The sequence below is a fragment of the Podarcis raffonei genome, chromosome 8, assembly GCF_027172205.1.
Source record: "Podarcis raffonei isolate rPodRaf1 chromosome 8, rPodRaf1.pri, whole genome shotgun sequence".
Taxonomy (NCBI): Eukaryota; Metazoa; Chordata; class Lepidosauria; order Squamata; family Lacertidae; genus Podarcis; species Podarcis raffonei.
The window spans coordinates 29,060,098-29,203,813 of record NC_070609.1 but is presented as its reverse complement, the minus strand read 5'-3'; the positions used below and the strand labels follow the sequence as shown (position 1 = coordinate 29,203,813).

Below are 143,716 nucleotides of genomic sequence, written 5' to 3'. Positions count from 1 at the left end.
CACACAGTAGAAGAACGTGTGCATAAAAATGAAGGTATTAGTGAAAGCTAACACTCAGAAAATGCATTATGTTATGGGGAATTGGTTATAAAAATGTGTTTATTAGGAGAAATTCTCACTAAAATGCTGGCGGATTTTCATGGGGATGTAAAACACTTTCCCCCCCCAAATTGCTGCAGAATGTGGAGAACTGTATTTAGGATTGCAAAAACGAGAAACAGAGAACCAAAACATATCCTTCCATTAGGGTGCAATGCACACACACACTTGGAGGAGTGTGGGGGTGTTGCAGCGTGCTTTGCCCCCAACCTTTGCACTGGACAATTTTTAGGGAGCTCGTTTTTTGACGGCTTAATGGTTTCCCCACAACCATTAACACTCACAGTAACGAACCTGAGAAGGGATTCTGACACTGTAATGAATTTGGCCGAAAGTTGTCACGCAAACACACAAGTTCACTGGAGAAATGAAGACGCACGCAAGAGGCGAGAACCGAACTGTCGGGATTTTTGCCCCTCACAAAGAAAACATGTTCCGCTCCCCCTGAAGCACCGCAACGCCAGAGACCCCATTTTGCCAAACAGATGAGAATCGCCTGCGTTGCACAAAGGAAAGCAAATGAGAGTCTGCGCCCCAACAGCAAAACTGTTTTAAAAAATCTGCTGTACCTGCAGCAAAAAAACCCCCCAGCCACCCAGATTTATTGACACACACACACACACACCTCTAATTAGGCAAGTCGTAACAAAGTATGTGGAACTTTGCGATAACTGGTGCCTTGCAGGCGTGGCGAGGGCAGAGGAAAAGCTCACAGCCTTCCACATGGCCCAGAGTGCTTTATCACACACACACACACACACACACACACACACACACACACACACACACCTTGATTCTACACTCTCCTTAATTAAGCATTATAAATATCATTTTAAAGAAAGGGACTGCTGTTGGGGCTTAGCCCTGGAGCAGTAAACTCTCTTTTAAGTTTTTCCTTTGTTTTGCTGATTAGGTAATTTTATACAGAGTTACTGCAGCAAAATATGCATGAGAGGGAGATGAAGAGAGTTGCATTACATATGGAACAGTGCTCAGTTTTGAATGCAAACAGGACAACTTGCAATTAAGCCCTTTAAGACCCCTCACCCACATCCCTTCAAGTTGTAGGTGGCTAAATCTTGAGACAGAGGCCCCATCTGCACCATGCATTTAAAGCAGTATCATACCACTTTAAAGAGCCATGGCTTCTTCATGAGGACTGTGTTTGTTAAGGGCACAGAGTAGGTAGGAGGCCCCGTTCCTCTCACAGAGCTAAATTATCAGAGTGGTGTAACAATCTTCCCAGGGAACTCTGAGAATTGTAGCTCTGTGGAGGATGAATAATTTGGTGGCAGGTTTGTGTGGTGGTGTGGTGTGGTGTGGTACAGTGGTTTGCACATGGTTTGGGTGAGAAAACATAGCTTCAGTTTTCTATTTGCTGCCTTGATCATTGTTCTTACATTTCAGTCTCCTTAACTGTAAAATGAGGAAAGAATTGTAACAAATTCATTTGTTGTTTTGAATAAGTAGGGTCGCCATATATATCAGAAAATTCAGGTAATGTCGGGGGGGAAGGCTAAATTGGTGTCCGGTGGGAATTTTCAATTTAATAGAAACTGTCCAGGATTTCGTCTGTTCCCCGGCCGAAGTGGAAGCGCTGTACAGTGGTTGCTTCCTTGTTGCATCCGTAAAGTGCAATATGCAAATGTGACACTAGATGACGATGGTGAGCTATGACAAATTCAATCTATTTTTCAAAACTTTTTTTAAAAAGCATTTTCACAGTGTTTTTTTTTATACATGTGTAGATTCCACCTTGGTGTCAGATCCTGCAAAAGACTACAGCTCAAGTACAATAGTTTATTATATTATAACTACAAACATTTTGGATCTCTAAGAAGCCACATTTTCTCATGTTTCAGCAGTAAATAACAACCACTATATTTTGTGGTGCGGGGAATTTTAAAGGAACCCAGTTTAAGCCACAAGATGGTTGTAATCTCCATTCTGTCTTGGGAAACTCTCAGAGAATTGAACAACCCAAGAGTGCAACGTACCCTCCAATACCAAATTTAAAGAAATAGCATTTTCTTTTAGACAAAGGCTGAATTTTAAGCACAGAGAGCAAAGGGTTTCCCATTCTATAGCTTACTTCCTGACAGTCTGATGCTCAAATTCCTTAACTCTGAACCAAGGATGGGTGGATCTGATGATTTTGGTTTCTCAGTTTTCAGTCTTAAATTCAAGGGAAAATACAGATGGCAAGAAGGAAGTTGTGGGGTGTGATAGTTCCAGCCTTGCAATGAGACCCCCACCTTCCCTCCACTACCAAGAAGTCCTTGCTTTACCCACAACTATGCCTTATCTTGTTTGAGCCTGCATGGAATAAATAACTCCCAAGGGGGTAGCAAGCAAGCTGCACATAGGAACCAGCCTTATAGAGAGTCAGAGCATTGATCCATCTACCTTGGTGTTGCTGACTGGCAGCAGCTGTCCGGGGCTTCAGGCCGGCTTCCCTCCCAACCCTCACTGGAGATGCAGGGATTGAACCTGGGATGTTCTGCATGTTAAGCAGATGCTTTGCCACTGAGCTACGCCTCTTCCGCTCTATTGCTTCACCAAACTCCTGCCAAGGGCGTCTTGTTACAAAGCACAGAACCCATGAAAGAAACCTTCAAAAGGCATCATTTCCTTACCTCCCATAAAACTCAGGGTTTTTGGTAGCAAAGATCTGTGAGTTTTTTTTCAAAAGGTGAGGAGTTTTGTCATGGCCACGGGCTAAACGATAAAAGCTAACTGAACAAAAACATGGAAGATTATGAAATCCCATGTCTGAGGTGGGGATGGGACTACAAAATTACAGATTGCTATGAAAATGCATTTCAGTTTGGAAAGTCTAGCAGGGTCCAAGTAGGTATTGCTGTTTATTAGAAGATGCTCCAGTACAGTGGTAACTCTGGTTAAGTACTTAATTCGTTCCGGAGGTCCGTTCTTAACCTGAAACTGTTCTTAACCTGAAGCACAACTTTAGCTAATGGCTAAAGCTGCCGCCACGCCACCAGAACACGATTTCTGTTGTTATCCTGCAGCAAAGTTATTAACCTGAAACACTATTTCTGGGTTAGCGGAGTGTGTAACCTGAAGCGTATTTAACCTGAAGCGTATGTAACCCGAGGTACCACTGTATTAGGCACAAGGTCAAGAATGCTCAGGCCAGCAGCCTGTATGAAGAGCTGAGAGAACAGGCACCATAACTAGGAACTGGGGGAAGTTGTGACAGTGATCTGCAATAGACTCTGTCGGGCTCACTGCAAGGCCTGGAACTGACTTTTCTGTTACAAGGCCTTTAAGCAAGTCGCTGGCAGCTCCACCTCTCCAGCCTTCCACGGCTGCCTCGCAGTTCAATTACTCCATTGCTAAACAGATTGTGTTAAATACTCACTGACTCCGTGTAAGTATCAATTTGTGCAATGGGAATATGGATCCGCTCCAACCAGATCTATAATTACAGCGCTGTACTAAAGAGATGGGGAATAATATACCCCGGGGACTCGCAGCCAGGCAGGTCTTCTTGTTTACAAGCTTGCTCAGAGGTCAGTAATGGAGAGTTCCCATTCTTCCTAGCTTTGGTCTGCTGTTGCTGCAATAAATGCCTCTCTGGCTTGAAAGGCAGCCATCTTTCAGGCACCTCAGTTACTAGGGAGGCGACAGTCGTAACCTTTTCTTTAAAAAAAAAATGCCTCTGGAGTCCAGAATCAGCAATTCCAATTTGCAAGGCTGGCTTTTTAAAAGAGTGCAAGATTGTGACTAAACCGATACAGACCCCCTTCTCCCTTGGTTCCTCTCTCATTTTGGAGACCTGCTCAGAGTGCAGTGCTCTCATGACATCGCCTGCCGCCTCCTGCTTATGCAGAAACAGAATTAATTAATTATACATCATTCATCCCTGGCAGATATTTATCCACCCTTTAAAATAAAAGTCCTCGGCTAGGCTTGCTTGACAAAGGGAGGAACAGGGATGGGCAGGAAGGGAGATTTCAACCATCAGCAATCGGCAACAGAGGAGATGGAGCTGTAGTGAGGGAGGAAAGACGAACACTTTTCAAAAGTGAATCCAACTCGCTTTGTACATTCTCCACATCTGTACTCGGAATGCCGGGGCTATAAATTGGCTGGGACAGCAAGTTTCAAGCCTCTCTCCTTGCGCATGCACACACTGCAACCTCTTCTGCAGTCATTTATGTATTTATTTTATTGAATTTGTATAGTGTTCTTTGTCAAAAGACCACAGGGTATAGAACTTAAATGCCAATACATAACATAATATCTATACAACATAAAAAAGTTATAAAAATGCAGTTGTAATAATTCACCTGCTGAAATGCTCCTGTGTGGGGACTGCAGAACCCTCCTACTTTGCAGACCCTCCAACATTTTATAAAACTAGGAAGAAGATTGCACCATGTCTCAATTCCCATCATTGTCAAGGATCAGCTGCCTGCCCTGATGTGGCTGTTAAAATTGGAGAAGACTAAGGATGAGCAAGGTGGAGAACCTCCAGGTGTCGCTGAACTCCCAATGGTCAAGGAGTAAATCTGCAAACACTTCAGTTTTGCTATCTGGCTTCGAATGTGAGCCAGCCAAGCAGAAAAGTCGGTCCACCATCAAGCTTTTCCTCACCTGCGGACACGATCAGCTGCTCAACCCACCAGCAAAAAGTGGCTGGTTCACTGGAGTCCGACAGGCAGCAGCTCCACTAGGCTGTAGTCATCCTCAGTTAACTTCCCGTGTGCCTGCTTCTGACCCCATTCCCACCCCCAAATCCCTTCAAGAATTGGCTTCCATCTCCTTAGGGAAAGTGTAGCAGCAGCTCTTTTGGACAACGCTTCTAACGTGTAGGTGGAGATGAGCAAGGAAGGGAAGAATGATGCAATCCTACACCAAAATAAACGTGACTGCGAGGGAATTAATTCTGCACACTGCCAATTAAGGCTCCGTCTCTCTGTTCACATTTTCTGGGAGCCTTGGCTGGAAGTACAGCATAAATAGGAATCTCAGCCCTTTTACAGCAGCCTAGGCAAAAGGCATCCCAGATTTGGTCAGAAGTGAGAGCCGTGTTTTCTCTTGATATAAATGCTGTCTAACTCGATTGGGACAGATCTCTTTCTACTGCCATGGAATGTGGGGAGGGGGGAAAGAGACTTGGCAAAAACATAGGAGGATTCCACCGTTTCCATCCACCAAAGCCTCATAGAGGGGTCATGGGAGTGTAATTATATAATACATTTGTTAATCAATACAATATATAAAGCAGTATGTATTATATCAGTATAAATTTAATATCCTCTTTGCAGGTTTTCTTTTTACAACTAAGCAGCATATAAATTCTCTGAAATAAATAAAAGATTTATAAACTGCTTGATCAAAGTGCTCTCTAAACAGCATACAACAGAAAGTGTAGGAAAAACGCAGCTAAAACCCAGTTGGGGAAATTTGTACATAAAACTGTTCATGAAAAGAACATATAAAATACATTATATTCATAAAAATCCCTTGCTGTACTGTGCACTAAAATTAGGACACATTTTCATGAGAATTAAAAGAATAATAATCCCAAAACTGGTGCTGAAAGTTGAAGAACTGAACTTAAGGCTGGAAAAATGAGAAACAAAGAGAAAAAAGAAATTGACAGAATCCCTCCTGTTGAGAACTTACTTAGTCTAAAAATAGCGAATGTTTAAAAACACACAGAAATGGCAGAGAAGCCAAACAGGCACTTATCCTTGTGCTCGCTAAACATACAGTTCTTTAAACAAAGACTGTGCCAAAAAATAAATAAATCCTTGAGACATGTGATAATGGATCATAACCTCATCTGATGGAATAATGGGTGGGTTGATTTTCTACAAAATTGCAAATTTTGACAAGGATTTGAACCAAAAGACAAACCCCAACATTGTGATTACAGCCAAATTTTCCAGCCTTGTAATAAAAAATAAATATATTGCTGGAGCACATTTTCTACATATTATCTCTCTGCTCGCTTGGCACACATGCAGAAACAAGCAAACAGTGGCATGTAATGAATGCACAAAACCCACATTGTGTACCCGGCTGGTAAAGCATTTCTTATTCAGCGGTATTTAATAAAAAGCCTGTTATGTTCTAATTAAAGCAAAAATCATTACGGTTGTTAGCACTCAGCTTGCTTTCCCCCCCTTTCTGGTCTTTTTTTTTTAATGTAACATAATGATTTTTTTCTTAATCTGCAAGAAAAACAATTTCCCTGTGTAACCAGAAAAGGCTGAGCAAAATGACAACAGCAATTTCATCTTATTTCTCTGTGCCTCCAACATCCACTGTGCCGTCATATTTCTACTTCGTTTTATAAGTGTATAGGGATGGGGTTTTCCCTTCCTAGTGTGAAAATGTCTAAGGTTGTGGGGTGAAGGTGCTAGCTTAAGCAAACTAGAGATCACAGAATCATAGCCTTATCCTCCATGAATTTGTCTGACACTCTTTTGAAGCCATCCAGGTTGTTGACTACCACTTTAGAGAGAAGCAGTGTACTAGGGACAAACAAGGAGGACATCATCTTCATGTCTTACTAGTGAGCCTCTGGAAAGTGTTTTCTGGACTAAATGGATTTCAGCCTGATCTTTCACAGCAGTTCTCTGGAGTTATGGAAGGCTTGTCTCACGCTAGTTCCTTATGGAGAAGCAGGGAATACCCACTTTTCCTGCAAACATCTGAAGCTGTACAGGGGCGGATCAAGATCAACTGGATGATCTGCAGCAGAACAACAGTAGTTTCTGACACACACGCAAATACACAGCAGCTAAGACTGCTGAAATGAAGGGTGCTTCCAGATGAGCATTCCTCCTGATGTGTCTGCACAAAAATTGCACTGAGGTTATTACACATTGCTGTTTCTTGAGCATCCATTCTGATTTGTTCATAAGAAGGACATATGATATTGCCATTATCCCACACTTTCCAGGACATTTTCCCATCAATTTTCTTACCACAAAAATGTTGTTTGTTTGTTTGTTTTGGAAGTGGGCTTGTTGTATCAGAACACTAAAATCAACATTAAATTTACTGGCATATGAATTTATCATGCTGTCATACTTGACTGTTGTCAAGTAGTGCCAGTCTTGAAGTGGCGAAATAAAGATGGTCAGGTCAGCTCTGGGACTAGGAATGGGCAGAGGTCAATTTCGATTTTCATTTTTCCAGACTTACTTTCTCTTCCACATTTCCACATCAGTTTGCAAATTTCTTCTAATATTTTTGCAAAGCAATTTCCATCTCGTATGTTATTTTCACCGATACTCAGAGATACCCTATCTCTTAATTCTGAGTTTTCATCGGTTGCCTTTCACTCAAGTCCCTGTCCTTGTTTTCAGATGGGAGTGAATCACATATCAGGCCAATTCAGGTTGCACAAATAAAATGGGGATTTGGCAGTCTTGCGGAACAAACCCACTTCTCTTTCAAAAACTGAAATTTTTGCAATAAGGAAAGTGACAGGAAAATGCACTGGCAAGCTAACACTAGATTGATGCAATGTCATATAACCTCCCTGCAAATAATAAATAGCAGATATCATCTAACTTCTCCAAAAACTTTTTGTGCAAGCAAATCAGGACGATAATGCACAATAAACAGGTCACAGCAACCTCAGTCTTTGGGTAGCTCTACCGGCTAGCTTTAGAGTGTCTCATTTTAATCCCTAACCTCTAGGAACTCACACATAGATGTACGGTATATATGCTGGTCACCCCAAGTGCACATCACTCATGTGGTGCAGTATCTAACTGGCTCTTTCCCATTGAGTCACCATTTTTTTCTCTGCCTCCAGTCAGTGGGTTCTAATAAATACTAATACTAATACTAATCTAATAAATAAGTGGTGAATTAGAACCTGCTAGCTTGAAGCCAGCCAAGTCCTCATCTAAATATCTGAAGGGTTGTTACACAAAAATGATGGCGCAGATTTCTTTTCTGTTGCTCCAGAGGGCAGGAGGACCAGGAAGCAATGGTTCCTATTACAAGGAAGGGGATTTTGACTAAATGTTAGGAGGAAGAACTTCCTGGTAGCATGACATGTTTGAGAGTGGAGCAGGCAGCCAGGGAAGGTGGCGGGCTCTCCTACCTTCCTTGGAGGTTTTTAAGCAGAGGCTGGAAGGCCACCTAGCAGGGATGCAACAGCAGCAAGTTTCCTGCATCATCAGCGGGTGTTGGTCTGGAATGATGTTGACACATGAAAAACGATTATAGCATTAAAGAAACAGAGTGAGAGTATGAATTGGCAAGTCTGTGGCGTTTTTTTTCTTTAATAAGGCCAAAGGGAAAGAGGTTAAGAGTCGCTGCGCTGCCAGTGAAGAAACCAATGACATCACCTAGAATGCAAGGATAATGGACACCGCTGACAAACGGTCCATAGGAGCCAATGGTGACCACAGGGAAACAACTATGTGTTAAGGTGCAGCCATCTGTCTGATAAACCAGCTAGAGAGGGGTTTACTAACTCAGTGGATGGGAAGATATGTCCTAACCCAGAAACCTGACCCACAGAAAATCCCAGAATAAAGATTGCTAAGAACTTTGGGTCTAGAGAACAACATGACCCATTTGAGGCTATGAAGAATATCAAAAGATTTCCACTCATCCCAACCAAAGACTAAGAAGCTACACTTGCGGCTGCTCCCCACCCCCCAAAGAAGCGTGCTTGCGTAAGTATGAATGCACTACAATTAGAAATATGAACAAAATTAGTCCTGTAAATTTGCCATCCTGTTCTCAATAAACTTGGGACTTTCTGGAACACTCCCTTTACTGCAAGGTTCCTCCTCGCAGGCCAATGGATTGATCAGCATTGCTAACAAAGTTTGAGGTGAAGTCCCCAGGTGAGACAGCCCTGCTCCACATAACCCCTAGAGGACTCATGAATTTACTCCAGGTGAGGAACAAGTTTGCACATTGCAGTGCAAACTAGGAAAAAGGAGTTGGCATGAAGCAGGAAGGGCGCCTTCTTGTGCCACAAAACCCAGACATCAAACCCCTGCACTAAAGTCATGTGGTTTCTGCATCAGGAAAGGCTGATGTCTGCATCCTGTCTAAATTATGCAAATTAATCTAATTTGAATGTTGTTATACTCCCTTCCTGAATCAACCAGAACACTGTGATTTTCAAGCTGTGCTCCGTGGAATATGCAGCTCTTTGGAAACTTATATGGGGGTTCCTCAGGGAGGGACGGGACGCGGGTGGTGCTGTGGATTAAACCACAGAGCCTAGGGCTTGCCGATCAGAAGGTCGGCGGTTCGAATCCCCATGACAGGGTGAGCTCCCGTTGCTCAGTCCCTGCTCCTGCCAACCAAGCAGTTCAAAAGCACGTCAAAGTGCAAGTAGATAAATAGGTACCGCTCCGGTGGGAAGGTAAACGGAGTTTCCGTGCGCTGCTCTGGTTCGCCAGAAGCGCCTTAGTCATGCTGGCCACATGACCCAGAAGCTGCTCACCGGCTCCCTCGGCCAATAAAGCAAGATGAGCGCCGCAACCCCAGAGTCGGCCATGACTGGACCTAATGGTCAGGGGTCCCTTTACCTTACAGGGAGGGACATCAGTTATGGTAAGCCAGCCTGCCCAGTATCAGACCAATACTACTTTTTCTTCTCATTCTGAACACTTTTATTTCTACTCTACCTCTACTAGTCACATCAGATTTACAGTAGATTCTAATCCATGTTCAGTCCAGTACTTTGATTACTGTCTTGTATCCAGAGAGGCTTAGTGCCTCCAACAATGAGGTGCAACATGGCCATCCAAGCTAGTAGCCATGGATAGCCTTTTCCTCCATGAAATCCAGTGCATTGCTTGATACTGCACAAACAGGAGGAGTTGTCGACACCCTGCTCCCAAGGGCCTTGTTCTAGCATCCCCCACCACGTTGTTTTGAGGTTGTCCAGAGGGCAACTCCAGGCACTGGTGGAACTGAAAAGGGGTGAGGAGAAGCCCCTCCTCTCCAAGTACCCCTCCCCCCGGCATACAGAGTGCTGCGCTGCTGCCAGTCTCTCCTCAGGTTCCTGAAGAAACCCTCCCAAGTTGTCACTCTTGCATGTGCACTGTGACGTATGGCCCGCTCCAGTTCTATTGCCTGGAGGAACATCCAAAGTATTAAACTCATCTTTCTCTCCCTCCGCAAGGATCACAGAACCTGAGCAGCCTCTGCAATGACTCCCCGTCATTCACCACTCTTAGCTTGAGGTCCTTCTGCTATGAAATTCCCCAACCTTCTCTAGGGCGCCTTCCCCACCGCACCTGCCCTGTGGAGAAGGCTGAAGGCCTGGGACTCTGGAATCTGAATCAGGATGCAGAATATGCTTGGGATATGCAACTGGTATTCCAAAGCATACACACTGCCTCCAACAGTAGCGGTACAACATAGCCACCACGCTTAGTAGTCATCAATAGCCTCCATGATTTTGTCTAATCTCCTTATACAGACATCTATGGTTGAAAGGACAATACTTCTGCTGATAAGCATGAACTTAATCATCATAACCAACCATTGGGCATTTCCATTGTGAGTTGGCAACAAGAGTAACAAAAACAGAAATTCTTCCTAAAAGTATTTCAGACCATAATGTGTTAATAATGGAATTGAAAGGGAAAGAAGAGACTATATTTAGGTGGGGGATGAATGATGGATTACTGGACAATCAACTAATACTGGAAAAGGCACAAAAGACATTGAAGGAGTATTTTGAGCTTAATTTGAATAATGAAATGCTTTGTAATGAGAAAATATGGAACCGATTTACATATAAGGAGGTGATTTTAAAACAACAAGAAGAAGATATAAGGTAAAAAAGTATCTATAGAAATACAAAGAATTTGTTAAAAGATGTTGGGAAGTCAGAAAGAGGGAGGGGGAAAATCGATGCTCTTGTTGGAGCAATGCTTTATGATATAGATCTGTGTAATGAAATGTAATTAAATATGGAAAACTCAATAAAATTTATTATTAAAAGGGGGGGAACCACCTGTTTGATCAGCCTTCCCCTGACCATTAGCGCTAACACAATTGCCCTGTATAGGGCTCCTTTAAGAAGAAGAGTACAGTACAGTATAAGTTTAATAAATGCAATAATGTGAGGGTTCCCCCCCACTTTCCCCCTATGAATCAGTTTTGCCATTTTTAATCTTGTAAACCTCTATGAGATGATTCACTAATGCTAAGCAGTATATGAATATTATTACATGAAAATTTTAAAATAAAGCCAACCTCTGGCTATGATAAACAGCCATTTCACTCAGCTTCGGCAAGACTCCCTATGAGAGATCCTGTGTGTCCACTTTGAGATTGCTAAGTCTTAAGACAAATTGGAAAACGCTCAAAGGAGGATGATTAAAAGGGCTGGAAGATATTGTCCTAGGAGGAAACGTGGAAGAAATCAGTCTGTTCAGCCCGGAGAGAGGGTGGAATTTGGGAAGGGGGCATGTTGATAGCTATGAAATATTTAAAAGAATGTCAGAAAGAAGGAGGAGGGCTATCTTTTACGGTATCCACTGGGGATCGCAGGACACAGAGCCCGGGGTTTAAATGACAAGATGATGTGTTGGGGAGGTTAAGTGTTGGGGAGGTGAAAGATTCCAAGATGCAGAGCAGTTCAAGAATGGAGCTGGTTGTTGTGATAAGTCACAGAATTGCATCTATCATAGACAGGGCCTCGTAGAAGGCCTGTCACTACCTTGCAGGAGGAGGGCGGGAAAAGATGCCCAGGTTTCACCCTTCTGAGAACCTCAGCAATTTTCTTTCTTTCAGAAAGCACAAGTTTCTAGGGTTTAGGGCTGCCAAGGTATGCCTGAAACCTCCAAGGTCAAAGGGGGCATCTGACCATGATATCCAGCAGTCTAAAGAGTGGCCTGCGTAGCTCCTTGCTCACCTGCTCCCACCCTACTAGCCAAACTGAAATAAATTGTTCAAAATATGATAAACTATGCAAATAAAATCAATTTTCAAAATCTGTGCAACTGATGGGATTCAGGATTTCTTGGCATGGCATTGTAATTACGGGGGCGGGCGATTTATGGAGTAGGCAGCACCCTGATAGCAGACATTTACCCAACAAAGCAGACAATCTACAATTTAGGGGGCAAATATTTTTGCTGCATATGCACCAGTGTTTCAACACAATAAACAACAGGGGGGAAAGATGCATATCTGTAACAATACCATGCCAGGCAGCCGTAACTAAGGGTGGCTCCCCTGAGCACACTCTGTACCTGTTCTCTTGAGTTACCACTGCACACACTTCTTCCCTTCACACATTATGGCTTTCACTAGGAGACATGTCACTTACACGCAACAGACACATCTAATGTACAAAGTGTGAACTGGTTAGCCTGTGGGGGCACAAAGTGATCTGCAGGACATTGTTCCCACTTCTGTGATTTATGCCAGCCTGTGGCTACATATATACATTACCCACATGTATTTATTACAGTGACTAACATAAGAGAGATATAGCAAGTAAAGACATAGAGCAAAACATTTTGTTTTGCTTTAAGACTTTAATATTTCTATGTTAGTCATCGGCATAAATATATGGTTATTATGGTGATTAATGGCATCCTTCTGGGATCTAGCACAAACTTGTCTGAAGTGTTGTTTGAAGCTTTAAGAGTCTCGTGTGTGGGTGTGTATCTCACATTTATATCCCAACTTTCCCTCGATGAACTCACAAGTGGCAGACATGGTTCTCCCTCTCTCCATTTCGTCCTCACAGGAACCCTACAAGATTGGGCTAGAAACAGTGACTGGCCCAAGGTCACCCAGGGGGCTTCGTGGTTGAGGGCGGATTTGAACCCTGGTCTCCCAGGCTGTAGCCCAGCCCTCTAACCACTACACCACACTGGCTCCCTGCACATTTTTGTGAATTTGCCATCTTCAAAACCACTGATGGGAAACCCAAGTCAGGGCTCGAATATTTCATGCCTGCTATTCTCCTTGTGCAGCAGCATAAACCAATCCTCCACCTTAACTCCCTCCCCAGGGATGGTTCAATAAAAGTATTTTTTAAGAAATAGGGTAAATATTTTACAGAGAGGTGAGCCACGCCAATGAGGGGGCTTGGCACCGCTTTAAGCAGATTGCTGCAAAACAAGCAGCCGCAGAGAGTAGAGGGTAAATATGAGCATGCAGCCATGCCCCAGATGTTCATCCTGCTTGCTCTGCCTATATAACCTGTCATCCCTCAGATTTCTTGCACAGCAGCAAATATTTATAACCTGCCCTTAACTGGAAAACGGAGATCGCTGTCAGTTTTCCTAAGCTTCTCAGAAAGCAAAATGAGAGAAGCAATGCATGCTGGGTGTACTTGAGATTGTACAGCTACATGTTCATCATTCGCAGTTTTCATTTTTGGGAGATGAAACTAGCAGTTCTTGTGGACAGAGTATTTTCTGAGATGGTGTGAAATACCCAACTTTTCTCCCACTCCACTTTGGTCCTGGGCAGCTGTTGTGGCGCCGGTGTCATTTAATCCCAGGTGCTGCTCGTTTTTGTCACATCCTGGCTGATCCCACCCCAACAGGGACCATGTAGTGAACAGGATGACACCACAGTGCTAAGTAGCCAATCTGAATGAGGATATCATTGAGGGCAAGTGAGGGCGATGTGAATGAATAAGAGAACAGAGGAACATAGAAACTTGCCTCATACAGAGTCAAAGCATCTTGTTCACCTAGGGAGGGACCCATGAAGGAACTCTCCCCACAGATTTCAGTACTCTGAGAGCACCTCTCCCTACAACATCCAAACCTTTGGATGGCGGGAAAGTGTTTCTGCCATCTGTGTTGGCAGTGAGAGGCATGGCTGTGGCGCCCATCCAGGGTGGGGTGTGTGCTTAGCCCATGTGCTTTCCCACCCCCTTCACCTGGTCTTTGCTCATCAGGGGACATATCAAGTGTAACTCCTTAAAGGCACTACTGGTGCTCCCCAAATATTTGGGGTTACAGTTCCTGTTGGGCCCTGGCAGCCTGGCCAATGTCTGGAGGCTGATAAGTGTTGCAGCACAAAATATCTGGAGGGCACCAGGTTGGGGAAGGTTGTACCAGAAAAGCAAGGTAAGACATGGGAAAATACAAGAGACAGGTTCCAAAATCCATAAAATCATAGCTAAATTTATGCAACTAAAGTGACACCACTAACAGGGGGCAGCTCCCTTGGTCTTCCCCAGCCCTCCTTGGAGATGCTGGCAGGGACCGTCTGCATGTGGAGGAGGTGAGATATACACCTGACCTTTCAAAAAAAACCACCAAAACCCCTTTTCTCAAGCGAAGGACGAATAAGCTGGATGCCCCCCCCCCAAGTGATCAGGCTCTGTGCTTTCATCTCCTTGCTCTGTTTCAATTACTGGGCTTTATTTTTGTGGACTTTATTGATGCCTATTTTTTGTCTGTTGCATTTCTTGTGTTTTCATTGCAATGTGCTGGGCTGCATCTAAATAACAAAACACACTATCTTTCCATTTCATTTAAGTGAACATTAAGCAGCACTTTTTACACTCTTAAAGGTAAAGGTAAAGGTACCCCTGCCCGTACGGGCCAGTCTTGACAGACTCTGGGGTTGTGCGCCCATCTCACTTAAGAGGCCAGGGGCCAGCGCTGTCCGGAGACACTTCCGGGTCACGTGGCCAGCGTGACAAAGCTGCATCTGGCGAGCCAGCGCAGCACACGGAAACGCCGTTTACCTTCCTGCCAGTAAGCGGTCCCTATTTATCTACTTGCACCTGGGGGTGCTTTCGAACTGCTAGGTTGGCAGGCGCTGGGACCGAGCAACGGGAGCGCACCCCGCCGCGGGGATTTGAACCGCCGACCTTTCGATCGGCAAGCCCTAGGCGCTGAGGCTTTTACCCACAGCGCCACCCGCGTCCCTTTTACACTCTTAGATACACTCTATTTTAATGTTGCTTGGTCCGCGTACACACCATACATTTAAAGCACCCACCCACCCAAAATCCTGGTTTACTCCTCATAGAGCTTTAATTCCCAGCACCCTTAACTAACTACAATTTCCACAATTTGGCAGAGGGGTGGTTTGTGTTTTAAAATGTCTGGTGTGCATGCAGCCTTGGAAATCCACCTCAGTTAGATGCTCAAGCATGACTTCTCTCTCCCCCCACCCCCAGTTTCCTAATGCTGGTCCAAATGGCCAGAAATACAGTGGGCAGAATCCAATCATGCATGAGCAGAACTTCCAGTCGTGCAACTCAACTGTAGCTTCCTCTCCTCTTGGCGCAGTTTGCGTGCACCCCCAAAATATGCTCTGGAGGGTTCCCCAGCCTCCTAGAGCAGAGTTTGAGGGTGTGCAGGTGACTGGAGGGGGCAAGAAAGGCAGGCAAATTCTCATTGCATGAGTGGAAATCTCTTCTGCTCGTGCAAGAGACACCATGGGATGCATGCAACCCTGTATATGTGATGGATTATGTGCCTGTGCGTTCTGTCTTCTGATACACACATTTGATGTGCACACCTGTATGAGAGGGATGCTTTATTCTTATGGTCCTCCCACACTTTTGGTGGGCGGGGGGAGGGAGCTGGGATGACTGTGGGAATCTGGCATGCACAGGTACGGATATTGCACATACACCCAACATGTCAGTTTCATTGTTCTATACAATGGGAGATGTTTCACTAGCAGCCTTTGTACATCTTCCAATTGTGTGATGTGAAGCAGCTGTTGTTTAATCTGCCTGAAGTAACACTAGTAAAAAGGATTGTGCAAGCGATTGCAGCCAGGGAGGAGGTGGCCCTGCATAATCAAATGCTATCAACTGCAAATGCGCCTGGATTCTCTAGTCTGGAGCACTGGCTACCCTGACCGATTACCTTAACTAGGAGAGAAGAGGAGTGCTACCCAACTGCCGTATTTTTTGTTCTATAAGACTCACTTTTTCCCTCCTAAAAAGTAAGGGGAAATGTGTGTGTGCCTTATGGAGCGAATGCAGGCTGTGCAGCTATCCCAGAAGCCAGAACAGTAAGAGGGATTGCTGCTTTCACTGCACAGCGATCCCTCTTGCTGTTCTGGCTTCTGAGATTCAGAATATTTTTTTTCTTGTTTTCCTCCTCCAAAAACTAGGTGCGTCTTGTGATCTGGTGTGTCTTATAGAGCGAAAAATACGGTAATTCTGCTCAACTTCTCAGTAGTGCTCAGTGCTGCCACCACTGCCCCAGCGTCACTCTCTGTGGGTTTGAAGGTGCAAGCACTGTGCCCTTTGCATTTGGAGCATGGAGTCTTCAATTTATGCAGGTGGCTCCCACCTCACTTGCTCTCCACTCCACCTGAATCAGGAGAGGATATGTGTATGTGGACCAGTGCCTAGAAGCAGGAATTGTCCAGATGAGAACCCACATACTGATAACATGAAGGTGCTGTCTAGAGGCAGTTCCCAGGTCTGGGATTTGGGAAGACAAGATAAAGGCTTACAAGTTCAAAGGTGCAGTTGAGATAGTGAAGTCACACATTGCCTCTTTTTAATGTGCAGCTGAAATGGACAGGTAGCAGGTTTAACTTCAATACAGACAGAAGGCATAGATTAACGAGCTGTGCAATTAAGTCTCTGGAACTTCCTGCCACAAGGCATTGGGATGGCTGCTAGGATAAAGTGCTCTTTTGAAAGGATTAGGGGACTAATAGAGTAGACTGGCATTTTGTTCACAGTTTACCATCTACGTCCCCACACATAAATGTTTCCATATAAAGAATACTGATGTTTTACCTGTCAATAACTCTGTTTTAAAGGCCCAGTTAATGCTGAGTTTTGCTTGTGATGTTTGTGCTTCTGTAGTTAAATCCACTAATATTATGTCCTTATTAGTTCTCCACCTATTTCAATATTCTGTGTTTGAGCACCTCCACCCAGCCAATATTAATAATTCTGAACATTTGTGCTCTTTCAAGTGTTCAAAGCATGACACATTTTGTCCTGTTTCTCCTGTCATCTTTTAAGACAAGAAAGGTTTAAAGACTTTCTTCATCATGAAGATTATTTCATGCACACAGACACTGCAACACCTATTTTCATTGACCTATTCTGCCCCCTTTCTTTTGCTACAATTTCTAGTTTCATTTATCCAGTGGCTAAGATCTGGTGCCTATTACATGCACAAGTGCTGTATAGCATGCCTAGGGCTGGATGCCTGACCTGTACACACTTACCTGAGAGTAAGTCTTGTTGAAATCAGGCTATTTACCTCTGGGTAGACATGTATTGCCCAGGGTTCTGGGGCTACATATACACAATACATTTAAAGCACCTGGCTTCCCCCCAAAGAATCCTGGAAACTGTAGTTTACCCCTCACTGATCTAAATTCCCAGCACCCTAAGCAAATTGCAGTTCCCAGGATTCTGTGTGAGAAGACATGCAAAGCCTCAATCTGCTAAATTATGCCCCTTAGGCGGGCCTCACCCAGACTAGATTTTTGAAAGGGATATCTGCTAATGAACTGCCGGTGAATGGGGGTATATAAATACTTTTAATGAATAAAAAAAACAGTCATTTTCACGTGTCCCACTTGTGCATATTAATGTGGTTAAGGTGGGACTGAAAGTTCATGTTTTTACAGAAATTACTACGCAATGATTCTTGACAACCCAAATTGCAATTCACTTTGCAAACAGCAGAAAACCAAATTCTTCCTGTGTTGCAGGATGCAGGACCCAAACCAATGGATTCAAATTACAAGAAAGGAGATTATTCCCACTAAACACAGGGGAGAACTGTCAGATGGTAAGAGCTGTTCAACATGGAACAGACGTGGTGGACACTCCTTCACTGGAGGGTTTTAAACGAAGGTTGGATGGTCATCTGTCAGGGATTTGTTAGCTGTGATTCCTGGTTTGAGAGGGGTTGGGCTAGTTGACCCTTGGGAAGCCTTCCCATCCTACAATTCTGATTCTGCTTAGTGCCCCCAGTATACAAGGCGCTTTGCAGAATCTCATGAGCAAGAAGAGGGAGCAGCCCAGACTCTGATGTGCAACAGATGAAATAGCATGAACTTTCTCTCTCTCCCCTCCCCCTGCTTTTTGCAAGTTTTATAATCTGGCCGTCCTACAGCATGACTAATTTTTACTGCCCACGTGCAAGTTATTTTTAAAACATAGCACAAATAGACAAATATTGCTTGTGTCCATTTTTTTAAAAAATAAAATAGTACCACTTAGGCCTGTCGTATGGCAAATGTAGGCACCCTCCACCTTGGAGATACACCCCTGAGTTGCTTCTTTCCAAGAGTCAAGCAACCAGCTGCTTGGAAAAAGCTATTAAACATGAACCTCTTGTGGTTAACCACTGGAGGGTTGCATCCCTTTTAGTCGTCCAGGCCATTTTCAATTAATATTTCCCAAGATGGGTTTCTTGGTTATATTGATGCAGGAAGACAGCATCAAACAAGTTAAGACGACAAACTTTCTCTCTCTCTTTCTCACACACACCTAAATATATATATTTTTAAAATATATTTATGTTACATCGCTCAGCCAAAATTTTGGAGGCGAACTTACACGACATAAATTTAAAACAATATTAACAATCGTAAACTTTTCTGGAAGCTTTTCATCTTCCCACGCATTCCGTCCCATCTCACCCAGTTTATTCACTACCATTTACGGGGGGGGGGGGGGAGACAGATATTTTATGCCGCACCCAGTCTGGGTAGGGCTGCTTTAGGGTGTTTGGTATCTTTTTCTCTCTTTTTTTGAAAAAGCAAGGATATCGATCCGTATATGATTTGAGACTACTTTCAAACACCCTGTAGATGAGAGGCCAGGTTAAGAAATGATGAAAGGAAGATTGCAACACAGTTGTCTCTCAGTACATCCAGGGATTACGTCTGCAAAATAATGCTTATTCAAGAAGGGAGGTGGGGCTTGGCTTTGACTGGAGGGTTAGGAAACTAAAGCACAGCTCCCAATCCACGAACAGTTACCTGAGCTATATTCAAAGCATGTTTACTCACAAGCAAGCCTCATTTTCTTCAGTCGAGTTTACCCCCAAACTAATGCAAACTAAGTACTGGAGTCTGAGCTTAACCACATTTACAATAAAATCCTATCCACAGATGAGGGCTAGTTGAAGACTCAGATATATGTGTGTATAGAACTGTAAACTTGCTTGGTTTCACTGGGACTTAAATTCCAAGTTAATGTGTCTAGACTTGTAGGCTGTGCAATCATAAAATGGGAATGATCCCTCACTTAAGTCAATGGGACAACTTGCTTTAGAGTAGAGCTGCAGAGAATCAGGATCCATATCAATGGGATTGGTTCCAAGGAGAGTTAATCCTGAGTTTCCCCCCCACCCTAAATCGGGTATGCAGATTGGAAAAGTGAGAGACCTTGAAAGTATTTGATGCAAAGAAAGAAATACTTCTAAGGCTGGGGTTCTGTATCCAATGAAAAACTTAATGAGGCTTACTCCTGAGTACACATGTATAGGGGTTACACACTGTACGGGTTGCAGCCAATGCAAGACCTACTCAGAGTAGATCCATTGCAATTAACAGACACGTTTGACTTTGTTCCATTAATTTCGGTGGGCTTACTCTGAGTAAAACTTAGATACAACCCATTGAAATGAATGGACCTAAGATATCCATTTATTTCAGTGGGGCTACTCCGAGTATGACGGTGCTGGAAACAACCCCTCGAGGCACGCTTAGAGCCCAATCCTCCTAGTCACGGCTATGAAAAAGCCCCACTGCATTCCATGGGGCTTAATCCCAGATAAACGGGGCTAAAATCGCAAACTTCCTTGGGAGTAAACTATGTGGAACTTCGCTCTGGCTGAGTAAAAGTGGCTGTTGAGGTGGGGAAATGGCCCTGATCCGACAGAGGAACGGTCTCCCTCGAAAGGTCGGGGACTCTCCTTCCTTGGAGGTTTTTAAAAAGAAGTTGGGTGGCCATCTGCCAGGGATTCTTCGGCTGTGATACCTGCATTGTAAGGGGTTGCAATAGATGACCTTTGGAGGTACCTTCATGGGCGTAGCTAGGATTTATTACAGCGGGGCAGGCTTTATGTTTGGGGGGAGACAGAACCGAGTTATCTGTGATGCAGTTGGTCAGCTAGTTAAGTATTTGTATTTATTCACTTGATTTAGGGGGGCAGTTGCTGCCACCGCACCCCGCTGGCTACGCACATGAATCCCTTCCAGCTCTGCAGTTCTGCGATTCTATTATATCTCCGATCGGGCTTCTCCTGGCAGAGAAGAGGCGGAAAAGAGACTCAGCAGCCGCCGCCGCGCGCTCAAAGACGCAGAGCAGCTTCGCTCCGGATGCAAGGAGAAGAAACCCGAGGTCGCCCGCTCTACGCCTCTCGCCGCTACGATTATGAACACTGCTGGTAAATTTCACCCTGTGTTTAAATCCGTTCCACTTCTACCATTTTCTCTGGTTTGTTTGATTCACTTCTAACAGATCCAACAACCCACAGCAGAGAGAGAGACAGGGAGATTCAGAGGCTGCCTGACACCCCCTCGACATTCCCCATGGCGAATTCTCCACTGAAATCACTTGCAAGTCGCTGGGCAAGTTGCCCTAGGCGAGATAAAGCGGCTGACAAATTTAATAAAGAAACCAAACCTTCAAGACCAAATGGGCGCAGCATCGGGCTGTCAGTCTAGGGGGAAACCGAAAGGCTCAGTTTCTCTATGGAAATATATATGTGCGTTTTCTCCTTTTTCTTTCGAGATAATTTAATAGTTACCTCGGAACTTTTTATGAATTTTCTATTTTGGTGATCGCATTTCTCAATTTCTGCCTTTCCTTCCTTGTCTTAAGGGTGTCAGCCACCATTAAAGCCCTACTCCGAGTAGACTAGTTGAGATGAGTAAACTAAAAGACACTCATTTGATTGCAGGGTGACTCTTCACTAAGTTTTCTACCGGGGACTGAGAATACTTCTCTAAAGATGTAAATGGTCTATGACACTTTTAACTGTCATCTTTTCAACCATCCTGTGTAAAAAGAAACGAAGAGAAAACACCCGCTCCAACTATTTCCCTCAGCAAAAAAAGAAAGAAAGAAAGAAAGAAAGAAAGAAAGAAAGAAAGAAAGAAAGAAAGAAAGAAAGAAAGAACAACACAACCCCAAACGCGGTGCGAGTTTTCAGCTTAATTCCGTAACATTTTCGAAAGTCGAATCGTTTCGGACTTCCTGAAAATGCAAGCAAACCGATACAATATAGTATCGAGCTTTTCACTTCGGACTCTGGCGACTCACACGTGTCAAATTCAATAGAATCTCAGCCTCACCGCGCAATTCCTACGCATATCTGAGTCCTGACAAGTGCAACAGGTCTTACTCTCAGGTAAGCGTGCCCACGGTTGAAACTTTAAAATTCTCATCCATTAAAATATTTTAATACAAACATTTTTAAAAAACAAAAACAAAACCTCACCCATTCAAAACGAATGGCTACGATCCTGGGCACATTTACTCGTGAGTAAGCTTGGGCAGAAGGGGAGGAAAAGAGACCGTTTTGGAGTGTACCCTAACTTTTATTTATAGAAGCGAGGGGATCTCCCCCCGCCTTTCCCGGCGCGGTGAAGACGTTTAAAAGGCATTGCCTGTCATCTTTGATTATTATTTTTGAAACCCATCTCCCCTTCGGCTATAAATGCTTGGCGAACACCTGGACGTGCCAAGGAAATTGCTCCACAGATTTTGGGGAGGGGGGAGATGCATTTTTTTCTGGGGCATTTTAGGACTTTGAAAAGCGTGGGGGAGGAGAGCCATAGCAAAAATCTGGGCGGGGGAGGGAGTCCCACGAGTCGATCCCAACCAAGGAGGCCCTCGCCTGCGATCGAGCAGTTTGCCTGCCTGCCTGCCTAGCACAACGAAATGTGAAAAGATGTCCTAGGAGGACAAAGTCTCCTCGTTCCTCTTCTCCCTCGCTGACTGTTGCACAAGATGCAGCGCGATCCAGCTAAACGGAGGCAGCAGCATTTGAACCCCACGCTCTGTTTTAGCCTGTCAAATCTTTGGGAATAGGGACCTGAGGCAGGTTTGTGCTAGAAAGCGCGGCGCTGTAAGGCACCGTGTTCCAGAGATGGTAATCAATATATCTCAGCTTGATCAGTTCCATCACTCGTCGTACCCATTTTACAGAAAGGGAGCTGAACCAAGGCCTACCAGGGAAAGCCAGGGCAGAGCAAGAAACCTGAAGGCAAATGTCCCAACTCCAAGCTGGGTTTCCTGCTGGAGCCAAGTCACTTCAGGAACCTTTCAGTATGCGGGTTATCTCCCGCTTGGACTACTGCAATGCACTCTACGTGGGGCTACCTTTGAAGGTGACTCGGAAACTACAACTAATCCAGAATGCGGCAGCTAGACTGGTGACTGGGGGCGGCCGCCGAGACCATATAACACCGGTCTTGAAAGACCTACATTGGCTCCCAGTACGTTTCCGAGAACAATTCAAAGTGTTGGTGCTGACCTTTAAAGCCCTAAATGGCCTTGGTCCAGTATACCTGAAGGAGCGTCTCCACCCTCATCATTCTGCCCGGACGCTGAGGTCCAGCGCCGAGAGCCTTCTGGCGGTTCCCTCATTGTGAGAAGCAAAGCTACAGGGAACCAGGCAGAGGGCCTTCTCGGTAGTGGCGCCCGCCCTGTGGAACGCCCTTCCAGCAGATGTCAAAGCGATAAACAACTACCTGACATTCAGAAGACATCTTAAGGCAGCCCTGTTCAGGGAAGTTTTTAACGTGTGATATTTTACTGTATTTTTGGTTTTTATGGAAGCTGCCCAGAGTGGCTGGGGAGGCCCAGCCAGATGGGCGGGGTATAAATAATAAATTATTATTATTATTATTATTATTATTATTATTATTATTATTATTATATATGAGGATTCTGCCTGAAGTAATGTCATGATGAGAAGGTGCTTAGCATGTCCCAACTAAATATTCAGCTGTGCTGGCTGGGACTGATGGGAGTTGTAGTGGAAGCCATCTCAAGGGCGCCAGGTTGGAGGAGGCTGGCACAGGCAAAGAGCGCATTTGTCTCTCACTAGCACAACCAATTGGCAGAAGGCAAGGGAGGGGAAGAGCTTCTAGCTCCACCTCAGAGACACGGGTTTGAATCCCCACTCAGAGAGGAAAGTCACCGGGCAGCCTGGGTCTCAGCCTAGCCAGGGTTACTGTGAGGATGGGGAGGGAGAGAGCCATGTACGCCACCTTGAAGTCATGAAAGAAAGGTGGGTTATGAATGTGATGGATAAATACTATAGGATTTGGGTGGGCTGCACCACTCGGTGCACCCAGGTTGTATTTGAATTAAGTGGCAAAAACACAGTTTAGGCCAAGGTTTTTTTATCAGTGACAAATTTCTTTGCCTTGGCTTGCTCCAGATCCTCTCCCTCAAGAACCTGCCTGGCTTATGATGGCCCACAGACCCAGACGAGAAAATTTGTTTCATCCCAAGGGCCACACTCCTTTCTGGATAACCTTTTGAGGGCCATGTGTTGGTGATGGGAGGGGCCAGAGGCAGGAGCGGACAGCAGGGAATGCCCATTTTAACCTTTCTACAAGAGGCTAGTAGTATCTACACACACACACAGGCCTCACCTACCCATGCTTCAACCAGGCAAGCAAGCAGCATTATTGGAGTGCAAGGACACCCTCCACTAGATCAAAACACCCCAGGGGGTTGCAAAGCAGGGCTGGTCAGGGGTGTGGCTCATCTGTGTAGTGTCCTGAGGGCCAGAGAAGTCTGCATTTGGCCCCCAAACCTGAGATTCCCCCTTCTCTGCCACAGGTTCTCCTTATTCAGGCCTGAAACATATTTTCTCTCCAAAGGGGCGGGGAAACAGTTTCTCCCATGGTTGGAAAAAGGGCGTTGGTTTAGAGCCTGCCTGCCAAAAGCCAAGCTAACTGGAGTTTTCCCAAAGAACCGTTTTAAAGCCAAAATCATTCCATTTCTTGGACTTCAGATCTCTGGTGGGCAATATTCTTCTGAGAACACTTCGTCTGCCTCCCCCTCCCCAAAATATAATTTGCTTCTTGACAACGGATTGCATTTCTCCTTCATTCGGACTGGACTGCGTGTCATTCTTTTGGGAGATGCCTGGCCTCTACTCTTGAATAGCAGAATCGGATTGGGCAGGAAATGGGTTTAATTAGGGCTGCAGCATTGAATCAATTAGATGAACCGATGCAGGGGAAACACTTTCAACCCACTAAAAAAGTACCCTGATTAATTGAGCTGCAGTTTAATTGTTATTTTAAAATACAACTGCTTCTAAAAGCTGTACATGGCCATCGCAGCCTTCACCTTCCCCCGAGAGGAAATACCTTGTGCATTATCCAAAACAGAAGTAGTATGATTTTATTCTCCAGTCTTATTGTATTGACTAGTGTGCAACTTTAGCAAATTGATTAATCAATCAGCAAATATTGGCTTATTTGGGAAACAGACCTAGTTCCAGTTCCCTGCTATTGAATTGGGGGTAGCAGGATGAATGTCTGTGTTTTGCCATCATTCTGGCTTAGGCTGAAAGTTCAGTTTAGGAGTTTAGAAACTAGGTACATTTGGGAGAAAGACATTGGACTGAAGTACTTGTACATTCTCATGTATAGGACTAATTTTCTGCATGGCTTGTATACATTTATCTCGTATCTCAAGATCTGTTAGATCAGCCTAGGGCCTTTTGGGGGGCAGTGGGGAACATTTCACCACTTACAACATTTTTAGTTGCTTGGTCATCTACCTTTAAACCCATTGATTAAATGTAAACGAATTTCCCTATCACTAAATACTAAATGTGTGAGAAAGTTAACATAAACCGCTAGACATTGTTGGACAGAAAGTCCATTTCTTTTCTTCCCCTCACCCCCATTTCCTTGTACTATGCTACAGTAACGCAAAAAGAAATATCTTCAAAGGATGCCTCTCAGCCCCACTTATTCAAATAGGTTCTGACCAATCAATCAACTAACTTTACCAGTTGATTAAAGCCCTGACTTAAATTGTTAAATCTTGCACCATTACTAAAAGTCATGGGTTGCTGAAATTCACATGAAATCGCAACGATAGCTGGACTGGGGAATTCAGCTTTTAAAATGTCTCCCTTCTGCTATCTACACATGTACACACAAGAGACTTGTGCTATTTTGTACTTGAACACAGATAATAATACATCTATGTAGCATAAACCACATTATGAAGGTCGTACCTTTCCGCTTTGAAATACACAGACCTGATTCACAGAGAAAGCTATTAAACTATGGTTTACATTATGTACGAATCCAGCACCCTTCCTTAACCATGGTTTGCCTGACCACTCCACCTGACATACTCACAATACCACAAAGGCACAAAGCTAGAGGAACTGGAAAATGAACAGTCCATGGTTTCTTTAATTGTCTGTGGGACAACTCGTGGTTTGTTCAACAAACCATGGTTTAGCCTTAAACAAACCACTGTTTAGTGTTACGTGTGAACCAAACCCTATACAGAATAGGAAATGTATAAGTCCACTTCTTCCATGTATTTTAAAAGGGAAAGCCGGTCTGTAAACACCTCTGCCCTTCATAATTTATGTCAAATGCAGGAATTTTATACTAGAGTCTTCCTATCAAAATGTGATAATAATTTTAAATAATTATAGAGTGTTCTCTCCCCCCCCCAATCTCCATGTACATTGAACAAACTGTCTCATCTTTTCCCTGTCCTTCTGCCAATGTATTCAGTGCATCATATGTTGACTTATCCTCATGTTGTCCTCACAACAACCCTATGAGGTAGGTTAGTATGGACGAATGCGTATGCTGAGAATTTCACAGGTGAGTGGGGATTTGTATCCAAATGCAGTCCTCTGTACGCCACACCACACTGGTGTCTGGTATTATTATTCCAATATTCCCAAAGGACAGTTGCCTGTGATTTGTGGCAGACATACAGTATGAACAAGGGATTTCCAGTTAGCTCTCTTAGCCATGGTACTGCACCATCAACTGTGCCATCATTTAGATTCTAGAACATTTCCCCCAACCTGGTATTTCCAAATGTTTTCGACTACAGCTCCCAGCTGCCTGGGGCTGATGAGAGTTACAGTCCAACACATCTGGAAAGCACCAACCTAGCAAACCCTGACCCAGGAAGTTTAGAGTGACACCTGCCAAAAGCAAGACTTTTTTGGGGGGTTGACTCCTTGACTGTTTGGATCCTTTCAGAGCGTTCAGAAGATGGCAATGGCTTTCTCCCTCTGGCTGTAAAGTCAGCTTTAACACCATGTCTCCTTTTGTGATTTGCAACACCACTGTAGTTTGCCGGTTTAATCTTATGCTATTTGTTTTACTGCAAAGCTGTGCATTGCTGGCCTTCTTAGCAGCTTGAATTCATAGGATCATAGAGTTGTGGGGTCAAATGATAAATAAAAAAGCAAGCCAAGGATCAGTGTGATTAAAAGAAGTAATACACAAAAACACACACACTGTTCGGGAGAAGTTTGCAAAATAACATTACAACTGTTCACTAATAAAGAGAAATAGCTGGGTGAGTATGGACCCAGATTCTACCTCCTGAAGGCTCTATTCTGATCTTACAGGTGTTCTTTCTCACACCCACTCACTTTTTCTTAAGAGTTGGGCAGAGTTTTTATCGATTCTAGGTCTGCTTTGATGAGATTTCAATCGGAGAATTAACTGATCACTCTACTGTTGCTCCCACCACCCCACTCAAACCACCCCATTCCAGGAGGTTGAGCACCTTAAGAAACAGCATAGATCACTATGCTTACTAATCATGCTTTCCTAGAACATAAAACGTTCCAGCCTATATAACACACAATGCCATGTTCTGCCCCTGCCATGTGCTAGGAGTTTATAGGTAGGGAACAGCAGATCCTTATCTCAGGCCTTCAGAGAAGCACCAGAGGACATTAAACAATGGCTTGATTTAATAATGAGCTTTCTAGTCAAGAGAAGGAAGCATTCAAATTCCCCTCACCACCCCAGGGAAAAAACAAACAAACAACATTCAAATTTACTGATGAAAACGTTGAGCCTATCACTCTCTTTCCTCTTTCGTTTTGTTGTTTGTGCAGCCTGACTTCAGGCATGTTTACTCAAAAGGTCCCACTATTGTCCAGTGGGCTTCATCCCAAGGCCGGTGTCACCATGACTGAAATAAATACAAAAGGTTCCATCCTGGGCTCTGTGCACACCATAAATTTAAAACACATCCCACACTCCTGGAAACTGTAGTTTGTTAAGGGTAGACTATAATTCCCAGAATTCTGGAGGTAGATGTATGCTTTTAATGTGATTTAAACACATGGTGTGGACTTAGCCCTGTCTCATTAAGTCACCAAATTTTATCCTCTTAATATTTGGTTTTCACTAGTGCATTACTGAATCTAAGGTGGGTTGCGACAGCAGCATTAACACCATACAAATGTGTGGTAGGATAAATAAAAATAAATAAATTTAGGAAGTGGGTCTCCAAACGCATGTTTGGGCTAATGGGGGTCCCACGGTCTGAAAAACATTGAAAACTATTGCATGAGATATTAAGTGGCATCTGTTCTGATGATCATTTTGACAGTGTACAGGGTGTGCTGTACAAAATGCACTACTTTACTTACTTACTTATACACACACACACACACACACACACACACACACACACTACTTCCCACTGGCCTTACAAGTCCTTTCCTCACTTCTCCAAAACCATTTCAGGTCTACAGCTTTTTCTACAATTTGGAGATGAGCAAGCCTTTGCATAAACAAACAAAATCAACAATTTGCTCAGGGAATAATATATTTAATATATCTGAGAGGAGCATTCAGGAAGAGCCAAGGAAACAATCACAGACTAGACTGGAAAGCTCTGCCTCCTCGCTTGCCTTCTACTTCAAAATCCAAATGTCTTTGCCTCAGTAACTGTGGCGCATTTAGCTCTGGTGGTGGTGGGTACACTCAGACAGAGGCCAGCCAAAAATGCCTTGAGGGGGGTAAAGAAACAGAGAGACCCAAGCCTTAAAAGCCACCACCATCACCACAAAGCCCTTATCTCCCACACAGCAGCAGAGATAAGGGTAAATCAATAGCTCTCAGGGTCTGTTCTCTTCTGGAGTGCCCCCAAATCTGAAAACTGGCATTCCCATTAGGAGTGCCTAAACTGGCATTGATATGGCACAGTTGGAAACCTGGGCAGCGGGAAGAGAAAGGGGGGAGATTTTATGCACTCTCTCTCACACCCCTATTCTCTCCCCCACTACAAGTCCACACGTTAGTGTTATTTTATATACATCTAGCAGCATTGGAGAATGTATTGGGCCACAGGTCAAGGCTCCCTGAACTAATTACTTATGTTCAGGGGTGGGGAAGTTGAGGTCCCCCAGGGCCAGGCTGCCCATGAGGCAAGGTGAGGCAACTGCTTCAGGTGACAGAGTCCACCAGGGCAGCAGATCCCAATGTCAATCTTTCTTTCTCCCCCACCCACAACCTTTGCTCCTGATGTCGATCTTCCTTGACCCTTTTCTTCCTTGGGCACCATTGTGAAGTTTGCCTCAGGTGCCAAAAAGTATTGAGCTGTCCTAGGTTCCCCCTGTATCCCTCAACAAAAGCAGAACTTCAGTCAAAGCCCAGATCTGAAAAACGGCGGTAAGCCGATGGGCTTACGTCTAAGAGCAAAGATGGGGAATGTGAAGAGAAGCCAAAGTCTTAGGGATGGTCTCAGTAGCCTGGATTCTACTACATCCAAACACAAACAAACACAAATTGGCTATGCCAAAGCACCCCGTCCTGTTCTGAATGTCAATTCCCATTTTCAAGCTTTCCATGCCCACCCCCTTCAAAAATTAAAAACAACAAAACTATGAAACCATCCCTGAATGAGACAAGTTTCCTTACCTTTCTTGATCACAGACTGGTCCAAGAGATTCATGCCAGTTTCATCCACAGCCTGAAAGAAGAACGGGCAAAGATTATTTACGTGGCCTTAGCATGCAGAGTTGTTGTGCAAGGATTACTGCAAGTATCCACATGAAGCGTTTTTAACATACGAGACACTAGATGGGAATATAAAGTTTAAGCTGTGTGGGGCTTGGTGGGTGGGATAGGGGGAGATTAAGAAGCCAACCCACATCTCCATCAAATATAGGGGTTTCCTAGAGAAATTAAACGTGGTTTTTTTTAAAAAATCTGTAAGAGGAAACGAAACTATCTCCTTACAACATCTCTCTCAAACAGGAGTTTTAAAGAGGCGTTGGAATCGTTAAAGAACTTTTTCATATTTTGAGAAACTTTATTTCATAATTCAGAGGGAGAGAGAAGGAAAGAAAAAAACACTGGCAGGCCCTTCCCCTTTTATTACTCAAAAGCAAGCAAAACAAACAAACACACACCAAGAAGGCCATGTTTCTAGAGGGAAATAAACCTCAAGAGAATCCAGGACTGCTCTTTCAAGATACATGGCATAATTCGGCTAAAGGCAAACACTTCTAAACCCCATTGAGCCCCCATTAAGCCCCTATTGGGAGAGATTTATGCAACTGTTTAGCTCCCGTGGAAACATCTGGGACCCTAGCCTGCGATTCAAGCTTTGGAGCAAGCCCTTATTTGAATAAACTTGAATTCAGGAGTAACTATGAGCATTTGAATTGTATTTGCTTATTTATTTTTTTGCTGGAACCAGGAGCCAAATTATTGCTGTGTTCAGGAGGAAAACAAAAGCCCAAGTAGGAGCTCCCTCCCCGCATCTTACTTCTAGTTAACTATTACTGGGAGTTCCCTTCCTTGCACTTTCTGAGTACCGGTATGTTTCAAAACTCAGAAAGTGATTGCTTCGAGACATCAGTACGGCAATTATGGCTTTTGTTTGTTTGGTTTTTAAACCTAAAAGGATTTTTGTTTGGGTTTACTATGAAGCCACTCCACAGTGTCATTTTCCTATTTTTGGTTCTGGACAAGTTGTTCAAACTGGTTCCTAGCAGAGAAAGTCCTCGACTAAGCCAGCAACTCCACCCCCGCCTGTAGATATGTACCCAAAATGGCCCGGGTCCTTGACTGTCATCTCTCCTTGCAAATAGTTTTGAGAGACTCAGTCGGTAGCCAACAAAAAGATGGCAAAATGCCCCGGGGAGGAAAGATTGTTGAAAATAAGAATGACAAAAACGACCAAATGATTGGGGGAAGTCCATCATTATTTTTAAGCGTTTCACTTATTTTAAAAAAATATAAATAAATCAGGGAGCTACGGGTTGTGTACCGCTTTAGAGCCATTGAAATGAATGGGCATGACTAACTTTGCTCCATTGATTTAAATGCGTCTACTCTAGGTATAAGTTAGTCGGAGACAACCAAATTTACCGGCAGCAGCAGCAAAAGACTTCAAGTCCACACACACGAATACGCAGGAATAGCGCGATCCTGCACAGGATTACTCAGAAGTAGGTGCCACCGAGTTCAATGAGATTCCTTCCTTAGTAACTTCTCAGCCTTAAACGCATTTTTAAAATGCAGGGGGCAGATTCTTATTGTTGGGGGTGAGCCACTCGGAATTAAGCCTTTTAAAATCCAGTTGAATTCAACGGGAGAGAGTGAAAAACAAAAGCCAGTTTTTACTTAAACCTCCTATGGAAATCCACGGGATGCAAAACAACTCCGGCTAGAGATCGAGCCCTTTGTTAGGTCTGAAGGAGCAGCAATGCAATGTAAGGAAAAACCCTGAGCCTGCAATCCTAACCCCATTTACCTACGAGTAAACCCCACTGAATTCAGCATGACTTACTTCTGAGCAGAAATGGTTAGGATCGCAGCCAAAGTCCCTTACTTGGGAGCAAACATGGCCAGGTTGCTTGGGGATGGGCAAATATGGGTGGAAAAGATTAAAATAATTCAAGGCACTTCTTGAAGCAGGGATCGTGCGTGATCCAAAACGCGATTCCCCTTTTCTACGCTTCCCTCAGTCTAATGTGTCCCGTCCAGCCTAATCCGAAACGTGTTCTGCTTGAAACCGGATCAAGACCTTTTGTTTGTTTGTTTGCCGTTTCAACGATTCTTGGCCATTTTAGATCCGAGGGTGGGACAGGCGGAAAGAAAGAAAGAATCAGATAAGGCGAGCGGAGGATTCGCGATGGCCAACAAGAGACTTCTGGGTTTGACTCTAGAAGAGCGAAACCATTTTTTCCAGGGAAGAAGGAGAGTCGAATATTCTGAAAAACTGCCCAGTCGCGCAAAGCTAACAAATCCTGACCATTATCTCATTGGAAGCAAGTCCCACCGATTTCAATAGAACTTACTCTCCGGTAGGACTTCAGCATTGGGGAGGCATTTTTCCCCTCAGTGTCCCCCGCCCCGGTGTTTAGTTTTCATCTTTGTCAACTACAGTTATTAGCGCCGTTTTCTTACTGGAAAGTGTTGAAAATATACGTCCCATCACTTCATTTTAAAATAAATAAAACGCATCTGATCAGGTTTTGGGTAAAGACAGGAGTGAAGCGTGCGTCTTTTAAAAACAATAACGATTTGGGGTATTTAGTAAAATGGCTTTCAAAGAAAGGAACTGTGAAAGACGCGCAGCCTCTCTTGAAGCAGGCAGTGATTTGGGGAGGAAGAAATGGGCAATGTATTACGATTCTTATTATTTTTAGAGGGGGTGGAGAGAAGAGGGGGATCACCTAGGAGACATTTAAAGTTTAAAGCTGACATCAAACCCTCGTTTGATATATTCGCCACCGTTTTACAATTCCCGGCGGTTGGAGAGGGTCGTCTCGGGAAAGTCTCAGCAGAGGAGAGGAGAGGCGTTTGTTTCTTTTCACTCGAAATAGGTTTCATCGAAATTCGACGTCGATAGGCGCCGGGACGGGACGGCGGGCCTGAACTGTACGACGAGGAGTGGGAGGCTCCACTGCTTGTACCCCATCTCTTTCTCCTGCCTTTATTTTTCCCAGGGGGCTTCCCAAGTCAGTGACAAGCCAACCACCGACGTAAGCAGACACACACGCTAGATTCCCATGGGGCGGATGGAGAGCATTGAACTCGGTGGGACTTCTTTCTGCGTCAACCTACAGGCTCCGAGCAGCCCGCAATATTTGCTGGAGAAGGGGCTTGAAAGCCCCCCCCCCGTGGTTGCCACTTTCCCTTTTACTACGCGCCCCTCGACTAGAGCGCCCGCCACCAAGACCCGAATTTTCCTTCCCTTCCCGGATATTCCCCCTTTGAGGAGCCGCCCGAGCCAACCGCGTGCCTACCTGGATGTCCTCGATGCTGTGGTGGCCCAGGGCGTGCAGTCCCAGCGGCCCGTCGCTCAGGGCGTGCGCCCCGTCGGCCAGGCCGTGGAGCAAGCGCGGCACGCCGGGGTAGTCCCTGCGCGGGTCCAGGCCGAGCGCGCGGTGCGTCTGCGAGAGGAGGCCGGCGGCCGCTTCCTCTTGGCGCGCCCGCTGGGAGTGCCAGCTGCTCTGCTGGTGCTGGTGGATGGGGTTGATGGCGGTGTAGGGGTCGCCCAGGTGCGGGTAGCCGGTCTCCTGGCTCTGTGAGTAGGGCAGCGGCGGCTGCGGGTAAGGCGGCGGGAAGTAAGGCGGCTGGAAGTCCGAGGCCGGCGTGTGGCACAGAGGGGGAGCCGACGAGTACGCCGCCGCCTGGTTGAGCGACGACAGCTGGGAGAGGCGGCCTCCGGTGGAGCTCCCGTTCAGCCCATCGGAGCGGTCCTAGAGACGCGAGCAGAGGAAGGAAGAAGGGAAGAAAGAAAGAAAAAATGGTCACTGGAGAGAGCCACGCTGCCGGGGACTCTGTTCCTCCTGCCCTCCCTCTTTGCCGGGAGCGCACGGCTCCTCCGGGGACGCAGCGTCGCCAGGGAAGGACGCGTTACCGGGCCTAAGATCGCAGTTCCCCGAGGGCCCCCTGCCTCAGAAACACCTGAGCCGCAGGCAAGGCGCATCTCCGGCCAGCCGAGCCCTCCTCCTCGCCTTCTCCCCCCACCCCAGGGCAAGCCGAGCAGCCTCTGCGCCAAAACGCAGCTCCTGCCTTCGACAAAAAGCGCACCACTTTGGGCATTCGACGGCGAGGGGGGGAAAAAACCACCATTTAACAATCTCCTCTTTGCAGCTGATCTGACTTTTCCGCTTAGAAACAAACTTAACTTTTTAAACTGTGAGGGGGAAAGCACCCAAGATACAACAAAAGCACGAGAGTTTGTTGAGGGTGCCCGGCAAAGGCACCCCCGGCCCTTTTCGCTCCCGATTGGGGAGATCGTCCTTGCTTTGTTTACTGTAATCTCCCCCCCCCAAAAACAGCAACTGAACCCCTTCCCTCCCGCATCTCGTTTTGCTTTCAGCAAGGAGAAAAATAGTGAAATCCGAACGGGGAGGGGGAAGAGAACCAACAATGCGCAGCCGTTGCATAAACAATACTAATTTTTAAAAAGCCTTCTCTCTATAGACAGCGGGTCTTTTATTTGCTAGTTGCAAACTAGCAGAAGCAGCACGTCGGAAAGGTCTCCTTGGGTTCTCCTCCTCTCTCCCTCTGCTTTTGTAATCGACTCCGCCGCCTCGGTGTGTCCCCCTCCTCCCAATCCTCCAAAGGAAAGAATTAAACCATCAACTGGGGACGCTGCGGAGCCCTGACATCTGGCCAACATTAAAGGGTGAAATCTCTCTTAATTTGAAGGTATAGGGTTCCTTCAATTAACTTTCTCTTCGAATGAGCTTGATAGAGAAAGCGGAAAGCGTATTTTCTTCTCTTTTTCCTCCTTCCCACCGTCCCCCGTCCGGCTCCCCCCCCCCCCCGCAAATGCGCGCACGCACACAAACTCCAACTCACCATGGCGGAATATGTGTGAACCAACATCTGGACAGCAGCCAAAAAAGCAACAACGAAAATCGTCTAGGAAAATGCCCCCCAACGGGGGGGGGGGAAATGTTTGTTGTTGGAGGTGGATGAGAATAACAACGATGAAAGCAGCCCCCAACCCTGGCGAAAGAATCCGTCAAAATCTGGTGGTGATCTGCGCTGCCATGGATGGCCTTCCCCGCCGGTAGCCCAGCGAGCGGCGCGGTGGGATGGTGGCTGCTTCTTTCCCCGCGAGCCTTTCCCTTTAACAGCCTATGCTCCCGAGTTCTTGCTCCCTCTGAGCCCAATGCAACTCCATGGACTCCAGTTATAGAGGCGGGAGCGCGCCCAGAGCGCCGGGAGCGCGCGTTAAAGAGACAGAGCGCACGACCGTCGCCTTGGGTGTTTGGAGGATAGATTCGGCTTCCGCAGCAACTTCAAAACGGCGTCTGAACGCGCGGGGTCGGGGAGGAAGAGAGACCCAGCGCATGGCAGCCCAAATGTGGCGACTAGGAAATAAGTAGCAGGGAGCTTGCGGAGGAATAAGCCCCTCTGAACAGAGTGTAGATTTATCTCCGAGGAATCATTTCAGGATCGGGCTGCGATCCTACCCGCACATAGATCCATACTGAATATAGTGGGATTTAATTCAGAGTGTAACAGACATAGGATCGAGGGGCAGGGCTGTAGTCCTAGGCATAATTACTTAAAAGTAAGTCTCACTAAACAGACTTTGATTCGGGACGCATTTTCCGGGCGAGCAGCTTTAGAGTTGCAGCGTATCCCTTAGCAGTAAAGCTAAGTTAATTATCACTTAAGGCTGCAATCCTATGCACAATCTTCCTTGAGAGCATGTCCCATGGAGCTCAGTGGGGCTTGCTTCCGAGTAGACTTGCATAGGCTTGCCCTGCTAGTAGATATGCCTATCTCTGTGGCACAACTGTTTGCCAGAAATTCAAACTCTGCTTTGATTGTTGTTCTTAGCTTTTATTCCCACCTCCATGGGGGGAAAAGATTTATATTTAATAAAACGTAAAACTTCAGTACCGGTCTGTTCTCGCTACACATCCCTTCCAATCCCACTTCATGCAACCTAAAACATCTGGATGTGTAGAAGTGCCGCTTTCACAAATGGCCAATGTTTCATCCTCGAAGAGAAGGGGTATTTTATATTATTATTGACTTTTTTATGACAACACTGCGGGTTGTATCCTACCCAGAGTGGTCCCATTGAAGTCAATGAGCATCACTAAGTTAGGTCCATTAATTTCGGTGGCTGTCCCCTGAGTATATTTGGTTGGCTACAACTTCAAATCCGCTTCTGCGTTTGTAAGGGGGGTAGCTTTGGTTTTGGCGATTTCTCCTTAAACTTCAAAAGAACGACTTAAATTTGTGAAAGAGCAGGGTTGATGGGAGAGAAGGACCCGAGCCCCACTAGTGCCTGCTGTGAGCCGCCGGGAACGCGCAGGACAGAAGAGCGGCGTCCCCAAGACTCTCTTTCCTGGCTGTTGGTGGACGGGTGGGGAGAGCGGCGGCTTTCTCCGTGCCGCTCTTAGCTTTAATTTTATTAGGCCCAACAAGGTGATAATTCTGCCCCCACCTCCCCGCTCCCTTCCTGCTGCTTCTTCCGTATCAAAGACAGCAAGGAAAGCGAAGGCCCCGCAGCGATGGAAAAACATCGATCCGCCCAGCTAGCTCGCAGAAACTCTCAAGCGAAGCGCGACTTCCGCGGCTGCTGAAATGGACAAGGGCTTTGCTGCGCTTGAAAAAGCGCTACAGTTTAGGACGCGTAGTAGGTGGGGGGGGTTGGAGTTTTTTTTTATTTGTTTAAGGAAGGTTGGCTCCCTCTTCAAAAACGAAGGGCGATGGATAAACGGCCTCCCGAGGAGAGAGAATGGAGCTAGCCTCCACCTTTGATTCATCCTGAAGTTGCTGCTGTTGGGTGGGTGGGTGTGTTTTAATCAGGCCATATTCCCTTTCACAGTCGTCCCCCCCGCAGTCAAAAGTTTGAAAAATTAACTCTCGTCGCCGTTTTAATCGCATTGCACGTGGGAGCCAAGGCCACTGTTTTTCACGTGGCGCGTTTTCAGTCACGCAGACTCAAGCGCGCTATCCGCTGAATTCAGTGTGAATATTAAGCAAAGGCTGGAGCTGCTGGGGGTATTTAGCATCGGAGCCTTGCAGCAAGTTTACTCGGAAGTAAATCCCACGGGGTCAGCCCCCGGGGAAACGACCCATACACACGCAACTCAAGTCCCCAATTTGGATATTGAGACGCGCCTGCTATAGGATTGTGATGGGTTTAATCCTAGCGGCGCGCCTCGTCCCCCCGGTCCTCTCACTTTCGGAAATGAATTTTGACATCGTTTTTTATTCAGGTGGGTGCGAAGTAAAGGGGTGAGGGGGAGGATTGGGGTGGGTGGTGGTGGTTGTGGTTTGAAGTGCAGCAGTTCGCCCAAAGGCAGACCAGTTATCTAGGTCCTAGCAAGGGCTGAGTTAAGGGAACATCTTAGGGCTCAGGTCAAATGTGTGCAGGCCTTGTAGTCTCATCGACTTCCAGGGGGCAGTTAAGGGGGGTGTTGGGGGACTGGAGTCTTTGCACATTAATGCAAAAAGCGACTGTGACACTTTAAGCGCTGTAGGGTTTGCCTCTGGAATCTGTGCCCGCAGGATGGCACCCTTACAGTGCAACGTCTTCACTCAGAAGGAAGTCTCATTGAATTCAGTGGCACTTGCTCCCCGGTGAGTGTGCGCTGGATTGCAGCCTTAAAAATTCTCTTCATTGAGTCCGGATCTTGTCCCTGTGTTTGCCATATATACAAAGGCAGGTTGTTTTGAAAAGCTGCGCATCCAGAGAGTTCCGAAACGGTGCTTACATTTCTGACCGCAAGAACAAAATCGATGCTAGAATAACATTGGAAGCCCAGTTCCCTGGACGACCTTCGCCAGCTGTGCGCCCTCCAGATGTTGGCTGGGGCTGGTGGGCATGGGCGTAGCCAAGGGGGGAAAGAGGGGCAGCTACCCCCTCCCCAAATCAAGTAAATCAATAAAAAATACTTAACTAACTGAGGTTCTGCTCCCCTTAATATGAAGCCTGCCCTACCACACATAAACCCTGGCTACGCCCCTGCTGGTGTGAATTGTAGTCCAAAATACCTGGAGGCCGCCACGCTGGCGAAGGTCGTCCTTAGTTCCCGAGGCCAAATCTGGGGGAAGGCCCACGATTATTATTTCTTAAGGACCAAAAGAAAACAGGAGGGAGTCCCAGTAGATCCCCGCCTTCTGTTGCAGGTGGCATGATTGGCCAGCTCATTTTTCAATCTTGCAAATACCTGGGAAAGCCCAACTAGCAAACAGAGCATTTCCCCGCGCGCTGGTTAAGAGTGTCTGCCTGAAATATCACTAGTACCAAAGACGTATCTCAGCATGCAGAAATTATCTCCGCACAAAGCAGCTGGGGCCCGAATCCCAGAACCCTTGGAGACATCCCACCCGCTGTAGAATCTATGACGCTTCAGCTAGATACAAACGTGTTTTTGCACACACACACCCGCACGAGGGACGCTAGCGATTAACGTTTTAGGACTGCGCAGTCTGTGTACCTGTGCGTTCAAGAAGTGTCATGAACAGTCTGTGTGCCTTATAACTAAGTGTGCAAATGTACAATTTCACACAAGCGCCTGCACACGGGTAGAGACAGCTTGTACCTGTGTTCGGTGAATGGGATCCCGCTTCACATGTACTTCAAAGAGACACAAACGTGTCTCCTCTGTCCAGAAAAACTATGTATGTCTATGTAGTAATGAGAGTGTTAACCAGGCATTATAGAGGGGCGCGAGGGGGAGAGAGCCAACATTAAGCTATATTCAGAAGGAAACTGAAATATACGAGCAAATACCCAACCCGGCGACCTGGCCCTTCAAAGGTCCCCCTCGCTACGATCTGTCTCCTTTTCCGTGCAACATGACCCGTTCTGATGTGCGCACAATTTGTTTACCTACCCATCTATAAGCTGAGTGATGTGTCATTTCACTGGAGTACTGCCGAGCGCTTTCTTCAAGCCCATCCACCTCTCTCTCCGTTTAGTCTCCCCATCAACGCACGCCCTGCTGCCTATCCGCCTAGGCACCCATAGGTGCCTCCAGGAGGCGCAGAAAGTTAGTCTCCTTCAGTACCAAGTCTTTACATACCTCAACACACGCATTGAAAAGTACCAGCACCCGTGAAAGGCGAACGAGCCTCTCTCCACAAGAGCCACCTTCGCAGGATGAGACCAAAGACCCATTGAGTGGAAAAGCAAGGACGTTACAAGAGCGGCCCATTCCTGGCACACGCGCACCATACATGTGAAGCACCTCCCTGTCCCCTCACAAAGAATCATGGGAATTATAGTTTCTTCCCCACAGAGCACCCTTAAACTACATTTCCCAGGATAATTTTGAGATGTATGCTTTTAATGTGCGATATGGTGAGTGCACAAAGGAGGTGATGGGAAGTCGTGGCCTTCCTTGTCGTTTTGCCCCAGCAGCCTCCGACATTCAGAGGTATACTGGTCCTGTACATGCAGGTTCCATTGAGCTATCATAGCTGAACAGTCCTTGGAAGAGTTCTGTATAAGTCAGGGCTTCTCAGGTTAAGTATCTGCAGGCTACCCTGGGACTAAGCCTCGTTGAACCTAGCAGGACTTGCTTCTTGGTAAGCACGCTGAAGAGTTGGCGCTGTTGACTCGCCCGTTTCTTTCCACTAAACGAAAAAGCTGCAAACGTGACGGTCTGAAACGCAAGTCTTTCCTCGGTGTTCCAGCCCTTTGAACGTTTCTTCCCCACCCCTTTTCTGAACTTTCCCTCAAGATCTACAATATCCTCTCTGTCTCTATTTTTTTTTTGCTTTCTTTCAAAAACGAAGTGAAGAGAACCCCGGGATTTGTGGACAGTTGGAAGCAATCCGAAAAGACCTGGAGTCGACTCCACCCGCCTCCCTTTCAGCTGGAACAGAGAAAGAAGAACCGGGGCGTCTAGGAATGGATTTGCCAAAAACTCTAAAAAGTCATAATGGACACAATACCTGAAGGCAAGGACTGCCACCGTTTATTTGAAATTTCAAAGAGGAGAGCATAACCAGGCCGTGTGTCGCCCGTTTGGAGTAGGAAGACTGGACAGATATTCGCTTTTTATTTCAGGTCTGCGAAGACAAGCTGGGTTGGAAGGATAGCATTTTAGGATCAGCTTATATTTGCGGATTTGTTTTCCGCCACCAGCGTGGACAGAGCAATGACTGGCTCGTCCTAAAGCCGGACAGGGAAAAGGAACTTTTCAAAAGGGAAAAGGGAAGTGGGGCGCGCAGTTCTCTTCATGTCCCTGCGAAGACTTGCTCACTCCAAAACTTCTCTGGACACGATTCATCCCAAGGCGACCGCTTTGAAATATCAACCATTTCATGGTGGGAGAAGCGTTGGCTGGCGATAGAGGTTTCCTTGGGAGTAAGCCTCCGGTTGAACCCATGCTAAGATTTGCTTCTGACTAGGGAGGGAGAGCCCTGGCCCTGCTCAGGACAGCGCGGGGAAGATTCTGCTGTCTAGGCGAGCGAGTCTTTGCGCGTCGAAGGAACTGCAGCAGAGCGAAAGGGGGTCGCCTTGCAGCGCCTGCGCGCTTTCTTGGAAGTAAGTCCTGTGCAAAGGGAAGGAAACTTCCTCCTTGGTTGCTGTTATTTATTCATTTGCAAAGGTGCTTAATATATTTATTTGATAAGATTTATATACCGCTTATGGGGGGGCAAGCGGTTTGCAAAAAAGCATCTCTGTGTGTGTGAGAGGGGAGGGGAGAGAAGGGAGAGGGAGAATGAATGAATATCCCTGGGGCCGCAGGCGCATAATCTAATATCGACTTCCTGGCAATCATGTACAGGATCGGGCTGAACCCGTGCTTCACTATGGATTGAATTGCGCCCACGCATACCCAATGGAGATACCTATTTGTATCTTTAAAGGGGGGGAGGCGGGGAAAAGAAACAGAAAAACAGAGCAAGCGGCTCCCGCAGCAGGAACACAACGCACACCCTCCGCGCTTCTTCCTCTGCCAGTGCCACTCCCGCCACTTAAAGTGGGCTTCATTCATTTGATGTGGCTTCTGAATCTCTTAGAGACCGTTTCAATAAATCACTGCGAAGCCTTAGGACATGGTCGCGTGGCATTTCTTACAGCTGGTTCCTTTTATTTGGGCGAGGGGGGGTGGGGGAGAGAAAGGGGCAGGTGCAGGGGAAGGGAGGGGGAGACAGGGGGAGAGCCTTCAAGGGGGGAGGGGAGAAGAAATAACCACCACCACCACCACAGGCTCCAGACAAATTTAGAAACACTCCTAGCTAAGGTGCAATGCTCAGCAAACTTGCTTAGAAAAGGTGGAAGCCCCGGGGATTTTCGCTTTCGTGCACGAGGCTAGGTTCAGGCACCAGGTCCCATGAATTTCGCCCGGAGAATTTTAAGCACGTGCCTGCAAACCAACGGGGTTCAAAAGCTGCAATTTGAGGCATACTTACCTGGGACTAGGACGCACTCAGCACAGGAGGGAATTACTTCCAAGTAAGCAAAGATAGGCTCAGGATGGGGGAAAGGAAGCCGGACTTTGGCTGGATCGTGGCCAATAATGATAAGAAACGGCAATAAACAAACAAAACCATATTTGTTCCAGGAGCCGGTGCTGCCTTCGGAGCCTTAAGGAAGCTAAATGGAGAGGTACAACTTTAAAGAAACACTAAACTAAAAATAATAAATAAAAATACAATGCATTCTTTCAGCATTTCGATCAGGGTTTTTCAGTATGGGGAATATTTTTCGATTTTTTATTTTTATTTTATGTGCCGTTTGGCTATTGCTTTAAAGGTGATGACTGCCACGACAGAGAATCTATAGTCTTTTTATTATTATTAATGGTTCGCTCTGCGGGCAAATCAGCGTCACGAGGCCACTAATATCGACAAGAACAACGACACCCCTCAACCAGCGGGGGGAACGTTTTTTGCATAGGAACTCATAATTCGGATTACCAGGGCGTGCGGTGGGCGGGTGGGAAACCGATCCGGAAGGTTGTTGGCCGTCAGGAGGAAACGGATCCTGCCCTGATTGAAGTCGGTTGCTTTTAGGTGAAATATCGAAAAGGAAGAGGCTTAAGAGGTCTTAAAAGGACCGCCAGAGGCAAAGTAAAGTTCAGGGGTCCTCATCCGGTTCACTTTCAGCATCCCTGAGCTTGCTCCTAGTTGACGTGCAAGGGATTCCTCTAGAGTAAAAGGCACGATCCAGACAAGGCACTGGACTTCTGAGGGAGCTCCACTGATCTCACTGGGAGACGTGGGCTCTTCCCTAGATGCCTTCCATTGAGTTCCCTCCGTGGAGCTGGTGCCTAACTTGTGCTGGATCGAGGCCTTTAAAGGGACGCCGTTTTGCGTCTGATAGCTGCAGCATTTCCATAGTTCAGCTCCAGCGTCCCACATACTTCCCGCGCACCATCTCACGATCTTAGCCCTGCAAATATTATGATGTCCATGTTACAGATGCGGGGCTGAAGCGGAGAGAGTTTGGCCCGGCGCTCCTGGGCAACTTACAGCGCCACGCACACCAGCTGTCTTATTAGTTGAATGGAAATACTTTAATTAGGCAAATAAAAATAAAACACTGTTTTAGCAACTTACATTAATTGCGAATAAATACAATAAAATACATATTTTTTGTGTGTAACTCTATTCAATATCTCCCTCGATGCTTTGGGCTCACTTAAATTTAAGCGCCAGTGACTCTGGAGTAAGTCCATGGCATGTTGCCGGGCCTCCATCCTTCATCTTATGCCCACTTGCTTGTGAGAAAGTTCCCTTGAGCTCAGTGGACTTACTTCCGAGGAATCGTGTACAGGATCTGGAGCAGCAACCCGAGCCTGTGCATGTTTCCTCGGAAGTAAGTCCGTCTGACCTCAAGGGAATTTACTCCCGAGGGATCGTGCCTACGCGCTGGCACCCTTACGTGGAAATAACCCCCGCGAACATACGTGGAGCTGACTCCTAAGCAAAAACCCAGGGAGGACAACGAGCGTTAAATGAGAGTTCCGCTGCAAATAGAACGAAAACGGCCAGCCTTAACAGCCCAGATCTTCTGCTGCAGGTTTGCACGGATACAAAGCCGACTTGCGTGCAGCGGCGCTTTACTTCCGAGGAAGCACGCGCACCGGAGGCTTTGCGCCCCTTATTTTCGAGGAAGCCGCTCACCTCTCGCACCGGCCGCAGGCGCGCTTGCCTGGCGCGTCCAGCCAGCGTGGCTGCTGAGCTAGGCAGAGGGGGGCTTTGCACCCAGCCAGGATGCGTCCTGCTTGCTTACCTGCAGGTAGTAGCGCTCCTCTTTGATGTTGCCCGACTTCCAATGCATCCCTGCGGTGCAAAGGTGCGAAGCGCAAAGCGGTGGAGACAGGACACCCCCAAGCCCAGCTCTCCTCTGCCTCCTTCCTTCCGTCTTGCCACTCCTGTGAGATTCAGGCGAGCCTCTCTCTCTCTCTCTCTCTCTCTCTCTCTCTCTCTCTCTCTCTCTCTCTCTCGCGTGTGTGTGTGTGTGTCTGAGTGGGCAGGAAAGTTGCACCTGGGAGGCGATTCGGAGCAGCCCCCCACGAAAGACGCTGAGAGTCCAAGAGGCTGCGCGGAACCCCGAGGGGGCGGCAGCTGCTCTGGCACCTCGGATGCCTCTTCTTCTTAAGCCCTTCTTCCTGGGTGCTGCGGGGGGATATTGGCTCTTCCAGCCCTGCCAGCCGCCCCCCTCCCCAAATTCGGAGCAACACTTGCGAGAGAGATTTCTGGCTGCAAGGAGCAGAGAGACGGGTCGGCCTTCCTGGCGATCGTGCAATCCAGACTTCTCGCTCTCCTTACACTACCCTTTCTCTTGGGCTGCTGCTGCTGCTGTGGAAGTTGAAAACAAACCCTAACAAAGCCAAGAGGAAGCCAAGAGGCCAGGAGTAGATGTCTGGGGGGTGGGGGTGGGCTTGGGTGGGTTTAGGTGCCTTCCAGGGGCCTTGTGCAAAAACGAGCAGAGCAAGACGTGAGTTCCCTAAGAGCATAAGAAGAGCTGCTGGATCAAGCCAATGGCCCATCCAATCCAGCGTCCTTTTCTCACAGTGGCCTGTGGGAAACAGGCAAGCAGGATTCGAACACAAGAGCCTCTCTCCCCTTCTGTGGTTTCCAGCAACTGGTATTCAGACCCATTGCTGTGGAGGTAGAGCAGAGTCACTATGCATGGCTGGTAGCCATTGAAAGCCTCATGGGCGTAGCCAAGGGGAGCAGCTGCCCTTCCTAAATGAAGTAAATAAATAAAAATAACTAGCTGAGGTTCTGTTCCTCCCCACCCACCGAACATAAAGCCTCCCCCTCTCCTCCTTTCATGTTTGTATAGTAGGCTGGTTATGTTCACACTCCAGGGGTAATTGCGCAAGGAGTATCACAGGCTCCAAGGACACATTGCAGCAAGGAATCAAGGCTCAAGGAGGGTGCAAGGCAGGACTGGGGAGGGATGTAGTTCTGTAGCTGGAGTGGCCTCGGCAGAGTCCTGAGGGCTAGATGGAGAGGCTTGGCTCTCCGCTCCCTGCCTGTGGCTTCCCCATCTCTGCTATAGTCGTGGCTTGAGAACAGCCCTCACTAGGGAAGCAGAGTTGACTCAGAATGGTCCGGAAGACACACCCACTAACTTCTTAGCCCCGCCTACACATTCCAGACACAGAATCATAAACGGTAGAGTTGGAAGGGACCACGCGAGGATTATCTAGTCCAACCCCCTGCAATGTAAGGAATCTTTTGCCCAGTGTTGCATCCCTAAAAATGTTGGGCTCAAACCCACGACCCTGTGATTAAGAGTCCCACGTTCTCAGGCTATGTGCATGCCAGCAGCAGTTCAACTTGTATTTTCAATTGACTGTAAACACCAGAGAGGGAGCAGAGACTGTCTTCATCTGATGCACACCACCAGGGCTGCCCCCCTCAAGTATTTTATGGTGGGGGGGCTGAAGTGACCTCAGACCCTAGGAGTTGGCTCCTATACACACTACAGTGGTATCTTGGGTTACAGATGCTTCAGGTTACAGACTCTGCTAACCCAGAAATAGTACCTCAGGTTAAGAACTTTGCTTCAGGATGAGAACAGAAATCGCGTGGCAGTGGGAGGCCCCATTAGCTAAAGTGGTACCTCAGGTTAAGAACAGTTTCAGGTTAAGAACGGACCTCTGGAATGAATTAAGTTCTTAACCAGAGGTACCACTGTACTGTATTTGCTTTGTTTTCCTGCACCAAACTTCTGTTCAATGAAACTGTTATCTGCATATGTGCAACAGCTGCCAGAAATGTACACACCTCATCTTAACTGTGCCAGAAGCTGGTCTGAGGGGCGGTATATGATCCATCAGTAGCAATCGTCAAGAAACTACAGGAATACTTAGGGATGGTAACTAGCAATCAATCAAAGAGAGCACTGACAGTGGAATAAATGGTAAATGTGTGCAAGGCCTCAGTGGCAGGTACGTTGAGTATGCGCAGAAGCACTCTTGTCTCTTTCAGAGATGTAGGCAATGCTAGTCTGTTGCAGCACTGTTCTGACACTCTAATAACTGCGCTACACCGTTTTTCTCTCTCTATGACCTAAATTAGATAAGGTGGATTGCTAAACTTCAATATCATTGATTGGAAGAAGCTGGGAGTGGGGCTAGATCAAGCATTTGCTCCCCCTTATGACCACCTAAATGCTGGTTGTTACAGTGCACAGGCAGCTCAATGGACCAGACTAGGAATAGCAAATGCAGGCAGCTACTAGGATTGTAGCGTCTCCAACCCCATCGTTCTTCCCGGACACTGAGGTCCAGCGCCGAGGGCCTTCTGGCAGTTCCCTCACTGTGAGAAACAAAGCTACAGGGAACCAGGCAGAGGGACTTCTCAGTAGTGGCACCCGCCCTGTGGAAAGCCCTCCCATCATATGTCAAAGAGATAAACAACTACCTGACATTTAGAAGACATCTGAAGGCAGCCCTGTTTAGGGAAGCTTTTAATGTGTGACATTTTACTGTATTTTTAATCTTTGTTGGAAGCCGTCCAGAGTGGCTGGGGAAACTCAGCCAGATGGGTGGGGTACAAATAAATTATTATTATTATTATTATTATTATTATTATTATTATTATTATTATTATTATTATTATTTGCTGCCCACCCCCAAGCTATATTGGCACAATAATATAAATGTAATACTAGTAATAATAAGTATTTGTTAGATTCCCAGCTCCACCACAATGTTTGCATGCCATCTTTACCAGCTGTTTCCCATTGGTCATCATTATCGCCAGTTCCCTTTCGTCCCACCTTTTCATCTTGCGTTTGTGTTTCTGTGGTAGTGGTACAATGTTTGGTGGTACAGTAAGGGCTCCGTGGGATACAGACTCCAATGGAAGTGGCAAAATTCCCTGCACTTGTGGATGAAAACTGTGTTATTGGAGGAGATTAAGCAAACCACAAACCACTCCCCATCCTAATATTCAGACCAAAAGGCTCTGGCGTGCCAAAGTGTTTGGGGAGCAACTGGAAGATGATGGAAGCCTATTAAGGAAAGTATCACCAAGAGGATTTTCAAGAGGAGTCCACTTTCGGATTTGCATGGCTGTTATAATATTACCTCTACAAGTCTACATGTACTCTGACTGGGATTTAAATAATCTGCAGCAATGAAAACTGAATTCTGCAACCTTATGCAAATTAGATAAATCTGTATAACCATAGTTCACATTATTTATTCTGTTTCTGCTCATTACAGGAAGGGCGAAGGAACTATGCAGGCCACTTGTTGACCACCGGAAAATTAATCAACTCTGTGGTTTTTGAGATTTAGCCAAGCATTGTCCATATACTCTCATGCATATTATTGCAACCATGAGAGCTAGATGGTTTTAAAAAGAAAAGAAAAAAAGCAGAGATTCTCAGGAATTTCATACTGAATATGGAACCTGGTTGTTTCTGTGCTTGTGTGGAATGGGAACATACACACAGCCTAGCCAAAAGCATCCTTCCGCTGAAATTCTGATAAGTGCAGCTTTCAATAGATGGCTATGTTTTGTTCTTCATATTGTTTTGGACAGTGCAGATTTGATACATTCCACTTAAAATGTGAATATAATTTTTCCACCATCCCTAATGGCAGGAGTTGGAGTCCAGCAGCACCAGAACCCACCACGTTTTGTGGACTTCTCTTTTCACTACAGCATATGTGGGGGGATCTTTGGCCCTCCAGTTGTTGCTGGACTCCAACTCCCATCAGCCAGCGCAGGCGGTGGCCAAGGATGATGGGAGTTGTAGTCTAAGTCTAATATTATCTGGAGGACCAAAGGTTCTCCAGCTCTGGTTTGTAACAACAGTATGTCAAACTAAAGAGCTGATCAGAAATACTGATGCTTCTGAGGAATAATTGCAAATGGTCTGAAACACCAGGAGTTGGGAGCCTTCCTGAAACAGTGCCTCTTGCTACACAACCAAGGTCCATTAATAATTACTCAGGTGTGGTCAAGAGATCAGCCCTCTCTTTCTGGGCCTCTCTGGCTTCTGTTTTTGGGCAGGAGCTGCTGTTATACTAGCCTGTCCACTTCATTCCAGAAATCTGCCTGCTTGAAAAATGGGAGGGGGGGTCATTTGCGTGTGAAGAGGGTTGGGAGCGGGGAAACACTTTAGCTTAAACTGTAATACACTATGATGTGTGATAGACATTAACAAACAGAATCCCACATTAAATTTAATTTCATTCCACTCTTCCTGCCCGGAGCGATTGTTCCCTTCATTTTCATTTTTCCTCTGAATTCCCACAACTCAGGCCTCTTTGAATTCCAGGTTTAATTAACAATGCTCATTAAATGAATTTTTATTCCTTTCTTTTAATATTACTCTGCCACCTGTCTTTAGACATTGAGGGCTGACTGTTTATTCTAATTTATTTCTATTAAATATGGCATTAAAAGGAGCAATGAAAGCAGGGCCGGGGAGAGAGGCAGGGGAGGGGGGGAGGTAGAAGTGAAACCAGAGGAGCTATTCCTCCCTCCCTCCCCGGTTCCTGCTCTGTCTCTAACAAAGACAACCCAAAATGAATTTCAAGGACACAGTGCCTGAAAGTTCTGTGGGATTGCATTTGTTTTCCACCAGATCTGTTTCATTTGCTAAAATTGGATCAGGCATGCTATATTTTGTAGGGATTTTCCACCTAATTCTTAAAGCCCATTGCTCATCTAGTAGTCTGTGTATAATTCCAATTCTCTTTTTACAGGGAAAGAGTCAGAACAATGCAGTGTGGGGGGGGCAACTCTGTGGGGAAAGAAAGGCTGCGGAGATGTAGAGATGTGGTTTGTTTTGTTTCAAAAGGCAGAGGTGGACCATGAGAAGGAACAAAAGCTAATACTGTTCTCTGCTCATCCTGATTTGTCACAACTGCTCCCACTTGCAATGGATCTTCCATATACAGGGGGAGGATATCGCTGAACTGGGATGAACAACAGGAGGAAGTCGTTGTCGTCGTCATCATCATCATCATCATCATCATTTATTATTTATGCCCCACCCATCTGGCTGGGTTTCCTCAGCCACTCTGGGTGGCTTCCAATAAAATATAAAAAATACCAAAAAAAAATCAAACATTAAAAACTTCCCTAAACAGGGCTGCCTTCGGATGTCTTCTAAAAGTCAGATAGTTGTTTATTTCCTTGACATCTGGTGGGAGGGCGTTCCACAGGATGGGTGCCACTACTGAGAAGGCTCTCTGCCTGGTTCCCTGTAGCTTTGCTTCTCGCAGTGAGGGAACCGCCAGAAGGCCCTCGGTGCTGGACCTCAGTGTCCGGGCAGAACGATGGGGTGGAGATGCTCAACTTCATGTCCTACTTGTAAGTTGACAGAGACTGCTTGCTGACAGAAACTCAGTATTGGACTAGAAGGATCTTTGGTCTGCACCAGTAAAACAATTGTTGTGTTTCATCTGAATGCAGTATTACAAAACATACTAGCAGGTTAGCAAGTTGCAGCAGTGGAAAAGATGAGAAGCAGGATGATTCCATTAGTTCAACTAGTAGACTAGCTCCTCCTCTCCCAAAGCCATTTCTATTTCAGTTGTTCATTTATACATACATAGAGTAACTCTCATGTAATTTAAAGGATTGGTGCCTGAGTTTGCCCCCCCCCTTCCTTCTCCACCTCCTTTCGTGTCATTTCCTTCAGGCTGTAAGCCTGCAGACAGGAAACTGTCTTGTTTGAATTACAGTGGTACCTTGGGTTAAGTACTTAATTCGTTCTGGAGGTCCGTTCTTAACCTGAAACTGTTCTTAACCTGAAGCACCACTTTAGCTAATGGGGCCTCCCACTGCTGCCGCGCCGCCAGAGCACGATTTCTGTTCACATCCTGAAGCAAAGTTCTTAACCCGAGGTAATATTTCTGGGTTAGCAGAGTCTGTAACCTGAAGCGTATGTAACCCAAGGTACCACTGTATGCTCTTAACAAACATTCTTGGGGATGGCCCAGTCCCATATTTCTAATAGGAGACAGGATTGGGTATTTGTTGTGTATGCTTATATAGCACATCTTCCAAAGGCCCAACACTGAGCAAATCCTTCCCATGTAGTCTGTGCAGAGGCGGAGCTAGCTGCTCCGGCACCTGGAGCAGCACACATGCTGTGCACCCAGGGGCGGGGCTAGCATCCCAGGGGTGTGGGGGGCCAATGTCAACCCCCCCAGATGACACCTGGGGCAGACCGCATTCACTGCACCCCCTTCCTCTGCCAGTGAGTTTGTGACAACCCCCAATGCACCTGCCATAGCAACTGTGTCCATGCCAGTCTTGTGTTAACAGGGGCTAATGCTTTGCCACCTCAGCCATGATGTCCCCCCGCACCTTCCTGGCTGTGTTCATAAACCCAGCTGGGTGGCTGGGAAGGCTTGTGCAGTTTCCCATGTGAAAACCATACCAATTTTATTATGGCATGTGTCCATGTAAATATGTAAGCTGCTTTACAGAGAATCAGACAACTGCCTCAGGTGGGCCATTGCTTTGAATCATTGAGTTGGAAAGGAGGAGCCTGAGTCCAACTGCCTGCAGTGCAGGAATCTTTCACCCAACGTGGGGCTCGAACCCACAACCCCGAGATTAAGAGCATCAGGCTCCACCAGCTGAGCTATAAGAAGCTTCAGGCAGAAGCTCTCCACAGCCTGTCCGGAATGGAATTGGAGGTACTGATTCTGGTGAAACATGTGAGCTTTCTATAACATCACCACCACCACCACCACCACCACCATCATTATTATTATTATTATTATTATTATTATTATTATTCAGCTCTCTATATTGGACAAACAGGCCAAACCCTATGCCGAAGGATAAATGGACATAAATCTGACATCAGGAATCACCAGACAGAGAAGCCAGTAGGAGAACACGTCAATCTCCCAGGACATTCAAATACAGGATCTCAAAGCGGCTGTCTTATTGCAAAAAAATTTCAGAAATAGACTTGAAAGAGAAGTTGATGAATTACAACTTATTACTAAACTGAAAACTATGGAGAGACTTGGTCTGAATAGAGATATTGGATTCTTGTCTCATTACACATGCTAAAGCTATTTTTGGTCATCTGCATACTATCCCTTGCTTTTTCCTGTAGGACTAATTGCAGTCGTTAACAGTCGTCTACAGGTTTACCATACCCATTGAGTCAATCACCCATCTCCTTCTGGGGAGAAAACCCACCCCACCCTCCCACTATATATAAGGGTCTAGTGACTTCTGTTTCGGTGTATCTGAAGAAGCTAAGGTGCTACTGGACAATTTTTTTATGTAATTCAATTTATTATTAGTAGTTGTATCTACTTTATCCATAGATCCCGGCGTGTATATATGAGCAGTCAGGTTGCCCATCTACATCATGTACAGGTGGGTAAGAAAAATCTCAGGAGTGACTCTAGGGACTCAAGGAGAACTTGAGAGGAAAAATTCCTGTTTCCTCGGGGAGGGCAAGCCCTTTTTTAACATAAGAGTGACCCCTAGTGGTTCACCCTAAGAAGTACCCTGTGTTTTCTTTCTCTATTTACTGCCCATCAGCACAATGCATCAACTATTCAGAGTAAAGCTTTCCCCCCTCTCTCCCCCACCCTTACCTGGGACTAAGCACCACAGAATTCAACAAGACTTACTTCCAAGTAGGGGATATGGGGGAAATTCGATTCAGTTCACAGTTAAAGGCAAACTTATCAAATTTGCACTTTCCAAAATTTCCATCGAAATTGGCACTTTGCTTGAGTGGAGAGCTGTGTTTCCAAATTTTGCAATGTGTGCAAAAATGCATACATTGGGGTAATAAATGCATTATATTAGCAGGCATGGCTTGCAAAAATGTGTGCATTTGTCAAAATACAAAAATGTGCTTATTAGGAGAAATGCACACAAATTGTAAAAAATGTTTTTTCCTTCTTAATGCAGATTACTGCAGAAATGTGGAAAAATGAATTTAAGACTGGAGAAATGAGAGAACCACAGACTGACAGATTCATCTATCCCTCTTTCTGAGCAGACCTGGTTCGGATCTGTTAAGTTTCCTTAACCTACTTGCTCTCTGCTCTTCCCATTCCTCCTCATTATTGAAGTACTGTCTTACTCATGTGAAAATTAAAAAAAAATTTCCTTCCAGTAGCACCTTAAAGACCAACTAAGTTAGTTCTTGGTATGAGCTTTCGCGTGCATGCACACTTCTTCAGATACACTGAAACAGAAGTTGCCAGATCCTTCTATATAGTGAGAAGGTGGGGAGGGGTATTACTCAGAAGGGTGGTGGGAATGGGTGATTGGCAGATAGCTGTGATGAGCCTGTTGATGACTCTTAACGACTGCAATAGGTCTTACAGGAAAAAGCAAGGGGTGAGAAGGTGAAAAATGGCTTTGTCATGTATAATGAGATAAGAATCCAATGTCTTTGTTCAGACCAGGTCTCTCCATGGTTTTAAGTTTGGTAATGAGTTGCAATTCAGCAGCTTCTCTTTCCAGTCTATTTCTGAAATTCCTTTGTAGTAAAACAGCTACTTTGAGATCTTGTATAGAATGTCCTGGGAGATTGAAGTGTTCTCCTACTGGTTTCTCTGTCTTGTGATTCTTGATGTCCGATTTATGTCCGTTTATTCTTTGGCGTAAGGTTTGGCCTGTTTGTCCAATATAGAGAGCTGAAGGACACTGTTGGCATTTGATGGCATATACAATGTTAGACGATGAGCAATTAAATAGTCCCGAGATGGTATGTGTGATGTTGTTGGGGCCAGTAATGGTGTTGTCCGGGTGTATGTGGCAGCAAAGTTGGCATCTGGGTTTATTGCAGGCTCTGGTGCCAGTGTCCGTGTTACGTCTGGTTGTAGTATTATTGTGGGTTAGGAGTTGTTTAAGATTGGGTGGCTGTCTGTAGGCAATGAAAGGTCTTCCTCCCAGAGCTTGAGAAAGAGAACTATCATTGTCCAGGAGAGGTTGTAGATCTCTGATGATGCATCATGTGAAAATTGTTGTTGTTGTTTAGTCGTGTCCGACTCTTCGTGACCCCATGGACCAGAGCACACCAGGCACTCCTGTCTTCCACTGCCTCCCGCAGCTTGGTCAAACTCATGTTGGTAGCTTCAAGAACACTGTCCAACCATCTCGTCCTCTGTCGTCCCCTTCTCCTTGTGCCCTCAGTCTTTCCCAACATCAGGGTCTTTTCCAGGGAGTCTTCTCTTCTCATGAGGTGGCCAAAGTATTGGAGCCTCAGCTTCACGATCTGTCCTTCCAGTGAGCACTCAGGGCTGATACTTCATGTGAAATACTCATCTCTGATAACAGCACTAGGGTGACTTGCCCAAGAGAACAAGAAAATAAGATGCGGAGGAATTATACTGTCAATGAGAAATGCCTTTAGTCCCAGAAATGTCTATAGCCACAAAGTTGACTGACATTGTGGCGGTGAGATGTCCTATGGACACATAAAGATAAAGGGACCCCTGACCATTTGGTCCAGTCATGACCAACTCTGGGGTTGCGGCGCTCATCTCGCTTTATTGGCCGAGGGAGCCGGCGTACAGCTTCCGGGTCATGTGGCCAGCATGACTAAGCCGCTTCTGGCGAACCAGAGCAGCGCACAGAAATGCTGTTTACCTTCCTCTATAGACACATAGTGGGGGGCAACAGAAGACAGTCTGAGACAGCAAAAATGTAAAGCAGGGATGGGGAACTTGTGCGCCCAGTGGACTTCCCCAGGCTTCCCACCCCTGTTATGGACGGTAAAGGGTTACCAAGTAGTGGAATGACTCCATCACCCAAGCTTGCCATAGTTGTCCTTTAAAGGATGGCCAAGGCTTCCTGTAGGGCTGGGAATTTGCCTGGGCAATAGCAGCCTTTGTCGCTTCTTGAATGGTTTTCCAGTTTTGCCCCCAGGGCGATACACCGCCTTACACATTACACTGATTCAGAGGTTGTTCCTTCCCATAAATGAAATTACACTGCATGCCTAGAAAATAAGGCAGCCTAAAACGGTTATTATAGGCATGACTGTGTGCAGCACTGTTCTCATGAGCAGGAAGTGATATGAGAACAGGTATGTAGTAAAGATACACTTTGAGCTGCTTATTCATGTAGAATCTTCCTTACAAACAAAATAAAAGCTGCTTTATAAAGGCATTCCGCCGGTCCGCCCAGCTGCATTGTCTATTCTGAGAGGCAGAAGCTCTCCTAGATCTCAGGCGAAGGTGATCCCATCCTTTAAAGCCGGATCTCAAACCTGGGATGCTCCGAATTCAAAGCAGGTGCTTAATCCCTGAGCTATGGCCCTTCTCCAGGCAAAGATAATGGAACAAGGATGCTCTTTGCCAGGTTGTACCAGTGCAGCACCTGGCACTGTGATGCTGCATCCACCAGCTTGAGGAAGAGCTTAAAGGCAGAGAAGTCAGCTGAACCATTTGTTGGAATCCATCTGTCTCAAGAGACAATAGAGTGCGCTTCCAGGGGTAGTCAAACCGCTGTCCTAGCAGCACTGAAGTGACCAAGCCTGGGAAGTGTGTATGGAGGTCCTGGGCTGCCCAGATAACAAGGCCACCACCCCTCAGCCTCACTGATGTGGTCTAAAGCAGCCTTTCTCAACCTGTGGGTCCCCAGATGTTGTTAGACTACAACTCCCATCACCCCTAAAAAAACCAGAGCTCAGGGATGATGAGAGTTGTAGTCCAACATCTGGGGACCCACAATTTGAGAACCACAGGAACGAAAGCAGAGCAATACACTTGGCACCAGCTTGGCTGAAGCAACTGCTGGGAGGTGGCGAACAAGGTGCCACCCAACCATCTTAGGGAACCGACTCTGGATTTGTGTAGGGTTTACTCCTTAGCCTTTTCTTCTCCTGGAGATCTCCCACAAGGCAGCAGAGGTTTAGGAACTATCTTCCCAGGCTGAGTCTAATCTGCCCCTTAGTTCCCTCTACAGCACATGAAGAAACCGCCTGCTTGACCGTTGACTCACTTGACTCACTATTGGTCTTGTCCACTCTATCTGCTGGTGTCTGTCTTTGTTTGCAGGGGAAGTCCCTAACTCACTATGGGTTTGAGACCCATTGGCTACCCTTACCTGCTTTAGCCGACCAGTCAAATGCGTTCCCAGGCTGTGGATGCTGTCACATTCGACACCTGTTAGGAGCCACAGGTGAGAGCCGAGAGCACGGTGAGGACCAAAGGTGGCCAAACTACCCCTGGAGCATGACGTGTCTCCCACCAGAGGTACTACCCCTCCCCTAACATCCCATGAACCCGTCAGCTGAACCACAACTCCCACATCACAATGCCTACTCAGGGCTCTGAACACACTGCATCCCCATAGGTGCTTCCTGGTACTGAGACGGAATATATTAACTGAGAAATAAAGGACCTTGCTTGCACTTCCCTCAATCGGGGGGCGGGGGGCAGAAAAGAGGCAGCACGGTGCTTCCTGCACTCACAAGTACACACAGGTCTGTGATTAGGAGCAAGAGCAGTGCTATTTAAAAGGTTTTATAGGCTTGGATGGGAAATGGCTGCCTTCATCTGCCACTGAGAACCTGGACGTCATCTCGGTGAGCCCAAGAGTGTCAATGGCCCTTTTGTCCCACTTCATACCACCAGAGCATAAACGAGAAAGAAATAGTCTGTGACCAGAACACTGAGAAGACTGTACCTGCTTTTTAAAAGGACTTTTCTTCCCATAAAGTTGAATTTTGCTTGAAGAACCAACCGGCACCGGCCTCATAAAGCTGCCCAACTGGCATGAAGACAATGGTCAGATAGCCATACTTTACTCCATCAAGTGCTGAGTGAGTTCCAACCACTCTGCCCTCACTTTGTAGGTTCGAAGTAGGGAGCTGCTACCCGACAGATCAGATGGATCTGGATCAGGGCATGTGGCCATTCATGGACTGGCTGGACTTTAACTCCCATCAGCAAGCATGGCCAAGGGGTTAGGGATGATGGGAGTTGTAGTCCAAGCCCACGCTGGGGGCTCTCCAGCCACCCAACCCAGAGACACACCACAGAAAATTCCTTATCAAAGCAAATTTCAAGGCGGACTAAAGATCAGTAGCTAATATGTATTGCTTTGGGAGAGGCCCATCAACGGCTACTAGCCATGTCCAGAATCACTGGGACTTGGAATATTTGCTGCTATGGATGAACTGCAAAGGGTTGAGACCTCCATGCCCTGCTTGTGAACTCTTCATAGGACATCTCGTTGGCCACTACTGGAGACTGAACTAGAGGAACCTTTGATATGACACAGTAGGGCTCTCCGTCCCTCTCCCTTCTGCTTCACAGGGATTACAGGAGGGAATGAGAGGAAAGGCGATGCTTGCTTCCAGCAGACATCCATTTGGTGAACAAGACCCACACCAGGCATTTATTACAAGACAAAGCACTTTTATTTACTGAACTGTAAACACCAAGATATTAAGCCAAGGCCACAGCTTCAGGGGCTAATCCAGCCTCCAACTCATGAACATAATATTTACTGGCTGCATGCAAGAGCCTACATGCGGAGTAATACAGAGAAGCGAAAAACAAGCAAACATTTAACACTCCGGAGAGTACAGATCCCAATACTATATATTTGGCCCCGGAAATCCCTCTTCCTTGAAATGCAGTTGATTCAAAAGGGAGTCAATTCTTTTTAACAGCAAAATAGCTTGCACCCTCCCCCTCATTGCCTGCCCCATCTCCCCCCACAGGGCCATCTAATGCCAGCAGCCATGTGGGAGCAGGCAGGCAAGCAAAGGAGACCTTGGTCCTGCTCCAACTGGGGGTGTCATCACTCCAGTCCACAGAGTGAACTTCCTCCCTCCCCAATTGTTTTAATCACATTTAAACTGTCCCTGCTTTTTTAAAAAAATTGTAAGCCACCTTGGTGTTTTGTTTTGTTTTGTCCAGAAAGGCAGGTACAAATTTATTAAATAAAGACATCAGCTACCATGTGGGAAGGATCCCAATGGCTTGTATGTTATTCAATACTGTTTCACTGTGATTTTATCAATATACTTCAATGTTACATGTAAGCTGCCTAGGAAGAATTTGTATCCTTAAAAATTGAATATTCAAATAAATAAATAAATAGGTAAATAAATAGTATCCTCAAGAAAAGAGCTCCAACAATGGCACAGTCCTGAGGTAATCAATAATTAGATGGCCAGAAGTCTATCCAGTATGCCCTTCATAAGTGCATTACTTAAGTCTACCCTGAAGCCTGATTAAGGTAGCAAAAGGACACCTTGGAAACAATCATTATACATAGTTAAAAACATTCCTTCCCTTCCACGCTAGAATGCCACCAAAGTTCCTTTAGCATTTGTTTACTCTCCCCTCTAGAGGAAAACTAGCTTTTTCCACAGTGCATTAGAGTCAACTGAACAGCACTAACGTGCACTGGCATACATTTGTGCAATTGTTTCATGTTACTCTACGATATCACAGAGAGCTAGGACACATGCTTTATGAGACATCATATTTTGTTTTAAAACTTTGTGCAGCCATCTGGGAAGAGGTGCCCGACACATCCCATGCCCTACTGATTAAGAAGATCATCCATCTGCATGAAACAGGATGATAAAAAACTGCTTCAGGGAAAACAGTTCCCCCCACCCGAGCACAACGTGTTCTGAGCACTGCTCACTGCTCAGAGAGACATTGTTCCAAGGCAGCCATGCCATACAGGCTGGCCATTTCCAAACCCCGGTGCTGTTGGATCATCTCCAAACACGGCTGGCTAGCTCGGGCCAGCTCCACCAGGATGCCTTGGAAAGCACGGACAACTTCCAGGTCTACGGATGATGGCGCCACGCGGCCCAGCAAGGCCAGCAGCTCCTGAAGCCAGCCGGAGCGCAGGACATCCTGCGGCAGCCACAGGAAGAGGGGCACGCAGCTAGCGAAAGCCTGCATGCCCAGAAACCACAACTCACGGATGGCTGGCCAGGCCGCCTTATAGGTTGGAGAGACGCTCATGGTCACCTTCTCCCCATCGAGATCAGTCTGGGCCACGTGGGCTTCTGCCAGGAAGCGGATGGCAGCATCAAAGAAGCCCTCAGATTCTGGAGTCCCCTGCAGACCTGAGTGAAAAAGAGAGGAAGAGAAAGGGAGAAAAAAGAGAGAGAGAGAGAGGTGATGTGGGCATTCACCAACAACATGTGCTTCCTTCCAAGGTCTGGGAAGGTACAGGAAGCAGTGATGGTCATAGACTTGCATGGCTTCAAAAGAGGATTAGGCAAATTCATGGAGGAGAGTGCTATCAATGGATATCAGCCAGGATGGCTATACTCTGCCTTCACAGCTGGAGGCAGAAATGCTTCTGAATACCAGCTGATGGAAGCCGCAGGAAGGGAGAGGGATCTTGTGCTCAAATTCTGCTTGCTGGCTTCCCACAGGTGCCTGATCGGCCTATGTGTGGCTTGGATGCTGGACTTCTGGCCTGATCCATCAGTCTCTTCTTTGGTTCTTATGACATTGCCTTCCTACTACTTCCTCAGGCTGAAACCCCTCTAGGAATATTTTAACTTGAGCCAAGCCAGTACAAAGAAGAGACCTGAGCCCCCCCCCATGACCCCTTCCTTGGTCAGTTTTCAAAACTGTTTCCTGAATAGGCCAAGAAGTGGTACGCCACCCCCTCCATTTTCAGGTGACACTAATCAGAACTGATCGCAGGAGTACATTCAGTGTCATAAAAGGGTTCACCATTGTAAGATGCAGTCCCAGTCTTTTGCCTGGGAGGCCTGGGGCCAGACTCAGTCATGACTCTCACTGGCTGACCTCAGGACTAGCCAGTGGCGCCGGGTATAGGAGGAGGGGGCTTCAGCTCCCCCAATATTGAGGGGGCCATCACCCCCTGACACTGCTGCGCACCCTCTGCACACCTCAGCCTCTGCCCAGCAGTCAGGCCGGGGGTGGAATGAGCAAGCGCAGAGATAGCCCTCCGCACATCCCGCCCCCACCCAGTACCCGCCGGGCGGCATCGCCCCTGGGACAAGCTGCTCTTTCCCAGCTTAATTTACCTCACAGTGCTGCTGCAAGGACAGAATGGGCTAGCACCTCCATGTGCATTACGCCTTGTTTTTCGGAGGAGGGAAAGACACAAGCTTAATACTTAAAATAAGTACATTTTAATTAGCCCAACTGGGACGGCTGTGTGGGCTCTGGGCCACTTGCTGTGCTGAGTGATCAGCAGCTTATTCTGAGGGAACTGCCTCTGTGAGGCTTCTCTTGCTTGCACCCTCTCATCCCAGCTCTTTTCCTTCTCATTTGACTCCCCATATAATTAGAGCGCACTGTTTGTCAATTCCCAACTCGGGAGGGTAGTGGAGGAGGAAAGAGAGAGTCTCATGTTGGGCAACTCAAGAAAGAAAACGATACTATACGGAGTTGCCATGGAGATGGATGGTAATGAACCACTTGTCTGCCCACACAGGCCTAGCGTTCACTGAGCTAATAAACCTGTGCCTGGGCTGTACCACTTCAGGCTACTGCGGGGGTGCTCACATGCTGTTCTATGCAAAAACAAAAAACCCAAAATAATCCCCACACAGTGAAAAACTAGTGCATCAGGGAGGAGGTTTGGCTAGAACCCTTCTCTTATGATGTGCTGGTTTCCTACATGAAAGGGTTTTGGCCTTTTGTTTTGTAAGGACAGCATTCAGGTCATGTGGGCACACACCTGCACTCTGAAGAGGTACAACCTAGCAACAGATTTGCTGCTGAAGAAAAACTAGGGCATGGTTACATTTTGTTGACTTCCTACTCAGTTTTGGCAGTGGAAGCTGACAGCGCTATTTCTTGCCTGGGTAAGCAAACAGCCTCTTGGACATCATGAGTCCCAGTGTTGCCACATTGGCTGTCAGGCCGAGATGTTCTCTCTGTGGCAGCAGAGAAGGAAGGGACTTCAGCAATGTGTCCATCAAGGTTGCAAAGCAATCTTCTCGGCTGCAGATGAGAGAGAGAGAGAGAGAGAGAGAAAGCAAAACACGAGATGCTTTCTGAGTTAATCATACCTGCAGTCCACCCTTCACCCACAGTACTCAAGGTTATGTGCATAAACTTCTCTATTTTTGTTCCCACATCAGCTTGAGGGGTTGGCGAGGACCCTTTGAGCTTCATAACTTGAGTGGGGATTTAAACCCTGGGTGAAGAATTAAACCATGATTTCTTCAGTCACGTGTGAATTCATTTGTTACATTTTTAGGTGTACATCTCTTACTAAAGAAATTCATTGAGCAAGAATTTGATGAATATTTAAAGTATTATATTTCATGCTCTTCATTTTGTATTGTATTACAAAAAAAATTATACATATTAAAATAATATCTTTTAAAAAAAATATGTGAATATTTGCATTTGGAAACAGAGGTTTGCCTCTGTAACATGTTAAGGTGTTGCTAACTCACTTGCATTCCTCCTCTACCCATTACCATTACCTGATTAAATCTGGAGCAGTCACAACCAAATTAAGGAAAATTTCACAACACGTCTGAAGGCTGGTTTCCACAGTAGTTGATGTAGTCAGGGTATCTGTATTTGAAACAAATATCTCCCACCGGTACAAGAAATATTGGCACAGGAGTACTGGCGCCCCCTCTGAAATGAGGATTCCACGGGGTCGATCCTCTGCAGTCAAGTGGCTTAAGCCAGGTAAGAGGAATCTGAAAGGGGACATGGAAGTGTTGGAACTAAGTTAAAGGCAGAGGGTTTTTCCCCCACTTATTTAAAGCATTTATATACCCAAGCTCTTAAGACAAAAAAGTCCCTCGAGCAGCTTACAAAAACCACTAACTAGATAGTCCAGGGCCTCAAGCTTCTGACAGTAAAGCTTAACAAGGAAGTTGTTACGACCATGGTGAAATTAAAATGCATTTCAACCTGGAATATGGATTTTCTATAGTAAAAAACCCAAGCCAGTTACAAAACATTTGCTACTGAAGAGCTGCCACCCTAGGTCAGCTCAACAGCCAGCCCAACACCATATCCTAGCACTGGCTACTGCTGGAAATATTCAAAAAAAGGCCCAACAATTTTTGCACAAAGTAATGAGACCCTGCTGCACCTTCTGCCAATCTGACCAATAACGGGGCCTCTCCCATTATATTTGCAAAACATGACTAGGGGTGGGAAATTAAATATCAAAGTAAGATCTGAAATGTTCAGACCACTTATTATAATGGGGTCTGGGCATTTTGTCTTGTTTATCCCATAAAGTTTATTTTTTGAAAGCATTTGTACCCAATCTTTCCTAAGTCTTTCTTTTCTTTTCCGGGCAGCCCACAATGATTAACACATAGTAACAGACAGCAGGAGGACAGGTTTATAAAGTTAGCCTTAGATACCCCTGGCTCTTTTCTTACACTAGTCAAAGTCCTGAACATTCTTTTTTTTTTTAAAGGAGGAAATTATGTAAGTTCTAACAGAATGAAGGGAGAGGTAGTTGCATAGAACTGGGACAACTACCAGAGGCACCGCTCCATACCCCTGCCTCGCCACCTAAGCAGATGGCAGGTAGGTGTACTGTAGCTCGTGACACTGCAGCAGCTAGGCAGTATTACACTACACATTATAGCCTTATTGTAAAATGCAGGAGAGCGGACCAGCTCCAAACAATTCAAACATTCTTAGAAGAGTACAGCCATACAAGGGAGCTCAGGAACCTGGTTAAAGGTTGTAGGTCACCAAGGATGGAAGCCAATTTTGGAGGAGGGGACTGGGTATGCAGTGACTGTTGGGAATCACACATACTCCAGCAAGACCTGTTTTAACTGTCTGGGAACATGACAAGGCTGCACATGGTTGGGTCTTCTCTCCCCTCCTTTGATGCTAATTGGTAGGGACTCCGTGCCCAATCCTTAACAGAGCCAGGACAACATCCTACCTTTGGTTCTCAAGTGACACAGCTGACCGCAGCTGAAGGGCTGGTTTCAACTCAAGAAGCTTATTGGTGGTCTGGCCTTCCCACAGCTTTTATTACTGGTCCCACTAGAGTGAAGTTGGTGATCATTGGGACTGACAGGATAGAAGGGAGGATAATCAACAGCAAGCGAGGCCAGAGCCAACTAATTCCAGGTTTGCCCCCTGCTGAAGTATATATGGTGTGACAGCACTGAGGCTAAGAAGGAGGAAGCCAACAACCAGTGCTGTTAATTAAGAAGGCAGGCAGGCAGGGCTGGCTATGGGGCAGGCTGAAGTTGGTGGGGCAGTGCCCCATTTGCCCTAATGAACCAGCCTTTGTTGCTTAAAAGATGGGAGCAAAGGAACTTGATGGAACTTTGCATATCTAAAATCAAGGTGGATTTGCATTCTGGAAGCTGTTCCTACATGGCTCCTGATCCTACATATCCAACAAAACCAACCTCAGAGCTGAGAGACTGGTGAAAAGAGGAAGAAAAAAAAGAAAAGCAAGCAAGCAAGCAAGCAAGCAAGCAAGCAAGCAAGCAGAGAGAGTGAACTCAAAGGAAACTGAATCACAGGAGTCAATATTGATGGGTTGATTTTTCCAGACCCAAGCTTGTAATGCCATTCCACATCAGGAAGGTTGCAAAGAGTTCTCCAGGGAACACAGATGACTCACTTGGGAACCTTTGTGCTATACTCAGGCGCCCACGAACAAATGCTGCTCCCACATGGTCTCGGGATTAGAAACCATCAGTAAGAGCTGTTGCATAAGCCTTTCTAGTGTTCATCATGCCATTGCTGATGGGTGGCCAGAAGCTGCCTTAGATAGACAAGAAGGCTTGGCAAGTAAGCAGCTTACCCTCAACAGCATCCTGGTCCAGGGTAGAGGGGAAGGGGGCAGCACTACTGAAGGAATCCTGTTAACTGCTAGGTTTTATACACGCTAACTGCAACAACAATAAATCTACTGCTATCAAATACTTGGGCTTCCAATCAGCGTAACTTCTGTCTTGCCTGGAATTCAGCCTCAGTTTGCCCGTCTGTATCCAACTGATCACAGCCACTGCTGTTGCTCTTGGTTGCCTAGCTAAAATAGGTGGCAATGGGAGTCATCAGCACTCTCCCCAGAGTTTCATGTAAAAAAGAGCCCTGGTGGCAATATAAGACCCCTGTAAAAACTCTACACTTCTTATCTCCGGAGGAGAGTAAGCTGCCACCCCAAGATGGAATCTAGTCCAAGTCATTTCCACACTGATAACTAAGATGACAAAAGAAAAGCTTCATATTATGCTTTAGTTGAGATTCTTGCATTGCAGACGGTTGGACCAGATGACTCTTAGGGTCCCTTCCAAGTCTACAATTCTATTCTGTGAAGAACGTTTCCAAAAATGCAGTAGCACAGAATTTTATCAGTGTATCAGTGGTTCCGATTCCCAAACTGGAATCTAGAAGGCATAAAGCAGCAAAACATGATATTTCAACACCCAACGCTGTAATTTACCTTATAGCATCTCCTTGCCAAACAGGAGGCTGGATGCTGCTTTGCCCAGCCTGCTCTGCCTCCTGCTGCAAACTACTTCTGACTCTCTTCTCCTCCTCAAACCGCATCTTGGCATAGTAGATGAGGAAAGGCAGAAGGTCACAGATCTCTTGCTTGAGGGAAGATGTCTCTTCGGCCAGCCAGGCCCCAAGGATTCGAACAGAGGCAAAGATGAAAGGGTCGTCCAGCTTCTTTCGCCCTACCTGTGGGACAGAGAAAGCAGTCACAAACATGTTGTAAATCAGTGAGGCTGGGATGAGTGACATTGTGAGCCAGACAAAGGAAAGTGAGCATGTACCATCTGTTAAATCCAAGCTGATAAGCCGCAGAGCCTGCAGGACCACAAGCACTTCAGCTACTTGGCCAAAACAGCAATCTGGGGAAGCAGTAGATTCTTTCCGCCTTTTCCACCATCCTTGATGGATTTCAAAGGCTTTGATTGGTTCCCAGTTATGCCTTCCCCACATAAACAAAAGTTTAGGCAGCCCTTGTTTCAGAGCTCTTTGCCCTGTTGTGTTATTCAGAACTTCCACATTTTCATTTAGTCCAGGGACGCCATTTCTATCTCCCCCTTTCCTCCTCCTCTGCTCCTTGTCCTGTACTATGGTTCATTTCCCTCAATACTAGTTTGGGCTTTCTACCCACAAGAATTGCCTCACTTGGACACCAGATGACTCCTACCAACCTGGCACAGTTGACAGCCTCGGACCCTCATAAAGGTAAGACTATTAACTGCTTCCTGAACTCGAGGGAGGCAGCCTTATAAGTGGAAGATTTTGGGAGTCTTACTATACCTGTCTCAAGTAGTGTATGACAGCCCCGAAGGCTTCCTCCAGGATCCCCACCAGCTGCACTTTCTGCGTCTCCAGCAGCAAAGAACCTTTCTCTTTTGTGCACTCCACAATTGCAGTCTCCATCAGAACGTAGCAAGCAGCCATCAGCTCCTGCTTCTTGTCCACCTCTGCCAGATCCAGCTCCTCCAGAGTCAGGCGGACTTCGACACATGCCAGGTTGGACAGCAGGGCAAAGAACTTGCTGCCAGCACCCCCTCCTTGGATCCACTCTGAGCCACAGGCTTGTGACAGGCAGGCTGCCAGCTTCAAGGCAGGGTCCCGCTGGGAAGTGCTCAGCTTGCTGGTCAGGATGCTAGCCAGGCCTCGGTAGAGGGGCAGGAGGCATTCGGCGTTGGGCGAGAGAAGGGGAGGGATGAAGCGGGGCAGCACTTCACACAGCTGGAATTTGGTCATGTCTTCAGCCTTCTGGAATTCTAGACTAAGTACGTTCAGCACCCCCATGAGGTCAACAGTGGCTCTCTGCCAGCACTTTGATTCGGCTGCGATCAGAAGCCCCACAAGCAGCTTAAAGGCCTGATCAAAGCCATAGCCATGCTTCACATAAGCCCTGCACAGTGCTGGGACAGTGCCCCTGTTCACCAACTCTCTGGGACCCTTTGGAGTGGCCATGATAGCCCTGAGGCACTGATAAGCATCATCAATCATGGCATTGCAAGAAGCATCTCCTGGCTTGCAAGTTGAAATCACATCATTGAAAACCGGGATTTTGTTAAGGACCTGGGGATGCCGAGCTAAATCTGGATCGGTGCAGAAGCAGGCCAACAGGGTGAGGCCCAGGGCTTGGAATGTGTGCTGTGTACAGCCCTCAGGGGCATCCTTAGACGTCAGAAGCCTGTTTGGGAATGTGAAACCAACCGCGTCAAAGATCCTCCGGCGGGTTTTGGAATTGATTTCTCCAGCTTTTGCTGCTTTGGTCACCTGAAGGATAAAATCAGGAGGCATCAGAAGCATGCAGTTTTGTGACATGGCTTGACTGAGCTAGCCATTTCCCTTCCTCAGCTATAATTGCTTACTAGGCCTCTCCCTCCCTAAGTTCCTCTTGCGTGCCACAGACATGGAAGGCTTTGCTCTTTCCTTGTTACAAGGATCTGTTTCCATCTTTAGTCAGGACAAGAGTGGATGCTATTATCTAACCCAAGTCCTTATCTTAAGCAATTATTAGTAATTATGACTCCCATTTTACAGGTAGAAAACTACTGATCACCCACCCAGTCAGCCAGCTACCATGAATAGCTGGATTCAAAAAGCTTATCTTCATTCCCAAATTTGCTTCCAAAGCAGTCTATTCCTGCCAGTGCAAGGCCATATTCTTACCAGAAGCAGAGCAGCAAACTGTTCGCTATCGTTGCTTGCATCTCTAAGCACATTGAGGCATCTCTCCAGTGTAGGATTCTTGCTGCTCTCACCATCATCAGGGACAATTCCAGAATTTGAAGCCATGATGTCAGCTCTGTACGTAAAGACCACCATTGTTTTCATACAACAGGATAGACAAAAGATCACCTATTACAGTGACACTGGATAGACCAAGTTCCCCTACAGCAGTGGCTGCTGTTACTGGCAAAGACACAATGCTCATGCCTAGAATTAATTGGCTAACAACAGGGAAGAACCCAAAACTTACTGAGCTTTCAGGATTCCCAAGTTTTAAGGCAGCTAACGGTAGCACAATGTAGTAGTTAAGAAAGACTGAGCTATGAAGCTTGATGCTTACTGGGATACCGCAGTAAGATCAGTAAAAGTGACGGGCAAGCTTCCTGAAAAAGCATCCTGCCTTGATGCTTTTGCAGAAATAGGCAGCTGTGGTACCGTGCACATTCTTAGCAGGCAATGATAACTAATAGGCCTATTTAGCACTCCAAATGAAGTCACTTTAGATCTGAGGTTGCCAGCATGACAGTGGTGTGTGCAATGGAACCCTTGAGGCCATCGCTTTCACAAAAAATCCAAGACCCCACCCTCTCGCACTGCAACCTTTGTCCCGAGAGAGAGTATGGGCAATTACCTTCTTTTCCTCTTAGAAAGGTAGAGTTGAATGAAGAATCGAGACAAAGTGATGCTCTTTCACCTCTATATGATTCTTAAGGTTCAGAACAGCACCTGGGCAGGTGAACAGAAAGCAGAGTGATGAAAATGGGGGGGGGGGCAGAGTCAAGGGAAGAAGGAGGAGTGCTGCAGGAGTCAGGTGGGGTGGGGATATAGAGCAGGCACCTGTTTTGTGGTGCTTGCAAGCACCAAATCTGTGGTTTCTACTGTGCCAATGCAAACTTTAACTTGATGGTGGTTGGGGGGGACTCTGAGCAAAGCAATGCAAATTCAAGATACGTTGCAGTTTTGCTTGATTTGACTTTACCCACACCCTATGTAAAAACAAATAACCTGTGTGCACACTCTCTTTTATGTAGGGACCTCCAGGAGAGGGGAGAAAGAATGCAACTGGAAGAGGTGGTATCCATTCAAAATTGCAAACGTGTCGGTGGGCTCAAAAAGGTAGGCAATGTCAGTTTTAGACCATGCCCAAAATAGCGATGAGGAACCTATGGTCTGCCACATGTTGCTGGGACTCCAACGCTCACCATCTTCAAGTGCCAGTAAAGGCAAACAGGGAGGACATCCATCTTTGGGTTTGGACAGTCAGCTTTCCATAGTTATCTACTCTTGCCAAGTGCCAGGGTAGATTCTCTCAGAGATTTTTTTAAATGGCAATTGCTCTGAAATATTCATCCTCTCTCTCATGCGCGTGTAGGTTTAAGAAGGCAGTTTAAAAACCCTAAAGTACTCAAAAAGCAAGGCTGTGGTATTTGGAAAGAGACACCAGAAACTTTAACTGTAAACAGATGAGTAACTGATTGACCTAAGAGGTGAATTTAAATGCCTAGAAATTCAGAATTCAGTTTAATGATACATTTTCTTGGGAAATTTGTAGAGAGATGCTTCAGCTTCTACAACTTTGGACACCATATTAAACTGTTGTTGTATAGAAAGGGGTGTTCTAATAGACCCTGCTTTAAAGTGGTTTCAAAACAAGGTAATGACTCAGATTTTTTTATAGGGCTGATTTTGTATAGGGCTGAAGTATCTATTGTCGACTGAAGAGTGGCTCCCTGCAAGGATTAATGAGAGGCAATTTCTGTGTTGCTAGGAAATGTGTGCACTTTAATTTTTAACCTTTATAAAAAAATGTTATGCTCTTTATTTGTTAGTACTGCCATGGAAGGGGTGCTGGTTGTATCATTGCTAATAACTGATTGCATTGGAAATGTTTATCCAAGCTGATTCTGGTTGACATAGTTCAGCTCACTGATGTTAACTGATACATGTGTTTGATCATTTATTTCATAATTAGTTTAGAATGTTAGAATATCCATATCATCAAAAGTGATCTATTTATTCGGATTGGCATATTCTCTTTTGAAATGAGTTAGCATTTAGACTGTTATAGTAATGATGCATTGTTCTGTGTTTTTTGCTGTCACATTGGGAGCTGCTTTGGGCAAATGTGTGCAGAAGCAGCATACACAATGGAATAATAAATAAAGTACGGGGCTGGGATGTTTCCCAAATGTTGAAGCTGGAATCTTTACAGAACAGTTTCTTGGAAGAAATTGTTGGCTCTGCCCTACTACTCCTAATTCATTCAGAAATACAACTTTCTTCAATCTCATCCAGTAACCATAATGCTATAATTTATTGTTCTAATTATAGACAATTCTTCAGATAGATTTAACAGGCTTTTAGTGTCGGCAGCTTCAGCTTTCTGGAACCGATGACCAGCTGAAATCACACAGATGAAGTCTTACAGATGCCTAGCATGGGGCTGTGTAGGTGCCTTCTGAAGACATTTTTGTTTAGGAAGGCTTTCCCCAAGGTGGAACCCAGTCATTTATGAAAGATAAATTTTATACCTGGTAAAAGGTTTCTGTTGTTTTTAAGTTTATGCTTCTGTGTTTTGTTCTGTTTTTACGCTTTATGTCACAGTCTATAAATTTGTTTACTAAAAATAAAATCTGTCTAAATTGATACTGAATTGCAAGGACTGGATTTCCAGATATCAGAAGATACTCAGATCTTAATATGTTTCTACATACACTTTGGTCACCTCAACAGAGATGTCAATCTCATCTGATAAAATTAATGCTCTAAGGTAAAGAATTACCATGGTAGAGTAAAAAAATGACCATGGTAGAGTTGCCAGTTTGGTTAAGTCTTACATCTGCTAAACTCAGGCAAATCTTTTCTGGCTCAATGTTGATACTTTCATGCAATCACTACTTTTAATTCTGTTCTTTATGCCTGGAATCCTGTTTTAAGGATTCTAGATACTATTTTATTGGGATTACACACAAACAAAACCATCCTAGAAAACATACTTTGTTTATTGCCAGATATTATCATCATTAATTACTTGCTTTTCACTAGAAAGTCCAAGGCAGGGTTCCACTAATGTAAAGTGCAACATTAAAAGAGTTTAGAACAATTTACTATCATAACCAGAGCAGGCCCTAGAAATATAGGGATGTGGTCAACTAAGTCCTGCTCAAAGTAGATCCAGTGAAATTAATTAACTTAAATTAGCCATTTCTATTAACTTCAATAGGTCTGTTCTGAGTAGTAAAAGACTGAATACGACACATTTTGTTATTGTAGTTTTTGGACAATAATAATAATAATAATTTATTCTAGAGAATAATCTTTTGGAGAATATTCTCAAGAATATTCTCAATTAATGAGGTATGCACATTTAAAGCAGCTGTGTAGACGACACAGAATTTACAGCTTTTGGAGAATATTCTCATCTCACATCACTATGGACAAGGATAACTTACATTCGTTAATTTCAATGGGTCTACTCTGAGTAGGACTCTGCCAACTAGAATGTCAAAGGCCAGGGGTAAAGAGCTATATCGTCAGCATTCAAAGATTTATATTGTGTCTTTTTTATGTTTGGATCTTTGCAGCAGTGAGTGCAAATAGTGCTTTCAGAGATAGCTATAAATTGTCATGGTAATGCCATAATTTGATGATAATTTTATTATTTTACTGCATTTTCATCCCTTGTTTTTACTGTTTGTTTTGCTTGCTTTTTAAATAATTGATTCTGGCTCTCATTAAATATTTTTAGTACCTGCATTGGCAAACATGATTTACTGTACACTCTTCAGCCTGTCTGCATTTCTGCAAAGGCCTTTGGTGATAAGCAATAAAAGTTTAATTTGGCCGACTCTCATCAGCCCTGGTCAGTCATAAAGAATGATGGAAATTTTACTCCAGCAACATCTGCAGGGCCAAAGGCACCACATCTCTACCCTGACACACACAAACACACACACACACACACAGAGAGAGAGAGAGAGAGAGAGACACACAAAGATTCTGCAGTAGATTATATGGCAAACAAGTCAATTTTTGTAAACTCCTTTGAGTTTACTTGATTCGTTCCCCCCATCAAGTGGTTTATTTATTTTTGTTTAATAAAACTCATATATGTGGCAATAAGGCACTATATAAACCACAAAGTTACATAAAATAGACAAAGATTAGGTATTTAGACCACAAATGTTTCAAAACTACACACCACCAAAACCCCACCCAAATTTAAAACAAATTTCACGTGGGGGCAGTTTTTTGCTTGCAATCCAGATTTCCTGGTTATTTTTGAAGACTTGGCTGTACCTCAGTGGAGAAAAGAGAACAAAAAGTCTTGTGACACTTTAACAAACCAGCAGATTGTTTAAGTGGTAATAGTGACATCTGCTCATCAGTAACAATGTAGCACAAGACTTGGCGATCACATTATGTCTGCCCCCAGTCCTGCTCCCTAAAAGACAGAAATGCATGCATGCGTCTTCTTGTGTGAAAAATAAATGAATTTTTCATTAGCTGCCCTGCAGACATTAACTGCAGTGGGCTAGGAATGATAAAATTTCCAATATTATTTTTCCCATCTCACAGATGGGGTGTGTATACATATCCTGTAAGCCAAAAGACTCATTCAGGGCTGGAAGTGGGGGGTGGAAGAAGGAAAACCAATGACAAATCTGTAACATTGTCCACTGTTATTATACTCAAATTGCAGACTGGGATGGGTGGGGAGGCAGGAAAATGGCCTACAACGATCCATTACTGTGATCTATGATTAGACCAATATAGCAAGGATTCTGAGGCAGGGACCCCTGTCCTAATAACACTGCACTCCTACTATTCTAACATCTGTGGAGATTCATTACATTTATATCCCTTCTTCTCTCCAGGGTGACATGGTTTTTCCCACCCTCCCATTTCATCCTCACAACAATCTCAATTAACATATTTCTATTCGCTCTTGCAGAACAAGCCCTCAGAAAGCCTAAAAATAAAAAATGTTAAACAAAAACAACTTGTCAAACACAGGCAGCAATAAGATCTATAAAAACCTTGGAAAAATAAGGGGACTACTTAAAAGCCACAATAGATGGGGGGGGAGAGGCAAATTCAAAAATACGGTGCCACCACTGAAAAGGCATTCTCCCTGATACAGACATCAGGCTACTGGCCTGTCTGACCATAGTGGTGGACCAGAATGCAGGACTGCTCTTAGCACCTGAGCAGGTTCATATGGGAGTATGTGGTCTGTCAAATGCAATCCTTATCTGGATTTATGCCCCGGAGAAATCAACAGGGCATACTTCTAGGAAGGTGTACATACATACAACTATCTGCAAGTTGAAGCTTGAACCGTATAAGTAACCATCTGTCTGCATTATCTGCAATTGTTTTGTGAATTACCATTGCCAATTATGTAATTATCAGCATATCTGTACTTTCTGCATTTCATTTCTCTCTGATCACACTGTGCACAATTCTTTCCTTAAACCATGTGGATATATACCTGAATTTCAGATATGCATCTAATAAAGTAGTCTTGCATCTAATAAAGTAGACTGCAGTCCACAAACACTTACGCCATAAGTGTTAGTCTTTGCCACAAGGTGTCACAAGACTCTGCTATTTTTACTGCAACAGACTAACATGGCTAACCGTCTGGAAACGGGTAACCAACGCAACCGGTGAAAAATCGGCGAGATAAGATAGCCCCTACAAGCATTCCGCTTCAGCTGAACTTTCTGGACAAAAAGCCCTCAGGAATTAACATGAAATAGCCTAGTCTCAGAGGAGATGGCTAAAAAGCTTTCATTACGCCAATCGCTGAGTGGGGATTTGCACCTGGGTCTACCCAGTGCAGGTCCAAAAATATTTCACCGCTTACCCTTCCAAGGTTGCTCACAACATATTAAAACAAAAAAATGTTTGCAAGCATAAAACATTTTCTGCAAACGCATCTAAAAAAATACTGAGAGCAGCCGCCGCAGAAGCAGCACCAGCAGCATAAAACAGATCGATGCTGCATTAGTAACCCCGCTTACCTTAGCGACAGCCTCATAGAATTCAGTGGGACTTACCGCCAAGCAAATCCTGCTAGGATCGCAGCTCTACCTGACCGGAAGTCTTCTCCAGGACACCAAACGGGAGATGCGAAATGCCACTAAACTAGGAAGACCCTGCGCGCGTGGCGCATGCTAGAACGCGCAGGCTCTGCCAGAGGTGCATTTGCGCCCTCCTTAATAGCGCACCCACAGACACCCACCCAAACCCTCAGCCCCCGCATACGTGACGCACTTCGTTTTTGCTCTCGTTGGAGACCACCCCCCTCATCTCCGCAAACACCGACACTCACCCTTTCCCTCCAAGCGGGATCCGTCACTGGCGCAAGAAAAACACTATATTACATCCCCTTCCCTTCTTACCTCTGTCTCACCTCCTCTCAGCCCCCGCACTTACTAGCCTCACCAGCCCACGCACGCGCTCCTTAACCAATCAACCTCCCCCTTACTACCCCTTTCGCCAATAGCGCTTCGAGTTCATAAGACGTGCCCTAAGAAGCCACCGCCTCCATGTCAGATATGGGCATTTCCCACCTCCTCCACAAACCCCCTCTCTTAAAAAAAAACAAACCGTGCTGGTTGGGGGGGTGAAACACATTGTCCCTCGCGAAAACCTCGCAATCGTAGCAACGGCGCGCGGTCTTTTCCGTTTCCGGCTAACCCAGTCCTGATTGGCTGGCCGGCCTGGCCTGCAAGGCGTACCTTTTTGTATTTCCGGATGAGAGAGAGAGAGAGAGAGAGAGAGAGAGAGAGATGGGGGCGGGGCTAAGCAGAGTCGAGTGAAGTGCCGCCGCCGCTGCTGCTGCTCTAGGAATGTCGCGCTGACGTGTAAGCGTCTGTAGGCGCGTGCTGACTAGCCTCCGACACTGAGGTGTGTTGTGTGTTTTTTTTTTTGACGGGGGGCGGCTGCTGGTGAGGGAGCCTGAGGCCTACGTGGTTACCATGGTGAACGCGAGGCCTGCCGCCCAGACCTCCACCCTGAGGGGGGATGCTGACAGGGTGACGCCCCCTCCCCTTACCTGAGCCTGTCAAGCCTACGACGACCTCCTCCGCTGCCCCCCTCCACCTCCCCTCCATTCCCAGTCGCGGGGCCTGCGGACCCTTCGCCACCCTCAGTGGGAAACTGAAGAGGACTCTCTCTCCGCGTCCGCCATGCACCCAGTCTGGTAAGTGCCGCTCTTACTGCGCGGGTGGAGAACGGCGGAGACCGAGCTGGGGCCTCCCGTCTTGTCCGTCCTTTCCTGTGACAGGCATGGTCAGCGCGGAGGGAAGGGGTCCTGGCTGCCTGGACGGCGCCGAGTGCGCTGCAGGGGGGGGGGGAGAGCGACGCGAGGGAGATCCTGTAACTAGATGACGCTGGAGGCTTCTGAAGCGCTTGGAGCAGCTGGGCTCCACTCAAGAGTGGCGGTTTCCGTCCTGAACAGAGAAATCAAACTTTTGTTGGGGCTGTAGGAAGTGCAGCTTCGGTTTAAATCCTTTAAGCAGAGAGAGAGAGAGAGGACCTGCAACCTTACCTATGCAAAGCAGGTACTCTTATCTTCCTGCAAATAGAGATAAAAGTGGCACGGGGAGGGATTTGTGGCCTGAAGCTGGACAAAATAGCACCAATAAGTGGACGAAACAATGCTCAGATGTTGGGAAATCATAGCTTATTTTTGTAGTAAGCCTTTGTAGGTGTGTCAGGGAGTGTGGCAACCTAGTTTTAAGGACCCTCTCCTAGCCCAAAGCCTCAGTTAACCCCAGGATGAGCAGCTTGAAGTGGAAAGGACTTGATTCTAGGCCCTCCTGCAAGTTGTTTGCATTAGGTATTATCTACCTGCTGAGTTCTCTGGCAGGGTGTGTTTTAAATTCTGTAATCTTTTGTTCTTGTATTTTAAAAACTTCCATGATTCTCCAGAGGAGGAGGAAATCAACCTGATTTATTATTATTTGTGAGCCTGCTCATGTCCCATAAAATTTTGGGGGGTAGAGATTAGTAACCCTATGGGTATCAGTGGGATGCATTTTATTTATGTATGTCTTGAGGATGCACGCTCTTCATGCTAGTTTGGAAGCTTTAGTGTATATAAATGCTAAGGAATCTTTCAGTACTAATTTTGTACTAGTTAATTCTACTTTGAATCTCTTTTCTCTTAGCCCAGTAGTTCCTATATTGTTTACTGGGATTGGTGTGAACCCAAAGTAGCCACCCAGAAAGGAGATTGTCCATTACCGGTATATCTCTGCATTTTACTGGTGCTTTGATTTTGCCTCCTTCCAATCAGCTTCAGTTGGAGACAGGTATTTCTTCATGTTGAGAAAGGATGGGATCATTTCTCATGTAAACACATATCAAAATTACCCACCAAAGCTGTCTGTTGTGTGACTATATGGGTTATTACTCTGGTCTTGCCATTTTCCCATCTGGAGGTTCATGCAGAACTGTGACTTGCACAGACACATAGGAGATGGACATCTAAAGGATGGTAATTTTCATTCTAACTGTGAAAGTAAAAATTTTGAGATAAAAATGTGGCTCCAGTTTTAATTCTGAGAAAAAGTCAACCTCAGGTAGCAAAAATTTGGAAAATACTGTCTTAGCCTTTAAATAAATAAATAAATAAAGTTAGGAAGAATTGAGGAACCTGGTTAGCCACAGAAATTTTGTTTTTGTTTTGAAAACACCTCTTGAATTCAAATGTTTCTTCTAATGCTGTTAAGTACTGTATCTTATCTTTTGCAGCTCTAGTTAATCTGCTTGATCAAGAGCATTGTTGCAAAATAGAATATTTAACTATACAAAGTAGCAAATATATCCAGATTGAGTCAAGTGATCTACAGTGTGTCTAGTAGACTTTTAGACATTGAGTGAAAGTTTTAAAAGCATGCATATAGTGGGAAGAACAGCTTTTAATACATGCACTTAAGTTGAATGGTTGGAATCTTATTTGTGTTGGAGAATGGAGAATGAAAGTACCTTAAAAAGTATAAATAATTATATTCTACTGAATATGAGTAAGTTGTAAATTCTGTGGAATGCATTAGATTTTGAAAGCTCACTGAGAAGAAATACCTTGTTAATAATCTGTTTGAAATGCCATTCAGTAAGTGCATTTAATAGCCTCTTTGATTTAGCACTGAGTACAGTGGTTTGTGTCAAGGAACCCTTGGGGAGCACATAGCGATATAGAAGGCTGTGCTTAATTTGCACTTTTTAGGGGCAGCTAATTAATGTGTGTGTCATTTGTAAATCAGATGGAGGCAAAGCTTCAGCTACTTGGATCCTCGTGTAATCTTGGAGCCAAACTATACAATGTGTTAAATGTGTGAAAGCATTTAATGTACTTGTTTCTTTCCCCCTTTTTTATACATTGCTGTTAGGGCTTACATGACAAGCTACAACTGTCAAAATTCTCACTTCTACACAACTATTAAAGTTGGAGGATCCCTGTCCACTTTTTTATCTTGCCACTCCAGTCATGGTCCCACTGAACTTAAGCTGCTATTTGCTCCAGAAGTGAAGCTGTCAATGTCAGCTTTTCTTTGGGGGCAACTTTAATTGAGAAAACAGTGCAGAGTGAAAGGGCTAAATTCATGAAGGCATTTAACATACAGTATTGTCTAGTTTGGCACTTTGAAGTGCCAACAGGAAAATGTTTCTTTGGGTTCTTTTTGCAGTTTTATTCCTCTTTGGCACATTTTTTACCATCACATTATACCCTTTTCTCCATCGTATTGAGAACCAGACATTGAAATACAATAAACATAGCTGGATGACTTATTTAGTCATAGCACAAGCTGGTGTTTAAACTTTCATTCAATGCTCAGAGTTCCCTGGACATTTGTTCACAGTTCATAATTGCTATTGGCTACTTCATCCAATTTTTTTTTGTAAGAACTCCTTATTATAGCAGTTGAATAACCTGCTTCACAGCTTCTTGATCAGAAAGCTATTCATTGTTATGTGGAAACGGACTTTCAGGCCTGTAGCTGACAGAATTGAACTTTGAGCTGTTCCTGACTCCTCAGATGGTGTTGTTAAAGACTTGCACAACAGCAGGAATTTAATTTAATTTGTCATCCTGCATAGGTGTTCAGAACAAAACATGAGATTAGATGCTACTCATAGCCTGATCTCAGCATCAGCCCACTGGTAAAGAGTGACTGGGCAGGTGGCTGACACAGTTTAATTGGTCCTGCCCACCTAACAGTTCGATAGCACACAGTGCAAGTAGATAAACAGGTACCGCTCCGGCGGGAAGGTAAACGGTATTTCCGTGCGCTGCTCTGGTTCACCAGAAGCGGCTTAGTCAGGTTGGCCACATGACCCGGAAGCTGTCTGCAGACAAATGCCGGCTCCCTTGACCTATAGAGCGAGATGAGTGCACAACCCCAGAGTTGTCCACGACTGGACCTAATGCTCAGGAGTACCTTTACCTTAGCCATACTGGAGGTAGTGTAAGTCAGGCTGTCATGCTTCTTCCAGAGTTGCTGGCCCCCAATATAACCTGGAAATATGCCCTTAGAATCCTCTGCAGCATTATGAAGGGGTTTTTAAGTGTATCTTCTGTTTTTATACAGCATTGCAGAAGGTTGGGCTTTTGCATTGCTTCCTGCATGGCCAATTCCTTCCTTGTGCAATCTGAGGATATCCCTAAGATCCTCTTTGATGGAGTTATGTAACATATTTTAGGTCATATGGGAACACCTTTATCTCTCCCTTCCTAGGATGCTGCATGGTACTGAGGGAGTCCTGACCCCAGCAGTCACTTGAATCTGTTGCTCTGTTGAGTCTTCAGGGCCCACTAGGAGCACAGGAAATGTATAGCTTGATATCTGCTGCGCTATTAGTATTGGTACTGGTGGGATGGTCCAAATGATGAAGTGTCTTGGGATTGTAATTGCTCCTCCAGGTAATTTGCACAGCTTTTGTTCACATACTGGCTCCCTTGCTTCCCTTTTAGTTCCAGTTCTTGGATGCATCCTGGAGTGGTCTGTGCTAATTAGATTATAGATAAGTAGACGTTGCTATGAGGAATGGACATTGCTTTGGGGAATGGATAGATTCAGGTTACATGAAGAGGTTCTAGTTCCACTGCAGTTCAATTGACAATTGAACAGTTATCAAATTGAATGCTCCTGTCTGCGTGGTGGCAATTGCCAGGCAAATAGGCTTGCACCATAGAGGAGAGTATGTGCATGTCTGGGGGGTAGAACAACTCTCTCTTTGTCATGGTCTGTCTACTTTCAGTTTGTTACCTGAAATTCAGAGCTCTGGCCTTTTCTTCACTAGGGGTTATGCAAACTCTCTAGAGACATGAAAAACATAGCCACTTGAGACTTTTATGGGCTTTGTTCTGTTCATGTGTCTCATAACCCTTGAGAATACACAATAAGGAAGGCAAAAAAACCTAACGTATTTGTTGGAGATGATTTTTACACTACACAGAGAATCAGTTCTATTAAAATTAAGTAAACCAGTCTAAAGTCACTGGGACTTAAAAGGCTGTGATCCTGTCCTCACTTATTTGGAAATAAATCCTGTTGAATTTTTGAGTAAAGAAGTATAGACCTATGCTGTTAGTTACCTGGTCCTGTACACATTTACTTGGAATTAAATGTCAGTGTGCTCAGTTGGACTTACTCCAAGGTAAGTCCCCATAGGATTGCAGCTTTAAATTTATTCTCTATCTGAACATTTGTTTTCTTTCTCTTGGCAGAGCAAAACAGCTCAACAGCTTGTTACACCAATAACACTGGGCTATGTGTCTATCAGAGCAAAGCATGAGAAGCTTCTCATTGGCTGTTTGTGTGGGCTGTGCAGCTCCTGTTCCCCTTTTGTTTTCTTACTGGTGCCAGGCAGTGCAAATAAGCAATTGCTGATATTAGGTCCACCTGCTCAGCAGCTGGGCTGTATTTATTGGTATTTAACACACCCTAGGTAGAAGTGACTGCCACCTCTGCACTGGAGACTTTCAAACAGAGTGTCCAAAAGAGCCACCTGTTTAAAATTCATCAGCTCAGCACTGTTTGCTTGGAGTTTGGTTCATTTTGAATTGCATCCTGGAAGCTGCTACAAATGTGAGCTTGCTTCTGAGCTGTCTGTTCTAATGTGTGAAAGCAGCTGGCCAACAGTAGACAAGTGCCAAGAAGGCAGCTTTTTAGGTTTGTGTGGGCAACTGCTGTGGATAAATGAGGTTTGCTCTCATCTCATTGTGTTCAAAGGCTAACTGACTTTATAACTCACAAAATTTCTCCAGAAAATGGGCATATACTAAAAGTTGTGTCCTAAAGTACAGTTGGGAGAATTTTGTGATAATTCAGTAACAAACTTTGAGGCTTAATGGTAAACTGTGGCAACCATTTGCTTCTGCTCTGTGTGCTTTATTTTACGTACCCACATGAGAGATGTAATTGCTTTGCATAAAGTGGTCTCAATTCATCTTTCCTGAAGGTGAACTGTGTCTCTTGTGTATTTTCTATTTAGAGAGTTCTGGGTCTTCCCACAAAGGCCATGGAGAAAAGGTTGGAAGACAATTTCAGCACCAGCTCTCTGAACATATTGGGATACTTATTTAGAAAAGCTGCCAAGTGCCTGGGCCATCTCCATCTTCTCTACATGTGTGCCTGCCTCAATGCCGCCTGTTCATATGCAGGTAATAGTTCACAATTCTCTTTCTGATAATTTTTTTAAGATTGTGATGGTTGGGGTTACCATCAGAGAAGCTGTAGCAGCAAGATTCTTGTACTGAGCAGGGACTAGACTAGAACATGGTGCTTGCGCGGTGTTGCTCAGTCCTATGGAGTCTCTAATGTGGGGTTCATGGGTTCAGTATTATCCCACATGCTTTTAAACATCAGCATTATTATTTCTTTATGAATTGCTTCCTACGAAGCATCTCAAGGCAATTTCACAATAAAATAAAGATATGTAAAACAATTTTACAAATAAAATACTTATAAGAATTATATTTAAAAACCCAGTTTCTAATACAGCCTGGCATACACCAACCAATGACTGGCGCCATCCAGAGTTTTGATGTGTGTTGTCATCAGTATGCTGATGTCACACAATGTTTATATCTCAAGTGGGTGTGGTGGTGCATATGCTGGATCAGTGCCTAGTCTTTGTAATGGACTGGATGAGAACCAACAAACTGAAGCTTAATCCAGATAAAACACAGGCACTATTGGTACTATTATTTGGACAGATGGAATGCATCCTGTTCTAGATGGAGTCACACTTCCCTTGAGGAGCTGGTTCACAGTCTGAGGTACTCTTGGATCCAACATTGTTACTGTTGTCACAACTAGCAAGTGCTGATTTTATCTTGCACTGCTCGAGACCTCTATACTTAAAGGACCATCTCTCCCCATATGAGCCCTGAGATGAAGTCCTTCTTTGTGTGCTTTCCTCCAAGGGAGGTCCAGGGTGTGGTGATGAGAGAATGGGCCTGTTCTGTAATAGTTTCCCACTTATGGAATTCTCCTACCAGGGAGGCAACCTGGTACCAAATTTGTCTAATTTCAGTGGCAATCAAATCTATTTTCATTTTCCTGTGCATTTGGACAACAGCAACAATTGGATGTGTTGTTTTTTACTCTGGCTACACTTTTAATTATGTTTATTACTACATTTTGTATTTTGCTCTAAATTACGTTGGGACTTTTATTTGTGAGAAGCAATTCATAGATGTAATAAACTAAACTAAAATGACTAAGAACATTTGAAACAGATGAAAGCAGGAAAGTGTAGTGGAGTGGTTTGTTAAGGCCTCTCAAAGAGTAACTTATTTCACAGATTTCTTCTATCTTAATTCCCCACTGCCCCCTGCCGCTTGAAAAGTTCTTAAAAATAAGCCTTCCAGCTGGCAAACTTGTAACATTTACTCTTTTTTCAGAGAATAGAGGGATCACTTATACTGACTCAGTTGCATTTGATCTCAGTGGGTTAGTACTATAGTTAGCAAAATCTCTGCCTTCTGGACAGGGCTGCTGCTGTAATCTCCATAATTATCCTATGCTTTCTCTGACATTTGGCAATTGGGAAATTTGATTAAGCTGATGTGCAGTAAGTGAACCATTAATCTCCAGCTTGTCACACAAAGTTGATTTAAAATTCATGGTTTATTATCTTTTTAGTTGTAGAGAGTAAGTAGTAATCATTACATGTTTTAAGTTAGAATGGATCTGCTTCTTTTTTCTTTTTTCTTCTTTTGAGATTAGTTTCCTGTTTCCTGAGCCTACTGGAGTCGTGTTTCAAAAACCACTGGCTTTTTTTGTCTTTTTAACCATAGCTATGATAATTTGTGTGGGTGCGTGGGTGGGGGCACTTTGAGGCTTCTATGGTGGAAGGTATTGTGGCCTTGTTTGAATATAATTCTTTACAAACCTACATTTTGCCATTGAAATGCCTACTTCAGTGCATTCTGTTCCCACTTTTATACACACAACAAAATGAGTCCAAAAGGTTTAGTAGTAGGATGATTTTGGACATTTTAAAAATAACTTACGGAATTGCTTTATTGGAATTTAGAATTATTGTTCCAGCATACTAAACTGTCACAGTCTGTCTCTTCTTAACTCCCACCTTCATAATGAATATTCACATACTGAAGAATGAAATTCTTCTTTGTTCCATACAGCTTTCTATTCAGTAGAAAGTGGATATTGTCTAGCTGTTACAATGCTATTTTTAAAAAGCCACCATTGTTTTCAAACAACAATGTAATTACAAATTGTTGCAGTGAAATTCTTTCTTTCTTTCTTTCTTTCTTTCTTTCTTTCTTTCTTTCTTTCTTTCTTTCTGTTACCCTGTCAGAGTTACCGTATTTTTTGCTCTATAAGACTCACTTTTTCCCTCCTAAAAAGTAAGGGGAAATGTGTGTGCACCTTATGGAGCGAATGCAGGCTGCGTAGCTATCCCATAAGCCAGAACAGCAAGAGGGATTGCTGCTTTCACTGCGCAGAGATCCCTCTTGCTGTTCTGGCTTCTGAGATTCAGAATATTTTTTTTCTTGTTTTCCTACTCCAAAAACTAGGTGCGTCTTGTGGTCCGGTACGTCTTATAGAGCGAAAAATACGGTAGTTACAATCCCTTGAGAGAGAAAGATTAATGAATGTGGCAAAACTGCATTTTCTAAATTGATTGATTTTATTCTAAACTGGAGGCAACATAAGGCTAATATAACATGCTGTGGTAAATCTGAAGTCAGCAACTGGTTCACTTCTGAGAGCTACATTGGAACATCAAAGATCTGTAACTGGCTTCATTATTTTAAGCCTGTAATAAACAAGGTCAATAGTGTAGGCTACAATCTGTGTTATTGTTGTTGTTGTTTAGTCATGTCCGACTCTTCGTGATCCCATGGACCAGAGCACACCAGGCACTCCTGTCTTCCGCTGCCTCCCACAGTTTGGTCAGACTCATGTTGGTAGTTTCAAGAACACTGCCCAACCATCTCATCCTCTGTCGTCCCCTTCTCCTTGTGCCATCCATCTTTCCCAACATCAGGGTCTTTTCCAGGGAGTCTTCTCATGAGGTGGCCAAAGTATTGGAGCCTCAGATTCAGGATCTGTCCTTCCAGTGAGCACTCAGGGCTAATTTCCTTAAGAAGGATAGGTTTGATCTTCTTGCAGTCTGTGTTATTAAATGTAATAAAAATAATGCTTAAACAGCATTTTTATGTGCTCAAAGTACTGCTTATGGTCATATTTACAACAACCTGATAAGGTTAGCCTAGTATTGTATTACTCTAATACAATAGGTTTCCTCAACTCGGCCCTCCAAATGTTTTTGGCCTACAACTCCCATGATCCCTAGCTAGCAGGACCAGTGGTCAGGGATGATGGGGATTGTAGTCTCAAAACATCTGGAGGGCCGAGTTTGAGGAAGCCTGCTCTAATCTTACTAATGAGAGGACAAACAGAGAGTTTAAAATGAAGACATCTCAGCCCATGTTCTTAGCTATTATGCTGATAAAAACCTATGGTCAATTCACAATATCTTGGAATTGCTTTCATTGTATGCTGACATTATTTTAGAAATTTCAGAAACCACCTGGGGCATTTTTTGGCTGGGAGAAGCTCCCATTATCCTCGGTGGTATGTTGTCTTCCTGTTCTGAATTGGGACAGCAGTAGGGGGCAAAGAGTTAAAGCCTTACACCAGAGCCTCAATCTGGATCCCCACTCCACAACTGCTGTTTGTGAAAGTAAAAATCTTGCATTAGTGCTGCTCCATCATAAGCATCCAAGCAACTTTGACTTTTCTTTGTGTAGAGAAGGCCTGTTTGATGACACTGATATGGGTCCTTAGCAGAGCACGCTTTCCCCCTATGCAGTTGCTATTTAAGCAGTTCAGCTGGCTGTCATGCGGTCACAGTGCTTGTGCAAGAAAACTGCCTGAGCCACTTGTAAGGGTTACGAAACCTTTAATGAGTGTGTGTATTTGGATAAGAAAATAAATACTTTGCAGTTCTTGAGCTGGTGAATTGTTTGCTCTGCTGTTTTAATAGCAGTCATCAGGTTTCTCTGGAAGGACCCACCCTGCAAACTTTTGAGGAAGTAACTGAGGCACAACTGGGGCATGTCATGTAATTGGTTGATTCTACAGTATTTGTGTTCTACCTTTTTCAAAGCAGTGGTTGTTTCTCTCACAGTCTAGCAGATCCTCTCCATGTTAAAGAAAATTCTTCCTGTTGACTCAACAGTGTTGAGAATTCTCAAGGCTTTCCACAAAAAGGCAGGAAAAGTTAGATAGAAAATTCCCACTACCCCTCCCCTGAGAAATACAAAAACACCTTCCTCTTGTGGTGTAGCGAGTCCTGGCTGCCTTTCCCCATCTTTTGTTTATCTCCCTTCCTCCCTTTGTGCTTATTTTCCTTGGGGATTGAGAGAGGAAGAAGCTGGGTAAATTAGCTATTAAGACAAGTGTCCACATGTTAAGCATTCCCAGTTCAAGCTCCAGAGTTCCTTACACTTTGGATGCTATCTTTGTTTTAAAAATTTAAATGGCAACCTCAAGGGGTAGAAAGGGAACCAGATTAGGATCAGAAGCATGATATGTGGTGACAGCAGCTAATCCTTCATTCCTCCTTCACTACAGTAGCAGTGACATCTCCCTCAAACCTTCAGTTCATGTCAGGAGGGATACTTCTGTTAGCCCCAATGGAGACCTCTTCCAGGGACGTTAGTAGCTTCAGGGAAGCAATTTCCATTAGGGACCATGGTATAGGACAGAAGGTTTCACAACCCACCCACCTCTTGGTAGCATGGATATGGATATTGGAAAATTGCAGTGGAAGTGAAAATAATGAATGTTTGTTAATTTGTCTCATGTTCAGAATAGAAATGAGTTTGGCAAATATTATCAGTATTCACTGTTGTTTCCAGTCCGCAAACAATACATGATTGGTGACATTTTGCCCCCTCTCATTTGCATTGTGTTTCCTTTGCACTGAACTAATTGGCCTTTGCATTGAATTGAATTGTGTGGAAAAGCATAATAACGTAATTTCGTAAAATTCAGTCACATCAGTCAGCGAGACGAATAACGTTTTTGTCGGAAGCTGAACTGCAGCAGAACAGAAATAGTGCAGCATGCAGAAAACATAGGTTAGAATAGAAATCAGTGCCTCACCCCTAGGCATGGCATCAATCTCTCACCCCCAACATGGTTTCTATTTGATATGTAAATACCAGATACATGAAAGGCATTACATATCTTGTGTATGACCTAACTTGGCCCCTTGTTCTCTCTGAGACGGCTTCTTCCCCAGTGTCCCTTAAATCCTTCAACTCTATAAAAAGCTTAATGATGCTACCCTTGCTGCAAGCATGTGCAAGGCAATTTCTGCTCCTTAATTATGTGGTTTCTTTCCCTTATATGTTTGCCAAAGCTTGGGCATTCTTAAGAAGCACAATGAGATGTCTGCTTTGGCTGACATTTGGTGACTAGGCAAAGCATTTAGAGGATTTATTTAATATATATGATAAGGAGGGAGACAAATGCAAATAAACAAAATGTAAGTACAGCTTGAATGTTTAATGGAAGGCAGCTGGCAAGAAAACATAATTAGGAATATTCAGCTTTGCCCATCTGTTTTCAGGATTCAAAGACTCTTCCCACCATTTCCTCCCTCCCATTCCATCTCAAAGCTGGCAGGAATACTGTGTCACCTATTTTAAATATGCTGCAGTGAATTTTTATGGTGCTTGACAGATTAATCAGCACACCAGACCAATACCAAACTCAGTAAGAATCTAAACTGTGCTTTACTTCAAATTAAAATTTAAAAAAACACACACATGCCTGAGAACCTGTCTAAGAGATCTCCAGGGATCTGTTGAAATAAACCCAATAAAGTTGGCCGCCAGCCCCCTTGATCCTGTTTATTTTTTTTGTCTTTTAGGTGAACTTTGAGGAAAGCCTCAGTTGTTAAATCCACATTTTGTAAGACCAATCCAAACATAATTTTAATTTTTCTTTAAGGCTGCCAGTACTTCCAATTTGCTATGGAAAATGTATCACAGAAACGTTTGCTTTATGGACCTCATGCCCTTGTTATTATGACACCTGTCCTTTCTCAGTCAGTGGTATTGGGTGCTCAGCCCCTTTGTTCCAAAATGAGGTCCAGCTGTGTGCTAAACACAGAATGAATTTTGGAACACAAGACTTTGCAATGCAGGATGTAATGAGGAACAAAATATTTAAAACACCCATGCTTTTCACCCCAAACCTCATACTATTCTGGTTCAGCGACCAGTTGTGGTGTTAGTAGCAAGCATCTTAATTGCTGAGAACTCTTCTGATGGCAGATTTTCTTCTAGGTTCAGTAATAATAATGTGTAATATTTTTGGAGCATATTAGTATATTCAGAATGCTTTACATGCAGTGGCCCATTTCACATGTAATGATAAGCCATGTTTTAGTGCTACATGGGTGACCATTAGAACAACAACTGAAAAAAGGCAGAACATGCAGAAAACGCTTGAATCACCATCTGATTTTCCTGATGTGAGCAAAGAAAGGATAGCAATTTTTAGTTTGGAAGCATTCAATATTTTAAATAGGATGAAAGGCTGACCATTGAGACCATTACTGGGCAAGAAACCAGGTAGGAGATTGGAATGTCAGATAAAGGCTGCACAGTATTTGTAACTAACTTGAACAGATGTGAAATTTACAAAGTACCCACTGAAGAACCACAAACATGACATCCAACTGGCTAGTAGATTTTTCCTGTTTTGCATCTGAGTACAGACACTGTGGCTGTGCTATAGAAAGAAGAAATGAAATCCAGAGTTGATACACAGATATTGTAAATCTGCCATACAGTTTGATGAAGAATATTAGGGTAGGAAAGAGCTACATCAGGAACATGCAAGGAAAAAAGAAAGAGGTAAAATGAGGGTCAAAACATTTTTAAATAAGAGGAAGTGTATATGAAAGCCTAACCCAATTCTGTGGCCATTGAACTCCTAGGGAAATATAAAACCATTAGGCTTTCAAACAAAAGCACAATAAGCACATCTCAGATTTAGAGGGAATTATCAGTGTTTATTTAGAAAGAAAAAAATATAACATGAAAAGATCATGGGAGAAAAATAGTCGTCTTTGATGTGCAATAATTAATTCCTTAACTGATGTGATAGCTTTATTGTGCTCTTTACCTTCTCCCTGTTGTTGAGTTTAAACTTAATTCACTTAAGTGAATTGGTAACCTTTCGTTTAATGGCACAGTAGCAGCTAAGAACATAGCATGTGAATCAAGGAGTTGCTTTAAGGGTCAGGGCAATATGACCTGGTTATAAATTAATCTTGCAGAGGCCTATTTTCCCAGTCTAGTCATCTCACAGAGGCTAGCTGTCTATTTTAAAGTGTCCTTAATCCCTGGAACTTTATATATAAGGCTTTGATCAATGGAGTGAAAACAGGTGACAATTGTATTAAAATGAAATCCATTAACATGGTACAGTGGTACCTCTGGTTACGTACTTAATTTGTTCCGGAGGTCCGTTCTTAACCTGAAACTGTTCTTAACCTGAAACACCACTTTAGCTAATGGGGCCTCCCACTGCTGCCGTGCCGCTGTCACACGATTTCTGTTCTCATCCTGAAGCAAAGTTCTTAACCCGAGGTACTATTTCTGGGTTAGCGGAGTCTGTAACCTGAAGTATATGTAACCCAAGATACCACTGTAATAATAAGAAGCATTTCCGGACTACTTTTTTTTAATGAGATTGCACTAAACACAAGAAATGTTTGGTACACCAGTTACAGAATTAATAAGATCAATCAACTTCAGGGCTGGGATACCATCCACATTTTTATCCTATTGCAATGTAAATTATCCCTTTTCCTTCTCCACCTAAATTTATGTCTGCCTTAAACATTGTGACAAGAGCTGCCCAAAGTGGTTACAAAAAAACCTCAGCAGTTAGAAAATCTTGAAATCAGATTTTCTATTGCCTGGTATCCAAAAAACTCACCTATCAAACAGTGTCAAGTAGGAGCAGCCAGGCTGGTTCATTTTGCAGAAGAGTACCTCCACATTTTGCTTCAGAACTTCCTTTCTAGGAGGGCTAGACAGTTGAGTTTTTAAAAAAGTCAGTCTGGGGCTCTTGCCCAGGCCTTGGAGGTTGCCTCGGTATGTGTATCCACTTAAAAGTACCTGTAAAACACTTATATGTAGAAGCTTTACATTTTCCATTTTTCAGCAGTATCCTGCCCCCATTCTCCCTCTGAAAACTGCCTTCAAAGGTTGAGCTACAAAGTGATACTTCATGAGACATTCACAGTTGCCACTGCAAAAGGAAACTGCAGACATACTCTTGTAGAAATATTTTTTTCCACACACACATGCATGTACAGTGGTACCTTGGGTTACAGACACTTCAGGTTACAGATGCTTCAGGTTACAGACTCCGCTAACCCAGAAATAGTACCCCGGGTTAAGCACTTTGCTTCAGGATGAGAACAGAAATTGTGCTGTGGCAGCGGGAGGCCCCATTAGCTAAAGTGGTGTCTCAGATTAAGAACAGTTTCAGGTTAAGAACGGACCTCCAGAAGGAATTAAGTTCTTAACCCAAGGTACCACTGTACTGGCCTCCAGATATTATGCTTTGAGTTAGGATAGCTCAAATCTTCAAGAATACTTTGAAAAGGGCTTTGGCACTTTAAAAATTATTATACCCCCCCCCCCAAAAAAAACCCTGTTGCAACATCTTGAAAATGAGAGTGGGTATGGCTATTTAAAAGTTAGGATAGAATCTCAACCAATAATCTACTCCAGTGCCATGGGAGTAAAGCACACCTTATGTAGTTTCATAACTGCCCTTGGGTGGTGCTGTGCAGTTTTGGGCTCTTCAGGCCTGAACAGATGGTAGTGCTATGAGCACATCATTACCAGTGGTGTTAGATGTTTGCTCTGTTGTGTTTCCATTCAAAAACTCCTCTGTAAAAGTCAGTCATTAAAAAGCACTTTAGGCTAAAATTTGATAGGCAGGCACCTTGTGGTATTAGCCATTTTTTCCACCAATTGGGGAAATCTTGTAATCGTTTGAGCAGACTTTACTGTGGATGGTATTTGTATTGGAAATAGTCCTTTTCTGCTATATGTTCTTGCAGGAGATCTTTGACCTTGGAGCTGTTAATACACAGGCACAGACTACAGGCCCCCAGCCATAGTCATTTGGTTTTCAAGGTAGCTGTGTTTCTTTGCCAGACTCTGCACCTACCAAGGGAAGGGGGTAAGGTCCTGGAATCCAGGCAAGGCTGGGTGCAGTGAGGCAGAGGCAAAGAAGAAGCAAGACAGATCTGTGGCAAGGAGCAGCAGAAGAGCTCTTTCATTGTCTGGAGCACAGGTGGGAACCTTACTCAGCCCAAGGACTTCATTCCCTCATGGGCAACCTTCCAAAGGAGGCCACATGCCTGTATTGGCCGGGGCAAAAGTGGGCAGAGCAATGGATGTGACTCTTTCCTTTGTACAGTAGGCTACATTCTAGCCATGCAAAAGCCAGGGGTTTATATGCATGCACATAAACACTTCTCCATTAAGGCAGGCAGGAGATGTTTCATTCAGGCAAAAGCACTCAAGGAGGGCATGGAGCAGGACCAGTAAAGCGTGGGACATAGCCAGGGGAAAGTCACAAGGGCCACATTGACCCCTGGGCCCAACCTTCCTCATCCCTGGTCTGACCTGGACGAGGTAGGCATAGCAGATCTGTTCTCCTGATAACAGATTTCTTTGAGTGAAATTATTACTTTAACCAACATCCATTAGGGAAGTTGCAACAAACAACTTGTTTCCTAAGTTTCTTGTAACTTCTCATTGTTCTGCACTTCATAGTTATACAAGGCAACTCTGGTTCAGAACTGTGTGCACTGATGACTGCATGCTGCTGTTTTATAGGGCAAGGGAGCCTTGCCAGATTATAACAATGTAGAAAGAGAGAATCTTACAAACAATTGTGTGTGAATGAGTTTGCCAGTACTCCTTTGCTTGTACTTCTGACCTAGCCAAGATGATCTTCTAGTATTTGGCAACAAATGGTAATCGTTTGAAGATAAGACACTTCTCATTAAACAGATTAGTATTTAAGGCAGCTATTTAAAGCAGCCATTAGTATTTAAAGCAGTATTTAAAGTAGTTCCCATGATTCCTGTTTGTAGGGTGTTTAGTCTTCTATTCTTAGATCATAATCATCTAACAATTTAATTTTGGGTGGGTGGGCAACTTCATGGTTGAAGGAAACAGATTTCTGTACCCATTTCATTCCAGCTTCAGGCCTGGATATTGGGATGGAAACTCCATTGATCACCCTGAGCAGTGACCTGTTTGGGGAGAAGGACAGGAGGAGTGTGACTTTGTTAATTCTCCTTGACTGCACCACAGCTTTTGATACCATTGACCATGGTATCCTTGTGGACTATCACATGATTTTGGGAGTTAGAGACAGCACATTGCTATGGTTCTTCTTTATTGAGGTCTGGCTCCAGAGACTATAATTGGGTTGCTACTGCTTAGCCCCATAGGAATTATTTTGTGGTATTCTGCAGGCTCCAGTCTTGTAACCCATTTTGTTTAATACCTTTTGAAGTTATTGTGAACTGTCATTGGGGGATTTGGAGTGAAGCGCCATCAATATGCTGATGACACCCACCCCTGATAAGTTATGTTTATTACTAGAGAGTAGAAATGAAGTAGGGTTTTTTTAAAAAAAAAACCAACAACAACAACCCAGATATAATTATTTCCTGGATTACATCTATGCTGTTGGATTCTTATTTAAAATTATCATTTTATTTCTCTTTGCTCAGATGCAAGCTGGACTAGAGGCACTTGCCAGCCAGGGAAGGCTCTTCAGGGAGGCCATTTGAGGTCACTGGATGGTGTTCACTTCCAGCTGTTGGAAGGATTTCACTCTGTCCAATCTTGTCAAGCTACTTGCTGTCAGAGCCCTACCTGTGATGCCTTTTGGCTCAAGGGAAAGATGTGCATCCAGGTGAACTGTATCAAGCCTCACTGGTGTCAGGCAATCTGGACCAACACCACTGACTCGATCTTGGTGTTTGTAAAGAGATCTGAGCATACGATAAATGCCCAACCTGCAGCAGAGAGGAGAGGTTATCTTCCTAAGTGGCTGGACTGGAGGGAAGGACATCAAAGTAAAACAAGGATGAGAAGGTCCTTCAAAGAGTTGCTGGCTTACAGAGCACACTTGGCAGACACCAGGGGAAGCTCTCTTAAGAGGGACACAGGCTCCAGCAGCGGAGGTCCTGTAGCCCATCCTGCTCCATCTCAGCCCTTGGATAATAAATCCACCCATAATGATCTGACGGAAGCTCCTTCTTCACATCAAGAAACAAACCTTCACAGAAACCACATTGATCCAGAAAAAAACCTGCTGCCAAACAGTGAAGACTTGAGAACAACCAAATTCAAAAGCTCATCTCCCCCCAGCAGCAATAATGTGAACAGACCAAGTGACCTTGCTGGGAGTGGCCTCATGAGGGTAAGTGCAAGATAATATTGTTAATGTCAACACTAATCCAAATTCTGTTGTATAAATGCTTTATAATCCTTTTTTATTGCACAATAGCAGCAACATACTTGACATTGTTTGGAAATTCTAAGAAATAAAAAAAATCAAAACAATTTTGAAAACGGTGGTTAGAATCAGTGCAGTTTTAAAATGTTCAGTCCACTGCCTTGATGAGAAATGATACTCAAAGGTTCACTCTTGCATTTGTGGATTAATGAACTGGATAGGTCTGACTTGCTTGAAAGCCCACTACTGATGAGGAACCTCAAGCCCAGAGACTGAATGCAGCCTTCCAGGCCTCTCTATACAGCCCTTGGGACACTCCTCAAGTCACACTCCTCACTGGCTTTGCTCCATGCTCTTCTCAGACAATTTTGTCTGGCTGAAATATGTCCATGAATTGTGATGATGGAGAGATATGTCTGTCAAGTAAAAAGATGAAGTTGGAAGACGCCCCCCCCCCAGCTTTTTCCTTAAGAAAGGCTGGAAGGGAAGGGAACTTGTCAGCTGGGATGCCTCTGCTTGAAGGTACGTCAGACAGAGGGAAGGTCTGGCAGAGAAGGGCATACACTGCCTTGGACACTCCTGATTGAAGGTAACTCACGTGCCTTTTCTAAGAGGAGTGCTGGTGGGGGGGGGGAGGACCATTACAGTTTAGACACAACTGCTGAAAGTCTAACCTCCCACACACTGGATTTTCTGGTGGAGAGCATTCCAGCTTGGGCACCATTAGGTAAAGCTGCTTGGATCACTTTTTCCTAGAGATCACCCCTCTGCCTGCACTGACCTTTCCTGTTCTGGAGCACAAAAGGCTACAAGTGCTGATTTAGCCTTGCATAGCCCAGGCTTTCCAGGCACCTTGGCCACAGACCTGCCAAACATCTCCCAGTCTTCCCCCTTCGTAGTTAGAAATAAAACTGGTTGCTTATAACTTCATTGCCAGTGCAACAAACAGAATGGTTGAACTCAGCATATGTGTGGGGTGTGTACCAAGTGTACTTTTTTACTCGCATCCAGGTAAGGGTGCAACAGAGAGTCTACCACAGCAGACAACTCAGTGACATAACTCTTTATCAGTGGGGTCTATCTCATTTTTAGAAATCCCTTGCTCAACTTAGTATGTTTTCAGTAGATTGTGGTTCTTAAAAGCTGTTATTCTCATGTACCTGGTTGCAGATTTTGCAGTCCCAGGTTACATTGCAGCTGTGATATGAGAACTGCCAACCTTGTGGAACAGGATGTGGCTCAGAGCCAAAGGACACGACTAGGAAACCTGGAGCTATCCTAGTTAGCATGCAAAACAACCGCATGGTTTAACTTTGCCTTGCTGACTCAGCTGTCCCTCAGCCCTTGACTTCTTAACAGTCACTTAGGAACTGCTGTTTGGCTCCTCTGTTTCAGCAATACATCAATAATGATGCTTCCCTAAAACCGTAACCATCTGGCCTCTCACAAGAGACTGTCACTCAGGAAGTGATCCAGTGTGGTAGAGACTGCACTGCAATCCCTCTGCTAAGATTGATTCTTGCTTGCCCTAAGTGATAAATAGTAATGTGTCCCTAATTTCCCTGCTGATTTCAACAACAGGGTGTTGAGTTCTGAGCTATCAGATTCTCTTCTAATGCTCCAGCTGAGCAGAGAATGTAAAATTAAGGCTGTAAAAATAAATTCTCTGAAATCTGATGTTTTGCTGCAATTCCAGGCCACTTCCCTAGGGTTACCACTAAAGACCCATTTGTGATTTCTCTCATGGTGAACTTACATTTTTTGATTTCCAAGTTATGGAAAGCAGGTTTTGCGATAACTGAAGTTCCCCACAGGACAAAAATCTTCATAAGAAAAAGAGAATATAATTTGCACAAAAGCCATCTTAAAATCACAGCCACGAGTAGTCCTATAACCCACGTCCTCCTACAAGATCTAAGTGTAGTTATGTACATTTAAAGATTGATGCACACTGTCTATTTTGCTTCTTATAGTAATTTAAAAGGACTTGCCAGGCAGTGTTGCTGTGTATCTCCACCCTCTCAGGCATACTCCTGTTCAGGGCTCCAGTCAACCAGAAGCAGGAGCCTTGCAGTGCTTTTCAGGGTTGCGGGGAGATATTCAGGAGTGGGAAAGGGATAGGATACACACACTGCTGCCCAGCAACCTCCTGCATTGCTATAGAGCTCCCAGTCCCAACCTGGCATTCTCCCTTGGAAGTGGCATTTTTAAAGAATATTTTGCTTCTTAAAGCAGTATTGTAGCTTGATTGATAAATAGTGGATTTAAGACATATTCTCATAGGATCAAATAATGTTCTGAGGGAAATGAAGTGAGAAAATGTTAACAAGAATTTGGCGTACCCTGGCTGTTGTCTAAGGCAAGCAAGGGGAAAATACCACATCTTATTCTTAGCACTACATTGCATTAAACATAAACTGTATCAGTGTACCTCCACATAATGAGACTGGGGCTGTGGAATAAAGGGAAGTCATGCTGTGTATGAGATGCAATAATGATAGGGCAGGAATTATTAATTACTGGGGATGTCTAACGATGTCAGAGAATTCCAAAGAAAGCAGAAAAAGGAGCAGGAATTATCAGCATTCACTTTTTTGCCCCGTGTCTGGAACCGAAATCAATCTAGTGAATATAATTGGTATTCACTGTTGTTTTCAGTCGGCAACGGATACATAACTGATTATGCTTCTGCCACCCATTTTGCATTGTGTTCCCTTTGCATTTAAATGAATGGGACGGAATGGAATAATATAATGGCAACCTAAATTATGTAATTATTTAAATACTTTACATAAGTTATGTCATTTCACTTCAGTGAAAGACAAATAATGAAATTTTTGGCGGAAGACAAACTGCAGCAGAATAAAAACAGTACTGTATGCAACAAATACAGGGCAGAACAGAAACTCATAATGATGTTGCACGCACTTGTCTGTGGACCTGCCTGTGACATTCATGTATCTATTATCCAAACTGTTGTAACAAACACACTTGGTGAGAGAGAAGGTATTTCATTTTGCCAATACCAACACACTGCATTTTCCCTACAACAGAAGCATTATGTTGGGGGAAGATAGTCTCACATTTACTGCTCATATTAAAAATGTTTGAAAACCCCTCAGGAAGACAAATTGGCATATGCTCATGAGAGTGAGTGAGAGTCTGTCACGTGCCAAGTTGCAGCCTGGCTCCATTGCCAAATTAGCGCCTTTGTCTTCAAGCGCAATGCTGTGCATTTGAGTCAGACAACAGTGATTGACTAGTCAAGAGAAGTATTCAAGTACAGCACTGTTGATTAAGGGGTCTGCTGCTGCATCACTGTGGTATGCTTGCAGAAGCAACCCCTATAAATAATGCACTTTTTTCAAATGAAACTCTTACAAGGTTAGTGTTTCTTGCCTTCCACTTTGACTGTGGTGTAGCTGAAGTGTCTTTATCCTTGGCCAGTGTTTGCTTGCCTTGGTTACTGATCATATTTGCTGCATTTGCAAATTTAGGTCCTGTGACTTCTGCAGAGTGATCAGAGTTCAACATTGTTCTAGATATATTAGAACGTGACCCCCTGCCCCTAAAAACATAGGGATTGACACAGAAGGCTGTTCATCAGCATAATATGTGGAGGAACCAAGAGGGAAGAAACCAGATTTTGCCAGTAACAAACCTTTGAATTTTGAGAACTGTTTCATAACAGTTTCTTATGAAAAGGTTGCACATATTAAAAATGTATGTGCCTGTGTCTATTTCTAGACTATTGATGGGCAAACTGCACTCCCTGTCTTGAATTGGCTCAGTGCAAGCTTTCTTGGTGATTGTCCTGAAACAGATGTCTGTTTTAAGAGAGTTCCAGATAGTTAGCACATGTGCAGTGATGGTGCTGTGCAATGTGCACACAGTTGTATATTACATCCTGAGAAATGTAGTTTGATCTCTCTTGCTGTGCACCCCAGCCCATTGAACATCAGCTATTGTGGAAAGGCTTCTCAATCTCCCACTAAAAAAACACAAAAACCATGCAAGAGAAGAGAGGGTCTGAATGAGGAGGCAACCACCACATAAAATCTGTGCAAGAAATAATTGAGATAATTGATTTACACAATTGGAGAAGTTGCTTGCCAACATGAGCCTGCTTGTTGATTTGATGATTTCATCACATAGTTCACAATAGCAAATGAGAGTTCATTGCATATGAGGCTGCAATGTTGAAAGAACTTCTTTTCATATGCCTTCAAAGCAACTGGCTTTGTAGTTTTGCAACAATCAACAAGAGTTTCATTGAGAGCCATGGGTTAACATTAAATAAAGTTAGTGTACATTGTGATTTGGGGCACTTGGTCTCCGGGCTGTACACCTTCAGAATCTCATTTAACATTCCATACCAGAGAATAGCTTCTTGAGGAAACAAGGCTTGATCCAAAATGATATGAACATTATCAGCCTATCAAATTCATATACTAAACCAGATAACTAGTTCTGTCACCAACATTTCATAATCCAGATTGACTCAGTCCAATAGTCTCCAGTGGTCTCTCTCTCCATCTATGAATTGAATGTGTGTTTTGATCATCCCTTTAAATTCAGCTGGTACCACATCTTGAACAGAACATCACCGCAACCCAAAATTATTTCATAACTGGGGCCCTGAGCCCAGAGTTCAAATCCAGAGCTTTATGTGCTGGTACTCTCCTTCCCAAATTACATAACGTATATGATAACAGAAGTAATGGATTTCTCGCCCTTAGCTTGACCTTTTAAGTATTGCCATTTGACTTTGTCACAAGAAAGTGTGCTGTGATTTTTTTGTTTGTTATGAAAATCAAGTCCAGGTTGTTGATATTTCTGTGTGCTGTGATTTAAATGTTCATCTTATGCTATACAAAGATCAACTGAAGAAAATATGTAGCATATACAGATAAGCCCAGTTAAAGCTGAAATGTCTGGTTCTGGCTGCCTCAGGCTACCCACCGGAATGAGGAGGGCCTGGGGAAGGAATTTTCTTTTGAAAGAAAGGAAATTGTTTTCGTCTGTCCCCTTGTCTTGTTTACACTGGTCTGATTAGTCTCTCACGGCACTCAAAAGTGGGAGTATTTTATAAGTGAGCAAAATGGGCTTGTCACCCAAGTTCTTGACCATAAAGCCAGAAATTCTGTTTGCACAATGTGCTCCTTTTGAACATCCAGTTCTCTCATGTGGCAGAGACTGTTTGTTAATTTACTTCTGCATAATCCCATCATTTTTTTGCCATTCAGGCCTATTATTATTATTTGCACCCTTCACCAACAGGTTCCAAGGCAGGTTACAACAATTTAAAGCATACCTCTCAGGCATGCAAAGGCCAGGATAAAGTGTTAGCTGAAATCTGTATAGTGAAGGTGTGACATGCACCTCTGTAGGGAAGGAATTTTACAATTTAGAGCAGGGGTCAGCAACCGTTTTCAGCCATGGGCTGGTCCACAGTCCCTCAGACCATGTGGTGGGCTGGACTATATTTTTTGGGGGGAAATGAACGAGTTCCTATGCCCCACAAATAACACAGAGATGCATTTTAAATAAAAGGACACTTTCTACTCATGTAAAAACATGCTGATTCCCACGGGCCTTGGGTTGCCTACCCCTGATTTAAAGGAATGTAAACTGAGTGGTTAATGTGCATAACGAGCCACTGTGCATATTCAAGTGTATATAATCATTCCATGAAGAAGGAATTGTGCACATGTCCCAGTCGAGATACATAATCTGCAATAGGCCTTGGGAAATGTGCATATATTGACAGAATTTTATCCGTTCTCTAGTCAGGATACCTAACCTTCAACAGGCCCCTGGGAGTGTGCATATCTCAATTGCATTTTGCACATTTTCCAGGCAGTATGCACTTTCTCCAGTCAGCATTCGGTCTCCAGAAACTTGATTTCCCCCCTCTCTTTCTTGTCCAGAAATGTGCAATTTGTGCACGTGTGCGCACCACCAGCTGTTTCTAGCCAAACATGTTTTTCTCAAGTGATATGACACATACATTAATAATGACTATTACTACTACAACTACTACTACATCTTCCCTACTCTTCCTCTGAATGGGGTGAAATTTCTGACACAGTTGGGGAAATTTTCATGACTAGTGATGATAAGAGTTAAGTTGTAAATGCCATTTTGGATGTTGTTGTCAGTAAATGCTTTCTCACGTTCCTTTCTTGCTTTCACTAGGCCCCTGCTGGAGCCTCTACTTCAGAACCCTCTCTGGCAGCTACATTCCCCAGTCCTGTTGCAAACGCTGAGAAAGTCGAGCCATCCAACAACACTTCTACCCAGCCTTTGTCGTTGGAGGATGCCATTCCAACTTCTGGCAGTCTTCATGGGAAGGGTATGGGGGAAACGCAGCTGGTTACTTCTGTTCCAACTGGCGCCCCCACCAATGATAGTAATCCTGTAGTTCCAACAAACCCTGCTGTGCAACCCAGCACTGCTGCCCCAACGCCAGGTAAGAGCAACTGTCGGCTGAGGAGATGTTGTAAGCCTGCTTTTAAATGCTACTGGCATAGTTCCACAATCTCAGCTCTTAATCTGACTGTTCATTTGCCAAATGTTTTGACAGAAGTTTTCTTCTAGTGCTTGTTTAAAACATCACATCTTGCTATCTTAGTTCGGAAGAGGAAAAAAAACCTTTTGGGGATATTGTACAAGATCTAGGAACGTATCATTCTGGTTTTGCACTTTTCCACAGCTACTCTTTTGTGTTGTGCATCGCTTGATTAAGTGAAATAAACGTTTTACAGTGTTTGGCCTCAAATGATAAATAGCGTATTTTTCGTCCCATAGGACGCTCCGCCCCATAGGACGCACCTAGTTTTTTGCGGGGGAAATAAAGGAAAAAAATTTTCCCTTTATTTCCCCCCCAAAAGCAGGTCAGGGAAACCGAACCAGGTCGAGGAACAGCGGGATGGCGGCGCTGCGCCTCCCTGCTGTCCCCTGAGCTTGTGGGGCTGGCCAATGTCTGCCCGGCGCGAGGGGCGCTCTGCTTCAGGGTGTCCTGCCCGCCGGGCGGCAGGCTGCTATCCGCAGCATGGGGAGCCCTGCGGGGAACTCCTGCAGGGCTCCCCACGCTGCGGATGTCTGTCCAGAGCGCGGGGCGCTCTGCTTCAGGGCGCCCCGCCCGCCGGGCGGCAGGCTGCTATCCGCAGCGTGGGGAGCCCTGTGGGGAACTCCCACAGGGCTCCCCACGCTGCGGATGTGTTCCCGAAGCGCCGGGCGCCCTGAAAGCAGAGCGCCCGACGCTCCAGGAAGCAGGCTGCTATCCGCAGCCTAGACATCCCTGCGGGACCTCCCGCAGGGCTGCCTAGGCTGCGGATGTCTTCCTGAAGCCTGGAGAGCGAGAGGGGTTGGTGCGCACCGACCCCTCTCGCTCTCCAAGCTTCAGCGGAAGCCCCCATTCGCCCCATAGGACGCACCCAGATTTCCCCTTCATTTTTGGAGGGGAAAAAGTGCGTCCTATAGGGCGAAAAATACAGTAATTACAAAAACCTATATACAGCTGCCTTTCCTGGGACCCACCTCTAACTTCTACCTTCAGTTTGAGATCTTTTAATTTTTACATTTTACATCTCTGTTTTCTACATTCCCATTTCGATTTTGTCATTCTCCTTCTCTGGCAGCCTGGCTGGGACTTTCATACCAACAGCTGATGACTAAGCCCCCAGAAGTATCAATTTCAGATTTTTCCCTTCTGCACACCTGTGCTGTGCCTGGTTCCCTTTTGCACCCAGTTTCTGTCAATCAGCAGCAAACAAAACAAAACTCATTTTTTTAAGAAAAGAAAAGAAAATGGTGGCTGCTGGTACCACTCAACTGTGCTCATCATTATAATAATTAGCGTTTATATAACACATTTCAAGTATTCAAAGAACTTCACACTCATTTATCTCATGAACCTTTGTAACAGTCCTGTAAAGGAGGCCAGTCCTCTTCTCCTCAGGTGGAGTGTGTGTGACTGTGTGGCTTGCTTAAAGTCACCTAGTGGGTTTGTGGTTGAGGTAAGGTTATTTTGCAACTCTCAGTCTTGGCCCCAACGCTATACCTCTTCTCCAAGTATATTTTGAGGGAAGGGCTCATGCTTTGTATACAGAAGGCTCCAGGTTCCATCCCTTGTATCTCCAGGTAGGACTGGGGAAAAGCTCTTGTCTAAACGCTAGAGAGCCACTGTCATGCAGTGTAGACCAGTGGTGGGGAACTGGTGGCCCTCCAGATGTTGTTGCACACCTGTTATTGGTCATGCTGGCAGGACTGATGGGAGCTGCAGTCCAATGTCTGAAGGGCCACAGAATCCCTAGCACTAGTTTGGGCAATACTGAGTTTGAGGGACTAGTGTTCTAACTCTATATATGGTCTATGGTCATATATGTTTTACTTCCCTCTCTGTTGTTTAAATACAGTGGTACCTCAGGTTACATACACTTCAGGTTACAGACTACACTAACCCAGAAATAGTACCTCGGGTAAAGAACTTTGCTTCAGGACGAGAACAGAAATTGTGCTCCGGCGGCACGGCACAATTTCTGTGCTAAAGTGGTGCTTCAGGTTAAGAACAGTTTCAGGTTAAGAACTGATCTCCGGAATGAATTAAGTACTTAACCCAAGGTACCACTGTAGATAATTCTGAAGGTGTTCTACTGTTCCATATCCCCCCCTCTTATTCTGAAGCTAAAGTGCCATTTCATTTTTGTTGTATGTTTATTGCAAGGGGGCAATGAAGGGCTGATCTGTTTGAGAAGAACTGGAGTGCTTTTAAAATTGAAACAAAGCATAAAGATCAATTTCAGTGATACCACCCCGTATGCAAAGGTACAACAAGTACCAGAGAGTTAAATTTTATGGGAACTGCATACTTACTTGGACCTTAAAATGCTTCTCAGTTTCCAGCTCAGAATAGTGCAAATTCTTAGCAAAAGGCTAAGCTTACAGTTGAATAAATAGAGGCTCTTGTCCCTCTCAGTTTGAGAAAGAGCAGCTAGATTGTCTCCTGAAACATATCTGATTCAGCTCTTCTCATCTCTACTGCACCTGGCTGACATCTCCCTTCAGTACAGAGCACAAAGTGCATGTTGAATTTTCCAGAAAGATAGCAAAGAGTTTAATTTCTGTATGATTCTGTTGGTTTGTATTCACTTTCAGTTTAAAATCTCAAATGGCATCTAAGTTTAAAGGATGGGATGTTATAGTTTAATAATTTGTAGCTTGTTATTTCTAAAGCTTTTTCAACTAAGGGCTTGTGGTGCACTTTAATTTTGAGACGTGGGATGATTTCTGCAAGCAATTTCTGTGCCCGGGGTTATTACGCACAGCTTGCTTCTCATCAAAAACATGCATTTCCGTATTCCAGGCTCCAGAATATTGGAAACTGCTGTAGTTAATTGAGAAGCATATGACTCATTCACACAATGGCCCCTTTTGGATGTAACAGGTTTAAAAGTGTTGGTTAGCATGGCATGCACAACAAGCAGCAGCAGCAACCCTTAAACTTAGTGTGGGTGAGGGAAGATTGGAAGCTTTTGCTTCTGGTTTAAAACAAACCAGAGTTTCTCATTGTATCCAAATGGGTTGGGGTGGAGGACTCTAGTTTGTTCAGACATGTCAGGATCAAGCCATACTTTAAACAAACCAGTTTAGACATAATCAGTGCTTTTTTTCTGGGTGGACGCAGGGGGATGCATACCCCTAAACATTTTGTGAATCTAAGTTTGGCTTCATTGAGGGGCAGTATTTCAATATGAGTAGGAAAATGAGAGTACCCCTAACCTTTTTTTTTTAAGAAAAAAGCACTGGACATAATGAGAATCTCTGGTTAGTTCAGAATGGAAGGTGGATGCTTTTGATCTCCTTACAGTCGTGCCTTGCTGCATCTTTTTAAAATGAATACATACTTTTCAACGTGTTCTACTCTCTCATGCTTTCCCCTTCTTTTTGAAGTGACAATGTCATATCCTTTTTGTATAACAAAATGGCTGTTGCAAGGAGGAAATGAAGGGCTGGCCTACATGCAAAGTTCAACCATGAGTTACCATCACATCCAAACTGAGCCAATACTTCTTCCATAAGCATCTGGGTATATGAATGGAAAATGTAACATGTGAAATGGCCTTGTCTTTTAATTTTTAATTCTCTCTCTCTTACAGTTATTAAGAAACTGGCAGTTTCTGCTGGAGACAGTGTTGAAGTGACACTGCCAAAGAATGAAGTGGAGCTGAACGCATACGTCTTGCCTCCACCACCTAAAGGTAGATCCCAGGGGGCTATGGCACATAGTACATGGTAGCAAACCTGAGTTTGCCACCTTGTTAGTTTTGCTGGAAGAGATGCGTGCTCCTTTAATGACAGCTCAATATAGGCGATGAAGCTGGAAACGCTCAGTCAAACCTGCTTGGTAATCAACAGGTAAAGCCTGTCCACATGAGCATGGCAGGAAGAACTTCATCTGGGCTAACTCCAAGATACACTGGCCAGTTCTGAGCCAGTTGTGTGTACACAGCCTCCACACACTGAATTCCACTTTGAACAGCTTTTGATATACCCTGAGAGTGCAAATATTTGCAAGAGTTCAGGGGAGGCTCTTTCCTGAGCAGAGATGGTTGCTTAGATAGGCATAGAACTGACTCAACTGTATATATTTTGGGTGCCAACTGCTACCATTTTGTGAGAGGGATTAAAGCACATGCCAAATTAAGTTTTCACAATTAAGCTGGAATAAGTGCTCTGTTGCCCTAGAATAACAAATCCACTTTTTAAAAAAGTTTTGCAGTTAAGTAAGTGCAAAATACACTGAAAAGTGTGGGATGAATGAATTATTAATGGGAAGATGTGTAAACTCCCCAAAAGCAAATCAAAATGAATACAGGATGAATGGTCATTTTCATATAACTATCCTGTAAACAAATCAGAGTACATGCTCAACAGTCATAGTCTAACTACCATGTTATCTTTGTAGAAGTAAATCAGGAGTAATGCTACATAAACAGGTCATCTGGAAGGGCTCTATAAATACTGTTATATATATTTGGTGTTAATTTCATTTTATTTATAAATAAATTTCCTTGCCAATAGAAATATAGATGGTCAGTTGGAATAAGCAACAATTTCCAGCCCGCTAAAGAAGCATGTTATGTTGGTGGAAGTGTGCAGTGGTGAAGCTGCACGCTCCGCTACCGGGGGTGGAGAGCAGTCGGGGGCGTGGTGCGCATCCTGGGGGCGTGGCACACATTCTGGGGGCGTGGCACGCTGCCTGCAGGGGCATGGCGCTCGACATGCGCAGGGGGTGCAGCGCGTGTCCGGGGGGGGGGTGCCGCAATGGCACCCTACCAGAACAGTGGTGCCGGGGGCGGTCCGCACCCCCGTTCCTCTGCCAGTGGAAGTGTGCGTTTTATTTTGCAGTATTCGATACATGTCTTACACTGCAAGGTTTTTTTGGATGGGATGTTTTAAGTGTATAGTCTCCCTCCTTTAATTCTGGTGCAGTTAATTAGATTTCATATAGCAAGATATTCTTATATTTTACTTTCCCACTCTGCAGTGATGGGAATGGACATTCTTTCCCAAGATTTAGTATGACATATTCTGGCCATAATCAGTATGAAAAGATTTCATTTTTTGTTTTTCAAATCTCAGCTTATATGAGTATTCCTTTCTATTGCATCAGTTTCACTCCCAATATGTGCTGGACCACCACATGTGGATATAACACAATTTAGTGTTTTGAAGTGACATTAGTTTTAATCTTCAATATAAGGCTTAAGCTTCTGAGCTGCTTTGATCTTCTCATTCAGTTTCTTTTGATAGTGGGCTCTTCTAACCTCTGGTTTGTTTGATTGTTTGTTTGTTTGTTTGTTTGTTTGTTTGTTTAGGGACTAGCTACTCCTATGACTGGAGGCTGATCACACACCCCACTGACTATAGTGGAGAGATGGAAGGACAGCACTCACAGATTCTCAAGTTATCCAAGGTGAATCTCTTGCTTTTTGGCAACTCTTAAATCTAAAATTTCAGTTGTAGGCTTTTGCACTGTCGTGCTGCAAGGTTAGGGGAAGCAAATGTTAAAGTGTGTAACATATATATGTACTGAAGCTGCTTTATGCTGTCAGACCATTGGCCCATCTAACTACATATTGTCTGACTCTGAGTGGTTCTCTGGGGTGTCAGGTACAATGAAACTGTTAGAGGCTTTGAGTTCACATCCTCTCCTTGCTTTTGTTGCGTTGCTGAGTCCACAGTAGACAAAAAAAATAAAATACCGTATTTTTTGCACCATAACACTCACTTTTTTCCTCCTAAAAAGTAAGGGGAAATGTCTGTGCGTGTTATGGAGGGAATGCCTACGGGTGGCATGCCTACGGATTTTCCTCCTCTAAAAACTACGTGCGTGTTATGGTCAGGTGCGTGTTATAGAGCGAAAAATACGGTATCCCCACTTCCACCTGAGCACAAGGCCCAGGTAATGCAGGATGTTAGGGTCCAAATAGAGAAGGGATTTATTCTCTTCTGAGCAGATGGCATCAATGACTCATGTCTCTCATAATTCAGTATATGTCAGTTGCTTGCTGTGAGGTACTAAGATCATTGTGGTGGTCTAATTTAGGGGTGGGAACAGGTAGACACAGCCTTGCCCATGTCTAATATGCCCTGTTCATTTTCTTTGCTAGCTCACAGTTGGCCTGTACGAATTCAATGTGATAGTAGATGGTGATAATGCTCATGGAGAAGGAATGGTGAATGTGACAGTTAAACCAGGTATGCTTAGCAGATACATTTACAGCTTGTAGGTTATATATTTCCTTTTTTTAAAAGCAATTTCCACAAAAGCTTGAGGTGGTAGACAGCTGGGGGGGGGGTGTTAATGAAAATGACTGCAAGTTCTCCAGGGAGAAATTTTGGCTAAATTTGCAGTGGGAGGGAGGTGTTGGGTGAAACAGAATGTGAAAAACCATTCACTAACTTTTGCCTTGTTTTATGGTGGGTACCAGCATCAGGAGTGCTCTTCTTAGTGGCTGTCATTTTCTTTCCTGCTTGTCATAGCTTTGTGATTAGGCACACCTAACTAATTCACACTTCCCAAAACAAATTGTGATCCAAAATGGGGCCAAATTGTGAGCCAGAATTTGCTCCAGATTTGGTTGCTACTACCAAGGCTGGTCATAGCTAATATTTTTTGGAAGGTCATAGGATAGAAGCATTGTTCATTTGCCCTTATGTACCCATTTGGTCCTGTCCCCTCCACCCACAGTACTGTTATCTCTGGCTATACAAGTTTTTCTTCTATTTCAGTGCACTTAAGACTGCAAAACCAGGGAACTGAGAAAGCAGGATATTTGTGCACAGGAGTCCACAAATGTTTGACTCAGTGGAGGCTAGTCCATTAGGGCAAGTGTGGCACTGTCCCACCAACCTCTGCCTGGTTCAGTCCGGGGCCACCATGTCTGCTTCTTATTTACAACCAGTCCTAGTGGCAGCAGTGGCAGTCAGCTTCCTTCTCCTTAGTCTCAATGTTTATTTTCATTTTATTTACTTATTGTGTTTATTTGTTTCTTTTTCAAAAAATGAAACAAAGCACTCAGAGCGATGCAAAAGGGTAAAGCAGCCTAAAATACACAAGTATCTCTCTCTCTTTCTCTCTCTCTCTCTCTCTCACACACACACAAATCCAACTTCACCCCACTAAGATATAAGCAGAAAGTTAATATCTAAGGGCCAGGGTGAATAAAAATGCTTTCGCCTGGTTCCTAAAATAGCTAGAGGTGGTGCCAGGAGTGGGTGGTTGTTCCTACCCATTAAAGGATGTTGAATGGCTTATAGTCCAAATTCACATCTTCCTATCCTTCACCTAGGAAATGTTGGGTACAACAGGTGTGTGGGTGTGTATTGTCAGCAAATCTAGAAACTTGGTGTTCGTCACTTGGCCATTTCCCCATTAATGCCAGGGTTGCCTCTCTGCCTGCCAGTTTGCAATTTCCACCAGACAATGAAGTCGCTGCTCACCAGTGCCTCTGCTATCAGTGCTGACCTGATATGACCGAATTCAGTCTGGGTGCTTTCCCCTCCCAACAGATGAACAGTGCCATGATAGCATAGCCCAAGCCAGATGCTGCAAACATAGCAGGAGGCCTTGATCGTTAAGAACCATTGATCTAGCACACTTGATCTAGCACACTAGAGAGACAGTGTGGTGTAGTGGTTAAGAGTGGTAGTCTCCTAATCTGGGGAACCGGGTTCGCGTCTCCGCTCCTCCACCTGCAGCTGCTGGGTGACCTTGGGCCAGTCACACTTCTTTGAAGTCTCTCAGCCCCACTCACCTCACAGAGTGTTTGTTGTGGGGGAGGAAGGGAAAGGAGAATGTTAGCCGCTTTGAGACTCCTTAAAGGGAGTGAAAGGCGGGATATCAAATCCAAACTCTTCTTCTTCTTCTTCTAGTCTTCAATTGGTGGGTCGGGACCCATTAGTGGGTTGTGGCCTGATCCAAGGTGGGTCACAACAGGAGCACTACCACCATACAAATGAAAGATTAAAAAATGGGTCTCCCAATGCATGTTTGAGTTAAAAGCAGGTCCTGTGTCTGAAATGGTTTGAGATATTTGATCTAGTAGAATAGCAGATGATCCTTGGAAGGATTAGCAGCCAGGTGCTGCTGCTCCCCTCCCCTCCCAGGGAGTGGTAGGAATACCTTTACCAACACTGTTTCCTTCAGAATGTCACAATGGCATATAAACAAAGATGAGAATGGCCATCCAAGTAAAAGAGCCTGTATTTCACCAGCCATAGATCTCCTCTTGGATCCTCTTTGTCCATGAAAAGGGAGGAAGTAGGCCTAATGGCTTCTAATAGCCAGTGATTGACTTCTAGAATGGAAAGTACCAAGATTCAGGTCTCTGCTGACTAAGATACCCCTTTTCTCCCTCATTCCTGTTGTGTGAGAGCTGGTTTTGATTCCTCAGTGGCAAGAAAGGCAAACTATGTACAGTGGTACCTCTGGATGCGAACGGGATCCGTTCCAGAGCCCTGTTCGCATCCTAAAGCGAACGCAACCCGCATTTGCGGGTCGCGATTTGCTGCTTCTGCGCATGCGCGTGACGTCATTTTGAGCGGCGAAACCCGGAAGTAACACGTTTTGTTACTTCTGGGTTGCTGCGGAGCGCAACCTGAAAACGCTTAACCTGAAGCAACTTTAACCTGAGGTATGACTGTATTACTATTCTTGGCATAGTTATTCCTCCAAATACCACTAGGTGCTGCTAGCAGGGCTTAATATGTTCCAAGGTTCCTCAGAGCTCTGTACTGTAGCAATAGAAGGAAGGTAGTGACTTCTATTGATCGTGTGGAAAGTGCCACTTCCTGTAAGCACTCAAAGCGCTTCACCGGCTATATATCTGTGATCCTTACAATAATCCTGTAAAATAAGTTAGTGGTATTATTTCCATATTGGAAACAGGAAGGTTGAGGCTCAGTGAGCTCGCTTGCCTAAAGTCACCTTTAGTCTTAACCGTTTTAACCACAAGTTCAATAATATATTAATATGTACAATTTAATATGTACAATTTATGTAGTTCTTTGCGAGTGTTCAAAGTGCTTCTTGTTTATTGTTTTATAATCCTTATCCCATGTTGCAAATTGAAAAGACGTGGAGTAGTTGCTGAGGTTGGGAGAGACCATCTTTCCTTAAGGCCATTTAGTGAGTTCATGGCAGAGGTGAGGTTTGAGCCCTGGACTTCCTGATTCACAGCTCCATCTCTTAGCTACAATGCTGCAGTTGACTAGGATGGGAACTTTCTATGGTGGCTGTAATAGTTCTGTTTTTCATTGCAGAGCCTCGAGTGAATCAGCCCCCTGTGGCCATTGTGTTACCCCAGTTCCTGGAGATCTCACTACCAACTACCTCAACAGTCATTGATGGCAGCCGTAAGTACCTACTAAAACTAGTGCAATCTATTCCTGCAAGCCTCAGATAAAAGTCATGGAGGAGACCGAGTGAGACTGTCTATTAAGGAACGGGATTCTAGCGGAATGTGGCTGATGTATCATTAGGATCAGTTCAAATCATGCACTGACTGTTGATCAATTTGTGGGCACATGTAGATTTGTAGTTACTGGTCTTCACTGACAAATGCATTAGTTAAACTAGGGCAGCCCCAACTCAGTACAAGGAAAACACCTGCTCACTGGACTTGTTTAAACATATAAAGCTGCTCCACACAGAATCAGCCTTCTGGTCCCTTTAGCTCAGGGCTGGGGTATGTTTTTCAGCTCAAGATCTGCATTCCCTTCTGATAACCTTCTGGGGGGGCCACATGCCAGGGTGGGCAGCGCTAGAGGCAAAAATAAGCAGAGCAATAGATGTGTGTTTTTCCTTTGTACAGTTGGCTAGCCCCCGCCTCCAGGCCAGCAAGAAGCAGTTTTAGAGTTCAGTGACACATTCTAGCAGAGCAAACTCAAGGAGAGTGCAAAGCCGCTCTAGTGAGGGGGTGGCAGAGGAGGGGGCCAGTTAGAGAGGCTTGGAAGGCCACGTTTGGCCCCCCCAGTGTGAGGTTTCCCATCCCTACTTTGGCTTATTATTGTATTACTGATAGTGGCTCCCCAGAATTTCAGCCCTTCTACCTGAGACGTTTTTTGTTGAAGTGATGTGGGATAGACTCTGGGACCTTTACATTAATGGTGAATGGATTCTACCAGTGTGTTCATTCCTAGTTTCATTCAGCAATCCCATTTCTGGGGACTATCATTCATATTTTAAATACTCTTTCTTTTATCACATGGCACATTAAGCATAGCTTGACAGTTTAAAAATAAAATTAACTCTTGTCCCTTGTGAAAGTTGCTATACTGGTAGTATGGCCTTAAGCTACTTTGTAAATAGATTTTAATTCCTCCTGAACTTACTGGGAATGTGGCTTTATCTGTCTTCATTGAATCAGACAGTACTGATGATGACAAAATAGTCAGTTACCACTGGGAAGAACTGAAGGGGCCTCTACGGGAGGAGAAGGTATCGGCAGACACTGCGATTCTGAAACTGACCAATCTGGTGCCAGGAAATTACACGTTCAGGTAAGACAAAGAACCTGGGGTCATACCTTTGGTTTGGATTTTCTAGATCTAAAGCATAAGATAGATGACACAAACCAATTAATGAAATCATCCCTTGGTATGTTAAACAGCTAGATAATCCTTTGTTCACGTGAGCCAAGGAAAACAGTGTATCAGCTAACAATTTACAAAACAAACCAGCAACAACTTTTTGCTACCTAGTCACATTTTATAGTTTCCCTGACCGTGGAGGTTGAGGTTATTGCTATATTCATAAAATTGTAATCTCCCAATTTAAACTGTTATGTGTGACTAGATAGCTAATGTGAAGGGGGGGGGAGAGAATAGTGGAAGGAATGCATGTGCCATAGAGCAGAGCTTATTTTGCCCCCCAGCTCTAAACCATTTTTTTCACCCTCATTATAAAAATAGGATTTGGCATATAACTATTGAATATGTCACTGTGATTTTTAGTCGGGGATAAAAGGTTCAGGAATAAATTGATTATTCTAAGGCCCATCTGAAAATGAATATATTGGGTAAGGATATCTTTAGATGAGTTTCCTTTATAAAAGGTTCAAGGTAGCTCAAGAAGAGTTCTCCTGTAATAATTCAATTTTCTTTTGGTTTAGTGTAGCCGACCTCAGCTTTATAGTTATGGAATGAGGGTGATTCTGTGTGTGTCTGCCATTTGCTTCATAGTTGAAATATTCAGTAGGTTGAAAAATGAAATTGTATTTGCTAAGCCTAGCAAAAAAAAATTTTTTTAGTATCCTCCATGGTTAAACTGTGTGTCTCAGCTTTGTGTTCTCTCCCTGGGAATTGGGGATCCAGTAAAGTGCTTCATCCTCATTCACACAAGTTCTTTGGGTACCCAGAGAGTAAATTGTGGTTGAGTTGGTCCTCCCCAATCCCCCTGCTGCCACACTGGCCAGAACTAAGCTGTGGTTTGGCTTAGTGTTATGTGTGAATCTGAGCTTGCGTTTTGCCTTCTCTAAACAAATCACAAGTGGTCAGCCTTGGTTACTGCTTGTGTTTTGGTTGGGAGCAAGACAAAGCAAGAGCTCAGGTGTGCATGTAATGCTCATCCAAACCATGGCTTAGCCCTGGGTTGAGCAGCAGCAGGAAGACCTGGAGAAGGGAAAAGCAGCTGCGAGTTTCCTTCTGGGTATCCACACACCTGCTTGTTCTTGCTAAGCCAGTGTGGCTTAGCATTATGTGTGAACTGGGTGCTTTCCTCCTCTAAAGGTCTGTTTCCTCGGTTTCTTTACCAATGATTTTAAATAATTAATGACTTGCACAGCCCCTATTACAAGCCTGTTTTTAGAAGGGGAAGAAGTTGGGAGTGTGCTGTGCAGCAAATGATCCAAATTCTGGTTGTAAAGATTTTTGTGCTTTTACTTGTGAAGTCTGCACATGCATTTGATTATCTCAGTTGCTAAGCTCTCTCTCTCTCTCTCTCTCTCTCTCTCTCTCTCTCTCTCTTAATCCTGAGGAAGAGAGTTTTGTTAATGCATTTAGAGAGTCTTCTAAACAGATATTTTGGCTTCAACAGTGAATACCAGCTTTTAAATTGTTTTAATTGCAAGCAGGACTGTGGGTAGCCTCATTCTATTATTTTTTATGTTTTTTCAGCTTACAGATCTTGTATGGGTGACATTTGATGAGAGCAATTACAGAACCCACTAGCATATAATTGTCTGAACTGTAAATTATGTGTTTCCCTCCTGTCCACACCCCCCCAGCAAATTACCGTATTTTTTGCACGATTGGACGCACCGGACCATAGGGCGCACCTAGTTTTTTTGGGGGGAAATAAAGGAAAAATTTTTCCCCTTTATTTCCCCCCCAAAAGCAGGTCAGGGAAACCAAACCAGGTCGAGGAACAGCGGGATAGTGGCGCTGCGCCTCCCTGCTGTCCCCCGAGCTTGTGGGGCTGGCTGATGTCTGCCTGGCGCGTGGGGCGCTCTGATTCAGGGCGCCCCGCCCGCCGGGCGGCAGGCTGCTATCCGCAGCTTGGGGAGCCTTGCGGGGAACTCCTGCAGGGCTCCCCACCCTGCGGATGTCTGCCCGGCGCGAGGGGCGCTCTGATTCAGGGCGCCCCGCCCGCCGGGCAGCAGGCTGCTATCCGCAGCTTAGGGAGCCTTGCGGGGAACTCCTGCAGGGCTCCCCACCCTGCGGATGTGTTCCCGAAGCGCCGGGCGCTCTGCTTTCAGGGCGCCCGACGCTCCGGGAAGCAGGCTGCTATCCGCAGCCTAGACATCCCTGCGGGACCTCCCGCAGGGTTGCCTAGGTTGCGGATGTGTTCCCGAAGCGCCGGGCGCTCTGCTTTCAGGGCGCCCGACGCTCCGGGAAGCAGGCTGCTATCCGCAGCCTAGACATCCCTGCGGGACCTCCCGCAGGGTTGCCTAGGCTGCGGATGTGTTCCCGAAGCACCGGGCGCTCTGCTTTCAGGGCGCCCGACGCTCCGGGAAGCAGGCTGCTATCCGCAGCCTAGACACGGCTAGCGGAGCGCTAATCCCGAAGCTTGGGGCTGCGGAGCTCAGCGCGCCCCAAGCTTCTGGGTGCCGGCAAGGTCTAGACGGCTAGCGGAGACCTTGCCGGCACCCAGAAGCTTGGGGCGCGCTGAGCTCCGCACGCCCCAAGCTTCGGGATTAATGCAGCGCTCCACTAGCCGTGGGAGAGCTGGGTCTCCCACGGCTAGCGGATAGCTTCCTGAAGCCTGGAGAGCTAGAGGGGTCGGTGCGCACCGACCCCTCTCACTTTCCAGGCTTCAGCGAAAGCCTGCATTCGCCCCATAGGACGCACACACATTTTCCCTTGCTTTTTAGGAGGGAAAAAGTGCGTCCTATGGTGCGAAAAATACGGTATGACAGGCTATTTATGCATATTGACCTTATCAGCAGTAATGAGGCCAGGAGAGATACACATATGAAGTTGTCAGACTGTTGGTCCATCTAGCGCTGCGCTGCATACTTTGACCTGAGATCCTTTTAACTGCAGAGCTTGATGCTCATCCTGATTGGGACCCACTAGACACAAAGCATGGGCTCTGCTACTAACCTATGGCCCTTATAAAGAGAGCTTCTGGATGAGGGTCTTTAGTGTTACCATTGCTGCTTCAGTTCCAAGCCTTTTCCTTGCCATGTGGCTCCAGCCTCCTCTTTCCCCCATCTGTAAATGGAAATAAATGACAGAGGGACTCTGTGGAAATGTTCGTCACACAGTTGGCTAATTAACAATGCTTTCCCAAGGAGCACTTAATACTTTACTGTAAGGCCACTTCTGATACAGTATGGTAGAGGTAAACAAAAGGAAGTACAGAGAAAACAACTTGGCCTGTGTAACTCATTGCCACAAGATGTTGTGATGATATCCATTAGCATACATGGTTTTTTAAAAAAGGATTCAGTTGATTCATTAAATAGGAGCTACTAAATGTGAATGGCAGAAGACTGACATGACTTTTCAGAGGCAGAATACTTCCCACAGTCAGACTTCAGCAATAATGGGATAGATACAGCCATTCTTTGTTTTTGTGAACTTGCCTAAAGCACACTAGGCAGACAAAATGCAGTTTATTGATCTTAGCCATTGCCTAAGAGAGAGCTGGTTACACTCATCACTTGATCCCTGGCACATGTGAATGGGTTGCCTCAGATATAAATCACACATATAACTTTCAGTTCACCGGTTTTTTTCAGTGTAATGAATTCATAATTTCAGCCACTAGTTATCCTGTGTAGAGAAATTTTATTATGTCATGTGTGTTTTTGCCTGAATAACTTCTCCACGTGAAAACAGGCTCTTCAGAAAAGCAAAAAAATGATATGTCTAATCATTTTTTTAAGAAACACAGTATTTGAAAAAAAAGTACATTATTCTTACATGTGTAAAACCAGTGCTCTGTCAAAAATAGGTTACTATTGGTGAATTAATTCTCAACTCAGCAAGAGTGAGAGAACAAGATTTTTAAAAATAGACTTTTTGGGTCTGTTTGACACAGCTTTGAGTTTATTTATTAAAGGTGATTTCTATACCACTTTATAAAATAATATTTTAAGGTATATGGCAAAATAAAATACACAAACATTACAAAAATCTACAATAAAACCATTATTATTTGTGAATAGACTTTGAATCTGTAAATGTGTATCTGGCATTTTGATTTCTTTATTTTCTTGTTATAAATACAGATGTGTTTGAATATAGCTTTAGTTGCATGTTGTACATTTGTTTAAAATAGCATCACATTTTCATATTTGCATGTTTCCCTCCTAGTTGTTCCAGGCATCCGTCTCCCCCCCCCCAACTTTATACATATTCAGCTTAAACCATTACTTTTCCTTCCCTTTCATTTCGGGCCGTTGGCTCCCTTTGAGTTTTTCCCTTTCTGTCCTGATCTTTGAATTCTCTTCCTTCCTTCCTCTTCAGCCTCACTGTGGTGGACTCGGATGGTGCCAGCAACTCCACCACTGCCAGCCTGACTGTGAACAAAGCAGTGGATTACCCACCCGTAGCGAATGCAGGCCCTAACCAAGTTATCACGCTGCCGCAAAACTCCATCACCCTCTATGGGAACCAGAGCACAGATGACCACGGCATTGTCAGCTATGAATGGTCCCTCAGCCCCAGCAGCAAAGGGAAAGTGGTAGAGATGCAGGTAAGATCTCGGGGCTCTGTCTTAAGTTCATGTAAATCAATTTGTTCATTCACTGTAAACACCTCTGACCCAACAATTACTTATCTAATCAACATTTAAAAAATACAACGTGTGTGTTCAAATATTGCACACCTAGTAATTTTGTGATGGCATGTCCCTTCTGTCATGTCTGGCAGCTAATTTTGTTGCTGAGCTTAATTTACTGTATGCGCTTTGGGTACATGCTCTTTCTATGTGTCATTTATTAAGTTCTGTTGGATTTCTAGTATTATCCTTCTAGCCCACAGCAGTCATCAAAAAGCCCACGCACAGGACATGAGGGCAGGAGCACTCTCCCACCTGTGCCCCCCAGTATCTGATATTCAGGAGCATGCTGCCTTTGATCCTGGAGGTGTTATGTAGACATTATGACTAGTAGTTCTTAGCATTCTTCTCGGTCAGTTTGTCTAATCCCCCTTTTCCAACCTGGCAGCCACAACTTGTGGCAGCGATTTCCCTATCTGCTGTGTAGAAATAAATAAATGCATTTGTATAATTTACTTATCTCACACTCTTCAAAGTCACTTACAGTAAAACAATATTCCTGATTCCTGCATTGCAGGGGGTTTGACTAGTTGTCCCTCGGGGTCCCTTCCAACTCTACAATTCTATAAAGAGTCAGTTTGGTGTAGTGGTTTGCATGTTGGACTAAGACCTGGGAGACTAGGGTTCAAATCCCCATTTGTCCAGCGTCACCTTGGGCCCCTTCACTGCCTCTCAGCCTAACCTACCTCACAGGGTTGTTGTGGGGATTAAACGGGGGGGGGGGGAGGAACCACATACACCACCTGCAGCTCCCTGGAGAAGAAGGTAGAGGAGAATTGCAATCAATAAATAAACAAAGTGGGCACAAAAGTGTGATTAAAAGTTGTAACTGCTTTTCTAAACCCAAGCAGTGAAGAAGCAATGCCAGTGTCCTGGCCTGGAGTTCCAGAGGCAAGAGGCTGCCACAGAAAATGCTGTTTTGCATATTGGCACCTTAATAGCTGAGGGGGCAGTGAAGAGCTCAATTCTTAGACAGGATTGTATGGTGGATTGTAGTCCTTCATTAGATGATCCAGGGCTCCAGTATTACAAAAAAGGGAGGGAAAACTCCCTTAGCCAGCATGGTGCCTTCCAGATGTTGGTGGGCTACAACTCTCACTGGCCATGCTGACTAGGACTCATGGGAGTTGTAGTTCAGCATCATGGGGGGGCATGTTGGCTATCTGTGCCCCATACAGTCATACCTCGGGTTAAAGTTGCTTCAGGTTGAGAGTTTTTGGGTTGCACTCCGCTGTGACCCGGAAGTAACGTAACGTAGCACGTTACTTCTGGGTTTCGCCGCTCGCGCATGCACAGACACTCAAAATGACGTTGCGTGCATGTGCAGAAGCGGCGAATCGCGGCATGCGCAGATGCGGGTTTTGTTTGCTTCAGCATGCGAACGGGGCTCTGGAAAAGATCCCGTTTGCATCCAGAGGTACCACTGTATTGACTTTCCCCTGGTTCTGCATGACCTACACATCTCTCTCTTGTCCCATCTTTTGTTTTTTCAAAACCAAAAAAACCCCAAGCATCTCAAGGTGGATAAATTACTGGATGGTTCCAAGGCATGATTGGAGGGCACATAATACAGCAACTTTGTGGAAATCAACCACATCTGGGGCCTGTCAGTAGCTAGATAGAAGACCACAAGCACATGCCTCATGTATCCTCTTAGTAATTTTATTTATTTCACAAAATGTATAAACCACTTGAATGTTTAAAAAACTCCACCTGAAACTGGTTTATATAACTTTGCAATGAGTGGTGCATTTCTTAAGCCTCCTTTTATTTTCTTTCTTTGTGAATGGGGACTTAAATTCTTGGTATTTGTTGTTTCCAAGGGAGTGAGGACTTCAACTCTGCAGCTCTCTGCAATGCGTGAAGGTGACTACACCTACCTGCTGACGGTGACGGATTCTGCTGGCCACCAGTCCACTGCTGAGGTCACAGTGATTGTGCAACCCGGTACGCTTAATAAGGGTTTTTGTGTGTACAACTCCCCCCATTAAATATGAGAAGCCCATATTTGGCATTAATATATATGGGACCAGGGTTAAGGGGGGTGAAGAGATAGTAGCTGCATACACAAACATTTAAAGCACATGACTCCCCCCCAAAATAATAATCCTGAGAACTGTAGTTTACACATCAAAGAGATATAGTTTCCAGACCCCTTAACAAGCCCTTAACAAAGTTCCCAGGATTATTTGGGAGAAGTCATGTGTTTTAAATATATGGTTTATGTGCAGCCAGTGTGTGGGGCTGGTGGAGAGCAGCTGGTTTTCTCTTGAACCTAGATAAATGTCTGGTAGCTAATCATGTCCAACACTGGGAGAATCTGAAAATAAGCCAGCTGCTCTTCTAGACAGGCCATGTTCCAGACAAAGGAACATATTTATAGGTACCATTGGTTTCAACCATTGAGACCAATGGGTACTCCAAAGCATGTAACTTTGGATCATTCCCTTTTTTTTTTTTTTGTAAAGCCTATTTTCCCCAAATAGCAGTGCCACCCACTCCCTTCAATTTCAAACACAGCTTGCTGTACAGCACAGATAATTGCTATTCAGGAAAAAGCAAAAAGTCAAAGGCTCTGCTGGACCAAGCAGAAAGCTAGTCTTGCAGTTTTCTGGATTGTATGCCCTTTGATTTGTGTGGTGCTATGAAAATGTCAGCCTGATTTCTGAGTCCTGTGAGCTCACATTTTGTGAAGAGACACAAACCTATTGTCAAACTAATCCAGAATGGAAGACACTGCAATTTTTAAGCTGGGGGGAATCTCTTGTGGTTAAGATCTCCACCGCCCCATGTTTTAACTAGATTTCCTGCTTAATCTGATTCCTTAAACACTGTTTGAATCTGGCAGACAGCATATAATTCTGTGGCCCACTCACATTCTTTTAATCATTGACTATGCTGTTGCATATGCATTGGCCCTTAGTGTGTGAAGAGTGTTAGGATGCTCCCAAGCAAGTGGTTGCTAGTACTACCTAATCCAGGTATGGGGAACCCCTGACCTTCCAGCTGCTCCTCAGCTGCAACTCCCATCAGCCCCAGCAAGCATGCCCAGTGGCTAGGGTTGACAGGAGTTGTAATTCACTAACACCTGGAGATTCCCCATGCCTGGCCTAATAATTGCTCTTCTGTTGTAAGCTTTCTGTTTGACTTCCTTTAGTAATGTTTTATTTTTAAATCTTTAAGATAATGTTTTATCTTAAACAGCTTTGATATTTTTTTTCTTAAAAATATAAAGCGGTCTAGAAAGGAAATGAGGAAATAAATAAATAAGCTACAAACACAATTGTAATTGGATCCCTATAGTTTGTGAGCTGTGCATCTCCCTATGTTCCATCCACACTACTTGGTGTGATGAAGCCATGTAGATGGACAAAGGACTGTTTAGTTGAGCATGCAGGGTTGTTATGTTTTTCATTTTTCTGCTAAGCCTTTCTTATTTAGGCTCTACTGTGTCAGTACTTTAATGTGCCAGTACTTTTAAGGCTAAAAATTATCTTAATGCTAATTAAATGTGTTGGAGCAGGGACACTGCTAAAACAATGTTGATCACAATATTTTGAAGTTAATCTTGTACCAAAATTCTTTTTCATTAATGTGGATGGATAGATTGTTTTAGTGCAGCTTAAAAAATAAACATGCTGCTAAAATGACACTGACTGAAAAGCTAATAGTGAAGATTTAACAAAGTATGAACGCATGGCAGTAGGTTTTCCAGCCTGATATGTTATTGCCAAAGTCAAAACTACACCCCTTAAAAAAAACAACCCTGAAGGATTTCACTGAGGCAGTCTATGCCTGTAGAGATTTTGGTGCTCTTGTAATCTTGGTACACACACTGATTAGATTTCCTGAAGTCTGAAAAAAAGATAGTAAAAGTACGGGAGAAACACAGGACAATAACAATATAATGACTATATCTCATATATGCCTCATAGAAAATGAGTGAACAAAGCATGGCATTTCCAGGGTACCCTTCTAGTGTGGGAACGTCCTTGGTTTTGTTTTACTGAGGGTTTATGAGGGGTTTGTAGCTCAGAGGTTAACACAGGTCCCAGATTTAGTTCCCAATCTCTGTGATTAAAGGCTCTCAGGTAGAAGCTGGAGAATGCCCCTGCCTGACATCCTGCAGAGCTGTTTCCAGTCAGCGGAGGTAACACTGGGCTAGATGGACTTGCTTCAAGGCTGCTTTGTATATTCATGTGAACTATGCTTGTCTATCACCTTCCACATAAGCATCCAGTTCATTTCAAGAGTGCCTTCATATCTCTCTCATTTTGTGATCTTTTGCTCAGAAAACAATAAGCCTCCCAAGGCAGATGCTGGTCCAGACAAAGAACTAACTCTTCCTGTGGACAGCACCACTCTGGATGGCAGCAAGAGCTCAGATGATCAGAAGATTGCATCCTTCCTTTGGGAAAAAACACGGTACATTTCTCTGTCTCCCTCTTGCATACACATGACCTTGCACATGATAATGCAGAACTATGCTGTATCATACCCTAACATGCATAGTGCATGTAGAATCTTAAAAAACAAAACAAAACCACTATTATCCAGGCCAGCCTAACCCAGCAGGCAGTAGCTGTGCCTCCTTAGGATGGGAGAATTCAAGGGCTCCCAACTAATCAAATTGGGGCGGGGGGGGAGGAATTTTGCCCCCGCCTAGTTTTCCTATTTACACCTCATTTCCCCTGTATTCCATACAAGTGAATAGGGGGAAAGCTTTTTCATTCCATTCACTTGTATGGAATAGAGAAGAGGGGCTGTAATCAGGAACAGGAATGGAATAATCTCTCAATTTCAGTTTGCTCGTTTTCCCACGTTTCTTCAGCAAGTTGTGAAATTTTGTTTAAAAAAAATATCCTCATGAAACTAAAGCTAAATCCTCAGTATTTTAGCATGAATTTCCCCCTTAAAAACCACATTTTTGCATACAGTTTTGCATTTTTGTATGTTACTTTCACTAATATATTGATTTTTATGCATACTGTCCTCTAATATTTGCATTTTTGTGAACATTCTTTGGTTTGAGAACTAGGTTGCAAAATTTGAATGTCTGCGGATTTTGATGGATGTCTGTGTTTCAGTTCTCATATTGTTTTGGAAAGTGTGAATTGGACAGATTTGGCATTACATGAGAACTGAATCAAATTTCTCCTCCAAACCTAGTCAGGAAAACCCCTGAAGAGAAAGCAGTACCCTATCCCTGTAATATACAACAAGATACAGGGAAGAATAAAAAAATTCTTTGCCTACAGCACAAATTATCTTGGCCTAGCCCAGTGCACCTGGGAGCCTAGCATCTTGGCAGAGTGTTCAGAGAATATTCCTCTTCTTTTCTGTGCAAAAGTTTGACATCTGCATGCTGATTCTTTTGGGGCTTTTTGCCAGGGGCCCAGATGGTGTAAAACTGGAAAATGCCAACAGCAGCATCGCCACAGTCACTGGGCTTGAGGTCGGGACGTACGAATTCACGCTGACTGTCAAAGATGAGCGGAACTTGCAGAGCCAGAGCTCCGTTAACGTCATTGTCAAGGAAGGTGGGTAGCTGGAGGGAACACAGCCTTTGGCTAAGAAGGCTCCATGTAAGGAAGCTTTTCTATTCATTGCAATCCCTTGGTGATGAAACAGAAGGTAATATGGTCTGGGGTGATAAGCAGTGGTGGAGTAGGACGAGGGAGACATGGGCTGAAATTCCTTCTTGCGCCAGAAAGCTTACAGGGTGGTGATGGGTCAGTAACCATATCTCAGCCTTCCCCAACCTGTTACAACTCCCATCAGCCCCAAACAGCATGGCTCTGCTGGCTGGAGTGATGGGTTGCAGTCCAAAACATCTTGAGAGCAACATGTTGGCCAAGGCAGGGCTAGCTTAACCTCACTGGATTGTTGTGAGGTTGTTGTGTGATAGCCCTTGTTTAGCCCCCTGAGCAACTTGACAAACATGCAGGAGAACATTATTCTTGTTTTCCCTCTTCAGTCAGTCTTGGATTCCATCACTGCCCAACCCATGTGTCTCTGTCTCTCCAAACGGCCAGATGATCCCATTTTTTTCCTGGGGCTTTTTGTGAGAAAATGAAATCCAAGCACTAATGCCTGTTAAAATGCTTCTACTGTTCACTTGCAAAATCAAGCTTTTGAAAAGAGGCTCTACAGAAATAAAAGAGCTCTACCTGAAGGCTTCAGGAAGTTGATCATAATTGCCCGTCATTATTACTCATTGCTCCTTCACTACATTTCAGTGTATTAAAATCTGGTTTTTATCTTGGTTATTCCCATGACAACCCTGTGAGGTATGGTACAAATCTCCAGCCTGAAGCACACTTGGTTCTGTCATGCCTACATCCACTTCTCCCAGCACTTAAGCGGCAGGAAGCCTGAATCATTGAGCCATGTGATGCATTTGAACTTCCCTGCTATGCAGGTGAAGGTGGGCAGTCAGATGAATGTAAGAAGAATCCTGCTGGATCAGACGGAAGGCCCACCTAGTCCTGCTCTCTTGTCACACAGTGGCCAGTTTGATGCCTGTGGGAAGCCCACAAGCAGTACATGAGCATCATAGCACTTTCCCATTCATGTTCACCAGCAAATGGTATCCAGAGGCATGCTGCCTCTAATCCTACAGGTACCATATAGTAATAATGAGTGGTAGCCATTGAATCATAGAATCATAGAGTTGGAAGAGACCACAAGGGCCATCGAGTCCAATCCAACCCCCTGCCAAGCAGGAAACACCATCAGAGCACTCCTGACATATGGTTGTCAAGCCTCTGCTTAAAGACCTCCAAAGAAGGAGACTCCACCACACTCCTTGGCAGCAAATTCCACTGTCGAACAGCTCTTACTGTCAGGAAGTTCTTCCTAATGTTTAGGTGGAATCTTCTTTCTTGTAGTTTGGAACCATTGCTCCGTGTCCGTTTCTCTGGAGCAGCAAAAAACAACCTTTCTCCCTCCTCTATGTGACATCCTTTTATATATTTGAACATGGCTATCATATCACACCTTAGCCTCCTCTTCTCCAGGCTAAACATGCCCAGCTCCCTTAGCCGTTCCTCATAAGGCATCGTTTCCAGGCCTTTGACCATTTTGGTTGCCCTCCTCTGGACACGTTCCAGTTTGTCAGTGTCCTTCTTGAACTGTGGTGCCCAGAACTGGACACAGTACTCCAGGTGAGATCTGACCAGAGCAGAATACAGTGGCACTATTACTTCCCTTGATCTAGATGCTATACTCCTATTGATGCAGCCCAGAATTGCATTGGCTTTTTTAGCTGCCGCGTCACACTGTTGGCTCATGTCAAGTTTGTGGTCAACCAAGACTCTTAGATCCTTTTCACATGTACTGCTCTCAAGCCAGGTGTCACCCATCTTGTATTTGTGCCTCTCATTTTTTTTGCCCAAGTGCAATACTTTACATTTCTCCCTGTTAAAATTCATCTTGTTTGTTTTGGCCCAGTTCTCTAATCTGTCAAGGTCATTTTGAAGTGTGATCCTGTCCTCTGGGGTGTTAGCCACCCCTCCCAGTTTGGTGTCATCTGCAAATTTGATCAGGATGCCCTTGAGTCCATCATCCAAGTCGTTGATAAAGATGTTGAATAAGACCGGGACCAAGACAGAACCCTGTGGCACCCCACTAGTCACTCTTCTCCAGGATGAAGAGAAACCATTGATGAGCAGCCTTTGGGTTCGGTCAGTCAGCCAGTTACAAATCCACTGAGTGGTAGCAAAGTCAAGACCGCATTTTACCAGCTTCTTTACAAGAATATCATGGGGCACCTTGTCAAATGCCTTGCTGAAATCAAGGTAGGCTACATCCACTGCGTTCCCTTCATCTACCAGGCTTGTAATTCTGTCAAAAAACGAGATCAGGTTAGTCTGACATGACTTATTTTTCAGAAATCCATGCAGAAATCCATGTTGATTATCCTCCAGGAATTTGTCTGATCCCCTTTTGAAGTCACCCAAGCTAGTAGCTGTCACTCAGTCTTGTAACAAGTTGTGTCTTTTAACCATACATTGTGCAAAGTTCTTCCTTTTGTCTGTCCTGATCTTGCAGCTTCCTTGGATGTGTGTGGGGTGTGTGGGGTGATATAAGTATCTTCATTTCAAGGTTCAGGGTATCCTGAGGAAGGCCTCAGATGTGGGACAGGGGCCTGTAGTGTGAGTGGAGCTCTGGAGAAAATAGACAGAGGTGGCTTGCATAAGCAGAACTGAACTCATATGCAAGCTGTTGTTGTTTAGTCGTTTAGTCGTGTCCGACTCTTTGTGACCCCATGGACCAGAGCACGCCAGGCCCTCCTGTCTTCCACTGCCTCCCGCAGTTTGGCCAAACTCATGCGCATATGCAAGCTACCTCCACCTAATTTCAGCCAATTTACCACTCTCAGCATAGATCCCTACCTTGCATGCTGAGCCTTTCAGAGGGCATTGCCATCCCTCAGCAGAGGGCAGGAAAGGGAGGAGAGCAGGAGGGGGGTGGAGAATTGCCCCTATGCAATAAACACATACAGTCCATTGCACTTTGCCAAAGACAACCCAGTGGGCTACACAGCAGGACTTCTGACCTGGATTTCCCAACCAGGTCACCTGGTATTATTATATTCTTCATCAAACATAACTAAGTGATTAGAATTGCTAAAGAAGAATTAGTCAACTTTTCCTTAGTTATGGATAGGTTACAGTTTGCTGAAGCTCCTTTGTATTCTGATCCTTTGTCCTCATTTCATACTCAGAGATCAATAAGCCACCCACAGCAAAGATAGCTGGGAACGTTGTCATCACCCTTCCTACCAACACAGCAGAGCTTGATGGCTCCAGATCCACAGATGACAAAGGAATTGTCGCCTTCCTTTGGACTCGGGATGACGTCAGCCCTGCGGCTGGGGTGAGTAATGCTGCTATCTATTCTGCAGTGTTTACTTGTGTGCAAGTGACTCATCGAATTTTAGTGAAGCTTGGAAAGTGCTACATGAGTTACTGCACTCAGCCAAGAAGAGAGAGACCGTCCAATGTACTGAATTTTCTTTTTCTTCAGGGCCTGCTTAAATCTTTCTAAGACCAGTTACAGAGGTGCTTTTTGGAGCAAAATGCCACAGGGGAAAGCATGTTAGTTTATTATAGCAAATGCAAAGAAAGTGTTGGTATAATGGGAGCTATGCCTCTGAAGTGCACTCAGTTTTGACTTAATTTTTAAAACTCTTCTTCTGACTCATGAACCTTTGAAATGTCCCTGATTTTTTCACTATACCAACAAGTGTGTCTTGTGACTAGGACTGCGTGCACTTACTTTTTCTTCTTCAAAATTCTGAATTTTGCTGCATGTTCTTAGAGTTCAGATATTGAAAGTCAAGATAGTCTCAGTGCTCCAAAGACTAGTGATTCCTTCAAAGTCCTGGTTACAAAAGGGTATCTGGAAGAAGATGGCTTTTCTCTTAAGCTGTTCGCTAAAAAAACAGTCTAGCTTGCTTCTAACTCTCCTCTGCCTAGAGGAATCTGGTACTTGTTACGGTGAAGGAGGGTGTGAAATGTTTCAGGAAAATGCAGCTCTAGAAGAGATCACCCTAGACCAGAAGTGGGAACCTGTGGCCCTCCAGATGTTGGTAGACCCCAACTCACATCAGCCCCAGCCAGCATGGTCAAGGAAGATGGGAGTTGGAGTCCAGTAACATATAGGAGGCTATAGGTATCATACTCCTCCCCTAGGTCTCCCTGGGACCCTGCACTTCTGATATATTCCCTTGTATTTCACAGGATTGCAAGGTGCATCATCACCCTTGTATGTTTTTGTTAAATGCAGGAGGTGTTAAATAACTCAGACCACCATGCGGTGCTGTTCCTCTCCAACCTGGTGGAGGGGACATATTCATTCCATCTCAAAGTGACTGACGCCAAAGGGGAGAGTGATATGGACAGAGCCACAGTGGAAGTAAAACCTGGTGAGCTACAAATACACAGGCACACACACTCACATGTACTTGATCTTCTGGAAGAGAAACTATTGCTAATTAATCATAATATTTAGCATTTATATGCACACTTTTAAAAGTATTCATTTATTGGTTTTCAATAATATATGCACATTCTTTTCGTGTTCAGAGCACTTCACAAACAGTACCTTAGTAATAATGGCCTACATATTGTAAAGATTATAACTCCCTATTGTAAATGTGGAGATGGAGATGGAGAAGGGGGGCATACATAAGCCCTCCTTAATGGATGAAGTGAGATTTGGACTGAGGACTTCCTAGTAGGGATGCGGGCGTTGGTTTGGATGTGAAACTACCTTACTCTCACTCTCACTTCTTGAAACAGTATGTGATTGTGAACCAAAATGCAACTATCCTTCAAAATTCACACTTCTCCATATTTTGTGAATTTTGTACAAAAAAACCCCACATGATTGGGAATACTGCTTGCAAAAATGTGTGTATTCGGAGAAATGCACACTAAAAGGCTGACACATATTTGGGATGACTTTTTAAGAAAGCAAACTGAGGGTAAATTGACTGGTCCTCCCATCCCAACTTCCCAGCTCACCCTCTTAGACCTTCCTTTACACCAGCTTTCTGGACTAAGGCCCTGTATCAGTCTGATTACATGAGAAGCATGATTGATCTTCTACAAGTTTACTCAGAAGTAAATTCTGTTGTTAGACACGCAGTATACTGGTTAAACAATACCAGATCCCTCTATAGCTTCATATATGGCTCTCTTTATTTACATCTGTTGATATCTTTTTTATAATCTTTTTTATTGATTTTTGAAAATATAAACATACAGCATAAAAAAATACAAAATCCAAATATCAATATTACTCTGAATCTCCTGACTTTCCCCTATCCCTTCCATGGGTCCTTTTGATTATATTTTCAACTGCATATCAGTACTTCTCCAATTTTCCATCTTCCTAAGTTTACATCTGATGATATCTTGACACAGTTGTAAGAACTGGAATCCCGTTTGTAATTGGATGCAGTAATAATTGTTGCAATACATGCATGGGAAAGGTTTTGTGACTGCCTAACACTGAGAAAATGGGTGTAGTATCTGTGATACACTTTTTTCAATAGCCAGAGGGTGGTATTAACAAAGACCTTTTTTGAGATAAGATTTGGAGGGCAGGTGTTAAGCAGAATCTGATGGGGAGCATCAGGAAATGGAAGAATTTGGGGGGGAGGGGCAAGAGGTCAGGAGCTGGTTCAGCATGTGATTATAAAACAGTCTAGTTGCTAGAAGCTGTGCTCTTGTCTTGGAGTTTTTCCAAAGGCTGAATCTCTTGGATGCTCTGCACAACCTGTCTATTTGGGTTGGCTTCTGTGCCAAGCTGGGGATGCAAGGATTCACACAGCATGTACATTTGCTCATATTTCTATTTGAATAAATGTTGTTGGGAATGGGGCAAGCCAAAATTTTCAAATCAGCTGGAATTCATCAGTGAGATGGTACTTATGCATTCTTTTCAGATCCAAGGAAGAACAACCTTGTGGAGATGATACTAGATGTGAATGTCAGCCAGCTGACAGAACGGCAGAAGGGCATGTTTATCCGTCAGATAGCCGTTTTGCTGGGAGTCCTGGATTCAGACATCATCGTACAAAAGATTCAGCCTTACACAGAGGAGAGGTAGGAGACCATGGAGAGGATCTTAACCGAGACAACCTAGTTGTACCCTAGAAGGCACCACTTGCAATTTGCTCATTTAAAAACAGACATAGGAAAGTGATAAAACACAGCACTCCCTTTTTGAGCTTGGTGCTGGCGGTTGATTTTCAAGATTGAAATATTTTGTGGATAAGTTTGTGTGCACTTGTATTCATATGGTTCCTTGAAAAATATTCATTCATAATGAGAATTTCATGGTGTGTACAGACATAGATAGAATGCACTCACTGTATGTCTCATGTTAACTTCTCCACAGTATCAAGCTCAGAGGAAACCTGCTTTTCCCCAGGTTTGCAGCAGAAGCTGGGTTTGAACAGTGCTGGTTCTCTGGCCTTTGTATCTGCCATAAAGCCACCACTCCTCTCTCCCCATCCTCCCCCACTTTCTTAGAACAGTAAAACAGTAAAAACCTGAAGAGAAAGTCCCAGGCATTTGAGCCACTGACCATGCAGTTGTTTGGAAACCAAAGCTAAGGGAGATAGCCCACATGGAGGAGGAGAAGGAGCACCCCACATTCATTTCAGAGCCAGATGCATGTGTCCATTGAAGACAAAAGGTGGGGGAAGGGGCGCTTAGCTATAGCCACACACATAAAAAGGCTACACATAAAACTGTTTTCAGCCTTAAAGTGCAAGTTCAAGCACCCTGTGTGTGGATATATTTTCACAAGATTATATTGTCAACCTTGCTTCACTGAAAACCAAACCTCTTCAGAGAATAAGGACTTAGGTTTTGGGGCAGGAGGAGAAACCCAGGCTTGGAGCCCTGGATTGCATTGTGGATCCGCATGCCCTAGGTTCTCATGCGTCAGGAATCGCAACAGCACAGAGCTCTTGCCTAAGCTAGTGCTTGATTAACCCTGGTGCATTATCCAGTCCTTTCAGAAATCTGGGCATCTGAACTTCCTGCCAAGTTTATCCAGACTGAATCTTCTGGTACATAAGTGAAGTGTTCACTTTTCGTTAACCTTGAAAAAATTCTTTTGCTTAATGACATGAGCCAAGAAACAGAGGTGCTCTGGGCTTTCAGTTCTAACCCCGTCCCCCCCCTCCGCCACCTCACATCATCCCAGTCGCAGACCAGTCATTTACCGTTCTTCCTCCTAGCAGAAGAGGAAGAGGTTTGCATCTGATCAATATATATTTGGCTGCAGTTAAGAAAGCATTAAGTAAATGGAATATGGATGCATTTTCTTTTTTGCACTCCTCTCTCTCTCTCTCTCTCTCTCTCTCTCTCTGTCTGTCTGTCTCTTTTTAAGGAGCACTTTTATCTGTGCCAGGTGGACAGGATGGGGTTTTGCATGGCTCGATTCTGGTGCTGCTGCTTTGATTTGCTGTTAAGAGAGGGTTCCAGGGGGGCTGTTTCACATTTTGTCCTTTTTGAGCAGAGCTATGCATATTTTGCTCTGGGGGAAAAAATCTGAAGTCTGCAATGGCAATAAATCATGCAAACAAAGCAGATATATGTGTGTCTGGTTCCTTGGTTTTGCATAATTATTTTGCTTCCAAGAACTGACTTCTCAAAGAACATAGATTCACTTCCAAAGAAACTTGAGGAATTAATGGAAAAGAAGGCTTGTAGGGGCGAGACCTGCTAAAGATTTTGTATCATGGAAATCTTTCTTTGTGTTCTTCCCATTCACCCATCCCAACCCCCAGTAGTTGCGGTTTTCTGGAGAGAAACCTTCTATTTATGCTTCTTGTATCCCCAATTTTCTTGTTAATTGCAGCACAAAGATGGTGTTCTACGTGTGGAATCAGCCTCCTCATCAGATCTTCAAAGGGCATGACATTGCTTGGTCACTCAAGAACGAGCTGCGGAAGCAGCAGCAGTCAGGTTTCCTCATCTTCCGAGTGCTGGAGATCAATACAGTCAGTAAGTCAGAGGAACAGCTGATGTGGCTGCTGACCATTTCTTGTCACCTTGCACCACCTTCTTCCAGTGAGAAGTTTCACTTTCCCTGTGTCCAACTTCCCCTAAGGCCATTGCATCTGTAAGTGCACCATATCTGGGGTGGGGTTGAGGATCACAGTAAAAAATAACTTGCTTCTGACAATGGCACCTTATATGGAGCCTATCTCAATCAGATTTGTCAACACCGAATGACAGTAGCTCTCCAGGGTTTCAGACTGGGAACGTTCTCAGTTCTACCTGGAGATGCCAGGGATTGAATCTAGGGCATTCTGCCTGCAAGATAGATGCTCTGCTACTGAACTATGACCAGTGTAGTGGACCCCAATTTCTCCACCTAGATAAATTCCAGAGAGACTGAATGATATGTTCCATCAACAAGCATCCTAGCAATAAGGTTTCAGCTAGAAACCGACAGTGATGGTTCTTTTCCTACCAAGCTGAAGAATGGGAGAAGATATGGTTGCTTATAGCAGCCTTCACTAACCTGGTGCCCTTCAAATGTTTTGGACTACAACTCCCTCAACCTCAGCCACCATGCCTGTTGTTCTGATCACTTCATGTACATTACCTCAAGAATCACTGCAAACAGGAGCCCAGTAAATTAAACCAGAGTTATTCTCGTTTATTGCAGGTTGCAGGGTGGGGGTGGGATTACAAATCTGCCTAAAGCCACGTAATTTGAATCTGTCCCTGGGCATTACCTCATTAGGGTGTTGTTGTTGTTTTTAACTGATATGATTGCTTCTTACCTCCTTGAAATGTATATGATGCCTGCCCCCAGTTGTATTGACACCACTATTGCTGATCCTTTCTTCTGGGAGTTCTTAGACTAGTTTTATGCCAAGTTTTCTGAGCTATTGCATTTTACTACCATGGTTCATGCCATATGAACCAGCAGCACAGTGCTATTACTGTTTTGCTAGGAGGGGCTTCAGTCCTGCATATCCACTTTAGCACCCTTTTCCTCACCTTCCTTCTCCACCCTATCTTTGACCTTGCAGTTGATCTATGGGAAGAAAAAAGGTTTTATCCTCCATTCTATTCCCATTGTCAGTCTTTTTTTTCTTTTTCTTTTTTGGAAGCTACTTCCCATTGTGCACTTCTAAATCTTCACGGTTCCAAGTATAAGTTTTCAATTAATAATGCTGCTATCTGTGCTGCTTTCTTGAACTGATGCAGGGTGCATGCTGAACTGCTCCTACCTCTGGGGATGGCACAAGAAAGAGGGAATTAGGCATAAGCGTGAGAAGCAAAGCGGCAAGAGCCGACAACTGGCAGTGTAACACACAGTGGGAAGTGGAGGAAGAGCTATAGCAGGGGATATGCGGAGCTCTGTTTTTGTGAAGGAGAAGCCAAAAGCCTCTTGACAGCTGGCCGCCTCTGCCTTTGCCATTGTGACACAGACACCCACACACCATCCTGCTAACTCTCAGTTGCATTATGGGATTTATGTTCTGCAGGGAGTTCACATTATGCACATTGGCTGGGGTTTGGCATCTCCCTCAGGGGCCATTGAGGCTGAAACCTGAAGTTGACTGGGTGCTACTCATGGACCAAGAACAAACAGTGATGTTGTATAAGGAAAAGGCAGCCCTACTGACCATTATTATAGAGCTGGCACTCAAGCTTGGATTCAGCAAAAGAGACCACAAATACATTTTTGAAACTTGGAAAGTGAGAGAAAATGGCATTGGGGGCAGGGGAAGCCCCCAGTGTTTGACATAACTTTCTGCACCAGTGTATATATGTACATGCATGGATCTAGGTTTTGGGGGGGGCATTCAAATATCACTAGATATTTTTATTGCACTTCTCAATGGCATGTAGCACAGACTTGTCTTATGAACTTGCTTGCATGATATTGATCAGTGTCCCCCACAAGCACATCCAGTATATCCAAGTGGGATGTGTGCATTCTACAGTGAGCCCCAAGATAAGGAACAGAATGGAGCTCTGAACCTGGCTGTCTTGAGAATCTAAAGTCAGTGGGGAAATGTTTGAATCCTCATCCCTTCAAGTTTGACTGTGAAACTGAATTGTGGTGTCTGACTGGGCTCTCCCTCCTCCAGCCTGCCAGTTGAACTGTTCAGAACATGGGCACTGCAACTCCTTCACCAAGCGCTGTGTTTGTGACCCTTTCTGGATGGAGAACTTCATCAAAGTGCAACTAGGTGATGGCGAGAGCAACTGTGGTAGGTACCACTCTCTCTTTCCTTTCATGGTTAATATGGCAACAGCCTCTGCAAGAGGCTCAGTGCCTAAATGCAGAAAGTTTCTGTTTGTTTCTGTGTCATGCTCTACTGTGGAGAAAGAGCCCTCAAAGGGGAAGAAGAACAGGCAAAGGGTATCGGGTGTTGGTTTGGTATAGCCAGGGAACCGTATATGTTTGAGGGAAGGGATTAATGGCCTGATCACACGGAATCTCTGCAGAAATCGGCAGCTGTACTATATCTAGTGTCTTAAATATTGAGCAGCTTCTGGCTTCATCTTAGGTGATTGGTAGGACAGGGTGAGGGGATGTCACCACCCCACTCCCACATTAGTGGCCAATTGAGACATCAAAGCTGTATCTTATCCAACTCTTCTACTTTGCTTATAGTCCCAGCAGAGGTACCTGAGCCAGCCTGGTGCAACATGCAAATATAGAACTGTAGAGCCACTCTTTAGCATCGGCGCCAACTATAAGGGCCCTGGGGGCCCGGGCACCCACAATACAGGCACCGATGTGACTTCCGGTTTCTACCGAAAGTTGTGTCGCAGGCCTATTGCAACCCCCGAGGCGATGTTGGAGACCCTGCCAGGTCTCTGACGCGACTTCTGGTACAAACCGGAAGTCACGTCAGAGGTCTCACGAGGCCTCATATGTGATCTCCAAGGCCACACAAGGTCTTGGAGATCTCCTCTGAGGTCCTGCCAGGCCTCAGAAGCGCCACTGCAGCGCGTTGATGTAACGTGACATCACGACGTCACATTATGTCACGGAAGCCATTGGGCATCCATAACCTGGAGCCCAAGTTGGCACCCCTGCTCCTTAGCAAGTCCCTCGGGGGTCTGTGCCTGCCCTGCCTTGTCCTCAGTTCAGCCACTTAATTGATCTGTTATTTGCACCCTACTCTTCTACACATGCACTCAGAGAAGCTGCCCCTATTTGGATTCCACCTCTGTCTCCCATGGCATTGGGAGCATAATTCAGCCTGCTGTTATTCTAAATGTCCCAGTTCAGACAATCATCATGGTCAAAGTGATCCAGGTTTGTTTTAACTAATTAGAATAAACCACAGTTCCCTCAGTTGATTCAGAATAAGAAACTGTGGTTTGTTCTAAAATGAAAGAGAAACTTTAATTTTCAAGTGTGTGCGTCAAAGGCTGGATGTGAATCATTAATAGTAATCTAAACTTTGGTTTCAATAATTGTCTAAACTGGGCCAGTGTCGACTTCCGGGTTAGCGCCAACGACGAATGGCAGAGTTCCTCCGACCAGAGGAATGGGCTCTGTGGAAATTGGGTCTTCCCGCCGCGGCGAAGGCGGGGACCCGCTAGAAATCCCAGGCGGAGAAGCCTGGGAACGTGGGGTTCGGCAGAGCACCAAAAGCGCCTCCCCTACTCACGAGGAAACCCCTTTCCAGGGCTCCGGAGTGAAGTGGGGTGAGCAGCGCGGTGCTGCGAACCGATCGCTATTTCCATGGAGGGAAGCCGCACAGCCATCGCCAGAGAGCGCTGACTTTTTCCTGATGACATTTGGACTCTAAATCAAGTACCCGTGAGTAAAAACGGAGAATTGGATCAAGAAATCTGCAAAATTTGGGAATTAGGCACGAAGCGGGAAGGTTTAAACAGGAAGTCCGCCTTCCACTTTTTGTATATAGACTGAAGCAAAGACCTTGCAACCTAATAGCCTGGAAAACTGTTTTAAAGTTAGAAATTTCCTGCATCCACAACCAATAAAACCCCCTGGGAAGCAGGAGAAAAGGGGGGGGGACTTGACTGTGTAACCCTGCAGGAGGAGAGTAAAGGAATTTAAGTTTCCATCGTCCCAAACCTGGGGACGGGGTGTCGGGACAGAAATTGTTTGAGACGTCCATTGATTGAAAGTGGAGCATTTTGACAGATAGTCAAGAAAAGAGAAACAAATTAACTTCAGCGCTACTTTCTGCATTTCTGCATTTTAAAGAAACAAAGTATCTGAAAATCGAAAGTATTTGAAATCGAAAGTAATCTCCTTTGTTGGATACTTTTTAAAAATGGATACAAATAGAAATTGTGTCCCCTAGAGGGAGCCTGTCAGTTTGTTGTTGCAGCTTACTTGGAGACCTTACAGCTGCGAGTTTGGGATCGTGGGACCAGCCGTTTGACCTTGAACAGAAATGTGTTGGAAGGAAGGTTTGGTGTCTGCCCTTGGCATGACAAATACTTTGCTGGAGCAGCTGCATGAGAAAATGAACTTGATGAATGAAAAGTTGGACTTGATGAATGCTGTAGCCAGTGAATTTGACTTAACAGGAAATAAGGATAAAGAAGTTATACAGCGACCAATTCAGGAATCTGGTTTGACAAGGCAAGTCCAAGGGCAGATGAGGAAGGAAGAGGCTGTGATTACTCCTCAAACAACACAAATGGAGAGATCCAAAGTCCTGCAGGAACAAAAGCCACTGCGTTGGAAGATTGAACTTGGAGAGTGTCTGGAAGTGTTTGAAGTCAAGGAAGCTCTTAACTCTAGTGGGACCATGAAACAGGAGGACAACTATCTTTTGGATAAACATTTTTTGGATTACAAAGATGACGACGGGGAGTGGGACTGGGGGGAATGGGCCAGTCTGACGAAGGAAAATGGAAACTATTACTGGATGGAACCCTCCGGAGACCCACTCCCCAAGAAACCAACAATAGACAAAGAAGTGCGTAAGCACAAACAAGAACAAGAAAATCTGCAGAAGGGGCCTAGAAGAGACTTAAGGGCCTCGGACATAAGAACACCAGATTGATGGACTGACATAACCCGAAACCAGGAAGAAGGGACGTTGGATAAAAATTAGAAATATCAAGGAAAATTTCTTTTTAATTTTAGAATTAGTGCAACATTAATGAAATATTAGGGAATATGCTGGAAAGGAACTAAATTGGCTTTAGCAGAAATGATTTAAGGAGATATGTATGAATATGATTTAAATTTTGAAATCTTAAGATTTTTAAGATAAGATAAGGTTAAAGAGATTAAGGTAAATTGAATAACAGATTATATTAAAAGATGGAAAGGATATGTTGAATTAATAAATAAGATAGATGGTTAAGATTAATTATTTAAATTAAAATTGAGAAATATGGGAAGAATTTGCTGGAATAACGAATCAAATCAGAATACAAAAAGGGAGGTGCGAGGAGGTTCAAGAAATAAGCAAATGAAAAGTTGTAATTTGAGATTTGTATTTTTCTTCTTTTTTGGTTTTTTCTTTTTGTTTTACTTTTCCCTGTATTTTTCTGTTTTTCTTGTTTCTTTTTTTGTGTTTATGTATTCATGAAATTTTGAATAAATATTATTAAAAATAAATAAATAAACTGGGCCAGTGTCAGCCCAGCCAGGGCAGCATGCAGTTATACCCCTAGGCAGACCTGAACTGTAAGGTCTACAACCCATAGTCCCTGAGATCAAGTTCTGAGAGCTGGAGACAGATCCAGGGCCTGTATTTCAGCTAGAACCTGAAGTGTAGCAGGTGGAATGTGCTGATCTATTCTTGGCCAGGCAAGGAAGGCAGAAGACCAGGTTTCAAGGCTTGGCCAATCCAGGCACTTTATATTTCCTGCCAGTTGCAGGGACCAATGCCACATATATCTGTTCCTCTTTCTGTGACTGATGAAGGCACTGGCCCCAGCTCCCAGAAGCTGGATCCAAGCCCCAGCCCCAACTATGAGGCTCCTAGTTCAAACTCCAGAGTCTGATGCTGAGATTCTATCTCTGTCCTTCTTACAGAATGGAGTGTGCTGTACGTTGTCATTGCATCGTTTGTTATCGTGGTCTCCTTGGGGATCTTTTCTTGGGTGGTGGTCTGCTGCTGCAAAAAGTGAGTAAGGCCCTGAACCCTTTCCAGACCCCTCTTCCCTTAAAAGTTAAGTTCACTGCTCTTACTTTTGGGTTAGGTGCTTGTTCTCTGTGAGGGCCTCACACTCCATCTAAGCTTCATTCTGTTTCTTTCTCCCCCACCCCCATTTTTTCTTAAGACGTAAGGGAAAACCCAAAAGGAAGAGCAAATACAAGATCTTGGATGCCACAGATCAAGAGAGCCTGGAGTTAAAACCAAATCCCAAAGCAGGTAAGACATTAGAAAAGAGGTTAGCACTCACAGAATGCTGACACAGGCTGGTTTCTATTCTCAAGGGTTTTGAAATCACTGCATGACATAGGGGAAGCTTGTAGCTCTGTGGGTGTTTGCTTGAAAGCTGAGTTTTCAGTGATTCAGTTGTGTCTGTTCCCCTCAGAGTTCTGTCCAACAGGGCATGTCAAGATGCTTGCCACAAAGGCAGCAAAACGGGGGTCACCCTTTCCCCATGCGCTAGGAGCACTTTCAGCAGTAGAGGGTTTCCGAGAGGAATTCAGAATAACGTCTACATTATATCTGTCATTCAGTTTTGCTTTTTAAAGTGCTCATTAGTTTTGTGTGATCTTCACAATAGGGCCGTAACTATTGTCTTATGGTAAGCATAAGGTTGTCAAGGCTGGATGTCTCCATAATTCTGTCTTATGTCAGTCTGTCCATGCAAGCAGTGGCGTAGCGTGGGGGGTGCCAGGGGTGCCGGCCGCACTGGGCGCAACATCTGGGGGGGGCGCGAGTCCAGAGGGAAGGGACAAGCAATCGAGGCTTGGTTGGAGTGGGGGGTCGTCGTCTCCGTTTGGCCGGCCCCCCTCGAGGAAGCGGGAACCTCTCCAAGGCGCAGCGCGCCGTTGGTGGAGGGAAAAGAGCCGCGCAGCAGCAGCAGCAAAGCCGGGAGGAGGAGGAGGTGGAGGCGCTGCCTGCCGCAGGATCCGATCCGAGCCTGCTAATCGCTTGCTGGGAATTAAGCGCCTCAAAGAGGCAAAGGAAGAGGTGGAGCCGCTGGCCCAGCCGGGAGGAAGCTGGAGAGAGCAGCGCGCCTGGGCGCGCGGCGAGGTTGGTTAGGTGCGCCCTGGCTGGCTACCCGCCTCCCGGGCTCAGTGCCTCCATGACCCCTCCAGCGGCGATGGGAGAGATGGGGGGGGGGGTCTGGAGCAGCCCCGGCTGGCCTGCTCCTGCTTCTCCCTCGCCTCCTTCCCGTTGCCGGCGCCTTGATCTCATCCAGATCAGGGACGAAACACGCCCATCCTTCGCTACTCCTTGTCGGGTCACTGCTTCATTTCTCCAGGGAGAGAGAGACGAGAGGAGTCGAAGGATAAGGTGAAGCTACGGTATATCCTGTTCTGCATTTATTCCCTTCACTGCAGTCCTTTTATGCTGGATTTCACTAATGCAAACCGAAAATGGGATTCACCACAGATTTACTGGAGAGGAGTCCACTTACATGCTAAAAGTCACTGAGATCCATGTGGGAATCTTTTTTCAGCTGGGCGCTGCATTCCATCTTCTGCAACGTTTCACGGACCGCATCCTAGTGGAGGGCGAGGCCAGAGGGAACAGTGTGTGGAGCAAAGGATAGGATTTTTGGCTTTGTACAGAAAGCCTGCCATCCTAACCCCCCTTATGTAGGAGATAGCCCCACTGAATTCACTCTACGTTCTATGTAGACAGGGCTAGGGTTTCACTGTGTAAGCTGCAAGCTACAACTGGTCCTAAACCAATGGATTCATGTTACAAGAAAAAAGATTCTGACTAAACATCAGAAAGAACTTTCTGACAGAGCAGTTCAACAGTAGAATGGTCCTCCTTAGCAGAGGATGGACTCTCCTTCCTTTGAGGTTTCTACACAGAGTTTGGATGGCCATCTGTCATGGATGCTTTAGCTGAGATTCCTGCATTGCAGGGGGTTGGACAAGATGATCCTCAGAGGTTATGCCCAAAACAGGTACAAGCAGTGGCGTAGCATGGGGGGTGCAGGGGGGGGCCGGCCGCACCGGCCGCAACATCTGGGGGTTAGGGTTAGGGGGCGCAAATCCACGGGCTAGGGGGCGCAAATTACTTGCCTTGCCCCGGGTGCTGACAACCCACGCTACGCCACTGCATGCAAGCCATTTTGGGTTAAGTCACAACCCCAGCACTTCCCCAGAATTCAAAATTTGCCCACTGGTCTAAAAAGGCTGACAACCCCTGATCCATTCTTTCCCGTTTACCTCAATGAAGGTGGGACTAAGTCTCATTTTCCGGGTGGATTTTAACTGAAAATCCTTAAAGATATTTCTGGAAACACACATTGAAAAACACAGTTTAAAAAAGTACTAACAAGGCCATCGAAGGGTTGCATGCTGCCTTTGTTTCTGCCCCCCCCTTTAATAGCTTGTTTCCCCCCTACACAATTCTGCCACTGGAGTGATTGCTCCCAAGGTGGAGCTTGCCCTTATGTTCGTTCAAGGCACATCATGGGAGATAGCTTTGCTCAGGCTGTAGGCAGCTAGGAAAGATATTTAAAGGGTTTTTTAGGGGGTTTTTTTAGACCAGGACAGAGCAAAACCCACCCACTGACTATATGAAACAGATAACTGACTGTTATGAAAGCGGCAGGAAACACACCTATTGCAAACAAAGCAGTATGACCACCCCAAAACTTTTGCAAGCACAAATGGTATTGGAAGCAAGATTGTGTATAACCATCCAGATGCTCTCAAGTGTGGCTGATAAGCAGGCTTAAAGTTGCTGCCTTTCAGCCTTTGGATTTGGCTGTGCAGTCAAGTCCCCCATGGGGAACCCAGATGCACAGTCAATCCAGCTGCATCTCTACCTGCCCCACACTTGACGTCATTTGCGAAGTCAGGTATGGGGCAGATGGGTGTGGTTTGGGGGAAATGACCTTGCAGGCCAAAATGGGACCAGAATGGGACTGCCTGTGCTCCACCCCTGATTCTGAGCTAGGTGGACCAGCTTCTTATGCTGATATAAAATATGCAGCAGGAGTCTCTCTCACACACACTCTGAGAGAGAGATTCTTACTGATTAGGTTATCTTACTTTTTTATGTGTTTATATTTGAAGGCAGTAAACAGAAAGCCCAGGCCCAGAACACTAGCCTGATGCATTCAGAATCTGAGCTAGACAGCGACGAAGCCATCTTTACATGGCCAGATCGGGAGAAGGGAAAGCTGCTGCACAACCAGAATGGTTTCCTGCGCAACGGGCAGGTGACACCGAAGCCGAAGAACCAGAGGGAGGAAATCCTATAGCCATGGACTGGCACTCGCAAAGGGACAGCAAATGACTCAGAAGCCTGTTCTGCTCCTCAGTTGCACAAGGAGCCTCCAGAAACCTGCTGTGTTGTGGATAGCACTGCTAATGTATTACATGGACACTTTTGTTTACTGCAGATCTTTCTTTTCTTAAAAAAAAATTGAACTGCCTGTACTTGAATCTGGACTTCAAGGGAAATTTGGCAAAAGAAGCTGTGAAACAAAAGACTGTGAAGGGTAGGTGCTGGTTCCGAAATGCTGCAGGATTTAAAACCACTCCTGTGAAACTGTGAAAAGCACCATCTTGCCCAGGACTGCAATACACACCCTGTGCTACCCGCCCCAAAATCTGCTTGCCTCGGGGGATGGCCATCTTCTTCACACGCTCCCTCTTGTGGAGGGAGACAGTTCTGACTGCAAAAACCACAGCTTTGCTCTAGCCAGGATGCCTTGGACTGTGTTCTTTTCTAAAGCACTTCAGCTGCAGAAAAGGACTGTTGGGTCCCTCTCCCCTTCTCTCACGGACTGTACTTTCTTTCCAAAAAGGAATAGGAGGCCGAGCTTGCAGAATGTGAAGCACTGCTGTCTCCAGGGCATGGGAAGAATTTACCCCGTGGGTCACATTTACAATTGTAAAGTGTCCCCCTCCCCGTTTTGTGTGTGTGTTTAAATTATTGTTAGTCTTGCCACTGGTGGGAACAGAAGTGATACCTCCACGTCTATGACTCCCCTTATCCCCCTGCATTGTTCAAGAGCACTCTACACATATACTGGAAGCCTTCCCTTTGTGTAGTCAGGAACACTGTAAGACAGCGAGTTTCTCTTCCACTTGAAAAAAAAATACCTTTGATATGCTGTCTATCTTACAAAGAATATTTGCACAGTTTGAAAGCGGGGTATCTGAGACAAAGGCGGGAGTATCAAATTGATTATTCCCTCTGATCCCCAATTGATGAATGCCTCTTCTCACTCCCAATTCCCTTTCCCTTTATTTGTCGTTTGTTACATCTTCATTGTGTGTTTCTCACAAGAAACACCAATTGTCCAGTCACCAAGGAGGTTCAAAAACTTCTTGTTTATTGAAAGCAACTGCAGGAGTCTCCCTTGAGCACCTCGTTTGATACAGAGATTGAGAGTTTCCACACTGTACAATCCAGCTCCCTACTCCCCTTTTTTAAAGTCACTGGAAGATGCATACTAGTATGACGGTGATGTTTGTGATTTACTTTCATTTGTCACCTGCATTCTCTTCGCCAACACTGTTAACCAGCTTCATACTTGGCAAACCTTGTCTCTCCCCAAAGGTGAATACACCTTTGACAGACACTCCACCCCCCCACCTCCCTTGCTACCATCATCTAATACTGAAGGGCAACTCTTCAAGACTCTTGAGCTTTGATGATGAGGGTTTTGTTTTAATTTCCAAACTGGAATTCCAGGCTCTCTAAGTCAGGAGTGGCCAGCTGGCAACCCAGAGACCAGATCCAGCCCCTGGTTGGCAAACCAAAGTCAAATAGCTTGCAATACTAATTGTGGTCCTTTATTATTGTAATTGGAGTGAGGGTAGCCAGATGAGAATGCTACACACTTAAGAGGCCACAAGCCACTCTTTAAGGTGGGTTGGTGGTGGCTACAATGGCCTCAGAGAATGTAGAAATTGGCCATCCTTGATTCAAGTGTGTAACAAGTTTTCAAGTTCTCCTGAATTCTGTTTACATTGCTGCACTACTGATTTGTTGAAGGTGATGATTAAATATGCTGCTCAGCTTGTGGGGGCATCTCTCCCCCTTGAATTGTTGTTGATGGTAGTGTTGTCGTCTTTTTTCACCCCTTCACCTTCTGTCCAGCTGAATGACAGAAGTTGGGTGCTGGCTGCTTATTGCTTAAATTGCAACCAGGGACTGAGTTGTCCCCCATCCCTTAGTGAAGCAACATGCCTAAATGAGTCCCTTGGAAGCAGGCCCAGATAAGTAGGCTTGGGTCCTCAAGTCTTCCCAGCACTGTCATTGCAATGCTGTCATGTAACAGCAACATGGCAACAACAGCACTGGTGGAAGTAGGGCTTTTCAGTTCCCCCGGTGTGGGGAACCTTTGGCCCTCCAGATGTTGCTGAACTCCAATTCTCAACATCCCTGGTTGGTGGCCATGCTTTTGGGGGCTGATGGAGGGCCAAAGGTTCCAAATCTGTGCTACTGAATCAGAGCCCATGCTCTTCATAATCCCAGTGGACACGAGAAGCCACAAACTCTGGTCACATCCACACCATACATTTAAAACACATTTATATCACTTTGAACTTTCCCCAAAGAATCCTGGGAATAGTAGTGCCCCCCCACAGAGCTACAATTCCCAGCACCCTTTACATACTACAGTTCCCAGAAATCTATGGCACGTTGCTGGGGGGATGGGGAGTTTGTGTTCCTCAGAGGGAGAGAGCAGGCCTATCACCAGCATGCCGCAACACACGGGGTCACTTTGTCATAGAACTTGCTCCAATCAGAAACCTATTGTGTCCACTGCTTCTGTGACTACCCTGACACTTGCTTGCCCATGACAGCAGGTGGTGGGGACTGGGGTAGGGGCGTTGATTGGAGCTTGAGGCTGCACAGCCAGTCTTGCCAACCCCACATCAGTCTGTGTATGTTCAGATCAGGCCAGCAGAATTAAAATGGGCTCACCGAGTTTGTGTGTGTGGCCCAGAGCTCAGATTGGTGTCACTGCCAAACCGCAACTAGACAGAAAGATGGACTGTCTCCTTCCAGGCAGTTGGGACAGAGTGGGTAGCCTGATTGTGGCACTGATTGTCAGAGCTCTAGGTCACACACCTAAACTCCCTGGGGCCACCAACTTATTTATCCTGTGCTCTCGTAACATACATGCCTGGGGGGTGCAGCCTGTGTAATTCAGAAAGCAAGGCTGGCAAGTTGTGGGAGCAGCTTAGAGCTGCCACCATTACAGGAGGAGCCCATCCACAAGATAGCTGGGGGGCGGGCACTAACGGAGCCTCTATTACCTGAAGCCAGGCCTGTGCAGCTAGTTAACTGTTCCCTCAAGTCTTAAGCAGGACTTGGAGAGGAAGGCTGTCAATGGCTAATCTAGGGATGAGGGAGAAATTCAGTTTTGTTTGCAATTAAATGTGAACCTGCCTAACCCACCCTTCCCAATGTAATGCACAACATGAGACACCTACACCCTTCAAAATCCACCCTTCAGATTTTTGCAATGCAGTTTTCCAGCCAAGTAATGGGTACAAAATTCATATTCTAGGGTAACATGTGCAAATATTAATGAAAGCAACACACAAAATGCATTCTGTTAAGGGAAACTGCATGCAAAAATGTGTAGATTAGGACAAACGCATACTAAAATGCTGATGAATTTTCAAGTGGAGTATTTAATTTTTAAAAATGCATACACGTGAAAATATGGAGAACTGAGCTGACTGGAAAAATGAGAAACTGAAACTGACAAATGCATCCATCTGTAGTGGCTACTAGTCATGATACCTGTGTACTACTGCCAGTGTCAGAGATGGTACTCCTATGAGTACCAGATGCTGGAAACTGCAGGAGGAGAGAGTGCTGTTGTGCTTAGGTCCTGCTTGCAGGCTTTCAACTCTTGAGAACAATAAGCTGAACTAGATGGGCCTTTGGTCTGATGCATCGGGGCTCCTCTTGTGTTCCTTTCACAATAGATTTTTTTCCTCTTGCTAGGATGTGCTGTGCTGTAAAAAGGACTTTCCAGTTCTTAATGCAACAGTTTAAAAAACAAGAATTGTAATCCCCCAAATGTTCCACTAGGGTCCGAACTAGTAGTTCAGCAGCTACAGTACCTGATCCTGAGCCTAATTCAGAATATATAGCAGCCTTGCAAATAAGCCTCCAGAGGTTACTGGCCTGGGAAGAGGTTAGTAGTAGCCTCGTTTTCATACGGTCTACAAAGAAACAAAAAGAGCCACTGGCTCATCTAGTCTAGCATCCTGTCCTCACAGTGACCACCTGGATGCCCCGATGGGAAGCCCACAAGCAGGACATCATAAGCACAACAGCAAGAGGCGAGAGGAAAACCCTTCACTGCAACAAGCATGGAAACTGCATGGTAGTTTTTAAAATAAGTAAAAGCTCCATCCTTTTGTGATGATGGAGAAATCTGGCTACAAGGTAGGTTAAATGGCTGGTATAGAGAGCCTTTTACAACTTCAAAGAGGGATATTTCTTATACTGTAACAAAGAGGACTGATACTTGACCATTATTGCACACTTCCACTACAAACATTTTTCAGGAGGTCCATGAACACAAAAATATGTTCGCTTTTAAGATGCTATTAAACTCCCCCCCCCCCAGCAATATAAACACCTTATGGTTGCCAAAAGCAATAGTACAGGGGTGGAGACCTGTGGCCTCCCAGATTTTGCTGGACTACAACTCCCCTCACCACTGGCCAGGCTGGCTGGGGATGCTTGGAGTTGGGCATCCATCATCTGGAAGGCTGCAGGTTCCTCTTCCCTGCATCTCCCAGTCCCCTCCTCCTCCCTCATAGACTTTTGTATCCTTATTCCTTTGCTATGCAAGCACCTTGAGCCTCTCTTGACCTTGAGTCCTGTTCTGCATGGCTATGCATTGTGATTTCCCAATTAGAGACTCTGTGGTTGCAATTTCCCCATGTGTGGAAACTAAAACGTAAGAGACAACTGCTTCGGTAAGCTGTGCCATCCTTGGTCAAAAATCATGTTCTCTTTTGCTTCGCAACAGTTCCCAGAGTTCGCTTGTTCTTAAGCCACTCGGAGAATTGTAGCTCAGGGGGGTGGAGGAATAGGGGTCTCCTAACAATTCACGGCACCCTTAATAGGCAACATTTCCTGCGATTCATTGAGGGAAGCCATGACAGTCTGAAGTGACATGATACTGCGTAATGCAGATGGGGCCTGAGACAAATGGGCACGCAAGCATTGGCAAAGGGCTTTGTGTGAGGCGTGGGCAGGGGTGGAGCAAGGTGGGTGCGGTGAGTGCAGTCTGCCCTGGGTGTCACCTCTGATGGGGGTGACAAAATGCTATGCAGCACTAAACGTCTGTGAGAGACGCTGTGGCTCTGGTGCGCGCAGGCTTCCCGCTGCCAAAATGGCCCTCCTCAGTGGCAGGCAGACTCCCCGTTGCAAGGCACATGGTCTCTGCCAAAAAAGCAGCTCAACAACTCTGGCTCCCCCTAAAAATTTGAAATAAAGGCAAACCATTTTTGCAGGCAAAAAAATAAATTTCAATTGGGGGTGTGACAATGGGGGGTACCACTTGACCTTGCTATGCCACTGGGTGTGGAGTGCTGAATTGTCCACATGCTGCTACACACACACACACACACACACACACACACACACACACACTATTCTGAATGATATTTTCATCAGTTAGGCTCTGGTAGCTAACATGAGCATGGTTGGAAGAAAGGGAGAGCACTAGATTGAAAGATCGGGGAGTTCAAAACCATGTCCCTCTTGCGTGTGTGTTAAAGCACCCACTGATAGGGATGGGGGAGGCACTCAGTTCAGTTGGCAGTGTGGTGTAATGGTTAGGTTGTTGGATTGGAACTGGGAGACCAGGGTTCAAATCCCCATTCAGTCACCGGAAGCTGCCTGGTGGACCTTGGGCCAGTCATCATCTCTTAACTGAACCTACCTCACACTGTTGTGAGGATAATATGGAGGAGGAGAGCCATGTCTGCCACCTGAAACTCCGTGGAGGAAAGGTGGGATATGAAAAGCAAAGCCGAATAAATAAATTGAATGCAAACCCATTGAATTCATACTTCCCGAAAATGCAGTTATCCTTTCCAAAATTTGGAGAGATACGAATTTCAGTGCAGTTCTCCAACCCAACCACACTTACGAAGAGTGAATATGAGGGTGAATTGTGCATACAAATACACAGGGTAGTGAAAATAACATTAAGAATGCATTGTATTAGGGGAAATTGTTTGCAAAAATGTGTACATTAGTCAATGCTGAATACAAAAATGGCCCTCACACATTAGCCCCAATGATGAAAGTAGGTGTGTGTGTGTTTTCCTCCACCTGCCAGAACTATCACATCTGCAGACAGAGTATTTGGCCAGAATTCCTTAAGAATTAATATGGGAACTCTTCCCTTTCTCCATTCATATATGCTAACATCAGACCTTAACATGCAAATAGCTCCAAAGGAAGGGAAGCGATGTACCATGTTCATGCGGGGATCAGCACATCTTTTTGACTGACCAACAGTTTTAAATTATATATAGATAACTACAGTGCTTTTTTCTGGGGGGGACGCAGGGGTACGCATACCCCTAAACATTTTGTGAATCTAAGTTTGGCCTCATTGAGCGGCAGTATTTCAATGTGAGTAGGAAAATGAGACGACCCCTAAACATTTTTTGGGGGGGAAGCACTGGATAACTACAACTCCCTGAACATCTGGAGGGCATCAGGTTGGGGCAAAGAAAGATATAGCTATGTCCTACCTTATCCCCATAGCCTTGGGCTAGGCAGTTAAACCTTTCCAGCAGAATGGAACGAAATGTAATCAAGTTCAGTGTCTGGTTTCTAACTTGAGTCATCAACCCCAGTGTTCAGGTAGGACTCACAGCAGTTGTGAAAGAGTCTTCGGACTGGACTTTGGTGTCTCCAGGAGAGGCTTCTCTGCTTGCTCTTGTCCAAGCCTGCTGAGAAACAGTATCATTAAGAGTGTAGCCCTGGTGAACCTTTAAGACTCCAAAGTGGGTCGAAGCGAAAGAGGCATTCTCTGCAGTATGTTCAGCCTAACCAGTTTAGAAATGGAGATTCGTCTGGGCCATCGTGCGGACTAGATCAGAGAGAGAATCAGTGCAGGTGTTGTGTAGTTTGCAGAGTTAAAGGTATGCTGCATATCCAGGGGGCATGCCCAGATTCTGTCATCAGGCCTTCCATGGGAGGTCCAGAGGGTGGCAACGTAAGAACAGGCCTTTTCAGTGGTGACTTGCAACTCGCAAAATGCTTTCCCTAGGGAGGCTTGCCTGACGCCACCATTACAAATCTTTAGGTGCCAGGCAAAAACATTCCTTTTTAACCACACCTTTGGCTTTTAACTATGTGTGGTCTTTTCACGTGGGTGGGATGCTTTAATGTAGAGGTTTTTATTATTATTATTTAATGCTGGCTTTCATGTGTGCATGTGTTTTCTTTTTGCTTAAAATATTGCAAGTCGCTTTGAGTTGATGTGGCAAAAAAATGAATTAATACATTTAAATAATAATAACAGTCATACCTCGGTTTGCAAATGCTGCGGGTTGCTGTTTTCGGGTTGCGGACCGCGCCAAACCCAGAAGTACCGGAACGGGTTCCTTCCAGGTTTTGGCGCTCACACATGCACAGAAGCACAAAATGACGTCACGTGCATGCGCAGAAGTGCCAAATCGCGTCATGCACATGCACAGATGCGGCGCTGTGGGTTGCAAATGCTGCAGGTTGCAAATGTGCCACCTGCACAGATCACGTTTGCAAACCGAGGTATGACTAACTGTAATTAATAATACGAGCCCTGCAGCAGGGGTGGGGAGCCTATGGCCTTCCAGGTGGCTCTTCGACTCCCAACTCCTGTCATGCCTCTTAGTTTTTGCCCCCTTACAATCTCAAAGATTGATCCAGCTGCACTCCTAACCATACCATCTGCCCTATGGGGTAGCCCTGCACTCTATTTACGTGGGGCTACCCTTGAGCTTAGCTCAGAAACTGCAGCTAGTGCAGAATGCTGCAGTCCGGCTTTGGGCCAGAACAGTTCCACATCAGCATATTACACCAGTGCTGAAAGTTCTGCATTGGCTGCCAGGACATTACCAAGCTAACATCTAGGTATTACTGTGGGTGGGCGAAGCCCTGCATGGCCTAGGACCAGGTTACCCTTATACACCAGCCAGATCATCTGCAGAGGTCCTGATGACTTTCCCAGTTATCTTATAGTAATTTGGTTTCTACACAAACTAAAAAATTTTTAGTGTAGGAACCACTAAGGAACACTGATCCTGTGGAAATCAGGTAGGCACCTAAAACACTGATTTTTTTTCGCCTGCTGAAAAGGTTTTTGGATGCATACATACTGTACCTTTAGAGAACATTCTTTCCTTCAAAGAATTTTGGGCGCTCTAGTTTAGTCCTCACAGAGTTACAATTCCCAGCAGCCCTTAGAAAACTACAGTGCCCAGAATTCTTTGAGAGGGAAATGTGCTTTGAATGTGCTTTAAAGAGATAGTTTCTGTCCAGTGTTTGCTCTGCCAAGCATTTTCAGATAATTAATGGTAGTTCAGTGTTGGTCATTTGTTCTGCGTGTTTATGGGTTTTCTAATCGTTTTATTATAAAGTTGTACCTTGGTTCGCAAATGCCTTGCGACTCGAACGTTTTGGCTCCCGAACTCCACAAACCCGAAAGTGAGTGTTCTGGTTTGCGAACGTTCTTTGGAACCCGAACGTCCAAAGCAGCTTCCAATTGAGTGCAGGAAGCTCCTGCAGCCAATCGGAAGCCGTGCCTTGGTTTTTGAACATTTTCAGAAGTCGAACAGACTTCTGGAACGGATTCTGTTTGAGAACCAAGGTACAACTGCACACCGTTATGACTTACTTATTTTGTAATGAGTTGGTGGTTTATAAATAAAATGTTAGTCCGTGACTGATGAGAGCTCTAAGCCTGATGAGGAATGGTTGAGGGAGTTTATAGATTCATAGAACAGTTCACAGATTCATAGAATCATAGAGTTGGAAGGGACCCTGAGGATTATCTAGTCCAAACCAAATATGCAGCTGTCCCTTAGTGGGTTTGAACTTGCAACCTTGGCGGTATAAGCACCACATTCTAAGCAGCTGAGCTATCCAGGCTGAGGTGTGTTTAGCCTGAAGAAGAGAAGACTGAGGGGGTGATATGATAGTCATCTTCAAATATCATGGAAGATGGAGCAAGCTTGTTTTCTGCTGCTCCATGGGACATGGACCGATGGATTCAAATGACAAGAAAGGAGATTTTTAGTTACAATTAAGAGGAACTTTCTGAGCATAAGAGCTATTTGACAGCGAAACGGGCTCCCTCAGGACTCTCTGCTGGATGTTTTTAAACAGAGGTTGGATGGCCATCTGTTAGGGATGCTGTAGGTGTGATTCCTGCATTGCAGAGGGTTGGACTAGATGACCCTTGGGGTCCTTTACACAGTCCTATGATGCTATGGAAACATCTATAAGTCCACAGGCTTCCTGCTTCTGCCCTATGTCCAGAGTTGCAGCCTGGGCCATGGGCAGAAGGGGCTGCCACTCATCTGTTTTGCCAAAACCTCTCTTCTAAGCAATTAAGATCTCTGGGCAGAAATAGGGGGGGGGGGGAAACAGCAGCAGCCATAGATTCTGCTTCGGTCTGTTTGTAAAGAAGGCAGCTGAGATGCAGATGAAAGCTATTGATTTCACCAGGAGGAAGCAAAAAATGCTGAAGCTTCAGGGATCAACCTTCAGCAAACTGCATAAGCGCGCAGGATGTCACCGCCTCTAAATGAAGCTGAAAAACCTTGATTAATTAGTGGAGTCCTTGAAGAAAATTAACGAAGGCTGCCCAGTCTGCCGGTTAAGCAAAGGCATTTTTCAGCACTGCAGTACCCAAGGAAAGGGGCAAAAAATCAGACGAAGGGTTGAGTTGTGGTTGGGAGAGGTATATAATTCAGCGTTTTATGTAGGAACCCTTTTTGCTTCACATCTCAATAAACTTTGCACAAGCCCAGGATGGCAGGCTCATATCCTTACTACCGATAAAATGCCCATTGTTAATGGGCGGAACTCATGTGAGGAAAGGGCTGTCTTGTTACAAGGATCCAGGAGGTGCCATGAATCTCCCTGCACCCTTGCTTTTTTTATATATATGATATTTATTCAAAGTTTCAAAAATACATAAGTATGAAAAAAAAGAACAAAAAAATACAACAGAAAAATATATCAAAAAGAAAATACAAAAAGAAAAAACAAGAAAAAAGAATACAAATCCCATATTGCATCTTTTCATTTGCTTATTTCTTGGACCTCCTCACACCTCCCTTTTTTTATTCTAGCTTAATTCGTTGTTTCAGCAAATTCTTACCATATTTCTCAATTTTTGTTTAAATAATTTATCTTAACAGTCTATCTTATTTATTAACTCAACATATCCTTTCCATCTTTTGCTATATTCTATTGTTCAATTTACATTAATTTCTTTAACCTTATCTTGCCTTAAAAATCTTAAATTTCAAATTTTAAACCATATTTCTACATAACTCCTTAAATCCTTTTTACTAAAGCCAATTGGTTCCATTCCAGCATAATCCCTGATATTTCATTAGTGTTACACTAATTCCAAAAATAGAAATTTTTCTTTTTATAGACTTTTTCTTTTTCTCTAGTTTTTATCCAACGTCCCTTCTTCCTGGTCTCGGGTTATGTCAGTCCTTTCTAACCATTGCATCCAGTCCATCAATCTGGTGATCTTATGTCCGAGGCCCTTAAGTCCAGCGGCGTAGCGTGGGTTGTCAGCACCTGGGGCAAGGCAAGTAATTTGTGCCCCCTAACCCGTGGATTTGCGCCCCCTAACCCTACAAATCTATGCCTATGAATGATGGTCCCTCTCTCTCTCTCATATTCCAATTGATTCCCATTTCCACAGATCGATCCCCGAAGCTCTCACCCAGCGAAATTCATGCGTAATTACACTTCGCCATCCCTAATCCTGCCGCTTCCACCGGGAAATCATGACGGTGCGTTTCTCCTCTCCAAACTTTCCCCGGCCCTTTGCCGGCCGGCGCAGCCCTTT

General features: G+C 44.8%; 3 protein-coding genes across 11 annotated transcripts in view; 1 reads left to right on the top strand and 2 right to left on the bottom strand.

Moving 5' to 3' along the window:
• TFAP2E (transcription factor AP-2 epsilon) overlaps positions 1 to 42,443 on the bottom strand; it is a 72,857-nt gene extending 30,414 nt beyond the window's left edge. Inside the window, exons 1-4 of one of the 4 annotated variants that reach the window (XM_053398840.1) lie at positions 42,236 to 42,443; positions 32,304 to 32,759; positions 28,963 to 29,014; positions 8,198 to 8,287 (exon numbers count right to left, since the gene is read on the bottom strand). In XM_053398840.1, the coding sequence (XP_053254815.1) occupies positions 8,198 to 8,287; positions 28,963 to 29,014; positions 32,304 to 32,759; positions 42,236 to 42,283 (646 nt within the window). In that variant the 5' untranslated portion in view covers positions 42,284 to 42,443. Of the gene's footprint in view, positions 1 to 8,197; positions 8,288 to 28,962; positions 29,015 to 32,303; positions 32,760 to 33,870; positions 34,216 to 42,235 lie in introns of those variants that run through there. The other 3 variants (XM_053398841.1, XM_053398842.1, XM_053398843.1) reach the window with 3 other exon arrangements.
• A 12,378-nt stretch (positions 42,444 to 54,821) lies between these two features.
• NCDN (neurochondrin) lies at positions 54,822 to 70,842 on the bottom strand. Of its 4 annotated transcripts, none has more exons than XM_053398835.1 (8): positions 70,728 to 70,842; positions 64,741 to 64,835; positions 64,050 to 64,185; positions 62,676 to 63,653; positions 61,843 to 62,084; positions 58,877 to 59,101; positions 58,243 to 58,385; positions 54,822 to 56,521 (listed from the first exon to the last, which is right to left on the bottom strand). In XM_053398835.1, exons 3-8 carry the CDS (start codon positions 64,173 to 64,175, stop codon positions 56,085 to 56,087), a joined length of 2,151 nt encoding a protein of 716 aa, XP_053254810.1. In that variant the 5' UTR covers positions 64,176 to 64,185; positions 64,741 to 64,835; positions 70,728 to 70,842; the 3' UTR covers positions 54,822 to 56,084. The 4 variants fall into 4 exon arrangements, with proteins under 4 accessions (XP_053254810.1, XP_053254811.1, XP_053254812.1 ...); XM_053398836.1 differs by lacking the exon at positions 70,728 to 70,842 and adding an exon at positions 70,450 to 70,721; XM_053398837.1 differs by lacking the exon at positions 70,728 to 70,842 and adding an exon at positions 70,175 to 70,208.
• A 704-nt stretch (positions 70,843 to 71,546) lies between these two features.
• On the top strand, positions 71,547 to 134,693 carry KIAA0319L (KIAA0319 like). Of its 3 annotated transcripts, XM_053398832.1 has the most exons (21): positions 71,548 to 71,683; positions 76,623 to 76,791; positions 87,459 to 88,153; positions 94,388 to 94,661; positions 98,350 to 98,451; positions 100,072 to 100,169; positions 100,867 to 100,954; positions 104,021 to 104,113; positions 105,127 to 105,259; positions 109,673 to 109,901; positions 111,809 to 111,932; positions 114,278 to 114,410; positions 115,377 to 115,525; positions 118,714 to 118,865; positions 119,778 to 119,916; positions 121,444 to 121,603; positions 123,372 to 123,517; positions 125,626 to 125,748; positions 129,522 to 129,612; positions 129,770 to 129,861; positions 132,705 to 134,693. In XM_053398832.1, the coding sequence occupies exons 2-21, from the start codon at positions 76,650 to 76,652 to the stop codon at positions 132,890 to 132,892; spliced, it is 3,351 nt and encodes a 1,116-aa protein (XP_053254807.1). In that variant the 5' UTR covers positions 71,548 to 71,683; positions 76,623 to 76,649; the 3' UTR covers positions 132,893 to 134,693. The 3 variants fall into 3 exon arrangements, with proteins under 3 accessions (XP_053254808.1, XP_053254807.1, XP_053254809.1); XM_053398833.1 differs by lacking the exon at positions 129,522 to 129,612 and having other exon boundaries at positions 71,547 to 71,683; positions 132,705 to 132,811; XM_053398834.1 differs by lacking the exons at positions 71,548 to 71,683; positions 76,623 to 76,791 and adding an exon at positions 85,886 to 86,002.
• Positions 134,694 to 143,716: the final 9,023 nt, after the last annotated feature.

Coding starts and splice junctions, on each gene's coding strand:
- NCDN (XM_053398835.1), bottom strand. CDS start 64,175: ATGGCTTCAAATTCTGGAATTGTCCCTGATGATGGTGAGAGCAGCAAG. Junction 58,386..58,876: donor ACTGCTCCAGATTTAATCAG/GTAATGGTAATG, acceptor TCTCATCTGCAG/CCGAGAAGATTGCTTTGCAA. Junction 56,522..58,242: donor GAGGCTGTTTGCTTACCCAG/GCAAGAAATAGC, acceptor TTTTTCACTCAG/GTCTGCAGGGGACTCCAGAA.
- KIAA0319L (XM_053398832.1), top strand. CDS start 76,650: ATGGAGAAAAGGTTGGAAGACAATTTCAGCACCAGCTCTCTGAACATA. Junction 88,154..94,387: donor CTGGGAGTGGCCTCATGAGG/GTAAGTGCAAGA, acceptor TGCTTTCACTAG/GCCCCTGCTGGAGCCTCTAC. Junction 129,613..129,769: donor GTGGTCTGCTGCTGCAAAAA/GTGAGTAAGGCC, acceptor TTTTTTCTTAAG/ACGTAAGGGAAAACCCAAAA.